At 44.1% G+C, this 144179-nt stretch overlaps 4 protein-coding genes across 5 annotated transcripts in view; 1 reads left to right on the forward strand and 3 right to left on the reverse strand.

Moving 5' to 3' along the window:
* osbpl8 (oxysterol binding protein-like 8) overlaps positions 1 to 9218 on the reverse strand; it is a 79788-nt gene extending 70570 nt beyond the window's left edge. For both annotated transcript variants that reach the window (XM_036520028.1, XM_036520026.1), the window contains exon 1: positions 8717 to 9218. The gene's annotated coding sequence lies outside the window, so the exon portion shown is untranslated. The remainder of the gene's footprint in view (positions 1 to 8716) is intronic.
* A 1539-nt stretch (positions 9219 to 10757) lies between these two features.
* On the forward strand, positions 10758 to 42684 carry LOC118771895 (palmitoyltransferase ZDHHC17). The gene is made up of 17 exons (XM_036520040.1): positions 10758 to 10832; positions 17034 to 17137; positions 19672 to 19794; positions 21955 to 22032; positions 23361 to 23505; positions 25572 to 25636; positions 27914 to 28076; positions 29481 to 29606; positions 30466 to 30608; positions 30934 to 31034; positions 36596 to 36720; positions 37812 to 37874; positions 38178 to 38271; positions 39669 to 39752; positions 40810 to 40967; positions 41665 to 41759; positions 42366 to 42684. Exons 1-17 carry the CDS (start codon positions 10770 to 10772, stop codon positions 42502 to 42504), a joined length of 1869 nt encoding a protein of 622 aa, XP_036375933.1. The 5' UTR covers positions 10758 to 10769; the 3' UTR covers positions 42505 to 42684.
* A 3116-nt stretch (positions 42685 to 45800) lies between these two features.
* LOC118772002 (cysteine and glycine-rich protein 2-like) lies at positions 45801 to 54970 on the reverse strand. Its single transcript, XM_036520222.1, has 6 exons — positions 54906 to 54970; positions 51220 to 51338; positions 49304 to 49472; positions 48295 to 48424; positions 47351 to 47444; positions 45801 to 46072 (listed from the first exon to the last, which is right to left on the reverse strand). Exons 2-6 carry the CDS (start codon positions 51329 to 51331, stop codon positions 45996 to 45998), a joined length of 582 nt encoding a protein of 193 aa, XP_036376115.1. The 5' UTR covers positions 51332 to 51338; positions 54906 to 54970; the 3' UTR covers positions 45801 to 45995.
* Positions 54971 to 63047: 8077 nt separating this feature from the next.
* On the reverse strand, positions 63048 to 71834 carry LOC118771654 (transcription factor E2F7-like). The gene is made up of 10 exons (XM_036519662.1): positions 71778 to 71834; positions 70978 to 71279; positions 70648 to 70808; positions 69349 to 69606; positions 67810 to 67968; positions 67324 to 67461; positions 65974 to 66260; positions 65002 to 65179; positions 64294 to 64676; positions 63048 to 63197 (listed from the first exon to the last, which is right to left on the reverse strand). Exons 1-10 carry the CDS (start codon positions 71832 to 71834, stop codon positions 63048 to 63050), a joined length of 2073 nt encoding a protein of 690 aa, XP_036375555.1.
* Positions 71835 to 144179: the final 72345 nt, after the last annotated feature.

Here is a 144179-nt window from a genome sequence, read left to right on the forward strand (position 1 = left end):
CACTGCCCGGCACCTGCAGCTTCTGTCCCAGCCTTCAGTGCGTTTGGCTACGGCACGGTAAACCCACACCAATCAGGGAACGCCATTCATCAATCCCAGCATGCACCAGTCCTCTTTAATCTTTAAGGAACTACGCCTTAAATTCTCCTAATCACAGTTTTGGTGGGGGTCTTCATGACACGCATGGCAACAACAGGAACCTCCAGTGGGCATCTGTGGTCTGTATGAGGGAATTTGATTGTATTTTAAGAGCTTTTCAGCTGGGTATGTGCGGAAGCACAGGTCAGCCTGAGCACCACTCCCAGCCACATGAATGAACATATCTCCTGAACAACACCACACAAGAGTGTGCTAACCCCGCAAGGTCACACAAGGTAGCATTTACCTTCTATAGCAAGTTAAAGCTCAAACAAAACCTGGAAGCACCAACACCATCAGCTACCTAGCGCTTTCACCTGTGTGTGTCATCTATCCAATTACAGATACAGAAAGAGCTCATTAGCACCTGTAACTGTAAATCCACAAAGGTCCACAGAAACCACACCCAGCATATTAAGAGCACACTCAGGGTAATGCAGGTGGACTGTTTTCAAGTAGACAGCTGTGAACACAGGCTAGAGTAGACTGAATAAGTGTGGAACACAATGTATGTCCAGAGTCTTCATAATGCCTTAAACAGCTCACTCTGGGATTACCTCACATTGGGGTTACCGTGTGTGCAAATGGGACTCACTTTGCATTGGACTTCTATCCTCTGACCAACTTTGTCCAACAGAGTGCACCACCGGGAGAAACTCAGGGGGAAAGGCTGTGCTGATATCCTCTTGCACTCTCTCCAGGTCTTCCACACACCATTATTAGCAGTCTTTTTGGCCCTTCGGTGCCGTAACTGGGATGGAAGGCATTGTTGTTTGAGTGTCTGTGAAGAACAGCATTGTTCTAATTTGGCCCTGTTTGTGAAACGCTTTCAATGAAGTGACATTAGTCTGTACTATTCCCAACATACAACACCCCCACACCCTCTTACAGTTTCCACCATCAACACAACCAGCGGGAGACACCTGCCAAACTTCATAGGTCAGTGACACCACAGTCGGTACTGAATACAAAGACGGGAACTCGTCGAGTGCTGCACGCTACACATGATATGACTTAGCAGGACGGGGCTTAGACCGAGGAATTCCTAGAAATGACTGGGAGAGATTACAGGTGTTTGCACAACGCACAGACACCACATACCAGCATGCCCGTTGTTAAATCAACCTGCTGCGAGCCCGGCATTGTTCACTATCAGCTCCTGGGGGGCACTGTGTGTAAAGCTTGGCCCAGGGAGCGGTGTGAAACTGCCTTTCCTGACAGCAGAACTTATCTCTGACCGCAGAGTAAATACAGAATTAGCCGTCCTGTGCGGGAGACACACCACACAGATTACCAAGTCTAATGAGAGGCAGGCCCTGCTGCGCCAAGCCCATCTGTTCCAAGGGCTCTCCGCGGAGAAACTCCTTAAAAAAACGGTTCTTCACGATAAACGTGGCCCCCTCCTCACTGCAGGTCAGAGAAATGGGATCGATGTCACCAGCTGTGCTTTCGACCAGAGCTCCCAGCATCTACTTAAGACAGAGTCACAGATCCCTATACTGCCACCAGTGGTGCTTTCAAACAGGTTTTCGTCCGGGTGGGATTACTGTCATCTCTGACAAGGAAATGATAAAAAACTAAATCCTCCAAAATCTAAAACAGAGAGGTGGTTCAGGGTTTTTAATGCTGGGCCTGTAACCAGAATGCTGCAGGTTCAAAACCTGGGATATTTCTGTTGCATCCCTGAGCAAGGTACATGATCTGAGCTGCCTCAGCACATACCCACATGCATAAATGGATGATGTATGTAATACAACTGGCCCTGGATTAGAGCATCTGCTGCACTGAACACCCATTACCAGCAAACACCATGCATTGCGCATGAGCCCAGGGCGCGTATCCACGGTGCCAGCCGTACAGCAATGTAGTTCATCAGGATTAACAGACCACAGAAGCAAGGACTGTATTTGCTCAATCAAATGGCTCACAGATTAGAAAGAGGAAGAATGCCGGTGGAATGAAAACCAAACATCCCCCCCCCCGTCCGCCCTGAAGCCAGGCACCTCTGCCCCCAAGTCAAACACTCAAAATGACCCAACACAAGGGGCGGGGGCGGTTTACAGCTGTCGCAAACATACCTGAGAACGGAGCGCCTCTCCCCTCAGCGCAAACATCAGCTTTGATGAAAGACAGCACACCACCTGTGCACATCCTCACTCAGAAACCACCGGGAGGCCAAGCCTGACAACCCAGCAAAGCACTTTAAAAAACAAAACCCACCTGAATAAAATCACGAAAGCACACCAGCCTGCTGTCTCTCTGTCTCCAGGAATTCACCACTGTAAGAGGCAGTCGCCACTGTAAGAGTGTGTTATGCAGTAAGCAAAAAAAAAAAAAACAGAACCACAACAAAACAGACTGTGTTTCTGTGACAACGCTCACATGCGGGTCAGAAAAAAAGGCTTCTCTTCTGACGAGACCAGTTTCATAGACAACACTCCTTCTTCAGTGGCTTGCAGTTCCACTCACAATACCTGAATCCTTCCTGCCGCTGCCGATCTCCGGTGCTCGGAGCTGCACTTCCTGACACGGCCAGTACATCTTATCTAAAAGTCTCCGCCCTGTGTAGGGCATATTTATAGCTCAATATGAGCATTCCTGATCCAAATGCATGTAAGCCTTTTTAATAACCGTTTTTGCTGACTGAAGGGCCTGCTTCAACCCTACATTAGAAATCACAGCCATGCGGGAGAGCAAGATTCCACATGGACCCTGCCTGTCACCACAACCTCCCACACCCAAGCACAAACACACCCAGCATGCCCTGAAATCATGTCACAGGCGCAAAAAGAACACTGATAAAACCTCCGGCTCCATGATTGCTTCACCAAAACACAGTATGTCGCTCATTTCAAACACAGCACAATTACAAGAGCTTACACAATCCAATTTAAATGGCAGAGTTTTGACTGGAACAAGTGCTTTTCTGAAGGCTATAACAGTTGACAGCCCTTAATATTCCTAATTCTGTGTGATGAGAGTAATTCTCGGCCAATTACATATAATTCACTGCTAATGAAATGACATCAGAAAGAGCTTTAGTTTTTCCATGCCTGGAGTTCAGGCCCTTTCCGACACAATCAGCCACGCTCAAACAAAGTGACTTTTGGTTTCAAGCATCTCGGCTTAGCGAATGAAAGCGCATTTCTCGCTAATCTGAAGAATTTACACTGCTAATCACCTCGTTCCACAGACATGTAAAATGAATTAGCCTTGAGCTCAACAGTCCGGGCAGAAAATGCTCTCAAACCCAACACCTTCCAAAGTACACAAGAGTTTACCAGCCCCTTCCTTCAACTCTTCGTAACTGAGCACGGACGACACCATCAAGCACTCTCACACAGTCCCCTGCAGCAAAGAGAAAACAAATTACACAACTCTTGGAGGTGGAGCTGAAAGAAAACGGCACAATTGGATTTCGAACCCAGAGCCCTAACACAATGGGACACGGAATGATGACTAATCCCTTTCTCAAACGATGACCCCTAATGCAATTTAACGAGAGGCGCAGGACAATTACCAAAGGTTAAACTGATCCATTCAGGCTGACATTTTCCGCTGACTTCTTTTTAAGTCGCATTAAAACAAGAGTTCCTCATTTCTCAAAGACCCACGGTCTAAAAGGAGAGCGAGACGAATGCGTTGACGCGACTCATCCATTCCATTATTGGTCTGTTCCACTTTTCCCAGCTTTTACCCTTTGGATGCAGCTGCGGAGCAAATGGAGAAAGTCAAGAACTCAGCACTGCAGACTGCATGAAATTTCCATTTTCACTTTCATATTCCCCTCCCACTCTGTTGCGTATCCTCATCCTCATTCTCACCATTTTCCTGCCCGTTTAATCTCCCCTTCTCTCGCCAATCTCCTTTAAAAAGAAATTTACAGTCTGTGTCAGGAAGAACAACCACCATAAAAAACACTGCTGAGGGGGTGCGATGTGACGTGGACGGGACGTGGACGGCACCTCCTCTGCGTTTTATCTGCCATGCAGAGCAGGCCTCCCCGCCCGACGCAGGGGTACGTTCTCAGATATCGAACACGGCGTGAGCCCACGAGCCTCGGAGAGGGTGATGGGCGAGCAGATAACAGCAGCCACGAGGCTGAGCGGGACGAGTATCTGCGCCTCGTGCTGCAGGCAGGCGCAGACTTCACACCCACACAGACGGCAGACGCAGCCTCCAGCATCGGCCGCCAAAATTTCTCTCAGGCTGGTGCACCGACACAGCAGCAAACCGCCGCGCGAGTTATCACGGCCTCGCACACCCCTGTAGTACGCGGGTGCATGTGTGTGTGTGTGTGTGTATGCAAATGGCTGAGGCCTGTTTGATTCAGGCAGCTCGCCAAGCCCGTGAAATTTAATTACATGAGCCATCTGCGACCAATGCTCTGGAGACGGCCACCGCTGTACGGGAACCTAATGAGGTTTTTCCTTATCAAAAGACAGGGTTCGGGGGCCTGATGGGACCAGGGCTGGAAAGCCTAATTGGCTGGGGGATGTTCACCGGAACAGGTCTCAGTCTAAATAAACCTCCACTGCCTGCTGACTGCAGCTGAAAATAATTCAGAGGTGCCATTTCACAGCCTAAAGTAGTTCTCTCAATTAATGCAAAGCTACACTGAGTGTCTTACAGTTATGAATACTGGTGACTATGTAAGTATTTCAGTAAAAAAAATAAGAGAAATATCCAATATACTTCTCAACACTGCCAATTTCTGACTCTGGCTTTGGACTCTCTTAAATTGCCACGAGCAATTTAAGATGCTGGTGATGAGGTCAAAGCTACCAGCGATGTCGTATCTGTAGTTCTCCAGAGTATATTAAATACCCTTTAAAAGAATGTACTTGATCTTCAGGCTAACTTTTTTTATTTACAGTCAAAATGAGAAGTGAACACCTTTCCTGTGCAGTGTACATATTTGTGCAGATAATAGTCTTAATTTGTCTTTTTTGCCATCAGTGCTGTCTTTGTAGCCCCCCTCCGGAGTCATATCTCCTGGTCTGCCGTGTCCAATGAGAGTGTGTGTGTACTCTCCTGATTCTTATGCTAATGTCAGCCTTTTCCTACTGCAGCTTGGACAGATACAGAATGGGTGCCTGTGGGTGGATTAATTATCTTAATTAACTTGTTTAGACACAACAGGGGGTAAAAACACAAGACTTTCTATAGATAATTTTTAATAGATATGTGAAAAAATTACAATGTCCTCTTTGGCTTTCAAGCAAGAATGGCTCAAAGCTCAATCTTTTGGTCTGTTTTTTTTTTTCACTTTTCTTTTTCCCCGCATTACACTCTCGCGTTTCGCGCCCATTTCACATGCTTATCAAGTCGAGTCAGCAAATATCTGTATAATACTGTACTTTCTGTTCCTGAGAGTGAGAGGTCACCAGCATCCAACACCCACCCACCAAACGTGTTTTTCACATGTCAGTAACTTCTCATAACTTTCACTTTTTTGATCATTTTGAGCTTTTTTTCAAAGAGTCAAACTGATTGGACGCATAGAAGTACGGACAATACCAATTTTTAAATACTCAACTATATTCAACTATACATCTGGGTTTCACTCTTTTTTTCCCCCCAAACAAGGTACACTTTCAAGCTTTTCTTTCAAACACTACTTATAATTGCTACATTCTGCAGCGCTCATATGTGACACAACAATGTTTGGGCCAATAACAGTGTTTGCATCTGTAATCTGGCCACAGATCAGAGAAATCCTGCATCAATCAAAAGACCACAGCCAGGCCTTCCCTGGTCAATTACTGTCTTTAATAATGCAGTTCACGTAATGGGTCCGGGGCCTCTGTGGGGGACAGGGGAGGGGTGGGTCGGCGATGTCATCACCAGCCCTGCCCTGCCCTACACTGCAAAGCTCTGTTACTGAGGTGCGGTTTCACTCTCTCAGCTATTGATGAGCACAGAGACATAGGAGACGCTTCACTCTGTAGACACTGCATTATGCAAGCCAACTCTGTCAGCTGGAAATGAAAGTGAAAGGACAAGCGTGGAGTACAAAAAGGAACAGGGTGGATGGCGCTTTCACCTGAGACGAGTTACAAAAATAATATGCAGTAAGATTATGGAGAGAATTAGGTTTCACTTTCAAGCTGTAAACCTGCAGTATAATACCTGCTTGTGGTTCAGCCGAACGAACTATAAGCGATTAAGAACTATTGGAGAGTTGGACAAGCCTTTGCATGCTGGACTTGCATTACCTGGAATCTGAAAGCTGGATTTCTGTTGAAAGTAGAGGGATTTGAGTGGTTGGATTTGACAGCTTCACAGCTGCTCTTTCAGCTGAGTGGATACCGGCGGCCCGGCCCACACAGCCAGCTCATCAGCACGAGCGGCAGAGCGGGTCAAACGCCTGGCTCCCGCTCAGCACCTGGCGGCCCCCTCCCTGGGGCAGATGGGTTGCAGCCTGTCGGCGGCCGCAGGACTCCAACTGAGGGACGATGGCAGATGGGGCACAACCGCCCCCACATCACCCTCCCCCCCCCCCCCCCCCCCCCCCCGTGACTCTCCAAAAGGGGGGTGTTCTGCTACCCTCCCTTCCAACCCCCCGCACAGCACCTCCACACCTGTCCCAGACTTCCCCTGCCAACAGATAATTCTAACTCCATGTGGGACTGCAGCCGAGGCTTAGCTGGGCTGATATGAATTTTGCCATGCTGGAAATGCATTCCTAGAACACAGTGTGAGGCCATGGCAGGAGTGGAGAACACCATACGTGCGCTATACTCACACAAAACAACACTGTTCGGTCTGCTTCACTGGCTGCTTTGAAACAAGCCCAATGTTTCTTGTGTAACAAGTTAAATTAAGGTGTGATACTCCACACAGAGTAATGGTAGAAGCAGGCCCACACATCAATGACGCCTTTCAGTTGATTAGCATGTTTATGCAATGTCTGACTGATGTCGTCTCGCCTTATATATCCAACACAGAATCAAATACAGCTTAGGCAAAACAAAAATCAAGCTCAGAAATATTAGGTAAGAGTTGAGCGGCACTCAACACTGCACTCTCTCAGTTCTCATAACGGCAGGCTGAAAGGGAGGCGAAGAAGAAACATCAGCATCATTATTCAAAGCATGTGAAAGCAGTGCTTCAGGACGTCTGCCTATGGCCAAAAACACAGAGCTCAGCATTCTCACCTGATCTTATCTGGACTACCGCTACCAGCGTGCCAGTAACTGATTTAACTACAACTGATTAGATAGAGAGGGAAGAGCATTCAATGCTTTCAAACACTAACTCAAGCCTCCATATGCTACACTCTTTCTGTGTTAATTTGGAAAAATGTTATTTATTTATTTTTTTTTTACATTTTTCAGTAATTGCTCAAACAGCCTACCATTTAAAAGCAGCTTCTTGTCAATTTAATTCTGGCGTAAGATCTTGTGGCTGTTTCATAACGTTGACGACTCACGTCCAGCTGTTAGGGGTACTACTTTATCATCGCAGTCACTGTAGAACTGACCACTGGGCCCTTTCTCCAGGAGCATAAAGGGTATACACTAGTCGTACAGTAGCTGCACATGTGACATCTTCTGAATCACCCTGCTTCACCCCAGCTTTGAGAGACAGGAGGTGCTTTCACTCATGTCCTGCTAAAGGTGCAACACAACTCAATGCAGCTTGTTATTTCACCTGACTGGCCCTGCATGAACAGGGACTGGTCCATGGACTGCACAACAACCTTCTGTGACACTTTGCATAACCCCGTTTCCTGTGCTGTACTGCATAGTCGGAGGGCACAGCAGCAGACTGATCTTAAAATACAAAAGGGTAATATAAATAAAATACTTGGACATGCAGATCTCTACACGGGGCATAAACACGTATTATTAGAGTGAAACCACGCAAATTTCGGGCAAAGGTTACGCGGAAGGTTCTGATCTTCTGGAAACCGCGTTTGACAGGCAAATGAGCTGCACTACCTGTAGTCCGCACTCCACGGGCCAGGAAGAGGACACGAGAAAGTTTCCACCGCAGACAAAAGATATACTCCAATAACATGTAAATGTTTAGGGACTGGAAAGTATGGAAATATCCAGCATGTCCCTCAATCTCATCAGACATGCTTTTAAATATTTACTTTCCAATATTGCGACTATCCACAACATTACCATATTTCGCGCACCAGTCTGTCTTGAATACTACATTTACGAAAGCAAGACAGTCACACAACTAATTAGCAGCGAATCAAAGGACTGAAACATTTGCCAATCAGGTAGTCTTGCTATCTGTCTTACGTTATCTACACAACTTGCAAGGTCCAGGAACCCATCTTGAATGAGCTAGCTTATCAGCTAGCCACTGGTCTTCCCAGATGAAGTTAACTCTGTTAAAATCGTTAGATGCCGAATGTAGCAATAAACGCTGGAAATTAAAATTGTAAGTATTTGCAAAGTAAGACCTGAGGACTGGAAGTAATTTTAAATTGGACCCGGCTTGTCTCGTCTTGGACGCCAACGTTAGCATCCAAGACGAGACATGCCATTTTGTCGCTCACACAAGTGTTACGAGCGCTATCAAGAAAACACAGCCAACTGTTCACCACCTCACTTACCTTGTCTCTTGATTTTCCAGTGACGGCCACGCAAAACTTTTCAAGGTAATTTCGCAGTGTTTCTTCCGATATTGTGAAACTGAAGGAGTGAGAATTCAGCTAGCTAGCTACCACAACATCATCTACCTACTCCAGCTAGTGTGCTTCAGCTGGTACTGTGCTCCAACGTTTAGCTAACGTTAGCTATCTAATTACAGTATTAATGAACAAAATTACAATTACCTCTAACCGAATGATATTTATATGCACCTAGTGGATTTGTCAGTCCATCATTTTACAAGTAATATTTCTTTTCTCAGACGGATTCAGCTCGACAGTCACCAGCTCGCTGTAGTCGTGTCGCGTATCCCTACCTTCCTGACAACCGCTTCTCGAAACTCGATTAAAATGCCTGCATCCGGGTTATTCATATCGTGGTTCGACTGCTTCTGTCTGTAGATGCTTCATGAATTACTCGAAATGTTACACATCGTGTGAGTTACTATGAGATAGGTAATGTCAAAAACAGAGCAGAGGACAATTACAATTACAATGATGAAAATGCATCTGAGAGAGCACATGCGCGCGTCAAAATTAAACTATAAATATATGTAGGGCGACATCTAGTGTGTATTTTGTGCTACAAAAAACCTTTTCAATCATTTCGACAGTCTTAGCTTATGGTTATGAAACACTCCTGTTCTTCGCCTGAAAGACTCATACAAAATGTGTATATATGATAATTAACACATTATGATCAACAGTTATTTATGATCATGAAATAAAATAATTTTCATGAACGCCGAGAAGTAGGGAACCGCAGAGAAAATCAAATATTAAAAATGATAAAATGGCGACATCTCCTGTTTGAGTAATGTAATTCAATCAACAAAAATTTGTTGGATTTTATTTCCCTAATTCACTTTTACGTAATGATGCTATGATCTCATACAGCCTGGCGTGTAATGTCTCACTATTAAAAGGCAATTCTCAAAAGTTCCAAATGTACATATTAATTTCAGAATTATTTATGCAGCGGACCATGTTAAATACGGCAGGAAATCACAACAATACAAAAGCTGGTGTCTTCACCTTTAAAATGCATGTCACAGTCACTAGGAAGCTTTTAAAAGCATTGTGTGTTATTATAGTAGATGTAGAATCACTGTGAAGCCAAAGTCTTGAAAAGAATCATTGTGAAGAGATCACCTTTTAGGTTAGTACAATGACTGACATGTTATACTAGGTGAGGGTGTCACGCAACTGGTGTAGGGCTATCCATATTAGTGTATAGTTATCAGGGACATATTATTTTTAAAGTGGATCATTAAGGCCACTGTAAAATAACCCTAAAATTGTTTTCTTAAGATCATGAGGGCTGCCGCAATCATGCAATTTACACTTGCATGTCTTTACACTCACACATCACTGAACGTTGTTTTCATGGTCTGAGAACGCGACTGTCACGCTGAATGATTAAGAGTTGGCAGCTCTGACCATGACACTTAAGATTTGGATTTTTAGGTGAGTTTCCTTCAAAATCGTGAGACAATAATCGTTGGAAAAACGGATAAATTAACATAGGTTTTTCCTAAACTGTTGAGGCCAATCAACGAACGAATCTCTCACAACTATGCGTTTTTATTCTTCGGCAGTGATTTGTGGTGCACTAATTTGTGATGTAATGTCATATCCATATCCATAATCTCAGAATTACATGATTTTTGCTTGCACTTAATGATGGCAAAATGTGTCCAGTGATAATACCTAGCTGTAAAGCTTCTTCATTACGAAATAAGACTCTAATACATTTGAACCATTCAGGAAACCCTAAACACACACGACGAAAAAGACAAGCCATCTATAACATAAACTATTTTCACGTACAACAATTCCACATTCTTCCTGTATTATTGAGGTTAAACCGCCCACTCGCCCCTTTAAGCCGTTGTGCGATGCATTGTAAACGGGACGCGCACATGTAATCGCAGATTGGGGGAGGCCCCCCTCCCGCTTGTTTCTCTGTTAGCTCGAGCGTTGCCTCCCATAATGCTCAGCGAGGTTTAGCACCAAGATGGCTGACGCTATGGATGAATACGAAAAAGAAGCTGGCTGTGTCCCTATTCTTCATCCAGAGGTAAGATGACCTGTCATCGCGTTAGTTAGAAGGGTCGAAGCGGGGACGTATGGCATAATCAGATGTTAGAAACTTCCCGGAGTGAATGCGTTGTGTTTACGGACGGGGTGCCCCCCCTGCACGTTCGTAGCAGCACCACTTCGGAAGGGGGAAAGGCACGCACCAATTGCATCTGTCAGATTGTCCCTTGCTGGGAAATCAGTTAGCCTGTTGGCTAGGTTCCTATCTAGCAGTAAAGGAGAATATGTTGGGTCATTTATGCTGTCCTGAAACACGCTGCATGGAATAAATTGAATATCAGAGTGTAAGAATAAGATATCGGTGGTTAGTTAGCTAGCTGTGGATTCAGTGAACAGCATTGCAAACATAGATAGCTAGCTAACTAGCTAGCAACACTTGGCGACAGATGATGCTTTTATGAACCATGAAACTACTCGACAAAGGTGGGCCGATTCGTGCACATCATGGGATGGGATATGATCGCCCCCGATAAAAAGCTAGATTTTGAAATTGTCCCTAAAACCTATGATTGCACCGAATGAATTACAGCATCCTTCCTCTCCAGTTGACTCTGTTAGCATAACGTGCAACGTTTTCATTATTTATTTATAAAGACAACACAGGCCCCTCTTCAAGCTAACGCAATGTTTCACTTCATCGAACCTGTTTAAATCGGATGTAGGTGTGCTGTCAGCTCTCAAAAAGCAATGTTACAAAACTTAAGAGCTAGCTAACCTGCAATCTTGTATGTCATTATTAATTTCATCTACAATAACAGTCTGCAGACTTACAGTGGCTGCACGTTTCAGCAATAAATCAACTACTGTATGTCATGTGTTTCTTCATAGCCTTGATAAACTAGCTAACGCTTTGGTTATGTTTCTTTATATTATCTTGACATTTGAGGATAATATAAAGATAGGGATTGTAGCCACAGTATTTTGTTAATGAATTAATAAACCATGAAAACCATTCAGTGATCCACTGTTACCGTTGCTTTGCACCTGCTTTTGATGAACAATTGTGTACAATTTTATTTTGATGTAGTTTGATTGTATTTTTTTCCCCCCAAACTGACCAGATGTATGCTAATGCTCACAGACTGTTACTTAGCTTTGCAAACCCTCACAATTGACTATAAGACCAAGAGCACACATTTTCCCAGGCAGAAACCTGAAAGCATAATACAGTGTTAAAACTGGAGCCGTCAAAGGTTTACAGAGCACTAGCCGTTCTGAACACAGTTCAGAAAAAGCAAGAGTAATCTTGTTATTGGTAATATATTGCCTCCTCCTCACATCCCCGGGATGCTGTTACCCTGTTTTTACCCGAACAAACCCACCTTGGTGTGCATGGAGGACTGAACATCCTCTCTCAGGCCAGCGAGCCGCCATTAACCGTCCCATCATCCCCTGCAAGGGATGCTGTACCTTTGTCAATCCTGGCTGACAGTTTCCCGCAGTCAGCATATCCCTCAGACATTTCAGTTTGTCTTTCTGTGGAGCGTTTAATCTGATCAGACAGCAGTGATGTCACCGGTGCACACAGTGCTTGTTTTGCTGTGCCAAGACCTAGGCGCTTTCTTTAACATTTAAAGATGGCCGCCTCAGAGGAGGAGCCATGTCGGGGTCGTGCTGAAAGGAAGGCCCTCCTGCTTTAGAGCACGGTTTTAATGATCAGCAGTACAGTGTAGGAGAACATTTCGGGGGGTCACGGTGACACCTGAGACTGTGTGGCTTGCATTACCAGCAAGTTGACATCAAGGAGCAGAGTATGAATTGTAACGGATACAGCATCATATCCTTTTCCAGCGCCCAACTACAGTTTCTCTCGTCAGCTCCTCCTCTCAACACCAGTTGGTTTCCAGCCCCTGATGGTGTCCATTGTCTTGGGTTAGATCTGGAAAAATACCTGTGGTTGTCAGTCTGTCTGAGTAATTGGCCCAGCTTGACCAATGGGAGCACACCTGAGATGGCCACAGACGGCCCTGTTAGACAGGAAGCGTATTCTGTGGTATGGATGTGGAAGACATCATATCCTGTGTGAAAAGCCTGTCTTATTTTAAACATTCAGTTTGTGTTGCTAAGTTCAGTGAGATCCATTATAATTGAATGAGAGCCGTTATACTTGGCTGGCCTTGTAGATGTTCTATCCCAGCCCTACCAGAAAAACAGCCTGTGTTGTTGGCAGCATCCTCTGTAGGTAGGACTGTTGTGCCAGTTCTGCTTTGGCTGTTCTGGAGAATCAGAGCCGCTGTAGCTTGTCAGAAATACCTGTTAGCTTGATTTATGATAGATCATAACTCCCTTTTCCGTCTAGGTCGGCGTTTTCACACCCCACTGTAGGTCTGAGTTCCAGCATGTTCGGGGAATACCCCTTCATTCCTCTAAGGCCTGTCTCTTTGCGGGTCGTGAGTTACATCCCTGTGAAACCGTCTCAGAACGGAACAGAAGTGGTGTTTTTAAGGTGGCACTGAAATTGACTTGTCAGTCCTTATGCTTTTTGTTAACTCATGTGCTCAGTAATAATTGTGCCAGTGTGGAATTAGAGATTACAGAATCAGTCCTGTTGCCAGAAAGAATTCATGCTTGAATTCATTGCCAGTTACTACTGTTGTGCTCACGACGGAGGTAGTTTCCCAAATGGTTTCAACAAATAACCAGGCTTATACTTGCTTTATATGTAAACTATAGGGTAAGCTTATGTTGAACAACCGTGGAGAAGGGGTTATGCTATTCAGACGTATAACTGCAATAATGCAAATGTAAGAACTGACTTTTCAGTCGTTCAGACAATCTTGCAGGTCTGTTATGCAGTGTCTCATCACTTTGGTTTTACACTTGTGTCAAATTCCTGTCGTAAATGTCACCTGAGCTTGAGGAGAGTGCCCCCCGGGACACAAGGGTCGTGCTCGCTTGTGTGAGCAACCCGGCCGCATTTCCCCGGAGGCCCGTAGTAACAAATGCTAAGCAGCGAGCGAGTAAAACGCCCCCGTTCATTTAGGAGTGATTTCATTCTCTCACTGTCTTGACAGCTGCCCCTGCACAGAATGGTGCAGCAGCACCGGGCTGTCATACGCAGATTACAACGGAATTGATAGGATCAAATCATGACATTTAATCTGGATTAATGTGAAAATGTTTGTTTACTAATGAATTGCAAATTATATTATGGCCGCTGACCTTCCAGGGCTGCGTACCCTCTTTTGAAGCTGCAGCGGAGAGTCCCAGCTTTCTAACCTGTTATTACGGCGTCGTTAAATCTGGGAATTAATGTGTTTTCGAAAGAGAAAATTGCAAGGTGTAGCTTGCGTGGGAGAGCGTTATTTTTGACGCTCTAACCATTGCTTTGCTTCAGTCTTATGCTTGCCTAGCTCGAGTGTGCAGATTTAACAAGAACATATTTGATATTTGATATTTGATTATGATTTGATTTGATATCTCTGTATAGTTTACATGCAGAATGAGGAAACTGTGAGGTTTTATGATGTTATTGGGTAAATTACAAAGTTGTTTGAGAGACTGCATAGCAATTCTTTCTCTTGTCCAAGAATGCAACTCCAGTATTAGCCTAGTTTAAAGATTTTAATGATTGTTTTTGCATCTTAGATATGGTGGAACCACTTTAGTTGATCTGCACTCAAGGTGAGGGTAGGACTGACAGACCTTATGGTTTGTACCGCTGTATATTACCAGAATCATTTCAGATTAGCTTACTTTGTCAGGTAGAGGACTCCACGTGGGAATGGAGCTCATAACCTTCTGGTTGCAAGTGGAGTGACATGAACTGACATGAAACATGAAAGCAGCATGAGAGCAGGCCTGCAGCTGAGAGAGAGAGAACTGTCAGGTTGTCCTTGAGTGTCCTACGGTTTCTTCATTAACTTGGGCTGATGCTCCAGACCCTCTGAGGGTTTCCAGGTGCCACTCACCCCGCCAGTGCTTTTCCACTCACGTCAGACTCCACGCGCTTTGAATAATAAACCACAAGCCGACACAAACGGCTCTCTTTCGGACCTCTGCAGGTTATATTGAACCAGTTCAGCTCTTGATCGTTTTCCAAAGTAAACAGTTGACTGTCAGCAGCCCGCTGTAGATACTGTGCATTACACTGCCTCAGATTCCTCATCACTTTTGGCACAGGATCATGGAAGCAAACAGTCACTGCACACTAATTGGAATGTTTACTGTATGGGCAGAGATATCTTCAGCAAATAAAGACCTAGTTACATGCAAACACAGTATTGTTCATTTTCCTCTGTCAGTTCTGACCCCAGTCTTGTTTTCTGGGCTGTGGCGTTTCAGCTAAAAGTGAGCCCGTCCCCCCCGTTGTGTCAGTGTGACCCTCTCCCCTGCCCCAGGTGTTCAGCCGCACTGGGTTTCCTCCGGAGATGGTGCTGCAGGCGGTTGCCGTGTAGCTAATGGCACGAGCGTGCACTCCTCAGAGGTTGCCTTTTCATCTCAGCAGGAGCTCGCCGTCTGTTGTGACAAATCAGTGTGAAAGTGGGAAAAAACCAGATTCGTACGCTTTCCACACCAGTGGGCAACTTTTCTCAGAGTTTGAAAAGAGTAGGCGGTCACAGTCCCATTTTGGGGAATGGTGTCCTCTACGCCACCCCCGCTGCCGGCGTGTGACTTTTAAGTGTGCTGTGTGTCGGCTGCCTGATGGGGGCGCTCTATCCTGCTTCTAGTGGGACCTGGGAGGGGGGGGCTGAAACTGCTGTGTATTGGGAAAATTATTTCCATCTCTGCATATGAATAGATATCTGAGAGCTGGATGAAAAAACCTGTTATTCCTGTACTGAAAAACAAATCCTGTCCCGGGAATAAGGAACAAGTGCTGTTAACAGCTTTTGAGATCGTTCTCAATAAAATGTGTGCACTTTCACGCAAATAATCCCACACAAGTACAATGACAAGTCATTTCAAATCTAGCAATGAACTTGCCATTTTTTAAATTCCTTTCTGTCAGTACAGCTGTCTGTTCACTTTCATTGATGATTGGTTAAAGATTTGGTCAGCCTCTCTCAATCAGTTTTGCTTGCTATGGTGCGTTGGTCGATCTTTGACAGGCTAATACTGATCTGTCTAACATGCTGCTCTCTCACTGGACTGGTTCAAAACAAATTTCATCTCTCAAGCCATGCATACCTCTGGCAACATCTGGAGATGTGCTGCTTATCCCAAACCTCTGTCCTGATTGGCTGTTTTTCTTGTACTTCACTGGAAAAAAAAAATGGTGAGCATCTGCCATTTCCAGGGGCGCCAACGGAAATGTATGCAGTAGATTATGTCAGACATCAACTCCAGATGATAATCCAGTCATTTGTGGCATTAGGGGGAAAAAAGTGCCGCAAATCCCCATATGTTTACAACCGAAATATTTTTGTGAATGAACCTGGCATGACGCCCTAAATGTTTTGCTATTTATAAATTTGCAGCTGGTTATTTTGCTGGTACTGCGTGTCCTCCTGTTTCTCAGAGCTATTGAGTCCATTCTCAGACAGCGGAGAGAGGGCCTGTCTCGGTGGTGACGTGAACCGTGGCTGTCAGTAGGGAGCAATGATGTCAAACCTGAATTCAGAGGCTGCAAAAACACTCATCAGTGTCATTTCAACTCTGGCAGAATCCCCTGGATCTCTCAACTACACATAACAACACCAACAGCAGTGTTATCCACTGCAAAGACTTGGCGGCCTTTTGCTTTGTACAGTGTCCGCTGTGTTATACCTTCACAGGAAATTTTCAGGGAAACAAGTGATTACATTTTTTATTTATTCATTTTTTTAGAAGCTTCGTTCTAAAAGGACGTCTTCTAGGAGTGCGCCTGGCACAGCAGAACAGGTGCTTATAATAAATTCAGGAGGAGGAGGGTGAAGAGAGAGTATTGTCCTGACAGTTTACCTGCACAGCTGAGGCTGTGAAAGAGAGAAAGAGGGGCTCTCAGTAAGCTTTGTTTGCCAGAGGAGGCCGCCCACACAGGGAGACGAAGGCTAATTACGGTCGCCCTGGCGTTGCCATGGAAGGTGATTGAGACGGTAAGGCCCAGACGGCCCCGTTTGGCTTTGTGTCGCGGGTCCTCCTCTCCCTCTTCCTCTCCCGCGAGACGCTACGCTGTCATCCTGTCGGTCTGGGGCGGCAACCTTTCCCGAGATTGACTGACACGCTTCTTCTTTCTCTCTCTCCCTCCCTTCCCTCCCAGGAAATCAAGCCCCAGAGCCACTATAACCACGGCTACAGCGAGAATGTGGGCCGCAAGAGCCACGTGGACGACTACAGCACCTGGGACATCGTCAAAGCCACACAGTGAGTACCTGGGGTTGCTCCCCGGTCTGCTGGGTCTGCACTTTGACGCTGATTAATCTGACTGTACAGGCAGGCTGAGCGTAAGCCCCTGCATAAATATGCTGGTAATTCACCTCCCCAAGGCCGGTACTGACAGGGTGTAGCTACACTCTTAGGCGGTGGTCGAGGAATGGCATTCCGCCTCCGGATATAAAGATAGATATTTCTAAATCAAGTGAAGGTTTCTTTAAAGGCACTGGGTTATTTTACCTGAATGAAAAATAACTCAGCAGACTTATGGCTGTAAAAATGAACCGAACAAGGCTGATGTCGTATTTCTTTTAAACTTCAGTGAGGTTGACTTCATGCATGACCATGTTACTTCCCTGGCCTCCGTGGTTGCCGTGTAAATTCATAGGGAGGTGGACAGGGGAATAAAATCACAAGGGCCTTCGTCATGGGCCAGTTGGGATGTGTAACTGTTGGCCTTCATCCCTCTTTTCACCAGGACATGACTACTACTAAACCATACCAATCTGAACATATGTACAGTTCCATTCAATGTCAGAACAGATTGTCCTGTTCTTGTGTAATGTACAAGCACATTAATTTTGACTCATAATGTTAGAATTTGTTGCTGTTGTGATTGATGTGTTTTTTCTGTCACGCCTTTCCTTGCCTTTCCTCTGGGACCAGTGAAAGCACTTCCCATGGGTCACTTCCTGTGAGGTTGGCTTTTGTATGTGGAGATGTAAGCATCTCTCTGCTCGAAAAAATAATAATGGAGCACATTTGTATGTACCAGCATGGCTGAACTGAAAAAGAAATCCTCCATCCACATTAAGAGCACTGTCAAAAGGTACATGATATGTGACGTGCATACTTTATTAACTGTCATTCCCAGCTTTGCACCAGTAATTCACAAAGTTCACCTTGAGTTACATTCAGCCGTTAGGTTCAGGGCAAGTCCCTAATGCTCAACTCAGTGCCTTAAATGTACTCATTCACTCATTCTTTTCATTGTTCAGAAGTTTTATAAGGTTGATTTCAGGCGCCATTGTGCTGCGGTCAGTCACAGCGATACTTCTGAAAAGTCTACAAGTGATAAGAAGTAATTGCATTGTGGTCCTGACCCCCCCTTTTTTTCTTCGGTGAAATGCCAGCTCAGCACTTCCACCCAGTCATATATCCAGAACTTATGCAGCTATAGGGTAATAGGCCTCAGGGAAGTCTATTAAGAATCCATTCGCATATTATGAAAAAAACAATTTATTTCCCATCTGTTTTCAGCCTGATCTGTATTCATTTGTTTTTTTTTCCTGTTATTCTGTAACTTGGTTAAATGAATGTGGCCTTCCTCTCTGGAATTGGATCTCAGAGCCTCAGAACTCCTCTCCTGCAGACGGCAGTGCGGCTCAGGGTTATTAGCTGTTTTAATGTGCGGAAGGAAGCAGGCCTGCTGCCGGGCTGTGGAGAAAGAGGAGAAATGATTCAATCCTGGAGGTGTCAATCAAACCCCCCCCCCCTCCCCCCCCTCCAGCAGTGCTGCCAGAGCCTCATAGTCAGTAGTGCTCACACACTGACCAGCGAGATGGTAGTTTGAGGGGAAAAGGTGAAATAACATACGTCATCCTCTCATGGTGATGACAATGGTGACACTATGAATGTTAGTGTGAAACATTAGAGTAAAGCAAAAATATTATCAGTGGAGCGTTGGGAAGCTTTGTATTAAAGCTTGTTCTTACATATGCAGTTGGTCACTTGGCAGACACTCTTATCCAGAGATACTTACAAAAACAAAGGTATAAAATGAAAATATTGTCATGTTAACAACAGCAAACAGGGGTCCTCATATACTACTATGGCAGTACAGTTCACTATTATTAATTTCAGCATTCAAGAGTACACAGTGTTTCTCCAACTTGAACACAGATAGCCAGGCCTCAGGTCAGAGTGCAGAGTTCTAACCTTGCTCATGAGGGGACGCTAATCTATGCTAACGATCAGTGACATTCACACACTCCCATCGCTCAGAGACAGTGCTGTTCACTGTGTGAGCCTGTAGATGGTAGCTCAGAGGGGCCTGAAAGAGGTTGGATTATTTTTACTGCTGCTGAATCAGTGGGAGGGAGCAGGAACAGCCATGCTGTCAGCAGGCAGTCATTGGCTGTGGACACTGTGTGTGTGTGTGTGTGTGTGTGTGATGTGTAGGAGTATATGTGTGTGTTGTGTCTTTCAGTTAGTGTGTGTGTGTGTGTGTGTTGTGTGTTCCAGTTAGTGTGCGTGTGCGTGTGCGTGTGCGTGTGCGTGTGCGTGTGCGTGTGCGTGTGCGTGTGTGTGTGTGTGTGTGTGTGTGTGTGTGTGTGTGTGTTGTGTGTTCCAGTTAGTGTGCGTGTGCGTGTGTGTGTGTGTGTGATGTGTAGGAGTATATGTGTGTGTTTTGTCTTTCAGTTAGTGTGTGTGTGCGTGCGTACGTGGGTGCGTGTGCGCGTGTGCGCGTGTGTGCGCGTGTGTGTGTGTGTGTGTGTGTGCGTAACCTCCTCTCTGTGCTGCAGGTATGGGATCTTCGAGCGCTGTCGAGAGCTGGTGGAGGCCGGATATGACGTGCGGCAGCCGGACAAAGAGAACGTCACCCTGCTGCACTGGGCTGCCATTAACAACAGGATAGACCTGGTCAAGTGAGTGCTGACATACACATGCGCTCATACACAAACACACACACACACACACACTCATAACACATACACATGCATACATATTCCTACACCTCACACACACCACACCCACACGCACTCACACACTTCATCACAACATGTACAAATATACGTATTCACACATCCTATACACACTCCTACACATTAAACACACGCATTCCTACACGTACTCCTACACATCACACACACATGCACACTATTGCACACACGCACATACTCCTTCGCACACACATACTCTGATTCATCGCACGTGCACACACTTCTACATGACTCGCACACGCACGCGTGCACACACACACACACACACACACACACACACACTCCTGCACATCACATGGGAGGCAAGTGGGACAGTATGTCCCAGCTTCCTGTGTTTATGTTTATCCCTTCCTGTCGTGCCAGTGCAGTGTTTACTAGTATTTAGAGGACATAATTATACGGTCTTCTATAGCATACCGCCCTGTTCACATACTTTCCCCTCTCCGCTGTGATTGTTGATAGACACATGGCTGTATACACGGATATGTTTCCAGTAATTGCCATGTCTTGAGTTCTGCTTTTTGGTGTGGAAACGCCGGCTTGAAATGACCTCCTACTAGATATCACTGACTCTTTTTGCTCAGTTTCAACGGTATGGAGTCACAAGGCATTGTGAAATGAGTAGTCTCCATCTCCTCATTTTGAATGTTGATTAACTGTGGGCTCAGCGAGGAAGTGTGTGTTAATAGCATTAGATTTTTTTTAAGATGCTCAGACAGTATTTGATCTTGACTTTGACTCTTCACAAAATTACATGTGCCCCGCTTAAGGAGCACTGATGTCCTATGGAGATACGTCAGCCCTTATGGGTCTCATCCTTTCATGATGGAGCTTTCAGTGACACAGCACCCTTGTCATTAGCTGTGTTTTTACAGAGTCTCCTTAGCAGGTGTCTTCTGGAACCAGAGGTCGTTTCCAGTGCATCTCTCTCACCGTGATGAGTATCTGCTGGTTTTGCAAAGCTTTGTTTCACAACTAGAGAGATCTTTTGCAAACACGACTGTAACACCATTTGGAAGCGTGGGTGAATCATGGTGCTCTCTAGCCTCTCGGATGCTATTTTGGTGTATATGGATTGGCTTTATTTATTTTAAATTTATACCCTGTTTGACTACACTGCTGCAGCCAGGTAAAAAGTGATCACCTGGTTGCATTTATACCGTGGCAGCAGGGCTAGAACTTCCCAATGAATGACCTCTCCCAGGGTAGTGAAGGTGTGTGTGCGTGTGTGCGTGTGTGTGTCAGAGAGAGAGGGGGAGAGAAGGAAGGCTAGCTGTAGAAAGACTTTTTGCTTCTCCTCGTAGCGAACGCTGGATCATCCAGCTGGAACACGCTGGCTCTGGTCTCTGAGTCGCAGGGGAAACGGAGGCAGCAGGAGCAATAAAACAGGAGCCCGTTTCCCCCTCCAGCAGACGCCCTCGATTCTGAATCTTATTTAAACTGCTGGCGCTGGCAGAGCTCCACACAGAGACACGCTGCGGTCATGTGACCGTCAGACCTGAAGCATCTATGAAGTCACAGTGGCTCCATAGCTCACGCTCTGTCACATTCTAATGATGTGTCACGCTGTCAAAGGTGTCAGCAGCTGGATGTCAGGGATGAAATATGACCCATCAATTGGCGGATGGCCTGGGAACTCTCGATAACCCACGCTATCGTTTTTGACGCACAGTTGGACAAAGACTGTGTCAAAAGAAGACCCAACCCTGAATGCAATAACCCACATTTCATATAATTCAGTCATTTTGACATTAACAGTGCCATTGTTTTATAAAAACAAAAGAAAGAGACTTTGTGAGTGTTATCGACTGTTTTCAACCTGTCAGACGGTCACCGTACTTTGCTGATCAGTTTTCAGTGACAGAAGGGTGTCACCATAACTTATGGTGTCCGTAAGGTGGACACACATCTGACTTCCCCCTCTCTGGTTGTGATGTGGCTCTTCCTCCCTCAGAATTGCAGATCCCAGAGAGACATCTGTACGTCTGTGTCTGAGAGTCTGTGTCCGAGAGTGGGGCTCTACATATCTTCAGGTTGAGTCAGGCACCTGAACTGTTGTCCGTGTGTGTGTTTGTGTGTTTGCAGGTACTACATATCGAAGGGTGCCATTGTGGACCAGCTGGGAGGTGATCTGAACTCAACACCACTACACTGGGCGACAAGGTGAGGCCAACCAGTTCCATCATACCGGGGAGGTCTTACCTCCCTGATTAAGACCTGTACCTTGAGCAACTCAACCATGATTTGATTATAAGGCATTTACTCTTGTCCCTAGAGGCACCACATCAGTCATCATTATTCACGGCATATTTCCTACTACATATTTCTTTGTGTTGGTGTTATTGCTTAATATTTCACCAAAGCGATTGGGGTTAAGTACCTTTCTGAAGTACCTTTCAGGGGCACAGTACATGTGGTGTTGGCTGTACTTGTTGCAGAAATTTGCTTGGAATTCAGAGGCTGTAGGTTCCATACCTGGGTACCAGACGATGCTTATGCACCCTTGAGAAGGAGACTTAACCTGAATAGTGTCTAAGTATCCAGGTGTTTAAATTACCCTGCTTAGAAAATCAGCGGTAAACAGTGGAATGCCTGTGTGCCATCAGCTCTCAGCCCTAACCTACATATTCAGGAAAAATCTGGGACGAGTGTTCCATCAGACGCAGTTAAGTCAGTTGGTATTTAAATCTGGTTCTTAAATTCCAAAATAGAATGAAAACCTGCTGGATGGAAGCTCTGAGGGGCCAGCTGCCCTCCTCCCCCACTGCTGGCACATGCTCCGATTCACAGAAAGTAATTCCTCCTCTGCGCTCATTCACAAAAAAAGAGCGGCTTGGTGTACACATGCACTGGTCTTCCTGCAAAGATGTGCTTTGAGGAGGTTGTAATCCTCGCCGATTTCCACGTTCGCTGTATCATGTCCAGCCTGTTTGGATATCGTTTCCTGGACACATTTTAATCCACTCAGAAAAGCCCCTGGACAGTTCCTGAATGAAGCACTGTAAAGGCCTGATAGTGGCTAATGGACCTTACGCACTGAAGTGCTGTCCTGTTTTGGATAGGTTTCCGCAGGCATCTACTGTTTGCCTGTCCATGCTGTGCTCCTGTGTGCCCTAAACAAATTATGTACAGCAGTCTGAACTAAAAGCCAGGCACTTTCAGTGTCTTTTCTAGAGGTATTTAGAGATTTGTGTATCCTTGGTGTCTCCTGCTTTCTAGTAATACATTTAAAATAACTACACTGAGTAACATGTTACATAAGAGGAAATAAGAAAATAACAGTATGATTGCAAACTGAATTCTTCATCTTACTCTCAGTTATGTAGTTTCCTCATGCCTTGAGCAGGCTACTAAAAGTGGATTGTTTCCAGACAGATCTATCTGTATAAAATGTAAGGGATATCTACGAAGCAGCTGAACACAGTAGTTATCATACTATGAACTATAGCGTGACTGATGACTGAAGCGCATGTGTCCATGGTTACCCTCAGACAAGGCCACCTCTCGATGGTCGTCCAGCTGCTCAAATATGGGGCGGACCCCGCCCTCATCGACGGGGAGGGCTGCAGCTGCATCCACCTGGCCGCGCAGTTCGGCCACACCTCCATCGTGGCCTACTTCATTGCAAAGGGGCAGGTAGGTTCCATTCCACGTCCCAGCGCCACCTTCAGGTCGGAGGACTCCACAACCACGTCACTGTTTTCCATGCAGTTTGAACACCAGATGTTGGACACTGCGAGAGGCACGTACCTCCTTGCGCGGACGAGGGTCTGGAGACAGGCTTGTGTTTCCACAAAACTGCGGGACCAGATGTGGTTTTGTTCATATTTGTTTGTTGGATTAGATAAATGATTGACGCCTATGCTTGCTTTGAAGGTTGGTATGTACAAATATTTTCTTTCCTTCCATGTCCTTTTGTACAGTATAAATGATGATCAAAGATCAAAACCCAGGTTTTGTTGTTTCATTGGCAGTAGAACCGTAAGTTGACCTCTTCTGTAACGCCCAACTTGATCTGAAAAACTCAGCTGCCGAAATATGGTTCCACAAGGGCATATCGGGTCAGTCACTATAAATGATTAATTCTTTGCCCAGGAAAGGCCTTTGGCTAACTGGTAAATGTTTTATAAGTCCAACCAGGCACATTTCCTGTGTTTAATATGTTCTGCCCTATTCTTTCTTTTATAGGAAGATGGTTCACAGATTTGCGCTGGTACCAATCAGTAACTCAGGACATATGGTAGAATGGCATTTTAAAATGTTTTAGTTTGAAAGATACTGTGCTGTGTTACCTCCTGAATAAATGTGCTTTGTCATGATTCCTCATCTCTTTTACAGCTGATATTAACAAAACCTTTCAGAAAGAAGCTGAAGCATTACAAGATTATGGGAATTACTGTGAATGGAAACAGTTGAATTTTCCTTTTGTACATTTGTGTCTCCTGCCCAGCCAATAAGCCAGAGTATCTGTCATGTCGGTGTCTGTTTATCAAAGCTAAAACATCAGGCATATTTAAACAAACCTTATCTCCTCTTTACGATTAACGGACATTTCTGGAAAACAAACGGAGAACATTGAATTTAGATAATGTGATATACATTGTAATGTATGAGTGCTTAAAGGGTTCTCATTATTAATGATTAGTCACATGCTTTAGGCCATCTTGGAAATGAGATTATGGCAGAGGCGGTGAAAATCCAAGTAAAATTAAAGACTTCATCTAAGAGTGTAAGGCCAGTGGAGTGAATATTATTCACGGTGGACAGAGATTTTGAGTCAAGCCGTGGTGGATCTCGTCCGTGGTTAACTGGCGTGTCACTGCATCAGCGAGACTGTCTGGCATGGAAGATTCATTTAGGACACACCAGGGCCCGGGGAAACTGCAGGCCTAGCACTAAACTGGATTTATGGGCCAGTCATTCTGATGTTAAACCAGCCCCTCTGCTCCATCCACCACCTGTACTGAAAGCAGTTTCATAAACCCGGGGATAATTTGGATCGGAGCAGATGAGACACAGAGGTGAACTGACTTGGGATTTAAGATGCATCCTATGTCAGCTGTTAGTGGTAGGAGAGGAAGCCATGGCTATCAGATGAGCTGAAGTGATGGCTGGGATTTTGTATGCATCCCTATTAAATATGGTGTGCAGCTCTTTTGGAAATCCCCACACGAACATGAATTGACTGAAAGCACTTTGGGCTCTAAGTGTGCATCTCAGAAGTGGGCTGGCAGGCACTGCTGAATTGATAATGTACTTTTTTGTTCAGTCATTGTGGTGTTTTATGGGGAAGATGTTCCAGTTGTGTCCACTAGGGGGAGACACAGCACACAAATCCAGCTGTGTGCAGCCTTTGGAAACCTCACCGCATTTTCTCCCTCCGGTCTCTGTAAATCGGCTCAATTGTCCAAGCGTCTCTCAGAAAGTCAAAGCTGCTGCTGTTTTTCTTTTACGAGGCTTTGGCCTGAAAGTGGATGAGCTGGTTTCTGGCTCTTCTGGAGTCAGTGTGAATCCTCCTCAGGTGGCTAGTGGCATCAGTCTGACCTTGTGCTAATGAGAGTAAGGTCTGCTAAGGTAAAGAGGAATACATTACCCTCAGACAGTCATTTCAGCCCTGCTGTCTCTCTCTCTCTCTCTTTCTCTCTCTCTCTCTCTTGCTCTCTGTCTCTGTCTGTCTCTCTCTCTCTCTCCCCTCTTGATAGGATGTGGACATGATGGACCAGAACGGAATGACTCCGCTAATGTGGGCAGCCTACAGAACACACAGGTGTGTTCGTCTCCTCCCGTCCGTCCGTCTCCACGTCTGTGTGAAAGACCCAGGAGTTCCACCTACTCTGATCTCAATAGTGAGAGCAGCCATCAAGAAGATTCTCTTCACATCACCGCTGATCCACTAAACAAGCATACAGTGCTCATATACATCTGTGTATACACATTCATGCATTTTTGTAAACAAACACATATTTGCATACTCATGCGTAGAAGCAAATGTGTGTATATACATACATACTCTGTGTGTGATCACAGAGCTTTCAGATTTAGATAATGAATTCTGTTCCTGCTGCAAACCCTCCATCTCAGGAGCCTTCCTTAGCAACCGGAACTCGTTGGAATAACCTGATTAACGGCCTTTGGCCCTCCTTTCCACGTTACTCAGCGGGAAGCTGCCTGTAAGTGACAGTTAACTGGGGGGACTCGGATGTCCGGAGATCTTGTATTGAGGTCTCCTAGAGAGGGGACCTTTCTGGGCACCGCGTGAGGAAGTGATGTCACGGCAGCGGCGTGCTGGCAGAGAGGCCATGTGGCGGAGTAACCCAGCTGCTAACTGCTCTGTCACCTGTGTGACCCACTGTTTAAAGGGAGCGTGACTGTAATCACAGGAGACGTTGACTTGTCTGCCTCACTGAGCTCAGGGAAAGGAGATCCCACTGAGAGCAGGCAGATTCATTACCTTTAAGCGCTGATCTTGGATCTGGAGTTTTTTTTTCCCACACACTCAGGGAGGTTAGGATTGAAATTGAGGCTGAGTTTATTCAGGATTAATTCACCCGCGACTATTTTCACGGAATAGTTGTGGGTGGGGCTGTCTGAGCGGATCCTGGATCAGTTGTTATGGTAGAGAGCCATCACAACTCCCTACTGGGAACCTTTGTCTACATGATCTGAGAACATTTCCCAGAACCATGGCCTCACTGAGTGGCAGTGGTATGAACCTGTCTGGTCCATTTAGGTATCCTCCTCCCATGTACACTGTACAATGAAAGGGAAAGTGTATTTACTAAGCGTAGTCCATCTTTCAAGTCCTGTTTTATGGACGTTAGTATATCGTGTCTGCCTGCCAAAGATGAGGCGCCATCCCCTGGTTAAACCAACGTCTCAAATCGAAAAGAAAAATCAGTTTATCTCCAGCACCTCTGTGAAGAATTAAGCATTTCCCTGCCAGCCTGTATGCTTACTCAGAGAATCTGTACAGACGAGCAAAAGTAAGAGCTTCATCCGCTCTCTGATGTTCTTCTTCAGAGCCTGTTGTACAAAGCTTTCAAGCTCAGAAATAGATTTGATGTTTGAAATCTGTGCTGACTGGGAAGGATGGCGGGTTGGAGGTATTTACAACGTTTGCTGACTGAACTCTTGTTTGCAGCCTGTTTGGTTGTCAGTCAGTTTTAAAAGGAGAGACTTCTGTTTGAAGCTTCCTCCTCTGTTGGGAGCCAGATTCTGTAGAATAATATTGATAGCATTTTCATATCGAAAAGTTGAGTGATGCATCATTAATGTGTGAATCATATAGGAATGGTGAAATGAAAGGAGAACCTCACTGAGAACACAGGAAAATACATTGTGCATACATCGTTCTAGGTTAAAAACAGTTTAAAGTAGTTTGCTTTGGTTGCATAATTATAACATCGCTCATCCTAGGTGCAGACTAAGAACAAACTTCACATGCTTGCCAGGCTGCGGCGTTAGTCCCTCAGTGATGATGTCACTTATCACCACAAGAGAACAGAAGTGTATCCATCCGAGTTAAACAAGCAGCAGTGTCAGACCAGGCTAACGACACTCCCAGGCCAGTGAGTGTGAGCACAACACCGTTCAAGTACTACCACAAGTTAACTTGTGCTAATCTGAAACTAGACAGCCTTGAAAAGTAATGTGTTGTCTAAAGGGATGAAACTAATGGGTTGTCAAGTGCACACACTACCATATATCACACAGTCACTAAGTCGCAGTATCCATATCTGGGCAGAAGCATGGTGTAGTGGTAGGGGGCAGGGCTCGTAACCGAAAGGTTGCTGGTTTGATTCCCTGCTGGGAAGCTGCTGCTGTACCCTTGGGCAAAGTACTTAACCCACAATGGCCTCAGGAAGTATCCAGCTGCATAAATGGATAAAAGCAACCTATGGAAGTCGCTCTGGATAGGAGTGTCTGCTAAATGACAATAACGTGATGTGACGTAACATCACAATGCTGCAAGTAGCGCAGATGCTTCGCCCCTGGAGCGCTTGTGTCGTGTGTTCGGCGGTTAACGGCTCTGTCACGCCCACAGCGTGGACCCCACCCGGCTGCTTCTGACCTTCAACGTGTCCGTCAGCCTGGGCGACAAGTACCACAAGAACACGGCCCTGCACTGGGCGGTGCTGGCCGGCAACACCACCGTCATCAGCCTGCTGCTGGACGCCGGCGCCAACGTGGACGCCCAGAACATTAAGGTGAGAGCTGCTCCCATGGAGACCTTTTTTGTTTTTTTGTAGGGGTTGTTAGCATTCCCCTACCTCCTGTGTGTGCCCATCTCCCCCCTCATACAGTAAGTTAAGAATGGGTTTACTGCTTAATTCTTAAGGTTTCCTGTACCGTAGGATGTACCTAATGCATTGTAATGCACCAGTTTTCATCAGGGCGTGTGTTAGAACACTATTTTGCAGTTTGTTTGGCTCGATTGCTTGAGATTTCAGCATTCACGTGAATGAGGGGTTTTGGCATTTTCACCCAGCGACTGTAACAGGACGAGCTTGAATGTGATCACGTACGTGCTCGTTGGAAATGTCATTTAAATGGTCTGGATCGTTTACAACATCAAAAAAATGCTTCTGGAGTTGTTTTTTGTGATGCTTAACTGACCATCAGGACATGGTGAACTCTTGACCATTTTTCTCGGTATAATGTGTAACCAGGGTACATTTCAGCACTGATGGAAATGCGCAAAGGTGTTCCCATATGCTGAACGCGAAAGCTGCATCACTGTAGATTCGACCTCACTGTACGACACAGACAGACGCCCGCCCCACCTTCAGTGTGTTGAAGTGAGGAGCTCTTGCAGCCTGCTCAACATAAGGTTTCCCAGCTGACATCTGGGATGCTGCCAGACACACTTGCCTCACTTGCAATCCCAAAATGTTGAAACTCGACGCATTTTCGCGTAAACAGCCCTTCATCTGAGGTACGCCGGCTGGAAACTAATTGGATGAGGTCATAAATCACGCCGTGAGTAAGTGAGTGATGCACAGACCAGGACTGGAGGAGGTTAGAGCCCCTGCTGACTTCACCAAGAGAGAGCCTTCCTGAGTCATCTCTGAGGCTAACCAATGAGATCCCAGGGATGCTGAGTCTAACCAATGAGATCGCGAGGGTGTTATCCATCACATATCTTGACTTGTTCAGCTCAAAGCGATTCTTGCAATGATAAATGGGATTATAATTAGGATCATTCTTCATGTCTGAGTATAGAACAAAAAATACCTTTGCTAGAACACAATTAATACCTCCAGCTGTTCAAAGTGAAGAGTGTGAAAACTTTATCTTGGAAAACAAAGTGAAAAACACTGTGTGAAGTTATTGCTCTGTCTTGTAGCCTGTGTTTGAGGACATTTAATCACAGGTAAAGACAGGACTGCATTCGCTCCCAGCAGTGGATCTTGGTTGGGAACAAATCATTCTCTCCTGGCTTTGTTTCTTATTAGCAGCCTTATTAATGTTCCCTTTGCTGAGCCAACGAAGTTAAGGAGGTTAAGCAAATTGTGATTTTTAATAAGGCGAGGAAGTTGCGATATTAACCACTTTCAAGTATGTGGGTGAGGTGGTGAAAACTGTGCTGAAGTTGTGTTGTTTTTAACCAGGGAGAGACGCCGTTAGATCTGGCCAAACAGAGGAAGAATGTGTGGATGATCAACCACTTACAGGAGGCGCGGCAGGCCAAGGGCTACGACAGCCCCTCCTACCTGAAGAGGCTAAAGGCAGACAAGGTACTGTACCTTTAGACCATGTCACGCAGACACGACCACGTCAGGAACACACACCCATGTCATGCACATGAGACCATATCATGCACGCATCCATACTCACCCGTCCACTGTTGCAAGGCCACATCAGACAGAGAGCTTAATTCGTTTAAACTGTATGTGCAGGATTTGGCCTGTCTGCAGGATCTCTCTGTGGCCTTGCTCTGTCATTAGACTGGCTGTGATGCTGCAATTTCTCTGTCTCAGCGGACTTGCTGATTTGCTTGAAAATGCCCGCTGTAAGGAAATTGCTGCTTTCAGGTCTAGGTGACGAGGTGCAAACACTCAATTTTCACTTCCCCCGCGTGCAGTCGCTGGAAGTAACGTTCACTCAAAGCAGGCGAGTTTAATCCAGACCCGTCTTTTCCCTCAGCCGATACCCTGCTTTAACCCTTCGGTGGGACTGAGCGCTGCAGGAGTAACCGGAGTTGCATTCCTGCAGCGTGGTGTGTTAGACTTGAGTTGAATCGGAGATTGTCGTTGGCCAGGGCCGCAGTGTCTGTCCAAGCATTGCAGCACATGCTGGTCTTCACAAGATCAGCTTTGAAAAGTTTAGTGTGAAAGACTCTATACATCGCACATGGGGCTGTACAAGAATGGAAATATATTGAAATATGCTGAGCATCACAGGAAGATTATCACTGTATATGTTAAAGTTTGTATAGTAATGTCACGTATATGGATAGATATAAAATCTATATAGAGAGAGAGAGAGAGAGAGAGAGAGAATATTTTTCCGTTTGTAGTGTTGGTTGGAATAAGTGATTGGTCATGACTGTCTGCCCCTCTCTCCCTCCCCCCTCTCTCTCCCATCGCACCTCAGGAGTTCCGGCAGAAGGTGATGCTCGGCACCCCTTTCCTGGTTATCTGGCTGGTGGGCTTCATCGCTGATCTGGATATCGACTCCTGGCTGATCAAGGGTCTGCTGTATGCAGTGGTGTGGGTCACAGTGCAGTTTCTCTCAAAGTACGTCCCGAACGCAAACACCCCCTGCTATTTGCTCCTCTGCACAGAGCAGGTTATAATGGGAAATAAGTTTAGCAGAATATGTTACCTTGGCACAGCAACAACACACGTAGTAGAGAAATTAGGTTTCTCAGAAAAGGCCAGTACCTATCAGAAAAAGTACTGAGGAGAAGCCTTGGAGGACAGACTGAATTTTCATGGCTGAGAGTTTATACTTTGATGACTGGAGAGATAAGCAAGTTCGTTTCCCTCTCCTGGGAGGACATGGCTTGTGTTTCTCTCCTCTGTGTGATAATGGCTGATATCTCTCTCTCCTCTGCCCCAGGGCCTTCTTTGACCACTCCATGCATAGTGCCCTGCCCCTGGGCATATACCTGGCCACCAAGTTCTGGATGTACATCACCTGGTTCTTCTGGTTCTGGAACGATATCCTTTGGATTGGCTTGGACATCTTTCTCTGATAAACATCTCAGAAATAGAGCCTGAAATAATACCTCTGAAATAATCAAGGGTTCTGGCAGTTTTGCTAGTTGAGAATCAGTGGGGAAACAAGTTGAGACCCAGATATTGTGACAGATTGCGCAAGCCAGTCTGTCTGTGTGTTAAGCGGTCAGCACTTTCCTTATCAGGAACCAGGCTTAGACTGTGTAAGAGTCCTTAGTGAATCGGGGGAAGAGGCTCGCAGAGGTGTAAGGGGAGGAATTCCCTCTGTGATTGGTTGTGGAAATGGCAGTCAGGTCACTCCCTAGTCCTGCTTCCTGAATTCCCAGAGCCCACAGAGCAGGCAGATGGGCTCTCCCTTCTCCATCTGTTCTCCGCCCATTACCCAGCATGCAGTGCAGCAGTCACAAAAATCAAAGAGCAGTTACCCCCTTCCAGTTTAAAGGCTGTGGTGCTGTGCTCTGTGACACAGTCCAGAAACTATGGGTTCTGGTGTTTGTTAATATCTGGCCTTCTAACACTTCCAGTGCATATAAAACCACCCTCTACATTGCAAATGCTGTGTTGTTTTCCCTTTCAGAAAACACTTCGATTTCATGCTGAATTATCACATTGCTTTAAAAGTCAGGATACACCACTGTCAATGATGTTGGTGAGTGCTTGAGGTGCAGTTTAGTTACAGCAATAAGATTTTTATAAGATTTTTTTTGCCAAGAAAGAGGAAAAAGCAGAATCTCTTGCTTGTCATGATAAGGTCATGATTTATGTCCGTTACTGTCTGTGAATATCTCTGTACCCCAGTCCAGAAACGCTTTAATGGAGGAATAAAAAAGCCTGTCTTCCATTCTAAGTGTTTACCCCACTGAGGCTGTGGCCCTTGCAGCAGAGATCTGATTTCACCTCCCAGCCACCAGCCGAATATCACTGCCCCGCATCTCCACAAAGGCATGGCCGTATTTAGGAAGGGCCCACGGGAGATTCGGCATCTAAACAAATCAGGGCGTGACAAAGGAAGCAGAGTCCATTTCAGGAGCAGGCCTCCTGTGTGTGGCAGAGGTGGGAGAAACTGGCGTAGCCCCATGTCCCGGTGTTCAAGACAAAGGTCTTATGGGTCTGGAGTAATTCGACCGAGAATTACCAGGGGGAAAAAAAGAGCTTTTAATTCAACTGTTGAGAAGTGCAGTTTTTTGTGTTTTTTTTTTTTGCACCAATGAATGACATCTCAGATGGCACTAAGTGGTGGCATCACTGTGGGCCTGGGTGGAGACAGCCTCTGCACAAGGGGCTGATATATGTTCAGATGTCCTGTACGCATCATCTATCATTCAGCCTCGTTCATTGCACTTTGTCCTCATTCTCTCCAGTCGCTCTGGATAGGAGCGTCTGCCAGATGACCGAATGTAAATGTCGCCTCCGAGTGTTATAAATGACTGCGTGTTTAGATTGGTTGAGCACTGTATTGAGGATGCACAGCTGCTCGGAGTGAGATGATGTGCCATCCCTTCGACCCAGTGTATTTCTCTGGGCCATTTCTCGAAGATGCACCCCCCAAACACACCCCCCCCCCCCCCCCCCGTTCCTTCCCGTTTAGTAATGGAAAATTCTGTTGCCATTAGGAAACAGTGTTTTTCATCTGGGGCCTTTGATGCCTGCCAGGGGGACGCAGTTTCTTTGCTGGGTGTCGGAATTAACTGCCTCGGTGATTTGGGCCAGTGGGCGGGAGGGGCAGGTTTAATAGCAGGATGTGATTCGCCTGAACTGCTGCCACGTCGGTTCATGTCAGTTCCATGGCTTTCCGGCATCACCGGCCTGTGATGCAACCCTGTTCGGGGAAGAGCACTCTGGTGCGCTGAGCACGGTGAAGTATTCTGCACTTTGGGTGGGTGAGGGGGGCGCTTAAGTACCAGTTTGGGAGATCATTTGGGAAAGGAGGCCAGCAGGGAAGGACGAATGTTCTGACGGGACATGAGAGGTTTATCTCTAGCTATCTCTGAGGTGTAACAATAAAGATCAGGTGAGGATGTGCACCTATAGAATGAGCTGTGGGGTGGGGCAGTAAAGATTGGTTAAGGGGGTGTGTCTGTAGAGCAATCAGTTGGGTGGGATGATAAAGATCAGTTGAGGAGGTGCATCTATAGAATGGGCTGTGGGGTGGGGCGGTAAAGATCATGTGAGGCATGAATACTATTGTATTTGCAGCTGTGCCCATTGCTCTTTCAAAATGTACACAAAAGACACGGTAGCTTTCTGGTCTGTATCAGGTGTGCGCAGTCTCCTGGGAAGCGCAGGTCTGTAACAGCTCACAGCAAACCTGCTGTAAACAGCCGGGGTGAAACTCACACCTCTCGGTCCGAGGATCCTCCTCTGTTTGTATGCAGAGCCAGGGATATGGACCTGTATTTCAGGTTTTCCCTCATGGCCTGCAGCCTGAACGCCCCGTCACCACGCGTGTGAAAATTTTTCCTCCGTGCTTCTCAAAACTCCCCTCTGCTTTTTCAGCAGGGTCGGTGAGGATCTCTGCCCCTCTGGGTAAAATTCAGCTCCCTCCAAAGCAGCTCTGGACGGGATTGCTCTGCGCTAATAGCTAGAGCGTCCTGTGACATCATTCCTTGGATAAAGTATAATGGCTCCATGACAGCTGCAACAGTCCAGGGGCTGCTCGGTGAACCTCACTCACATCCTCTCTGAAGGAATATCCCCTCAGAGGAAGTCCGTATCTGACAGGGTTTTGTGTCTGCATGGGGGTTGGGGGGTCAACTGTGGGCGAGGCTTTGATGTCGCCCTGGGGCTTGTTACAATTATAGGTTCTCCTCAGTCAGCAAGTGACCGAAATCGGATAAACTGTGTTGGGTGGAACCTGGCATTCCTTTCTTCTCCTGCAGCAACAGTCCCGTTCCTGTGGCTTCCTGGTGAAGAGCCAGAGGAAGAAATAGCTTTCCTCGTGAAGCTCGTTTCGAGCAGAGAGCTTTTGCAGCGTTAGCCATTGTTATTGGCGGTTCACTACAGCGAGAGAGCTCTTACTGAGAGAACCTAAAGCGTTCTGCAGAGCTTTACTGTCCTGTTCCACAGCAAGGGAATATTAGCACTGCAAACATTTTAAAATATCATTCCTGCTTTGAGCAGGAATTAAAAAAAAAAAAAAGAAGCAGCCAAATGGATTTTTTTCTGTTCGAGTGTGAAGCACTGGTTTTTTTTTGTCTCTCCTTTGTTCTTTGTTTTCTAAACAAGGGACATTCCTTTGCTGAAGGGCCCTTCTCATTAGTGGCTTGGAGGAGGGCAGTCGGATTTCTGCGGGGTAGGCGCCACCAGCTTGGAGGAGGTTCAGAGCTGGGAGGTCAGGTTAGCAGTACAGGCACAGATTTTTTTTTATATATTGACCAGATCATCTGCACCGCATTCTTCAAGTTGAAAACTATTGTATGCTCAGAATTACTGGCTGTTTATATTCTCACAGTGGTGTGGTCTATAACAGAACATAGATCCATAGATGTCACCTCAGACAGCACCAGAATCTCCTGTTACCAGTGTAATAGACAGAGGAAGTACAGGGGGTGGCAGGAACGCATGAGCCGAATATCTGCTCATAAAACAGATTGCCTAGGGTGCAGTCGCATTGCATCTGTGGCCAGGCCCTGCTATGCAACTGCATCTTTGAGGCATCGCAGTCCTCGTAAATCACAGGCCTCCATAAATCCTGTTTGTGACCCTCTGTTTGGGTTGTAAATGAAGATGGGGGAGGGGGGGGGGGGTGCCTTCGCCTGTAATTTGCCACAGCTTAACGACATGGAAGATGAATTGACGCTCTCATGGGGCCGCTCTTGCTGCCTCTCCTGGGACACATCACCAGTATTATAACAAATACACTGCAGCTTATTTAGTTTGCATGGTGATTTCAGCATATGGAGCGCTACCGTTAAGATGGTGGGGGAGGGGGTTGCCCCAGAAAAGCACAGTGATTGTCACAGGGATTGATGCCCTCGCAACCCCAATTGGTGACCATAAAGGCTCTTTCCCTGGCTCCACAGCTGGAGAAGCAAATCTGATAGATACTGCAACCGAACAATAAATAGCATCACTGGCCCACAGTTCAGAAGTTCACGCGGGTTTTCAAAATGCAGCATTAAGCAGAGCTCCTGGTTTATGTAAGGTTATTCAGTCGGCCTGCCGACTGACCGCACTGCTGTAAGTCATTCTGAAAGGTGGATCAAGTGTTTCATGGCCTTAAGTAAACATCCTATTTCAAATGGTTTTCCCTGACGCCGGTATAAAAGGGTCGGTCAATCTGACTGCCATGTGGTCACTAAGGAGTGACTCATTAGTCAGGGTAGTAATTGAGGAATTTCCATCTCAGTGTCAGAATCCCATAATCTTATCAGCATATTTTAACTCCCTATATATTTCCTCCTATACACTGTACAGTGTCAGAGCTTCATAATGAGTGGTTTAGTGCAGTGCAGTGCTTTATCCATCCAGACGGGTGGGTGTTTTTCTCATGAACGCAGAGACAGTTCCTGTCTTCCCTCTCTTTGTAGTGGATCTCTAAGGCCTTGTTTCCCGCTTAGGTTTTTTTTTTAAACAACTGGTAATTACCGCGAATGAGACTGTCCTTCTGGGGCTGGGGTTTTTAGCGTCTGTTCTTAGCGTTAGTTTCAAGTAAATGTGCCTCTCATCTCGTTGTGTTGCAGGGATGTCTCCTTGGTACCGTTTAACTGTGGTCTGCTCAGGCGGCTAATAACTAGCATCTATTTGGCAGGCTCTTTTCTGGTGATAATGTGTTAATTGCTTATTGTGGCACAGCGGTGTTGCTGGTAAAAGCTTGCAGTCTGTGGCAGGGGCTCTAAGGAGTCTGAGTGTATATGATGTCATCCTCTGGGCCTAGGACGGGTTTTGGCACAAGCCGGAGTGGGCGAGGGGTGTCTGTCGGAGCGGTGAGGTCACACTACAGCGGGCCAGCAGCAGCTGAACTGTCTGACCTGTGGGGTTGAGTGGCGGGGTGTTGCAATGTCGGGATGGGGAGGGGGTGTTATAGGGGGCACACGTGGTCGGCCAGCACTCTCACAGCTGGGGCCCATCCTCCCGGTGTTGATGTCATCTTTCAGGGACAGAATTGCCTGCTTCAGCAGTATCTAAAGCCAAAGAGGGGAGTGACGCAGTGAGAAGCATTAGGGCTGTCAGCTTGGACCCTTCTCCCACTTACTGAGATTTAACGCTGTTTATCGTTCCTTCAAGCAGAACCATTTTAGTCGCATTACACACATTCTCAGCGGTCTGTGGTCATCACTGACTGCTCATTGCTGCCTCTGTATGACACCCTCACAGGTGTAGGGGTGTCTGAAATGCTCACTGCTCTGCCTTTTTAACAAGTGCGTGTTGGTCGTGTTAAAATCAGACTCGGTTTTCAGAGACCCCAGGAATAATGGGCATGTGTGTGCACAAATTACGCTTCTGATGTTAGTTGTGTGTGGCAGGTCTTCCCCAGGGGTATTCGGAGTGAGGGGGGGGTATTTGTCGTTCCTCAGAGCAGCATACTCCTTAACTCCCCTCACATCTCTCCTTTGTATCCATCCACATCCCCTTCCTAATCAACAGCATGGCGCTCTTCTACAACTTCGGCAAGTCCTGGAAGTCTGACCCCGGGATCATCAAGGCCTCAGAGGAGCAGAAGAAAAAGGTTATTACCTGCATTGGAGGTCACCTGTTAGCTTTTCAATGAGAGAGTAAAACCCAGGGAAAGTGTTTGGTTGGATGCACCCAACATTTATAAATCACACTAAACAATCTCTCTGGGGTTCACCAGTTTCCAATAATTAATTTACTTAATAATTGCTTCTCGGAAACATAAAATTAATTTCAAGCTCCAGTTAGATACCCATGATAATTGTAGGGGGAAATGATTTTTTTTATTATTTAATTTTTCTGAGAGCTCTGGGAGCCCTTTGTGCTGTGAACCATGTCTGCTCTTTGTTCTGTCCCATCTGATCTTTGGGCCTTGACCACCACGGCTCTCTCTGATCAGCACAGGGCCTTTGGCCTAAGGCCAGAAATGCTGAACATCCAACGGTCCAAAATCCCTCATTACTGCGTACTGAGCGAGCGGAACGGGCGTCTGGTTCCAGTGACCAGCTCCCCTGTCGTTCACATTAATGAGTGTTAGACACTGAACCGTGATGTGGTCAGCAGTCTTTACAGCCGATAGACCTCTCTGTGCATCGCTGTGCTCCAAAATGCTATCAGTGCAGAAACCCTCTGCCCTCATCCCTTGCCTGCTCAGAGCTCCCTTCAGTACCCAGACTCCATCAGATCTGCCCTTGCCTGCTTGCCCCTGCCGGCACGACGGCCGCCGTGGCAATGCTGAGGAGATGGAACGCACAGATATCCCACCTCAGTGAAAACGTGCCGTGATGCCAAGATCGAGGAATTCAAAACGGACCACCTTCACGCAGCGCCCCCCATCCCCCCCCCCCCCCCCCCTAAAAAAAAAACAACCAAGAAGTAAAAAGATCATAAAACAAGGCATTCTAATTACCGTTTGTTCCAATCATTTTAATTATAGAGTTTAGCGCTTTTATTGGTTACTTGACTTGGCAGGTTGAATGGCTGTAAATACTCAGGTACTGTTCTACAGCTACGTGTGGAAATGCGCAGGAAAAAATGCACCCACGCAGAGCCCCGGGGACATGCAGTGTTGCTGCTGTGAGAGGATCTGGCTATTTGTGGTGCAGAGATCTACCTCACAGCTGCTGTTTCCCTTTCTATTTCCAGACCATCGTAGAGCTGGCGGAGACGGGAAGCTTGGATCTCAGTATATTCTGCAGTACCTGCTTGGTAAATGCCCTGTTTTTATAAATAGTTTTATTTGTTACTCTTTGATCTAGTCTAGGGAAAGCATCGGGTATAGTTATTCCCTCCCAGTGTGTACCTAAATTTAGTTAGAGCAACAGTTGATAACGGTAATACCTCCCTCTTTAAATAAACTAAAAGTGCTCAGAATAACCTAATTTCAGGTAACCTCATTTCCTTGCTCTCACTTTTCAAGTATGTTGCTCCCACCGCTTCATAACTGAGTGCATATTGCTAGGAATGGGAAGGAAGTTTAAAACGGCTGTGTTCTGAAATTTTGTCCCGCAGATACGGAAGCCTGTGAGGTCCAAACACTGCGCCGTGTGCAACCGCTGCATCGCCAAGTTCGACCACCACTGCCCCTGGGTGGGCAACTGTGTGGGTATGTAACAAGCTCGTCCAACAGCGCTGTTTCCCCGGGTTCCATCACAGCTCGACACCTCAGCTGCACGATATTTTCCCCCCGTTTGAATTATGGGCTTCATTAGTTTTGACTGTCAGTCTGAGAAGAAGCGCATGGCTCTGTTTAATATCAGCCCGCTCCCACATTCATTAGCGCATTGGCAGGAGATTGAAAGGAAAGGAGGGAATCTTTATAGCCTCATTTGGCATCTGCAAAACTTGGGGGGGGGGCTGCTCGTTTTGGGTATGTCGTAACGGCGTGCAGGTAATGAGCAGGTGCCTTTCGACCCCCTGTGAAGTGCCTTCCGTCCCACACTGAAGGCTTCACTGAGGGTATAGGAGGTATTGACTTAATGTGCTCTGGGGTCATTTTAGCCTTGAGAAATTAAATGGGCCCTGAAGAGTCCATTTGTTTTGTTGGGGACAGCCGCGACAGAGCCTCAGGGTTTTGCTCTGGGCTCGTCCGCCTTCTTTGGGCAGGGGTCCATGTGGCACAGGGAAGTTTCCAGCCAGTTCTAATCAGCTGTAGAGACAAAAGACAAGGGATGGGAGGTCTGCATTTCACAGTCCAGTTTGAAGGCTTTGTCGTGTCATTTTATGATGTTGAATGAAAATACTTCCCTGCTACTGCAGAGTACTTGAGTTCAGGTCATAGATAAATGTTCACTGACACAAGACCTCAAACAAACCCCTGAAAGACCAGCTGTTATTTTAGTAATGTAATGTGTATCTGCTAGTCACAGAAATTATTCATACCATGTGATTCCAGCTAGAAACCCAAATCTATTCTTTTACTTTACCTGAATGCACAGGTAACATCAACAACAATTGAGGAGACCACACCCTGGCATTCTCTGCATATTCCCCTCAAAGTCAGTAAAAATTGCATTTTGCATACTGCAAGTGTACACTAAAATTCAGCCAAGTATTGTAAAGGTTTAACCCTTCTTCCTCACAGCTTGTAAACATGTTGCCCGAGGTTGTTTCGCTGTATCAGTCAATGACGACTCGACAGCCGATGGCAGCACCACACCTGCTCACAGAAGCAGGCCATGCAGGACTGAAGCGGAGTGTGGAGGAGTGTGACGGAGTGCCGTCACTACGGTTGAGTATGCGCTCTGACTGCCATACCAACGAGCCTGGCTCATGTTTGGTACCCCGTAGACCCGGGTTCGAGGCCGGGTGGGGTGACTGCTCTCGCCCTTCACTACAAGGAGCCTGGCAGCTGCTCTGCTCTGATCAAACCCTCCATCTGTCCCCACTCCGTGCTTGCTTGGAGGGGAGCCAGGCCCAAGGAACCAGGGAGGGGGTGGAGAGGGTCAGATAAGGAGATGTGACTAATCCTTTTTCTCCCCCCCTTTGTGTACCTGCATTCAGGAAGTGGGAATCACCGCTACTTCATGGGATATCTCTTCTTCCTGCTCTGCATGATCTGCTGGATGATCTACGGCTGCATCTGCTGTAAGTGGGAGTCACACAGTCAGCCCCGGTGCGGTGTGGTACTGAGCTGATGTGTTGATGAGTTGCGTTACTGATGCTGAAGTTTGTTACTGATGCTGATGTGGCGTGTTTAAGAGCTGATAGGTTGTGTTACTGTGCTGACGTGTCGTGTTACTGTGCCCACGTTCTCCAGCATGCGGTGCCTTCCTAGCAGTATCAAACTGCTTAAGGCAAGGCTACTGCCAGGCATTCATTCTCCTGCTGCCTCAGTATATTTTCGGATAAATTTTTACCGCTTGAGTGTTTGTTGTGAGTTTGTTGCAGTGACTTATCACAGTCACATTGTACTCCCTCTATAGTTCAGCAGGTTTACTGTCAGCTGTTTTTAAGGTTGTTTGGGGCCACAATGTAATCACATAATTGAGTATGGATTTTTTAAATTGGGTTTTATTTAAATTAGATTTATCCTGTCTCAGCGCGGAACCAGCAGCCTTATAAAAAGCAGGTCTAGGTCAACATTTTTTAACTTGGGTGGCGGGTGGAGGATCAATGTTCAGCTCCAGTTTTAGAATCTTGAGTAGAGAATGCAAAGTAAAATACTCTTATTGTTCCTAACTGGAGGCATTTATCTGAGAGAAAAAAAATCTCTGGCTTTATTTTCAGCCATTAGGGAGGCTAGTACATTACTGTGCGTGATAGTAAATGGTAAATGGACTGCATTTATATAGCGCTTTTCTACTCATTTGAGTACTCAAAGCACTTTACAGTTATATGCCTCACATCTACCTACCAGTGGCAGAGGCTGCTATACAGGCTTACCAACTGGCCACTGGGAGCTGTTGAGGGTTCAGTGTCTTGCTCAAGGACACTTCGACACTCTGCCAGGATGAGCCAGATTCGAACCAGGGACCTTCCAATCCCCAGTCGACTTCTCTATCTCCTGAGCCACTGTCGCCCCCCATAGTATCAGGCCAGGCTTTAAAATTACCTGAAGACTGCCTGAAGATCAGTCTCTGATAAGTGTCCCTTTGTCTGGACCCCCCCACCCCCACCCCATCTCCCACTCCCCACCTCGCAGACTGGAGGGTCCACTGCGCCACCACCTACTCCAAGGACGGCTTCTGGACCTACGTGACGCAGATCGCCACCTGCTCGCCCTGGGTGTTCTGGATGCTCCTCAACAGCGTCTTCCACTTCATGTGGGTGGCCGTGCTCATCATGTGCCAGATGTACCAGGTGAGCTCCCGTCGCCAGGTGCGGCCGAGCGTCCGCGCCAACCGGCCGTCCCCGCTTGCGCTCCTGCATTGTCACAGAGATGAGTGACAGACTCGTGTATGCGTAGCGGTCAGTTCTCCGGTGATCCTCAGAGGGGAAGTGAATAAGAGAAGTGGATGATGTACCTTAGTGTTTCTCCAGCACCTCTTCCTTATTCTACTATCTCACAAAAGCAGCAGCTAATATACAGTATGAACTGCTGTAGTTGGTAGAGCCTCCATAGATCATATGTCCACAGGTCACTTCTCCACAGTGTAAGAGAGGAAAAAACATGACACAAGGCACCGTTTTGATATCGCTCAGTTTGATATCACTTCCCCTTTCGAAGCCAGTTTAAAGCTGTTTTGTCAGGTCAAAATACTTTGTAAATTTGTGACTTGTGTGCTTTACCCATTGAATTCATCTGTACTTTTAATTCCTATTGACTGAGACTGAATTGCCCATTTGAATGCTTGTTTGCAGTACCCTAGAAAGGCATCAGAACTATTTACTAGATTTCCTTTGCATTGCGGCTGGCAGCAGCCCGTGGTTAACAAGCTGTGTTAAGGTATTTTAAGACTGCAGGCGGAACATGCGAACACGCAGGCATCTATTTAACATCTTTTCTGAGGCTCCCCAACTGACGATCTCCCTTTGTTTCATCTCTTATCACACTCAGATCGCCTGCCTGGGCATTACCACCAACGAGAGGATGAACGCCAGGAGATACAAGCACTTTAAAGTCACAACCACGTCCATCGAGAGCCCCTTCAAGTGAGTATGCACCCGCATTTTCCTGAGATGTGACTGTGGTGTGTCAGGGGTGCGGTCTTTCAGGTTTCTCCTGAAACCGTGATGGGGATTGTGGGATACCGGTGTCTGACATGCTGGCTATGTCCTGCTCTCTTTAATAACAGGGGTAGGGAGCCCATGTTCCTAGAGGGCTCTGGGGTATGCCGGTTTTCGTGGTACCTCAACACAAGATTTAAACCAAGATTTAAAACAGTGAGCCAACCCACCTACTGGTTCCAGTGTAGACTGGATGCTGACTGTGTTGCCATCCAAGCAGCTGCTTGTGTGGCCCTGCTGGAGTATGGGTTTCTCACCTCCTAAACCATCAGCACTCATTGCTGGGAATGTGAAGACAGTGGTTGGTTGACCCTGGTGGTGGAGAGTGGGGTTTGGAACATAGCCTGCAGGCAACATAGCCATTCGCAACATGGGCTGAAAAACCCAGCCCTAGAATCCTCTGACAGGGCTAGAAACAAACTCACCAAACCAGAAGAGGGGAAATTCAGTAAAGTGAATTCAACAAGGCATGGGGATTTCACTGGTGGTTTCTAAGATCCCGTTTCTTTCTCTCTCCCTCCTTCTCTCCAGCCATGGGTGCATACGAAACCTCATAGACTTCTTTGAGTACCGCTGCTGCGGCCTGTTCCGGCCGGTGATCGTAGACTGGACCACTCAGTACACAATAGAGTACGACCAGACGTCCGGGTCGGGCTACCAGCTGGTGTAGCAAGCCGCCCCAGGGTTCCGGAATCCCATCGGAATGAGGCCGTTCTCGGAAGCGCCTGCCTGGATTACTTACCTCCTTCACTGGGACTGAAGTCAGCTGGGACGAGCATGCGGTAACAGGACACGACGACGAAACCAACCAACCAATAAGCATCACCGGAACACTGGAGCCCCCCCCCCCCCCCCACCCACCGTGACTCCTCCCCCCGTTTCCGTCTCGCGTGGACAGTGTGCAGCTGCCAGCTGTGAGGGGAAGGAGACAGACGAGGAGGGCTCTAAAAAGGGATTTATTCATTCTCTAAATGGGAGTTACACATCACAATATGTGAAATTTCCATCTCTTCGGTTTTTTTTCCTTTTTGCTTTTGTTTTTTATTGATCGTTTCGTTTAATTTTGTTCTCCATTTATTAAGCTTTTTCAATGTTTTCTGGGTTTTCATATATGAGCTTGAAACTTAACTGTTCCATAAAGTCCCTGGTCCCCCTCAAGGATTGATATTAAGGGGGTGTCAGTATTGTAAAGAGAGACCCCCTGTCCAGGATCAGGAGATTTGGAAGGTGCTCCTTCTGTGGTTGGCAGAGGTCGCTTTTTACCGTTTTGGAATTCAGATTTAGTGCAGGTCACCAGAGTGTGACCCGGAGGGATTGTACTGAAATGTCTGTGCTGAAAAATGTTACCATTACCTTGGTATATTGATAATGTGACAAAATACAAATAGGTTATTTATGAAAAAGTGTAGAGATGGAGGATTGTAGAGCTCATTTATGAAAGTGGGGGTTTGAAATGTGTTCTAATCATATCGTATACAATGAAAAAATCATGTCTGTATATTTATTTTTAAAGATATTTGTAGATAAAAATTAGGTACCATCAGCTGTTTAGGTTTAAAGAAATGTAAGTTTTATTGTCAGAGCCTTTAGCTATGTCCCTCCTAAACTAACTTGACAGGGTGCATACAGAGCTGTAATGGATAACAAAACGTGCATATGTATGTACATGTGTATAACTTAATATATATTTTAGAAAGTAGCCATGACTACATGTGTGTCTTACAACAGCAAAAGCCATCACGAATGGGGGAAATTTATGGAATGGTTAAATATGATCGTTTACAAGAATGGTTCATTCCATGCGACTGTTTTATTATTTTTTTTTGTCTGTTTTTTTGTTTGCATGTTTTTCATACGACGTTGCACTGATGATGTTGGTTTTTGTCTCGTTGTCACCGAAGGAAGGGGCTGATTTTCGAGGAATACTTCCATGTTTACAGTGAGAGAAAGAGGCCCCAGGCTCCATGTCATGGAAATGTGAAAAATTGTGGTCGCCGCCAACCCCTTTTCCTCTTTTTATTTTTCCTTCTTCAGTTTTCAGGCGAGCGGACTCTTTAAGAACCAGCGACAGGATTAACACAAGTGTAAAGAATGTGCGTCTGTACATAAATTATGTAGTGTGCCCCCCTTTTTTCTGTCAGTGGTTTTTGTCAGTGCTAGTTGAAAGCTGCTCATTTTAATTTCATTCAACCAAAAAGAAGAAAAAAAAAAACTGTGTGACTGTAGCTTTTAGTGATGTCCGATACTGCTGTCTATAGGCATATATATACCTGCAAGTACTCTGCATGAGTGATGCTTGGAAATCGGGCTGTCTCCATGTTCTAGGTCATACTTCACCGTCAGCCGTGCAGCCCAGACCCTTTGTCTTAGCAGATGGGGGGGCCATGCATCTGTAAATTGTGAATGTTTAGTATTTGCAAGTCACTTTCATGCTTTTTTATACCCCACATCGTGTAGGTATCTTTGGTAGTGCAAGTTGTCCATGGTCTGCAAGTGGCCAATAATCAATCAGCTGCTTGCAGAGGTGTAATATATTTGAATGTTCCATATTTGGGGGTGGGGTGGGGAATGTAAATTCAACAAAGGTGTTTTTTTTTTACCTTCCTTTTTCTATGTTATTGTCATAATTTCAGGGTTTGTGATACCACTGGATGTACAAACTGTAAAGCAAGCTGCAAGAGACATTTACACAAAAATAAGAATTATGTTTTTTGCTGTCCTTACCTGGTTTTATGCTGTAATCCAATACCTGAGAAGGAGCAGGCCTTTGTGATGCACTGGTGGAATAAGACTGCATCAGGCATAGAGGTGATGTATTACAGTGCCAGCCTGTCCTTCAGACCCTGGGTTGAGGTATTCATGATAATGCACATCCCAGAGATGTGCCAGTTTGGACGTGCTTTCAGGAAACGTGATTAATAAGAACATTTAATCGTTCTTCCAAAGTAAACCCCCTCCCCTCCCAGTGTGCCCCCGTGTGAAAAGCACAGGAAAAATATAAAATGTTTCATGTTTTTTTTTTTTTACAGTGCCTCTCTTCCTGCCGTATATCAGCAACATACATCCGCTTCAGATGCAAACATACCGGGCATGGAATTATAAAAGCTGCAACAATACGAAATGTATAAATATGAAAATATCCTTGTGCTTTTTTAAAAATGAGATTTAATCAGAGAAGTGGCTTGAGGGACGTTCCTCTTTTGTGAGTTAGGTGAGGTTGAAGCAGTTGAAGCCTTTTGTGTCCAAAACAGAATCTTGCTTATAAGATGTAAAATATTCAAGGCTAACCATTAAAATAGCTCATGTTTAAAAAGAAATATATACGATGCAAGTTTTGCAAACAAAAAGTCGTTCTTGGTCCGTGTAACCCGAGATGTTTTTCCTCAAGATTATTGCTAAACTTAGTCCGTATTCCCCCTCTGTTTATTGTCTGTGTATGTTTTTTTTTTTTTATTTTATTTTAATAAAAGTTAACACCAGTCACAGTGCTTCACTGTGTGCAAACCTCTCCACGTCTCCACCTGTGCCAAGTACTTGCATATCCTTTGCTTCCAGGACCTTTGTTGAACAATATATATGGACATCAGACTAACCCCACCAATGTTACTTTGAGAAGATGGCTCTCCATTCTCCATCTATTCTGTGGGATTTTGTACACTACTAATGAAATAAACATGGCCTATTATGTAACAGATGGGCTGGTAGCCTTGTGTTCCGGGCGTGGCCATTGTTTTTCTCATCGCATACAACGCATACTTATCTGATTGGTCTAAATGTGTCATTCAGGGTGTTTCGACCAATGAGAGGAGTGTGAGAAGGGAAAAGCAATCAACACAATTCAACACAATTACTTGTTAAGCGTAACTGGACTGACTAAAACTGGCAAACTAACACATTACTTTAGATGTCTGTGGTGCTAGAGTCATACTTGTAATTTTCCCAGCACAAACAGTATTGACACAGTCCTGTGTTCTGGAAAATCTTTATTAATTGCACAACAAAAAGACAAAAGGCCAACCTAATTTTTGTACAGTAAATCCCATCCCATCCAATTCTAGTGGAATAAAGCAAGTCTGTTAGGTTAAGAAAAACTGGTGTCTACAGTCTGAAAGAAATTTACAAAGCGACAATGTTCCTGATGGGCGTTGGAGATATGATTCATCACTGTGCGTGGACGAGGGCACCCGCCCCTTGACCGTAGCCAAATCCTTTGGGGCCAAAGTTCTTAGCATAACAAGCTGGAAAGGCAAACAAAAGTAAAACACGCATTTCATTTAGTCAGAGGTATAGCCTGAGACACGCATTCACATTCGAGCTAAGGGTCCAAGTCTAGTTAGCGTTAGCAGTCTTAAAGTTAGCAGTGTATTAAGTACTGGAAAATAATTTAACTGTCGGGTCTTTGGGAATCTTGGGTTTGCCTGGGTATTCAGAGCACTACATTCATGAAATGTGTTTTCCCTCAGAGACTCCACTAAAAATGTAGCTGGATAAACAGGAAAACTGTTTATCAACGTGCAATGCTAAGCTTTAAATGTGGCCCTCGATATGTCTGCTGGGCAGATGTTATTATTTACCAGTGCTTAAATTACTCCCTCTCCCCAGATATTTCTTCTGCTCCAAAGCATTACACTTGTCCTTCCTAAGAGGCTGTGAATCTATTACAGTAATCACTGTGCCACAGATGGCAAACAGAAGCACACCAAATCAGACAAAGGGCTTAGACAAGCTGGCACAGATGCTGGGTCCTCCAAACTGCAGTAAAAGGCGTTAAATTGAATCTGTATGTATTTGACCGCACTGCTGCAAGAGGGACACGTGTAACCGTTTGTGTGCGTTTAGATCCAGCTGAGAAAATTGAGATGCAGCATTCCTCCTTGTCCGCGCCAGGTTTTGTGTCAGCCAACCCTCCCGATGGCTCCCCGAGGGGATTCTCCCCGCGCTTTAACATGCGCTAACAGCATCACACAAGCAAAAAAAACTTCTGTGAGGATGTGTTGGGGCAGAGGCCTTTTTGAAACACAAGACCTCAAACAGAATTGCCTTTGACATGTTGCTACATAGCTGTCAATCTCTCATAACTAGGACAGGAAAAAAATATGATTGGGCTCACATCCCGGGCGCTTACAATGCAACTGAAGAAATGTGCGTGCTGTTAATATGCATCACGGGGGCGGCAGTGTAGCATAGTGGTTAAGCAGCCTGACTGGTTGCCGGTTCGATTCCCCCTGCTGGGGTACTGCTACTGTACCCTTGGGCAAGGTACTTTACTTACTTAATTGCCTCAGTAAATATCCAGCTGTAGGAATGGGTAACATGTAAAAAATTGTAACCTATCTAAGTTGCTCTGGATAAGAGTGTCTGATAAATATCAGTAATGTAATGTAACATTTGATTGAAGTCCCTGATTTTTTGCTCTTTTGTTTGTCGGTTCTGATCCAGCTCCTCAGACACAGATTTATCGTGGCGTGTGCCTCTGTCCCTCGTGTTTCTGTCTCGGTAATGTTTGGGAAGCTCACCTTTACAGTAGATCTCTCCGTCCTTCTCTGTCTGGGTGGTGGACTCCAAACTCTTCCCACACTTGGCGCACCGGAAGCAGTTCTTATGCCAGGGCTACATGCACAAAGAGATGGAGGATGTTTGAGGTCACACCAAAGAAATCAAAAGCCTTACACGGACAGGTGTGGATACAACAGTGACAAATGACTGCTTTGCTTTCCAGAGTAGAAGTAAAAGAAGACCAAAGTATAAAACACTGCAAAAATAGAATAAAGCCAAGGAGTCACATTATCATGTTATAAAACTTTCTGAACCTGTCCGAAAAGAGTTGAATGATTGCTCATCCAAGACAAAATGATATAATATAATGCAACAGCCGCATTATATCAGCTTATCAAGCTAATTAAATCAGTTTAAAGCTCTTTGTTCATCGACAGTTTTGGCTTTTAAGATCAAGGTCCCATGACAACACAACCCATCTCTCACATTAAATATCCAGGTGCAGGGGATCTTTGTGGCCTTCCCAAAGCACCATGTGTTATCAATCATGCACACTAGTGTACGCACTTCCCGGACAGCACAACATTAAATATTTAAATCCTTCATGGTCTGCAAAGGGCAACCTTCCAAACAAGCTTCAAACATGTCACTTGGCGGATAAGTTGAAAATCTGTACGAATCCGTGAGGACACTGCGTATGTCTGACCTGACTCTCCTGCACTAGCATTCCACACCATCTGCTCAGAGGCTGGCGCCTAAGGCCAAAGTTTATGAAAAGCTGAACCTTAGGGAAAAAAAAAGGTCTTTCTTTCTGTCTTATTAATAACATGGAAGGAACAAGGCCAAGCAACTCCAACTACAATAACCCTGTATTGTATCAATAATGGAGACTCCAGGTGGCTCACATTAGAGCTAGGCTGATGCAGTTCCCACCTCCCTCCACCCCCCCCACATCCCTCCTCACCTTGCCCGCCCCCATGACCTTCTCAGCAGCATACACCGACTCCCCGCAGCGAGCGCACTTCTCCGACCCGCCGAACTTCTGGGCGAACCTGGAAGGGTTGGGGTTGGTGGTGGGCCGATGGCCCTGAGTCCTGGAGGGGTGAAGAAAAGGTACGGAGGCAGATCAGGACCCCGAAAAAACCTCTCCCAGGGGCCCGCACCCCCAACCCCGGGTGGCCCCCGGAGCCTGGAGCAGCCGAACCTGAGGATGGGAAAGCTTCCCGGGACTGAATGGGCTGCATTGTGCGGAGTGCCATGGAGATCAGGGTCAGCAGTGCAGAGCAGGAGCTGATGTTACATAATGGAGTCTTTCATAACTACAATCATCTGACTCCTGGCCCCTGCTTCCAGTAAACAGCCCCTGGGTGAGGCTCCCGCCTGCGTCCAGACGGCTGCAGGCCGAGCACGGCCCATTGTGGCCAGCACTGAGACGTGTCCAGACCTGCGCCCTGACCCCTCTACACCTCGGCAATGCAGAGGTCAAAACCTGGGGAATGCTAAGAGGAGAGGTTGCTGTGTCTTAATGAAGCAAACCCGTCTCCTTTCTCACCCTTTCTAGGGTTTATCAGAGCCAGACCCTTCCACAGGCATTCCAGCCCTTCCCTTCCATCCCTAGCTGATCAGAGATCAGTGGGGACCTAAGGAATACTTTGGAAAACACCCTCTGACAAATGGGTTCCTGCAGGTGTTACGGACGCCAGTTCCTTTCAATAGCAAGTAGCTGGTGCACTGACTTGAACCATGCGATTTGTTTTTTGGTAAATGCAATACCTAAAAGGACAAAAAGTAAACTCCAGCGATGTCTGCTGAATGTGGGAATTGTGGAACGGGGTGTTCAATAACTAAAGTCAGATTGCATAAACCCTTTACAAGCCGTTTTCAGATGATATTAGTGTGACCTAACCCTTAAATCTAAATGAACCCGTCGCACGCAGTCAGTTCTTGGGATGGTTTCCATGGAAAACACTTACTCTTCCGGTTTGATCCCAAGCCTCTCTCCCCGGTCCATGTTCAAGGTCCCTGCGCCCTGACCGTAACCGTAGCCCTTGGGACCGTACTTCTTCCCGTAGCAGGACTTGCAGTAGATCTCTTTGTCATGGATGGCCAAAGTGGTGCTGTCCAGTCCCTTCCTACAGACCACTGCAGCCGAAAACAGCACAGTCAAGACCACTACAATCTGGCAGCAAGCATTTGGCATAGACACATGACAGCACTGGCACAGACACACGCTTCATAAAGAATCATTTTGTTCTCCCGCTGAAGAACATTACTGCATGGTACTCCATGTACTCTACAGCACAAAAGTCACCAAAAGGTCTACTAATGCACAACTTGCAGACGCAAGCCTACGTTGCAATTTATTTTTACACCTTTTGTCCACATTCCACAAAGAGCACAGATGAGCTATAGGCAGGGACAGGCACGGAGCACAGCGTGTTGAATTCCAGCTACCCAATTCCAATGGGTCAATCATAACATTATCAGATGAACAGACTCAAGTGGACTTTATCAGAACATTATGTGATGCATCAAACATATCCTGAATGACTCAGAGCAGCTCATAAGCAAGACACATTCCAAAACTCGATTAAGTAATAGAAGCTTTCCAAAACAACAATAAACATTTCAGCATAAAAATTTTCCACAGCGATCTTGTAAACAGTTTCTGCTCTGCTGTTAAATAAGAGAGCATTTTCAACAATGAAAGAACATCTCAAAATGTGTTCATGACTGTTTGCCAGGTACGCTTAAAATACAAATTACACATCTCATTTTGCATGTCAAAACAAGTAACCTACACCATCAGTTCTTCCTCTGCTAAAAACTATGATGAGATCATATGACAAAAACTACATAATGTCAACAGCGCACAGACAAGGCAATCCAAAGCATAAATGAATGAAAGGATTATTAATGAGAAAAACAGAACAACGTTCCTCAAAATGCATGTAACATTCATGTAAAAAAAAAAACCAAAATGGCAGGGGACAGAAACAAGCTCATTCCTGTTATTTACTTATCTTGGCTCAGAGTGAACAAAGCAGCTATTGAAACAGACAGCACTTCGAAAATAAACACTTCATGAGGGCCAGATTGCCTTGACGTTTCAGCAGCTAGGCATTAATCCAAAGCATGCGCCTGCAGTCTCAGAGGGCTGCGGCGTGATCACGTCCGGTTCTGCCCGAAACGCCTTTGCTGACACTTCATCAGGGCCAAAGGAGGAAATATGAGGATGCAGAAATTGCTGAAATTCTGTGCAACTCGGTGAAGCACACCTGGTTGCTTTTCTTAAAGACAATACCAGACCTAACCAAAATCTTCACTTTTGAACAATGCGTTTAAAAATGTGCCCTCAATTTTGACAGCACCCTCCTCCTGTCCTTAATTAACTAATGAGGTGGAATATTTCCATAAAGGACAAAGATACACAGCTCTTAAGTCTCTGAGGTTTCTTTTGCTCCCTCTGTAAATTAAACAAATGTATGGGTATTGAACCAGGGTCCTGAAATGACCTCCTTAGAATGATAAAAAAAAGTCAAAATCAATTTGTCATGAATAAAATGAAATATTGTAACATAGCCGAATTGCCAATAAAGTCCATACTGGCAGGAAATGAAACCAAGTGCACGTTATAGCAGACTCGTTGTTTTATTTAAAAACTCAACCTGCAGACTTTCCTCTCTGCTTTATTTCCATGTAGGAGTACAGGCTCACATAAAGGTTAAAAACTCCTTGGTTTTATTAAAAGGAACTGAAAACTGAAACATTAATTTAATAACTTAATGTGATTAGATAGAGCTCACAGCTGGCAGGCCTTCAGCCTTGCAGAGCAGCATAGCCCCTGACACATGGCATCCCTCAAAGAGGAGAAAACTGTCACACTCACTGCAGAGAAAGCAGCACTTGTGGAAGCTCTTCCCATCACACTGGACCTCCTCGGCATGGTACACCGTCCCCTGGCACGCCCCGCACTTGTTGCCACCTCCCCAGTTCGGCATGTCGGCGCTGCGGAGAGAAGAGGAACCGGCGAGGGTCTGAAATGAAGAATCGATCCCTAAAAACAGGAAGCTGAGGTATGTCCTTCCTGTCTCGTTTTAAGAACAGAAGAGGCCACGTCACTGACACCTTCCTGCCCCCCCCCCCCCCCCCCCCCCCGTGAACCACAGGCTAAGAGCAACAATACCGTCCCACAAAAACAGCCCTGTAGACATTGCTTAGGATAAGCAATACTGTCAAGTGTCCAGTCCTACAGACAGGGTTCCCAGAGGTTCATTGAGCAAGGGCTGAAATCAGCAGTAGAAAGCATTAGAAATCTTGTTTTTCCCCAAGTCATACCTATTTGTTCCACTTTTTGCCTTTCTGTATATAAGTGTTAAATGATCATAATGAACACAGCTACACCATGCGCACACTGTACGTTGAGAGTACTCGATCCAGTTCAAGTACGTACTTAACCTGCTAACATGAATCAAAGCAGGCCTGCTCTTAAACGTACAAGGTAGGGCAGGATTAATCTGCCCTAGATAAATTCTACATCTGTTTTCTTCACCAACACATGCTGATTGCTTTATAATCGTGACGCTCTGTATTACTAGACCACTTATTTCGGGTGAAGCATCAGCAGCGCACAGCTGCAGGCAAGACTTTTTCAGATTACTGTCAATAAGGCTTAGGGGAAAACAGGTGCCGTCAAAACAGTCTGCAGGTACAAAAGCTTAAGTAAGTCTGATGGCTAGCGGGAGCCAAGGGATGCAATTTACTGCACCCTGAGAATTCACATTAATCCAGACCCTGCTACACCAAGGAGGAAGAGTAAGAGGTAGCTCAGGACAATTCAAGTTGGCTAGATAGTGAACGCAGAGATTATACTGAATCAAGACATGTTTTGGCTCACCTTAGCATTCAGGAACATCCCGCGGTCAATAATAAACAATGAATCTTGGTGAGCTTGTGTACAGTATAACTTTAAATCATCCTTGCAGTTTAACAGCAGACGTGTAACAGTGTTTATTCAACAGGGCGAGCACTACAATACAGGCCCAAAGTAAATGTCCCAGAAGTATATATCTTTCAAAACACACCAAAAAATAGCGAAATCCCGGGAAGTCTTGGCATCACAACAGCATATGCTTCCCAGTGCAAAATAAACTCACATGTTGGGCTGCTCACCATATCCTTGGGGGTCCATACTTCCTGGTCAACATATATTAATGTTTCTGAAACACTGTATGTGATTCAATTAGACTGCACTCCAGACTTTCCCAAGCCAAATGCTTCCCACGATTGGTGAGATGACAGCAAGTTGTTGAACAGAGCATACTCTCATATCAAGAATAACTTAACAATGTTCACATTGCTGGGCCTGACTCACAGACAACTCACAGTGGAGCTGAAATGAAATTTTAAGCAAGACTCATGAAACTGAATTTAAGAGGCAACCTTCCCATCCGCATTCCGCAGCCAGCTGAGGGTACACAAATTTAAAGGAGGGAAAGTGATGATGTCACCACCCCGAAAAAAAAAAAACAATAACCTTATTTTTCATTAGCTCCACCGCAAGCTAGAGCTGCTCATTAATCAGGCATGAAAACACGCACATTATGAGGTTACCCAGCTTCCCCATCTACATTATTACAGACTGTGACATTCCCAAACATGGAGGATTGAAAGGAGACTGAAAATGAATTTCCCTCGGGGTATGGCGAAAGGGCCATGTTCTCTCTCAACCAACACAGCAAACCAATGTGCTTCAGGGTTTTGCGTGTATATTTAATATCAACCTCAAAACATCTTTGGCTAACACTTTTATCATTACAGCTGTTGGCAGTTTTATAATCATTTATTCATTCATTTTGAACCATACAGGATGTAACTGGAATTTATACAGTGAGTGTATAATGTGTGATAGCAAATGTGAGGTACTTTTCACCCAGTGAAGATTTCATGATGATGATTATTAAAACATCAAAAAACTGATAATGTGAAACACTGATAACACAGGTCACTCATTTTGGTATCCATGAAGCTTCCAACACTTGTGTTTGCTGTATTGACAGCTCTATGACTGCAGTCATCAGTGGTCAACAGCACATGAACAAATTTGGACCACACCATAGAAAATGAATATATCACTGTGGCAAAGTGGTAACCCTTAGTGATTAGTATGTGATCTACATTTTGTTTCCTACATTTGAAGAAACAGCAGAAGAACCAGCGGGTAGGTATATCATCAAAAATTCCATTTGAATCATCACAATTTGTTGACGATACTTATTAATAGCTGAGAACATTGTGGTGTTTGACATAAAGCCAATACAGAGCGCGAGCAGGGGGGTTGCAGATGGGGAATCTGGCAGTTTTCTTCTCCGAGTCGCCCAAAAATGCAGTTTAGGTGACCATACAGTATGGCTTTACGAATGTTGTGACCAAAAAAGACGTTGATCTAAGGCCGAGGTGACCGACTGACCGTCGATTTGTACGGTCGTTTGGTCTGGGTCAATGACTGCCCAATATGATCGTTATGCGAAACCACGGGAGACGCGCCACGAAGAACATCTCTTACCCTCCAGCGCGAGATGACCCATGCTTTACAACTGGCGTTACCTACCACAGGTAGACAGAGAACTTCTTCAGCTCACAGTACCCTTTATTATTTTTTATAAAGGTAATTTTTAGAGTCAGTTTTCGAAATGTAGCCTACATGACCACAGTAAAGTTGAGCCTTTTGTAGGACTGTAATACAAATTTACGCTGAAGTGAAAACCCAAATGTGAACAGAATTTTCTTCTTTGACGACCACTAATGTTATGAACAGCCGTCTTCTCCATCGAAGTTTGAAGTCAGAGCAACACTAATGGTAAGTGAAGCCTCCTTTAATTTGTTGCTCAAACGGTAATGACATATTTATAATATTTTTTAAATAAAATATTTCAGACACCCTGTTGACACTGTTTCACCGAGGGTTCGGCCAGTCATGCTTAAGAGAGGTATGTTAATTAGCAACCAGAACACCAATACACATACCTTAACAGGGAGTCCTCAATAATTACACGTTGTCACATGTCAGAAGTAAATATTTAAAACGAAAAACGAGATACTGATGGTATATATAGCCAAGGTTGACAAGCCTTATTGTTTTGGAAATAGGCCACTTGAATGTCGGTAAGATCATTTTCTCTCGCATACCCTAGTGTTCATAGACACTGCGACAACAGTAACTTTGCCCAGTTCACTGTACTATGAGGGTCGCAATTTTACTTTATTTCAGTCCAAATGTGCCCTTTACAGAGAGGCCAAAGTTTGAGAAGGATTTAAATATGAACGCGTCGTGTTCAATAGCGAGACTATATTTGAAACTAGTATATGTGCAGCCATCAGTAGCCTGCGAGCGCAGTGGCTGTCCTAACGCTTCAGCGGTCCCTACCTCTGCGAAAAGTCTCTGCGGGCACCCTCAGCCCGACACGTTCCCTTATTTCTCATACTGTTACAGACTCGTAAAGGTAGCATTAATGCAGGGTATTTCTCCCCTGTGTTAAAATTCAAAAACATAGTACATAAAATAACAATCCTTACGTTGTTAGCAGCTGTAGAAACCGCGTCCCGCGACGGATCTCTGAAGCTTTTTCAATGAACTCGCAGATGCGGGCTGAGTCATATTCGTGATAGGTGGAGAGAGGGAGGGATCTGGAGGCAGGGCGGTGCGTCACACGGGACTTCACACACACACACACACACACACACACACAAGAATTATCAGACTTGATTGTTCGAAATATTATACTTAAATTTTAATCCGTAGAAATACAACATGACTTGAGAAGAGAATATCCATTCCTGACAAACGAAAGCCTCTATCTGAACGTGAGTTTTGTAACCTCATGATGCATTGGCATATGAACGGTAGCCACGGGGAAAGTGCACCAGCAAAATCTTTGTAATGATCCCATATTATTGCATTATATGATCACTACACATCATTGAATACACATTGAATGAAATACATGTAAGGTTTCCGTGGATTTTTTTCTGAGAAACTAACCAAATTCAACACACCTGATGAGCGCATACTCATACTGTACGTGAGCAGGAACAGGCTACAATGTGTGCCAAACCTGCGTCTCATATACAGGCCACATCTGGAAGAGACTGAGCGCACAAGGCAGCCCTGAAATCGCATTTACAAAGCCTGGCTAGAAGCACCACATTGGTAGTGAAAGCCTTGCCAATGAAACATATCTGCTGTATAGGACTAGGAGTGTAAATTGATGCCTTTGCATTACGAATGAATGCAATGTAAACGAATGCAATGAATGTAATTCTTTTGGGGATGTCTTTTAGTTTTTCACAGGTTGTTTTTAAAGGTCTGAGTCAATGCGCTCCTTGAAAATCACAAAATACCCATTCTCTTTGAAGTCACACTATTTGTAAGCGTGTTTCTACACGATATGAACATGACACTGTATGTGACATTTAAGATGCTCACTTTATTGTCTGTATGCTGCTCATGTGAGTGAATGGGTTTTTCTACAGGAAAGAAAAAACCTTTTATCATTGATTTTCTGTACAGTACAATGATTGACAGGACATCACAATTTAAACACAATACAACACATGGCTATTTTGTGTTTCACTAAATCTTGTTTTATTGCCTCCATCAGTGGTGTATTTGAGGTGATAACACCTTAACTCTCTCTGAAAAAAAAACAGAAATCACATGCAAACAAACAAACATTGGTTGCCTGAACTTTGTGAGGTGAGATTGTTTGGTTGGCAAACTGTGCCCTCACAGTGCACACACTCCAGATAATCCTGTGTGTTCATAACAGAACAGCCCTACATTCTGTCAGCACTGTTAGATGCCTGCTTGGCAGCTTTCCATAAGTGCTTAAAAATAGACATGCCACTCTGCTCACATCTCTGCCAAAATCTGGGATCCATGTTTGATGGGACATGCAGCAGACACATTAAGAGACCCATTCAAGAGAGGGTTGGAGGCAATAAGCTATGCGTATCAGACCCCATTCACGTGTCAGTTAAAAATGAGACTTAAAAACACTACACTGGGAACATACACACCATCAGGCATCCCTTTGAAATCAATACCACTGTGTAAATGTATAGGCATATAGTTGTTCATAACCTAAAGGCCAGAGGTTTTGTCTGATTGGTGGTTTTAGGAACAATGCAATTTGATGAGAGAGATATAAGATAACCAGATATGTTCTCGTCTGGGTAAAAAGTTAGTAAGATCCATTTGTAATGCATTTGTCAGCTGTAATGGTAAAGTTTCATTCTGACAGTGCACACATTCTATGGTGTTAGACCCAGCACAGTTAAATGTACTGTGACCCCACTCATCTAATAATTATAATATTATTAATAATAAAATCATAATAAATCCAATAATACTTATATTTGTCAGTCAGGAAAGACTCGCTGAATCTTGCAATGGCCAGCCTTGCCATTCAAGAAAAGGAATAGTCAGTGATGCTATCATGTGGCTCTTTGTGTGTGTCGGTTCATCTGTTATTTAAATATTGTATTAACCCAAGAACCTTGCACCCCTCAATGCAGTTGACAGATTATGCAGTAACAGATATACATCTCTGTATGCACGGAGCAGCAAGTCTGATCAGAGGGTCTACAGGGTTATGCAATACGGGCACACAGGAGAAGTTTTGGGTTGCCATGGTGTCAGGTTTGCTCAGCTGGGAATGATGGATCCAGACTGGGGCATTAAAGCACAGGAACCCAAACTCACATTTGAATCATTTTTCCTGTCACTCTGGCTAATGTTGATTCAGGCACGCTCTGAAAAAAAGGGTGGGTTGGGGGAGACTTGTTTTCTTTTGTTAGAACTCCCTGCAGTTAAATAATCTTTTCTGGCATCTGTTTTAAATGAAAGTATTTCCTTGCATCCAAGTCACTCTTTTATGACCATTTTGAAAATACTTGGGGTAGGAGCGGGGTATGATTGATCTGAATCTGATTTTTTTTTTGTTGTTTCATTTTCAGATTAACTCACTTTCAAGTTTTTGTTATTTTTTCTGTTGTGGCTGTGATACTGTCTAGTAGAAATTAAGAAGCCATTTTCTGTCGGGTTGTAAAAATTAGATTCTCACGGTTTTCCAGGAACCAATTACAGTTGTCCATAGTATTAGGCATAGAAGCATTATGGATTGACAGAAATGCTTGTGTCATTTTCTCCTGAGGGCTGTTGCCTTGATTAATGGGAATTTAACTGCTCTTCATGCAGAAGTAGACCAATTACTTTCCATTCAGTTCTCTAGACTTTGTAGCAGACTGGCAGCTTTCTATGTAAAGCAAACATCCAGTAGACCTCTTTCTATGTTTTCTTTGTGTTTTTGTTTCTGTCTGTAATATATAATGTGTGTATGTGTGTGTGTGTGTGTGTGTGTGTGTATAGTAGCTACTTTATTTCCATGCAAAGACATATTTATGCAAAACCTGAGTCTTGGATAATGAATTAGTGTATATTATTCATTATACATGAAATTTGTAATGGTGACAGAAAACATTAATGCAAAACGCTGTCTCCATCTATAACACACCAGCTCAGCTTTGCCCCCTTGCTGCAACCGCAGGTCTTTCACAGGCCTCCTCAGAAGGGGCAGCTGATGTTGCAATAGGACTCCTCCTCTCCCTTTCTATGGTACTGGGACAGCCCCAATATGGGAAGTTTATGAACATGTGTTCCTAACTTAAAATCTGAGATATATTCAGTCAAACAACTTTTGAGTAATTCTTCCCTTTTAGAATCTCCACCAATTCAGTGTACAGACATCTCCACAGACAATATCACTATGGACTCCCTTATGATGCAATGCCATCATAAATCCCTGATTACAGTCTCTATCTGCAATCGGCATGCGTCAAGTACAAGGGCCTCTAAACCCGACTGAAATTTGTTCTGCATAAAACGATCACTCCGAATTCAGAAAAAGGGGCAGAAATAAAGAACTCCAAAGCAATCCCTCACGCGATAACAAAGTGTTCTCGGTCGTTTGCTTTGGCATGCCCAGGGCTTTGAGCTGGAAAGCAAACAGTAAGAAATGTAATTCAGAAAGAATTTATAGTTGTGGGGGAAAACGTGTGGACCATGAAAATGAAAAACAGATGGACCAGGTAGGTCTCTCCCTCTCACTCCCACTGGTCCTTTTATGGTAAAACCCTGAAATGGCGGGTTAAGGCTACGCTAATGGAGCTTTGAGGGTCTTTAAAAGACTGATTATATGAAGCCGAAACCCCCTTATTTTGTGGTTTATTTGGACCCAGGTGACACGCCACACACGCTGTCAGAGTGTGTTTCCATGTCTCCAGCCAACGGCCTAATTAGAGTTAAGAGGCTTAAGTGGCTCCTAAACTCCTCATTAACACAGGCAATGTATCGACAGAGCAGTCAGACTATTTGTGAATACTTCTGTCGTGTGTCGCCTTCATTGATTACTGCCGCCATACTCTGGTTCTAGTTAATTCTAGTCAAACCGGCATAAATAATCTGGCACATGACAATAAAGGGTGCAGTTCGACATAATGTTTTAATTTAAGTGTTTAAATCTGCTCATTTTGAAGGAACCAAGGGTTTAATTTTAAGTAATTAGCTACGTCAATACTCTGATTTTTTAAAGCATGCCCCCTGTTAACTAAAATTTTAACGAATGGACAGTACAGTGCTTTTAGGGACCTGTTTCGGAAGCTTTCATGAATTCCATTCCAAACCACATCCTCATTGTTACAACTTTACAAACTTGCGGTTAATTTCGATGGCGAACAGGTTTCTCCCTTGCAGCTATTGCTTAAAGTAAGGTTTTGTGTTTTGTGCCTGGAATTTGAATGAGATTCTTGCATCCTGTGGATAGGCTTTCTAACCAGGTATTTTTGCTGGTTCAGAATTTAAATACAATGAAGCTCTTGTCAGTCTGCTACACTAAATAAATATCTGGTTCTGGTTAGGACAGGTAAGGCAGAATAATTGGTCAGGTTGTCCCTGAAGAGATTCTTCTGTTTTTGAATCTGGCCATGTGTGTTCTTCATTCTCCCTGTGCAGCTGGAGAAACATTTCTTTTCTTGCTGCTGCTGAAGATTTTGCCGCTTGTATTTTTTTAAGGTAATGACAAAAACAAAGGTGGCACCACTTGAGGTAGTTTCATAGACCAGGGTTGTCTGTTTGCACCATATAAAAAGGGACGGTACTGATTCTGGGCTGGCTATGCATATAGGTGAAGATGTTCTAACACCTAGCCAACCACAGACACCAGGACAGGAAACATTGAACAACATAATATGTGTCTGAGTGCATTTTGTAAGAGACACTGTGCGACTGTTCTTCAAGGCTGACGTTTAAAAGCAAACATTAAAAGGATCACAATCACGGGGTAACTTTCATTCGATATTTGGCGAAAATGGTAAATTTTGAAAAAAATGATGCTGTGACAAATTACTTGAACAGTTCAAGCAGGGATCCAGTACCGATTACTTATCTCTGTACGTCTGAGTTCGTTTGATTTCAGTAAGACATGAGTCTCTGCATATTTTCCAGCACAACTTCAAAAGGTGGCGTGAGCTGAATCCAGGTTTAGTTATTTATTCTGAACCTGCCTTGTGTTCTAGTCCTGTATGTCAGTGCTACAATTCTCCCTGGCCAGTGCTCCAGTGAATCATTTATAACTTCTAGGTTTATTTGGAGCCGGTTGGTATTCCTCTAGGTACAACAGATTTGCAGGCTGAGCTACCTTCTAGCATTTGAAAAGAACTCGCAACAGGGGATGATCTTTAAACTGGTCTTGAGATTTCCCAGCTGTTTATATTGAACGACTGTAGATCTAAAATGCCCCAGGCTAAAAGAAAGTTATAAAACATGTTTGCTGTGAGACTCCTTGCAAAATTTAAAATGACAGATGCCAGCTGTATAATCTGTTCTCAAGATAAATGCACGATAAGAATGACATGTACGGCTGATTTATGACTTCACATTATCCGAGGTCTTGAGGCTTGATTTTTTTCAGAGCAATTTCAAATTTTTATAAATGGAAGGGAGTAAATCTTCACTAAGGTCTTATTGGGGTGCCCTAAGTGTAAATTTCCACACCTGGGAATATGATAATTGTGCAATAATTCAATATGGGGGGTCAAAGTTACACCTCTGGGCAGTAATTCACAAGAGGTTTATTACACTGGCAATAAAAAGGCTGTGTAGTGCAAACAAATACTAATGGAATATCTTTGTAGGACTGTAGGACTGACTTCATTGAAGGAGGCCCCACAAGTCCTTAGATGTCAAAGCACATTCAGTGCATTTTGTCATTTATACATGATATACTGCCACCTGTTGGCCACAGTGGTGTATTTTACATTAACGTCAGACTGTTTTACTGGTGCTGGAGTTTGGAAAGCATGATTTGTACCAACAGACTTGCAATCACATGAGGGAGAGGGTAGTCCCCTTTTAGGGAGCTAAGTGAGGATCTCACCAAAAATCTTTGAAAGTATGTACATATTAATCTTGTTTGGTCTACGACAGAGACGCCATGGTGCAGCTACTCTGTGAGGAATAGTGTGGTTGCGCGTTAACATGAAAAAGAACACTGAACAAAGGGACGCCACTAAAAAGAGCAATTACATTATAAGAAAAAGCATTAAATTAAACATGCAGTGCAACATACAAAAATGGTTGCGAATAAAATGATTCAGAACTCCACACATGACGTGCCATTGATAATTCTTGCTCTTTGGTGCAGATATATTCCACAAGTGATTCAGACGTGATTCAATTATAACACAAAAAAAAAATCATCTTTATTCATGTCTTACAGTACAGAGATATTTGAATTTGGCCCATTACAATCACTGGGTACTTTCCCACAAGTCATTATTCAAGTATGCCATTTTTGATTTTCATAGGCTTGTTTTAAAGAGAGCGCTGCTAAATACGTTACAACATGCATGCAGTCCTTCTTCCCTTGTTTCACTGCTGTATTAGTTTATATCTTTATGTATGATAGATACAACTGTTCCGTATTCTCAGAGAAGCACAAGCCAATGCTACACGCCCATACCTTTCGCTTTCCAGAATCTGAAAAGCCTCACATTCACTAGCACCATTTCACATTCTTGTGGTCATCGTTACATTATTATTTCCCCGATTATCAAGGCATTTCAAAACTGCTGTGGGCCCCTATGGACTTAAGTGATTGGGTTGAAGCATGTTCCAGGTGACATGGCAAAGCCAACCTAGAATTTTCATCTTGATTCAGTAATGCAATTACTGTCGTGTTGATAGCCTACCAAAATTACGTGCCAGTTTATGACATTTTTTTTAATAAAATCATCTAGGATATGAAATATTTTGGTTCATGTTTGAAAATAGTTCCTAGTGTTCTGTTACCCTGAATATTTATTTCAAGATTCCTGCTTTAGGTAGCACTGTTCATGTTTTGCTTGCTACAGAAATGCAAAACATTGATTTCAAGTAATATCCATGCTTTTGTTCAAAAGGGCAAAAGGGAACATTTGTCTCCTGGCAATAAGCCACTAATTTTACTCCTGTACTGAGAAACCAAATTACTCATGTTAATGTCATTCATAAATGACAGTCAGTCATTGGAGGATAATGCTTTAACAGTGTTGGGGTGATGTAAACCTTTGGTGTAACCATGCCAACCATCTTCCACCCCGTGCTGTCCGGGAGCCACTTAGAGTGGCATCCCTCTCTGCCCAGTAACCCTGTTCTTTTGGCTCTTAGAGTCAACAAACTTTTCCAAAAAAAATCTGTCCATCAGAGTCACACAGATTTAAAGGCACACAAGACAATGAAAGACTCATTTAGCCTTTCGGTTAAAACTATTTCCTGACTTCAGTCAGTTAAGATCCAGCTTGGGGTTCTCTTCTTCTGGGTCTTCTTTCAATGCTAAAATTGTACCTGGATTTACGTTTGTTTGGGGCGCAGGCAAACAACACCCTGTAAACACTGAAACAGCACCTCAAGAAGCGAAGGTTTCTGAGTTCATAAATAGCCTTCCCTCCTATGATCTATGATACTTCCACAGTTAATATTGCTACTGCCATATTTTCGATAAACAGCTAAAAATGACCTAGAAAGACATTTCACAATCAACATGCAAACATGTTTAAAAAAAACTTAGTGCCATCAGACTTTGTGATAAAAAAATCATTCCTTCAAGTCGCTAAAACATTATTATAAAAATGATTACTGATCTGTCCCAAAGCCCTATAAAAATGTGCCAGCATAAATAACAGGTTATATCAAATGAGGGTGATGGGGAATTACACAGGTAGCTCAGATAATGGATAACCTATGCCCTCCACTCACCACAGGAGGGCAGTGTACCAAACTATGATCCCTAGCACTCGACACTCATCATTGCCTAACAAGGAAAGCCAAGTGTCCATGGTGTCTCGGTGGCGTTCACAATCCCATAACATCATTAGTAACTTACCTGAAGTCGGAGTGGTTTTAATACAAGCACAGCTGTTTTAGGAACTATAATATCATGTGTTTTGGTTGGGGTTAAGGTCCCTGCTGTGCCTCTAGCCATCTCAGCTTGATCTTTCAGTAGCAGTCATGGGAAGCAGCGCTTGCACATTTTTGGCGGGAAAGCCAGTGGTTTTTGCATTGGTCTGCAGCCAGGGAAGGCCTTGAGACAGAGAGACATGCCCACAGATGGCTCGAGCTCCTTAATAGGGTTGCGGCTGCCCAACATCAAGCCTCCTCTGGGCCGAGCCTCGCCTGCGTGCAGCAGAAGGGACGGCGGGGCCCAGAGACCCTGGTGTCTGGAAGAAAGCCGGGGATCCAGGGGAGGAAGCCTCCTTTGGAGTCAGTGGTGTCTGTGGGCAAAGAGGGAGAGAGAGAGAGAGAGGATGGGTGGATGAGGCCTTAAAACCACAGAGGATAGGGGGAGAGGCACACTCCCCAAACCCATTAAAACAGATCAGTGCTGGCAGAACATAATGACAGTGCAGAGATATTTAATAGTTCCGCCCCTCCCTTTTGATTGGAAATGCCGTAAAATACACAGGACATTTTTAGGACAAAAGTAAGGAATTATATTTGTAAGAATTTCCGGAACTATAAAACTGTTTGCCTGCCCATAACAATACATTACACCGCCTCATCTGCACAAGGAGCCAATAATATAAAAGACACAAAAGCTAAAAGGTACTCCAGTGATATGATTTAATTCATTCAACGCTGTATGAAATATTTATTGAATGCGTTTAGAGACAGCTGCAGAGGGGTGATGTTAATGCTCTAGCTCTGAGCAAAAATTATGTCAATTTTACGATCTGTTACTATCTGCTTCTAAATTTGTGCTTTGTTTTACGACCGTGCTAAAAAATGGTGCCAGCATTCTTTAGAAGCACTATCCAATAATGGAAGAGACTGACATCAACAGCGCAATGCTAACCCATGAATAGGGAATGCTAACTGTCTCTTAATGGCTACTGGATTAAAACAAGCCACAAACTCAGAGTAAACCCGAAATAAAATTGCAAGAACACAGATGGAGAACTGCTTGTAAAAAAAAATTGTATTTTATGCACCTACTTTTCCAACTTTAGTTGTTGCAGTTCAGTGCAACATTAGTAGTCATATATTTTTTTAGTAGTAGTACCCAGTTTCAGAAGTTGCACTTAAGTGACATTTAAGCATGTCACCACTTAAATGAATGCGGAGTGAGGTTCATGCAATCTTAGAAAATGCATACACATGCATACCAGGACTATTTTTCACACAGTGCACCAGGAGATTTAACTACCTTAAACATTGAGTTGAGCTGACAATAAGGAACCACTAACATTGTAAGGAACAGCTCTTGCAGGCTGTGGCATTGTCCTGACAGCAGAGAATTGGTGCCCTGTTTTGCTATTAAACGCAGACGACAATGATTTGTTTTGCGGGACTCTTTACAGTCAGGCTTACCTGTGGTTCTGTCCTGATGAGAGCCAGAGGCTGACCGGGCTCAGCGGGGGATTCCGATGGGCCCGCTCCACAGGACACGGGCGGCTTCATTCCGGGGATTCCCGACGGGGCTCCGCCAATCCCAGCCGTCCCTGAGATGGCGACGGAACCCGACCCAACCGCAAAGTGGGCCGGGGACACCGCCGCGGGAACGCCGAGGTTGATTTTGCCTTGAGCGCCGATGCAGTCCGGGGCAGAGGTGCTGGAGACGAGTTGGTAGGGGGGGAGGGCGGAGGAGGGCACCAGGAGGTAGGGCACGGCCAGGGCGGGCAGTGCGCCGGGGGGCAGAGCCAGCCCGTTTGGGGCGTATCCAGCAGAGAACACTAAATTCAAACCATTCAGACCTGGAAGACAGTGGGACAGTCTGGTAACTGGACAAAATCTGGAAGAACTTCAGAACTGGAGGAGAGTCAGGGGTTTGGTGTCACTGCTAGAGTTCTCTCAGATAGGTCACAGGCGGTATGTAAGCAATGCGGACTCTGGAAGCCGAGGGAAAATGACTTTTATGTGTCAGCAGTGGGGGTTGTTTTTATAAGGTAATTTGTAACTGCTGGACTAACTGGATGTTATAACATACAGTAGCTGGTGTTCAAGGGATATATACTTATATGTATTATATGTATATGTATATACTAAATACAACAGGGAAAGAGGAAAGCACCAACACACCTGGAGTGCTGGGCACATAGAGGTAATGCGAGGGCAGGGTAGCATCTTGGGGGGCGTGTCTTCCAGCCTTCATGGGTGGGGCCTCTTCCTTGTGGTGCATGCTGGGATACTGAAGGCAGTGTCTGGGTGATGCCTTTGGACTGGAGTTTTCTCCCCCAGTTTGTGCCCCCAGCATTTTCTGCAAAGCATCAAAAAACATATTTACAGGAGGATATGAAAGGAAAAATATCCACCCTATACAGGCAGGGGATAAATAATGTATAGTTTCTGCCACAATGCCTGAATTCAAGCTGACCCTCGAAACAGCAACTCAACATTACAACTGAAATTATATAGTTTCAACCACCACTTCTGTTGCTGAGAATTTCGTACATCCTGATCAATTTCCACAATCCTCTCAAAAGGTGTTCATCGAAAGTTGACACAGTGACAGCCCTAAAAGGTGTGGAGTATGTTATAATATTCTTCAATGGCACACATAAAAACAATACACATCAAAGCATGTAAATTTGAGCTAAGATGAAGCATTAGATTTATGTAATAAATGTAATAGGCTTTTTAATTAGTCTAGACCCATACATTCCTAGATTGATAATGCCAGTGTTTAATAACTACTTGAATGTCACAGTCTAATCATTGAGCATACAGCAGTTCATATTTTAACTTAATGGGACTGTCCAAGCTGTAACTAATTGCATTTCCGATCATGAGGGTAAAATTAAACTGTAACGTAAACAAAAAAAGAAATGACTGAATAATTATTCCATTATTAATAAAGCCTTGATCTCATTTCTGATTTCAAACAGTCATGCCAACTTCAATGAAAGAAGCTTATCATTTGTTTCTATGACGTAATCCCACCAAAATCGCCTCAGCTACTGCGAGAGGTGAACACAGTGACATTCTCTGTTCCGCGATACGGTAAAGGTCAAATCCTCCCTGTTCCAGAGCTGAGTGTAACTGAAAGCTCACCTTCAGAGAGGGCGGGGCCTCAGTTAGTGCTGCCTCGCCCCGTTTGGCCTCCTGTCCTTCCTCACCACCGGTCTTCCTCTTCCCCAGGAAACTCTGCCTGGACTCTGACGAGGGCGACCTCTGACCCTCACTGGCACTCTCTGACCCCTCCAGACCTCTGCCCCCATAGACCATGACCACAGACGCCTGGGACAGGCAGGGGAGGTAAGCTGCAGGGTGCTGGGGACGGGGCTCCGCCTCTTCTTTTGGTAGGGCGGAGCCAGGGAAGAGGCCAGCCAGGATAGGCTCTGGGCAGGGTGGGGGGAGTGACCGAGAGGAGGCCTCTGATTTGATGTGCGCAGCTCGGGGGGCTGGTGTAGGGGAGGGGATCATAGTGCGGCTCCTCAGAGTGAGATTCTGTGGTCCGGAACAGTGCTGGGCTCTATAAAAAGGTATAAAATTATAATTACCACGCCTGTTACAAGGAACATAAATTGTCAGGGCCAGCTGAGTGTTATGTTAAGACCTCTCAGTTCTAGATTGGCTTTCTTAATCAAGTGCTCCCCAAACAAGTAACGCACACCTGCCCGTTCTTTTCTGACCCTGCCAGCTTTTACTCTGACCTCAGTGTTAACTGTTACGATTCACAAAACAGGGGCTCTTTTTGGAAACTCACACTCTGTCGTCCCTGAACTGGAGTTGCCGAACCGTGTCTTTGGAATCCATCAACGCACAACCTGTACAAACAGGAAAAATAACACAGATTCTGTTGAAATACAGTGTACAGAGATATGATGCAAGAATCCAGTATAATTAATCATGCGAATGGAAGTGTTGTAATGGTAATTCAAGATCCCCCCCCCATGGACTAGTCATGTGTTTGGCCAGCAGCTACTTAGGGGTGGTCCTTACCTGGTCCATCTCCACATGGGCTGCTAGGGGTGGAGCTTGTCCTCTCCTGGGTGGTAAGGGAGGCGGGACATGAGACGGCAGCTACCGTTTCCAGATTTTCTGTTCAAACATTGAGAACCAGTGAGCTACAAAGTTATATTATTCAGACATAAACGTACACATAAAGATGCTGTTTCAAAATGTTACTTAGACTACGGGGAGCCAGCAGCTATCAATTCTCATTCATATTGAATCTGCTGGACTTGGTAGTATTGCCTCTGTATGTTTAAGCAGTTGTGCATTATACTACTGGTTGTACAACTTTTGCTTAACTGGCATTTTTATTTACCATTTGAATCTTGTGATAATCTTTAAGTCACTCTGCATAAGACTGTCTCTGGATAAGTCTTAGTAACTGGTGTCATGGGAGAGAACTGTGAGCTGGCTGTTCCTTGTTTGACCCCGTGTGGCTGAGCTTACCCCCCTGGGTGTGGAATTCGGTGGGGCCGATCCACCTGAACGCCGGCTTCCGCCCCCTCTCCTCTTTCACATATACCTTCTGGATGAGCGTCAGGCTCGTCAGGATGTTGGCGATGTCGTACAGTCGTCGTACTTTAGCTGAAAGCCAAAATGCATCAAACAAAGACCATGTGAGAATAGAACCGCCATTGAAAAGCTGATCGGGGGAAGGTTGAGGACTTGGTCACTATCGACACCCATGGCGTGTGGAATGTGGACGTGTGGTTACTTGGCGTTTCATCAGTATATAGCTCTACTAATACACAACATTCTGACAACAGTACAGTAAATTTGAAAGCAATATTTCGCGGAGCACTGAAGCAAGGTCCATGCTATGGCAAGTTAGGCAAAAGATAAGGATGCTTCTTTACTTAATTCCCCATACTTTCTCCCTTCTGCGACAGCGGTTTATTCCCATAGGTGTATGCTGTATGTGGAAGCCCTTACTTTTGTACTTGCTGTGGCTGCCAGTGTCCTGACTCTCCTCGATGAGGATCTTGGCGGCAACATCCAGGGTGACAGTGAGCGTCTCAGACACCAGGAACAGCATGACAAATTTCTGACTCATGATTCTCAAGGACTTGTCTTTCCGCTGGCTGGCCGTCCCTGGGGAGAACAACGCAGATGTGTCAGGGTCACCAAAAACAGACGGCGTGAGCTGTTTTCATACAGAAGCAATGTATTCACACCTGCTCAGCTTGACACCTCCACCAAGTGTTTCACAATTTCTGGAAACCATCCGACGTGACTGCCTTTGTACTGGCCCACTGTGCCTCCAGAAAACCTCGCTTGGCCTTCTCAGTGCGACATTACACAGCAAACCGCACCGCAAGCAATCCGAACGCTAACTACCACCTTCTGGTCTTAAGCCCCTATATCTTTCTGCCTCCCAGAGAAACAAACTCTTTTTTGGGGCGTCTCCTCCCCAGTAACCTGGCTGAGCTTGTTACATCTGCTCTAATTCCTGCGCTTCTGTGGCACACAAGGTAGCAGTCAGACAGCCTGGCAGGGGGGTGTTCTTCACCATGGCAACCACAGCTTCCAGAAATGGTCGCCCTGGACACACAGGAAGAGACAGGCTGCCACACGCAGCATATCTGTCCCTCAGCAAACTGTCACTAATAAACTTTGCTGTTCAATTTTACTTACTGGCTAAGAGCACGCCAGTTTTTTTTTTTTTAATTTAAACACTTACTGTGTAATTGTCAATTAAGCTATATAAATATTCACAACCAAACAGGAGAGCAACAATAGCTACTTCCCATTGTAATTACTATGCATGTTGTATTGTTCCAATGATTAAAAAAAAACCCAAAAACAGAAAACCTGCAACTGCAGTGAATTAAGGACTACAGGTCTGTTAGGCCCTCAGGGGATAATGAGATTTAAACACTGCACTCCACTCTGTATAGCATTAACACTTCTGACTAGCCACTCAGAGTGAATAAAAGCAGTCCTCATTACCATAGTGATTCTAACACAGAGGCCTTTGCTGTTTCAACAACCCCGATTGGATTATTCATATAAACAAAAATCAGTCGACAGGTGTAAACGCAGTCAAAGCAACAGATCAATACTTTTGGCAGCTGAGAGTGCAAGCTGTGGAATGTTTAAAAGACCCCCTGTAGAGAGGTGGTGTTTATTAACCAGTAATCTGTTAATGCTCTTCTTAAAGGAAATGTGTGCATGTGGTGGTAGGGGTGCCAGAGTAGGGGTGTGAATCAGCATAGGTACTTTTTGACCTTAATGACTGATCCTGGATCAGAATCAAAAATTTAAATTCAAAGGTTAGGTTAAGGATTGGAGGCAGATAAGCTAACCTTAGATCTGCTAACACCTGGAAGCGTATTGATCTGATCATGAAAATGAAACATAAATACAGTCTCTGACTAACACTCACACACACACATACACACACACACACAAAATCTCTCTGCCCAACTCAGTTTCGCCCCCCTGCCCCCCCGGTCACCCTCGTCCTCTCACCGGAGCCAGCATCCTCGTTCTCCTCACCGGGCTGCGCAGTCCCCTGCTCCGCCTGCGCAGACGGCCCTGTCCCGCAGACCCTGATCTTGTCCATCTGCAGGTGGTACTGCTGCCGCCTGCCCTTGCCCTGCAGCTCCCGCAGCGTCTGCTGCAGCCCGCGCCGGCCGTGCCACAGGTACTGATTCTTGGCCACCCGGCTGACCAGCAGCAGGGACTCCAGGACGTTCACGATGTCGTAGATCCGACGCCGCTCCACTCCTGTTGCGTGCATCAAGGGGGGAGGGGAGGGAAAATATCAACAACAACCTTTTTAAAATCCTTTTTCTACCCATTTTATGTAACCCATTTCAATAACTGTCAGTTGCACGGTAGCCTTGTTGAATAAACTCCACATTCTCATAGGAGTGCTGAGGCGGGGAGAAAACAGCACACTTGCATAGAGCCAATGGCTGTTTTTCACACTACAAGTCCCACAGTGCACTGCAGTGAAGTGAGCACCGATTGGAGGACAGGTGCAGCTTCACTAACGTCACCCAGGTAGCTCCAAGTCACAAAGGTGCCTTGGAGTGAAGAGATGAGGAAACCCTGCCGACAAACCCACCCCTGTCCCACTGTGGGCTCCCAGTCTTTTCCAGCTGATGACACATCCTATGTTAAACCCAGTGCATGAGCAACAGCCATCTAACACTGACACCAAACCTTGCTGCTGTTTTAGTGTTCTGTAACTAACAGATGAGGAGGATCAGGTACATGAAATTGAATCAGCAACCAAGAATAGAAACCAAAATCTTAAAACAAGTCACCCCAAGTCACGGTGTGTTCCTGGAACAAAATCACAGCTCAGCGTGCAGCTTACGTGGCTGTGCAGTAATCTTAACCAAAAGATTGTAGTAGACCAGGCACAAAGACTAATCTTGGCACTTTTCTTAATCGTTCCATTTTTTTAAACCACTTTTAAAAATGGCATTTTTATGTACGGTCATGTTATGAATTTTAATCAGATATGAGGAAGCTCAAAAAAGGAACAGTATCTCCACGAAAATGGACTGCTATAAAACAAAACAAAACGGCTGTTGGCTTTCACTACAAGTAGGCGAGGAAAGAATAGTATCCATGGAAACCATTTCCTAATCTAATGGCACTAAACCTAATGCAGCTTTATGAAACCACAAATACATATTACCGTTATTGCTTTCTATTTGATTACGGGCCCACCTTTGCCAGTAATGGAAAATTTGTGGTTTGAGCGCAGGCCGGGAACCAGACGGACTGTAAGCTGCATGTTGTTCAGAGTCTTACCCAGGCTGGTGGCCACCTCGTCCAGAGAGATGCTGGTGGTCTCAGAGGGCGATGGGTACTCTGGGTAGAGGGACAGGAACTTCTGGCACAGCAGACCCAGGCTCTTCTGCTTCCTGCTCGGCCGCTGCTCAAACTCGTCCGTGATGTCATCCACTGCATCACACTAAAGGGCACCCCCAAGGAATTATGGGAAATTTAACATACACAGAGAAGGGTTTGCTGAAGTTTAGCATGACCTACGCTTTCCAATCCTACGGTTAACAACTGGGGCTCCACAGTCACAAAGAGCATGTCATACATTACAGGTGGATACATGAACCAGGTGGTATTAACTGAGATTTGCTGGTCAAGGACCATGTCGACGTGAGGAGCGTGTTTCTTACCTGGCTGGACTCATCCTGTGCCATCACCTCCCTCCCATTCTCAACGGGCTGGAAAAGAACTTTCTTCATCTCCCGGTCCCGCATGTCCGGACTGGCAGCGCTGATCAGCACCTTCAGGTTGGCGGTGGGGGTCAAGGGTTCGGGGAGGGCTCGGTCCGCATGCTTGCTGGGGGTGGTGGGGACCTGCCCCGGGGTCTGGCCTTTCTTTGCAGATGGCACCTTGGATGTCTGCTCCACACACACGTTCTCCTGCAAAGAACAGATTTGTGGTATTGTCTACTTGGCCCTGAGATATTCGTGACAACAATTTCATTCATTCTGAAAATAACCAACAGAGAAAACAGAATGGAAAGAAGACCACTTTTTTGTATTGTCAATACAGGCTATACACTACTGTTGCACCTTTGAGCAAGATATTTATCCTAAATTACCTTAGTAAATATCTAACTGTATATAAAAGCATGTAAAATGGTCTGCTATGCCAGTCACTTTGGATAAGAGTATCTGCTAAACTAATATAATTTTAATTCATACTTATTATATTCAGACATTCTCTGGCAACAATATGTACAACACTATACATACAAAACAGCAATTTAAAAAAAAAATCAGCAAGGAATGCTTGATGCAGCAACTTAATTAACTTAACTTAAATCTGAATTTATGCTATTACTTGTATACTTGTGTTAAGTTTATAGCTAGCTAGCTAGCTAAATGCCTCCTAAAATAAAATAAATCCTGACATACCTTCTGATTACTGCTCTCGTCTCCATCCAAGTCTCCCTTCCTCTTCCTTGGACTCATTAGATCTTTTAAAGCTAAGCATTCACTTTCCATCTGTAATGCAAAAGGTTTTTGTTTTAATGAAATCAGATAGCTAGCTAGCTTACACATACTGCAATAGAACTGGATTTGTCAGATTTAGCAAGATATATCAAAGTGGTAATGAAATACCATTTGATAACTTGGTAGCTGAGTAGCTGTCTGGTGCAATATTGCAATTTTAGTAGGAGCTGGAAATATAATTTGAGATTATGATTATGAATGAGAAATGACTGTTTTCTGGCTAGAAAAAACAATGTTTTTACACTGCATTGAGAATTATTGTGTATAGTTATGTGATGTTCCTGTTTATTTGGCCTTTTAGTAAAACAAATAAAAAAAGCAAAAAATATATATGTAAGTGTGAAAATAACACAGTAGTAGTTCTTGTTACACAACATTTACTACTATATAGGGTACACACTAATATACATATCCTTTTTGAGGAACTGGGGAGCAAAAAGTCATTTATAACTGAATGAATCTGTAATAACACGGTTCTACTAAAAGTTACAAGCATATATCCATATATGAAACGATGACATTTATTATGAAACTGAATCTGATTGATATTGATTGATCAGCACATCCTTGCTTATGTGCTCTTAGTATATAATGTCAGACATGTTACAGGAAACTGAAACCGGAAATATGACCGGAAGGTTGACTGGTGCTTGCATGGAGCTAAAATGTCCAGTTATTGCGCTTATCTAACACGTATACAGTCACAACTGTCCTGATGATAATTTGGTATCTTGCATGCACTGGCACAACAATAACTGAAATCTAAGTCGCACACATATAATCAAATTTGATTTCTAAATCCTACTTGGTGAGAAAACCAAAAAGACATTTCGATTTCATGTTTTACATGGTTTTTAATTTTACGTTAAAATAGGAAACGTGTTCTTTAGGCACAATTACAAACAGATCCACTCCCTATTCAAGCAAAACCTTTATTTCGAAAAGATCACAAATAAAGTCTAAAGGTGTCTAAAGCTGCTAACTGTTGCACGCCACAGTTACTAACGCTACCTCTTCACTGAGCTGTTGATTTTGGCGCAAACACACCAAATTCCGCCTAAACGTATAGCTGGCTTCGTTCCTACGACTGTGTGATAGCATGCGAGCTAAAATACAAAATACATTCAGCACAACTATTCTGCTCATCATTAAGACAAACCATATTTTTTCCTTGTAAAAATCACACATTATTGAAAGGAAATATGCCAAGCATGCACGCCAATTAGGACAAGACAACATAAGCTATTTGTTTTTAATAAAGGCAATACTGTATGTTTTATATACATTCTTATGAAAACCAGGACGATACCGATGGTTAACAACTAACTTAAACAATTATTTATAGCCAATGGTCACTTACCTTATTTCCCCTGTAGATAGCCTGTAATCCAGTCTCCGTTTAACTGCCTACTTTCTATATGCCCTTGTAGCTTTTTCCTTTATACGGCTCGACATACTGAACTTTCCCTTACTGAGCAGCTTGCGATCCAGTCTCCCCAGCCAGAAACAGTCTATTTTAAGAGGTTCCCAAACTGGCCAAATCCCGTTTGCGGAGGCAGAAATTAAATTATCAGAGGAATTACTAAGAACACCCGCTAAAGATTGTTTTCTGGCGCTCCGAAACGTTTCGCCTTGCCCAGCCAATCAGCATGTAGAGCTAATAGAACGTCATCGAGTGGTATCCAATGAGCGGCGAGTTGTAACCACGCCCACGGGCGTGTGTTGGCGGGGCAGTCGGCGGGGTCCTGGAAGGGCAATAAGTATCGTGACAGCTTATTACCCGTATTTAACCAAAGCGGCGTTTCCCCCGCTCTTAGAAACCCAATTACTGAGACTAATCGCTGGGTCTCTGTTGTTAGGATGAAAGACCACAGACCCACTGTAGGTTAATCTAATTAACTTGTTTAAGGGAAACAGATGGAGGAGGTGTGCATTACTGAATTTGGCGCTGACACCCCGCGAAAAGTCGACTGTAATTTGAGGTGCAAGTGACTCACTGACCCCTCCCTCTGGCTTTAGCAGATCTGGTATAGCTTGTTATCTTGCACAATATCTCCCAGCAAAACAGTGCCCTTAAAAATGATCACCCTGGCCAAACTAATGAAATCCATTTTATAAAAGGCATAAGCATCCCTCAGTTGGAAGCATTCTAGAGTGCAGTCACTTTTACAACCATTTTCCAGCTCGATATACCTTGAAGGAGAAAATCAGACTTTTGAATGCAACTTTACCATGCTGTCTTTAAAATGTTATATGATGCACATAAATGTCCTTATATATGTAGAACATGAATGTATTTCGTGAAACAAAATGTTTTGATTTTTCAGCAGTCATTAGTAATGCGGTAACAGCACCTCAGATACCAAAGATGAGAAAATAAGTAAAAATATAAATGAAGATGGGTAAGAATTAATGTCTCTGATAGATTAAAAACAAAGACAGCATAAAAAGTGTGCAATGCCTTACTGAGGTATAATCCTAACAAAACAAATTGTCTGGGCAGACATCTGAATTGAAAATATGATTAATTATTTTGCTTAGTTGCATTTTGTTTTGGTCTGGGCCATACAGCCTAATTGCTCAAGAAAACTGCGCTGACATTCCCCACCAGTAAAACTGTGCAAAACTGCAATCTCCTAAAAGACGGAAAGTTGGCAGGAAAAGAGGAAAACTCTCCAGTCACCTTTCTCACCCTAAATCCATTTCTTTGCTTGTCAGCAATTCAGTGGCTTATCTCTTATAAACGTATGAATTATGAGCTATCTCTGTGTATGAAAACGGTTGACATTATTAACAATACAATGCTGACATAATGGTACACCACAAACCTCTTTTACATAGAAATCAATCCAAGTGTGGGGAAGAACAGTCCTGCAGAACACCCCAGCTCCACCCTTACTCTGTCGGCTGGGAGTCAACATGAAAATTGCAATCAGCTCAAGTAAGATTTGTTTCGAGATGTGCTTTTTTGCATGTTTGTGCATGTTGTTTCAGAGGGAAAAAGTCCAGTGTTCCACTTTATGCCATCCATTTATAGAGTAACCTCCCAAAACTAAGACTGTGGCAGATGTTAAAGGGGAGGAAGTTTGGCAACATAAAATCTTATCAGCAAAATTACTACAAGCATTAGCAGCAGTGCCATCTGATGTCGGACAAGTTGTAGCAGCCAATCAATGTAATTTTCACTGTTTTTCAGCTATGTAGCTTGCTAGGCAAAAGTAGACCAATTGGTCAACCAATTTCTGGTGGATCTGCCAGTACTACCTGGTTTCTAGCAAGTCATGTACCCAGTTGTGTAGCTGGGGGGCAGTACTGAGCATTGCAGAGCTGGAAGTCATTAAGCCACTGTACATCATTGTTTCAGCAGCACGCTTTTAATGAGCCAGGGAAATCACTTTGTTGAGTCTGTGTTGAGTTCATATGAGGAAAATTAATCTTGCCAGCTGACGGGATATAAAAAAATCACTCCATTTAATTCACAAAAGTGTGAAAACAAAAGTTTTGATTAATGACGCAATTCCGCTTTTCAGCTGCAGACATACATTATCATACAACGGCCAGGGAAATTGTTGCGTCAAAACAATGTAGTACAAAGTTAATTGATAAAAGGATCATTTTAAGTTCTAGAATAGAGTAGTTTGGCAATTTCCTTAAAGGGAGAGCCCACCATGAAGCACAGAGGAGGAGCCCTCCTCATACTGTATGTATGTTTGAATAGTGGATAAAATCAATGCAAAATGCAAAGTGGTATTTGAAGAACAAATTGCCCTTTCAGTTGGTGGTACTTTACTTGCGCTATCATGATTAATATCTGGATGACACAAGAGGGTAATCGATCCACCAAGCCGCATCAGCACGAATAGGCGTAATTCTTGAAAAGCTCTGGATAAAAGTCCTGCATTGACGTAATCTCCTTAACATTGGCAGAAGCCTTCGGAATTAACGGCGGCGGCCATCTAAACAGATAGATTTAAATGGAGTTTCGAAACTGATGAATCAACGCATTAACACAGTGCTGACAGAGCCTTCGTCATGTCCCCATCAAAAGACCCTTGCCTGAAGTCTGGCTGCTTCAACCTTGTTCACAGCCTCTGCTGGTATTGCAGATGCTTCCAGTGTTTGAATTGAATTACATATTTCATTTGTATTTTTCTGTGGACGCATTGATAGGGAGGCACTGATACTGATATGAGTCAGTCTCTTATGATGCTGGTTACGTTATACCATAACAAGAGCATATGCTGATATCTGTCCAAGACGTTGCCCCCGGATTTCTGGATAAACGAGCAGTAATATCAGCACAGTTTTCTCAGGTCATCCTCTACATGAACTACACAGACCTACATGTTCTACAGCAAAGAGGAGAGGATGTTAAAGGCCACACTCCCTCAACAGTGTGACCCAGGAAACTGAAGAGTCATTTGCGCATGCACACACACACACACACACACACACACACAGAAACACAGGTATATAAAGGTCTGAGACTGACAGGGAGGCAGATGAGAGAGAAACAGGTGCACAGTACAAAGACCTCATCAACGGAGTGCAACCCAAAATCGCAACGTACAGAGAGGTATGTGTCCAGCTGGAATTGTGTTTATTGACAATAGAGTGAAAGCTGTCTGAATTCATTGCATATCACATTGCTGCCACATTGCACTATACCATGCAAGCAGGTGACAAATAATTCCCTTAAAATCGAAATTAAACATTGAAAAAATGACAGTAAATGTCATTTACAGTAAGTATCAGGAGTGGAAGAAAACCTCTTCCTCCCAGGTGGGTCTATTCATCTCTGTTAGTTTATTTAAGAAAGTTTGTAATGTTTACTTGTGTATGTCTCTATTCATGCATGCAAATATGTCATGTGTAATATACAACCATGAATCAGCTAAATGACTTACTACTACCACCTCTGCTGTCATTACTATTACTAATAATTCTAACAATAATAATTCATTATGAACATGGAGCAAGCTGGTAGCATGCTCATGTACCTCTAAGTGGAAGGTAGAGCCTATCTAAAATATTTAGAGCTCATGACTTTTTCATCATAAGATTTTTTTTTGTGGTACTTGTGTATGACAAATCTTTGATGGTACCAAGAAGTTTTGAGGGTACCAAAATATTCTCAAATGTGTTAACACCAAGCAGTATATCCAGTATAGTTTCCAGGAAAGTTCAGTTTATGTATGCTGCTGAAGGGCAGAATCATTGGATGCTGCATTTCAGCATTCATCATTTCATCATAAAACCAATACCAGTAGTAGTATTCTTTACATCCAGGAGTGCCCACAAACTGAAACTAAAAATAAAACTAATAAAATAAAAGTAAAATTGAATTTCCTTCAAAATTATGCTGTCAATATCACTGGAGATTTCATGTATGGGTATATCCTATACATACACATAGGATGTCTGCTTAATAAACTGAGTCCTAACATCTATGGCTATAGCCTTTTGTTTTTGACACCTAGGATATTGCAGCTATGGAGCTTCCACTCACACTTGACACAGTGCTCTGCGCCTGCAGTTAGCATTAACTTTGTGGGAACCTACATGAGAGCATGATTCAAATTAGTTGCACCAAAAAAACACTTTTGATCTCTATGTCATCTCAAATTTGGAGAAACCCAAAGAACTCTTTTGCATGCTGCTTATTTGAATGAAGGTTGTTTGCTTGACAGGCTAAACACAGACTCCTCTTACAACTGGGAACAAAAAATACAGCACTATTATTAACTTTGTGTTTTTTGCCATTTGGCAAAATTTCCTTTTTTGATTGTCACGGTTTTTTTTTTTGCATCTGTAAACCATGCTTTTTGTAACTACAGAGTCAAAGAGTTAGAACTGTCAGAGTACAGTTTGATGTTGAAATCCAAATGAATCGCTTGTCTCTAGAGCAAATTTTAACCTCAAATACAGCCATCTTAAATAAATAGTTGGAATGATACAACATGTTTTGGGAGTACAGCACCCTTGACATTTGAGTTGATGTCATAGTGACTCCTAGATTTAAATGGAAAATGGAAATCAGGCATTGCATGGTTTCCCATGTATCAGAAAAACAAACAAACAAACCAAACAACCCCAGATCGCTTATTTTGACAAGCCTCATGTAAAACTGCTGGGACGACTAGACAATGGAAATAGGCAAATCAAGAGTGAGCATATAATACTGAAAAAATGATGCTGTAGGGGGTTCTGCGTCAAAATAGATGGGTGTTACAGGCTTGATACTTAAACTGAGACTGACAGTGAAAGAAATACTGAACCACGGGTAATAATTTCCAAGGCTCAGCTGTCTAACTACCACCCTCATTAAGAAGTACTTATTTTTGACAACCGGTTTCTGCTAGTAAAACATGGTACTAAAACATTGGAGGTGGTTGAGGTGGTGCTGTGAAAAAAGCTATTAGAAATATAACCCTGACACAATACTGGCATTTAGCAAATGCTCTTATCCAGAGTGACTTACATAGGTTACAGCTTTTACATGTGACACATTTATACAGCTGGGTATTTACTGAGGCAATTCTGGCTTAAGTACCTTGAGTAAGGATACAACAGCAGTGCCCCAGGGGGGAAATCGAACCAGCAACCTTTTGGTTATGAGTCCTGTTCCTTACCACTATGTTACACTGCCGCCCCAACACTTTCCTTCAGTTTTAAAGGACACTTTCATTCAGTTTCAAATGAATTTATTATTGTGAAGTGAGAGGGGTGGCACCAGCAGATTAGCTGAATGGCTGGACAAAACCGACAAACTTAATAAATAAATCTTAAAGGCAAATCAAGTTAGACTTGTCCTTATTTTGACACTGCTATATAGCTCTTATATACTGTATGCCATTCCTCTCTAGATTTTGTTGCAATTGTCTTGCTGTCTTGTTTTTTCTTAAGTGGTCTTTTTTTAATGGGTACACTGATGTATTTCATAAACACTTTGTAGAATGAATCTGCTCAAATTCTGTTTTTGTCACCTTTTTGTCTGTCTGAAACATTCTATCAGTGCCACACTGCTAATCTGATTCAACATTGTACTGTAGACAGCTTCAGTCAAAAGTTTGGACATACCTACTCATAGAAGGATTTTTCTTTATTTGTGTTATTTTCCATATTTTAGAATAATAGTAAAGGCATCAAAACTAAGAAATAACACAAAATGAATTATACAGAGATGAAAAAAGTATTAAACAAATCAAAACTATCTTATATTTTAGATTCTTCAAAGTAGCCAAAAAATTTTTTGGAAAGAAATTCATGCATAAGCATCAACTTCAATATTTTTATTTGTCTAAGGAACAAATTTCAATCATTTAAGCATAAGTCTTTAGATCAAAATGTCTTTGAATGCATATTTCCCATTATCTTAACCAGGTGTGTACAAACTTTTGGCTGGTACTGTATGTCCTATAAAATCTGCGGTGAAGCCTTATTGATTTTTTGCTTATGCTTCTGTGATTCCTTTATATTAACTTTTTTGTCTTTCACGGCACAGAAGCAGTCTGCTGTCCTTTTATTGTATACAGTGCAATTCTAAAATTGAATTTGATTGGCTGTTTTTAGGAGAACTGGCTGTAGTCATGCAGTTATGGTTGATGTCCCTCCTACTTCTGCAAGGTTAGTACCCTCAACTCTACAGCATTAGGCTACACTCTCTAAAATGCCAGTGAACATGTTATCAATAGCAAGGACAAGAGACGACTATTATCATTGCTTGCAAAGTACCCTTTGAATTAAGTTGCCAGGCTTCATTTCAGTCAAAATAGAAACAATTATGATTGAAAATAATATATGATTGAAATAATACATTTACCAATATTCTTCCTGTTTGTATGTTCTCCCCTTTTTTTTGTGTGTGTGTGTGTGTGTGTGTGTGTGTGTGTGTGTCTTTACAGGGTTTGTCGGCATCCTCGCTTCCTGTACAGTTCGGGAGTACAATTTTGTGTCTGACACACTGAACTGGACTCAGGCCAGAAATTACTGCATGGGGGTATATAAGGACCTGCTCTCCATCCAAAACAACCTTCAGCAGAGCACGCTGGTCCAGGCTATGGGAAAACGCCTGCTGCAAAGCTACTGGATAGGACTGAAGCATAACCAGGAAGGGTGGCGATGGTCCTGGGGCGTAGACTCTGGCTATCGTGCCTGGGAACAGCAACCCATCAGCCGCACGCAGAACTGCGTGTACACCCTGTCTCAGACGTGGTTTAACGCCGCGTGCAACGGCATGCGATACTCCGTTTGCGTGGGCAGTGAGTGGATTTCTGCTTTGCTTTATCACCAGCATTGCGATTGAGTTTGGTGTCACCCTCCCCCCAGCCACAACATAGCAGCCTCCTCCCCTCTCTCAGTCTAATGTTGCAGGTTACACCATGCACCATCCAAGCGCTTACCAGATCTCTTTCTCTCCATAGGGGACATAGGCAACATCCTTAAGTACTTCCTCGTAGAGACCCTCATGACCTGGCCTCAGGCGCAGCAGTACTGCCGTTCACGATACATAGACTTGGCCGCCATCTTCACTAAGGCTGACAACTATGCCGTTTCTAAGCTGTCAGACAGCGACATGTGGATTGGGCTGCACAACCAGTGGGTGTGGTCAGATGGGTCGGAGCTGGGTCAGTTCGAAATGTGGGCTGAAGGTGAACCTCAAGAACTTGACTTTGACGTGGCCCGCATGGACAGAGCCGGGTTTTGGTACTCTGAGAACAGCAGCATTGAAATGCCTTACATCTGCTACAAAGGTGAGTTCCCAGGAGCTGTGGAGCAGGGCATCCCCATTCAGGGTATCACAGCAGGGCGGGCTGGTATCACAATTGTGATGAAATGCATAGGTGACTTCCATTAAACCTCCTAATCAATTGCACCCACAGTGCACTGCGGTTTTCAGTGACAAATCCAACTCAACATACATATATATATATATATATATATATATATATATATATATATATGTATGTATACATATAATTTTCACATTTTTACCTTGATGGCATTTCTCATATAGTGTGTGGGTGTCTTTAGTTTAGTTTAGTTTAGTAATGGAGAAAAAGACTCTCAAATCCTTAAAGACTGAAAAACTCTACATTGTGGGCGAATGGGGCAAGATCATGTTGTTACACTTCCTCATGTTCTTTTTTTTCTCCTCCTAAATCTGGACACTATTGTGCCCTCAAACAGAAAACTTCGTACCTTGCAGTCAGAACGAGGCAAAGATATTGCGGAGAACGGTGTTAAGGGTGGGCGTTCGAATGAGCTCGGCGCTGGACCCTGAAGACCCCGCGATCAAGAACAGTGTTTTCGACAAGGTACCCTGTCTCTCAGTTTTGCGTCAGATGGTACACTGCTGAGGACTTTCAGCCTTGGTGGTACCTGTAGGCACACCTGCTGTTATTCTCCAGCCACTTTCCTGCAGGTCACACATGAAGCCAAAGCCTTTTCAAGTGATGAGTTTGACAAATACGGCAAAATAAACTGCAATACAGCAAATGAAGCGAATAAACTGCTTCACTTATGATTATTACTAACAGAGACACACCGCCAACAGGATATTTGTTTTACATTACATTACAGTACATTACACGTTGTAGACGCTCTTATCCAAAGCAACTTCCAGCACAAGAGAACATGAGTGTATCCATTCAAGTTAAATGAACAACATTGTCAGACCAGGCTAACAACACTCCCAGACCAGTGATTGTGACCATAACATCATTCAAGCCATGCCACAACTTAACCTGAGCAATCTTTCCAGATAACAGAAGACCATTATACTACGATACTACAATATGTTTGCAAACAATGTTCATTAGATTAAATGTAGTAATGTCAGGTAAAGATCAATGGGATCAAGGAGTGTGAATTATGTCGGTAAGTGGAGTATCCCACTTCTGAGTGTCTTGGCTTCCAGATCAGCGCGGCAGTCTCCAGACAGGTTGGGAACTGCACCTTAAACTGGAGGGAACAGCCCGATGGACGTGTGTTCCAACGAGTGCCAGAGGAGGATGATACAGGAGGTGAGTCTGTGTGAATAGGGTGGTGGTACACATCTTTCAGCATCTTTATGATCGGTGAAAAAAAAACAGGTATTACAACCAATGCATGTTTCCATGGTTTCAGCCAAATGCAATAGTAACGTGCTCTGTGTGAGCTTCTTGTTGATATCTCTTATTGTGTGCCATGTGCTTAGGTCAGTGTGCCAGTTCTGGTGGTCCCTAACCACGCCATTCCCTCCACACCAGCACGATGAAGTGGCCAGGTGGTCTTGTCTCAAACTACAAAAACACTGGGTGGTCTGATTGGGACAACACTTTTGGGCATCTGGGAATTTCTGAATAGCACTAGAATACTAGTCACCTTTGTGAATACATGAGAAGTAAGACATTTCTTCACTACTAGACTTGCACTCTGATTTTCTAGGATAGCCCCTGTGTGGAGTAGCTATATATAATTGCTGTGGTCAGAAAAAAACTTTAATTATTTTGAGTTCCTTCTGACTGATATGTTATCTGATTGTGCCTAGCATAAGGATTGTTGTCCAATCACTGCACTATCACTTGGTGTAATTATGAAACTTGTTATGTAACCAGACAGTTACAAGTTCAAAAACCAGTGCTTTAAGTCCTTCCCCTAAAATGCTTGTGTAGATTACCAGCTATCACCAAAATAAATAAAAGTAATAAATAAAAGTACATCTGTGAATTTCCCAAGATGTCACCCATTTGCTAAACAAATTATAAACAAGAAATATAGTGAATTGTTATGCCATGACATTGCTGTCTGTCATGTTACATCCTGTTCTTCACATGCATGTTAATGCAAGACAAAGCGGGCAAAATCATAAATTTAACTGAACATGGTAGACAGTCGTTTTCATCATCACGCAGTGTAATTTGTGTTTCTTTTCTTAATCACTTTGCGTGATTTCTTTTCTTTGGCAGTTACTATTACTCATTTTTGTCTAATGGCAGATTAGATCTGTTAATCATAACACACAAACGTACGCTTACAAAGGGGATCATGAAACACACAGAGGTTACTAGGGCTGTATGGCAGATTAAACATGTACTACATTACATCCTACATTTATAAATCAATGTATTGTTCCTTGCCTTTACTATAGTAGGAATCCAGATGTATCCCTGTAATAGATAATATAAATATAAATATAAATATAATAGCAGATTTAAGAACTTGAGCTGCTTTTAAGCTTTTCTTTTTGTGGTTTTGTATCCGTTACAAATTCTTTTTTATGCACAACTCCCAGAATGCACTGCTTGCCTCTCCATCTCCCTGTGGATTGTAGCAAATAGCAACACACTAAAAAAAAAAAACCATTTCCATACAAAATGAGTGTCTTTTTTTCAGGACATCCACCTCTGTGTACACCAGTACCCATGTGTCACTCATGCATTAGAGAGAGGGAATATTGCACACCGACATGAGATTGTGAAAAAATTTGGAATCACTGTTCATTTCAGTGTTTATACCACTGATTAGGACCCACGTGTTTCTTATTTTTTTGATTTTGGGGTGTTTATCTTATAACCTGAAATGCTGTCAGGTGAATCTGCTAATGTACCTGTGAGTGGTGATTTTTTTTCATCCTGAATGATACTGAAACACTAACATGTCCGGATGAACAGTCAGTCAGTCTGAGTTTCCAGAAGTCGAACAGAGTCCTTACAGATACCGATTTTACCCTGTTGAGGTTATGGAACCAAAAGTTCCAGGCCCAGGTGCACAACACTCCCTAAACGTTGCCGGTACGTTGTGCCAAATGTTGAACACGTCCTGCCTCCCTGCAGGGATGTGCACACTGCCCGGGTCTTAATCAGGCTGATGGAGCTCAGCCCGAGAGCTGAGAGTAACGGCCGTCTTTAATCAATGAGGCTGGCACCGTGACAGGCCGCCGTCTGTCTCCACACCGTCTCCCCAAGCCAGGGTTTCAGCTCTGATCAGAGCAAACCCCCCCCCACACACACACACAGAGCTCCCAGATCCATGGGGTCATGGCGAGCCGCTGGTCCTGTCAGACCGTTCGACAGGCCGGTGCTGTGCTTGGCCTGGCCTTCTCCAATCAGTCTGTTCTGGGTGGGCCCCAAAGTCCATTGCTGATTAAGTGCACTGTAGCGTTAGTGCCTCTCTCTCTCTCTGTCTCTTTCTCTTGCTTTCCCTCGCCCTCTCTCTCTCTCCAGACAAAGGATCAATAGCCTTCTAAAGACCATGATGATGTTTGGATGTCTTTCATCTAAATTACATCACCTTCTTCAGAAAAAGGCTTTTGTCAGGTTAATAAATAAAGTGCCTTTTCCACCCGACTTCTGGCAAGTAGCATGAGGCAGTGGGGTTTGGTTTTGATGGTACGAGGGCCAAAAAACATATCCAAAATGGACACATTAAGTAAATACCATTTGATTGTTTTTTGTGTAGACAGATCACATATTTTAACAATGTTTGAAATGCAAATGAAACCTTGTCTAACAGAAATATATTTCTCAGATGCATGTAATTGAAATTCTGTTGGCTCTTGGATGGCAATGTACATAACCCAGATAGCTTCAAGTGCTGCATACATATGTAAGGATAGAACCAGACAGAATTTAAAAACTTAAAAAATCGAGCCATCAGTATCTGTGGGATCTTTTGTAAGTAGATAATATCAAAATCTTTGATGACTGAATGACTAATTACATTTGATCAATTACCTACAACAGTTTATAGTGTTGTATTAATAGATAAAGTATATCTAATTATTATATTTTAATTAATTGCATTATTGCATTGAATATGTGTAAACATGGATGTTCTTTGCATTAGGAAATAAAACTCAGTTCCTGACATTAAACAGCCTGTTAAATAGATTCAGTGGGTCCAATATGATCTAAACTCCATTTTAAATGCTTATTTTTTGGTATGAATGTGCTTTTTGTATGCACCTATATTTGGTGACCCAGCCTGAAATCAAAAGTCTTAAAAATTTAAATTACATTCCAAATAATGTAATTCAAAAGTAAATTACTTTTATAAGTTATTAGTGGAAAAAAGATGTTAATTGAGTATTTACTCATTATTCAATGAAATAAGATAGCGTTGCTTAAAAGTTCAACAGCAATATCCAACCAAGCAATAAAACCTGCAACCTCCTGGTTACAATTCCAGTTCTTTACTCTTAAATCCTCTAAATTCATTAACGCAGCTGTTTGTTTTGATCAAGTAGTTTCATTTCTACAAGCCTCCAAGTACAGCGCTACAGTTATATGTAGTACCTGCCATACTGACGAATACTGTTGGAGAAATTTTACTGCAGCGAGAGGAAGACAATCAGTGACTCTCTGCTCTGATCACAGAGACACGGCCATGGGCAATATGGCTACAATTTTCCAAGCACTGAGTGAATTACTGTTATTACCTGCAGACCGCACTGTCATTGTCCTGGAATAGTGATTTCATTACACAAAAATTTACCAGCAACCCTGACCCCCCCCCCCCCCCCCCCCCCCAGCCACCTCTATACCCCAAAGTCTCAACACAACAGAACAACACGTGCATGACAATACTGCGTTACTTGCACACCTTGCTTTGCTATTGTCACCTAGATTCTTCATCCTGTCTCTCTTGCCCGGTTTAGAACTGAAAGAGCAGGACTGTTTTTTTTCTGAAGGGTGTAAATAAACTGATGTCCTGCTAATTTATAATCACAGAGAGCTCCCCTCCACACTATGGCCCAGATAATTTCATACTCTTGCATGCAGCATAGTGATGGGAGAATAAGGGATTATGACCCCCTATACGGGGCAGAGCTATTGGATAGACCATTGATCACTTTGCCTGTAGAGAGAATACTTTTCGTATTTTAAATTAATGCAGATTAGTCCACATTCAAGAAACCTGACTCTCATGTCACTAATGTGCCCTCCACACCAAATGCCGGCAAAAAACAGTGTGATTTCATTTTGCAGTTAATGCTGTTTACCTTGCAGCAACTGACATCACCAGGTGACATTCTCTCCCAGCTATGGAGTTGCCCAGAGAGATTTGATTTCTGTCGTATCACCCCTTGATTTATACTCTGCTTGGCTTGAAATCCATCAGCAGTTTCCCACTGAATTGTTTGCTTTTACCAGTTATGGTATGGACACACAAAGTGAAAAAATCTCAGCTATGATAAAACAAGTTGTTACAAAGGAGCTTTCAGCTGCGTGAGGCTTGTTCTTGGCTAATCATATCTCTTAATTCTGCATGTGCCCGGTTGGCCTCCCTTTTTGGGGCATTCAACAATCCAATAGTGATCTTTAATAGAATATCACAATGTGCTTACAATGGATCCCCCAGAACAGTGCCGCCACCAGGTTAAACTGTGAAAGTGCACCTTGTGGCAGGAGCATTGGTTTGCAAAATGCTGCGAGTTTGGGCTCTTTGTCAGTAACTCAGTGGTTTTATCACCGTCTGGCTGTTACTGAAACCGAAGCCCTGCTAGACTTTATCACGTTGCTGTGATTTTCCGTACCATTGAATCCAAGGCTCCTTTAAACCGATTACAATGCAAACCAGGACTCATACATTCCAAGCGGCTTATTCAATTCATCAAGGTCATATTGGACACATCTGTTTTTGCCCCGCACTGTGAAAACAAAAGAAAACAGAGGACTATTTGGGAGATCAGTGAGCGCGGCGTGTCTGTTAGGAGGAAAACATCTCTGAAATCGCCTGTGGCCTCCAGTCAGACTGTTTTAAACCTAATACAGCATTTAACAATGAGATGAAATGCCTCATGGGGCCAGGGATCTATGTCCCAAACGATTAGAGGAAGTGTTGCCTCGGTGAATTTCAAAGGTAAACGAACCTTTTTATGTTGTTATGCATGCATTGTTCTGCATCTGTGACCTATGACCTATCTGTCATCATCAGATAGAAGGAAGTGATGTCAGGGCTCCACCCCCTTAAGCCGCGGTGTTTTTGTTTTTTCCCGTTCCTGTGCTTTTGTTTTCCTTGTGTTCCAGCCCCGCCTCGCTCCCTGCCTGGTCTACGCCCACCTGATCTCCTCATTACCTGCACCTGCCTGCCTGCTCACCTGCATCCCATTGCCTCGTCACCCCAGCCCTCTATCTTCCCTGCGTGTCTCTGTCTTCTTGCTAGTTCGTTTCAGTGATTTTTCCTGTCTCGTTTCCGCATTAGTTCCCATGATTTGTTTGCTGTCGCCGTTCCTGCCTGATTCCTGACTTCGTTTTCTGCCTGCCGATTCGGATCTGTTTGACTCCACTCGCCTGCCTGGTTCCTGACTCTGCCCGCCCCGACTACCAATTCTGGATCTGCCCCCGGACTGCTTCCCCGTGTTTTCGAACCCTGCCTGTCCCTGTACCACGAACTGCCTACCGATTCCAATTAAAGGCTTGGATCCGTATACCCCGTGGTCCGCGTTTGTGTCCCGATCTCCGATCCTGACAAGTGAAGCAGCGCTCCTTCAGTATGGGGTCAGAACAAAAAAAAAAAAAACAACAAACGAACAATGTTGTCTTCCTCCTTCTTGAAGGTGATTTATGGGTAAAGTCTAGCTCACTTTCCTCTCACAAAATGGACAGGTTTGGCTTTGTTTGTTCTCTGCACATGTGACAGAGATGGAGAGGGAGAGAAGGGGGGTCCAGAAGGTGGGCAGTGGGCTGGCTCTGGGCCCGTTCCCACCCACAGAGGGACCCTTTCGGTGACTTCAGGTTCAGACCTTCCAGTGAAACCGACTGTACCAGTAGGCGATGGTGCTTGCATCACATGGCTCATTTCTATTAGCCACCTTGGACCACGGCTTGATGGCCCCAGTGCTCACAGGTCTGTCTAAATATACACTGTTTCCTTTGCATTTTCCTGAGGGAAGTCGGAGGATATCGCACTACTTTTCATACCAGGTTCTATAAATGTGCCAACTTCCATCAAATGTATTGCAACCACGCCCCGGCCACATGGTAGCTAACTGTACCTGTAGCTACCTGCCTTCAACCCCACCTCACTTATACAGCAGGCCATAAGTGGAAATGCCCTTCATTACATTACATCATTTAGCAGATGCTCTTACCCAGAGCGTCTTCCAAATAAGTGCATCACAATGCTAAGAGTAGTTATCAAAAAGTACTACAGGTGGTCAGTAAGATACTGAGTTAAGTGCTAAACTAGTGTGGAGTGCTTTTTTTAATAGAAAATAGGGATAGATAGAGACTAGAGAGAAATTTTGAAGAGATAAGTTTTCAGCTTTCTCTTGAAGGCACCCAGGGAGTCTGTTGCATGAATCTCAGCAGGAAACCCATTCCACCAGCGCGGAGCAAGTACTGAGAAAAGCCGGGTCCGAGAGATGCTGCATATGCTGTTTAGCGTAGCCATGTTGAAGCACACCTGGACACATGCTGGCAGAAATGAGCCGTTAGGCATTGGCAGAGCACACAGACAGAGAAACCCTGCGGGGGACTAACCTGCTAATGATCCGTCACATTCAGCTAGTAATAATATTTTCCTGTCATTCTGCTCGGTCCAGTTCTGCTGTTGTTGAAGTACAAGGCCATTCTCTGCGCTGTTGTGTAAAGGTTAATGAATAATGATCACCTTGTGTGTTCGATTTTTTTAAAAATATGACAGCAAATGCTCTGCTCGTCCTCCAATTTTAGGCTCATTCAGTTAATATGAGTGCGTGACCATGCGGGTGTGAGTGAATGAATGAGTGTGTGTGTGTGTGTGTGTGTGTGTGCGTGCGTGTGTGTGTCAGAGAGCGCGAAAGAGAGACAGAAATCGAGTGACTGAAAACTATTGAATGAAAGGCAATTCTTTCTGAAAGAAGAAGGTGGTGTGATTTAGGGACTTCTTTTAAGAACAATATTTTGAATGGGTTGTTTTCTCCCTGGCCATTTTGTTACTTGATTCAGTTGGCCTTCTTTTCGATCAGCTTCTACCAGCTCTGCCAGGCAGTTGCCATGGCTGGAGCTTAACTAATGTCAGCACTGAAGATGATAACATTACTTCAGAAGGTAATGATGACTGATACATTAACACCTGCAGGAGACCCTACTGAATTAATGAGAGCTATAACCCACTCTCCAAAGTTAATGAATCCTGGTCATATATATCAATGTTCGTATGAAATGCCACTCCATTAACAGACTGGAGTACCTCAGAGACTGGAGTGGAAAGAAGTGGTGAAGTTTAATTTGTCATAGTAATATAGCGTGACTTCACAATTCATCACTAAATAAGGATAAGTTACATTTCTTAGTGTGACCTTTTCTCCTTTGTCTCATTCTCGAATAAAAAACAAACTCAAAGGTCATTTCCCTTAAATGTTCCAGTGGTTTGTGCCCGTGACACATCTCTGAAAGTTCTACCAGGATTGTCCATTGGGAAAGTACTTGGAAGTTCTAGTTGTTAATAAATGTGCATGCTATAAATAAGGCCATTGACATTGTGTGAGGTTGGTCAACAACACCTTTCCTTGGAGATTATTTTCAATGACACAGTGATGGTTTCAGAATACACTAATATGCATTAAATTATAAATGTAAGGTAAACTAACAATACTTTAAATGCTACTCAAGAATTTCACAGTGAGATACATTAGTTCTGCTTTGAAAGATATCTGCTTTTTTGCGATGAGTTTTTTCACTCATGAATATATGAATGCCCCTTCCTCCTCAATCTCCTGTTCCATCTTCCCATAAGATCTTAAAAAGATCTTAATAGAGGTCTCAGTTTAACTGCTTTGTGAAACTACATAGGGATGCTCTCCTCCTTGGTGAAATGTTTCCAAACTATTGTGAAGGAGGCAACTTCTTGCAGCAGCACCAGAGGCATCAGCCAGGAGGCCATTACACAGTTGCTGAGATTACAGCGCAGTCATGCTTCCTTTTAACCTTTCTGTCTCTGAAACAAGAGGGATTGCTGGGATTCCCTCCCTCATTTTCCTCCCTTTTCATGCTGTGTGTCGGGGGTGGGCATGGCGGACTGCCGCACTGTCAGTTGGGCTAGTTGTAATCGACAGGGAAAGGGTGACCATTTCCCCAGGTGGGAATGTTGAGGTTGTCAGTATGCGCTGACCTTTGGTCCAGATAAACTGCTGCGGGGGCTGTCAAAAACGGAGAGAGGGAGGGAAGGGGGGTGTTCAGTGGAGGCACTTTGTTGCTCTTCAGCCTAGAGAAAAGCGCAAGGAATCACTTGCCTTACAGATCGCAAGATAGCTGCTCATAGTGAAAAGGTGTTTTCTGAAACCAAGCAAGTTTAATCAAACATACAATGCACATTAAAGGGATGAGCTGTGTAGATGGATGATATATTAAAGTATGCAATTTGTCTTATATAAGGGCATATGCTAAGTTAATGAATTTCTATTAATGATGCTTATGGGAAGGTTGTTGTATGCGATTCCTTGGTATTGATGGCTTTAACAGTGGTCAATGGGGATCCAGTCATGACAGAGAAAAGCTGCTTCTTTCGGCTTGTAGCATACAGTGAGAATGCTCATAGCGCAGAAAATCTTTCCATTATCTACCTGACGCTGTGAATGTGACAACAGCTTTCCTTCTCACTGTCTTGTGTTAATTCACGCTGTGCTTTTGTTGACAGACATCTTGAGCTGCAGCACAGAAATACACACAGAGATAAAAGAACATAAACGGGCCCAGCTGTGGAGGAATTATTTAAATCACTGAATCCAGGCCGTGCTGGAATATTATGTTTCAACTAACTGGGAAGAATTTTGGGAAAGGCCTAAAATGATTAGCCCGTGCGTTAAGTGGGCCGCAAGGGGAAACACTGAAGCTCGCGTCTGAGCGTGCAGCATTCGCCTCTCTGGCCAAATCACGGTGCATATTTGCGGTGCTAGAATCTTGGGTGGCGTCATCACTTTTCATCTGGAGTAAACCATGTAAATGTGAAAAGATGCAGTGCGTAAATATATTTAAATGGATCTCCGTCATTTTCTTCTGCTCCTGGTAACTCCCTTATCCAAATTCTTTTGATTATTTGTGTCTAACAGAGCCAGAGTGAAATATAAGAGATCAGCTGATGATTGATTGTCCATACATCATATGCCCAGATCAACATTGCAATGCTTGCCGGAAAATACACAGCTCTGAGCTCTTGCTGTGTGTCGATCTCTCTCATTGTCTCTCTCTCTTGCTGCCGTTCTCAGTTCAGTTCAAATAGACTTTAGTAGTATGAGAAATGTAAATCCATTCATTGCTTACTGCTTCTCTCTTCTAGTCCTGTGCTATGTTCCCGAAGTATATAAAGACCAATTTCGCAGCTGTTCTTGGGGTATCTGGTGTGTCTTCAACAAACACACTGCAATCACAACTTACAGTTCTCACAAACTTGCAGTTCTTACATTAGCCACCTTATGTGGCTGGTTAACGTACTCAGGAGAGCGCAATCCAGCTCCCTCAGAGCCTCAGTGACATTGCCGCTTTGGTCTATTTTTGTTTTATCTACTGATCTGTAATCAGGGAGCAAGGCAGTCAGTATGATGTCATTGCATCAAGACTAGTGCTTTCACAGTCTACAAATAGCCAAGGCCAAGTACAAAGTCATATCAATTACAGTTTGTACACTCTCTTCTAATGAAAGCATTATGTCTTTTATTGGCTTTCCTCCTGCACTGTAATTACGTCAAGCCAAATCTCCTGAAACAGGTGCAACTCTTTGCAGTACTGTATGTTCACTCATCTGACCACTAGGTGGCTCCCTTATTCCTGGTTGCTTGACAGTCTCAAGTATGGATGTGGATGCCCTCATATACTAATAAATACAGCTTTTTTCATTGTACTCTTCAGTTAGTGAGGCCAAATGTACAGACTTAGCCTTACCTGTGTGTGTGGTATATTCTGAACTTGAGCTTCTGTTTGTAAATATATATTTTTTCAGATTATGCCCTTGGCATGTAGAGGCTGGAGATCTCAACTGAAAAGCTTTCCACCACGTAAGGCTATCCCTGTGTACATCCCTGATCCCAATACCGTATTTTACCTGATGTAAACAGCAACATAAGTGACAAAGCATTGTCCTCCTTTTTCTCTTTCTTTTGAAATGTCACTGGAATGACATCAGCACAGCCAGAATCGTCCAAAAATGTTTCAGATACAGAGCAGCTTGTTTCTCTGGAAGAGACACAATAATTCTGCCGGGCATTTTCCTAAAGGTCAACGATTCCAACAATAAAATGGCTGCGATTTCTGAGACCGAGAATAACTGGGGCCCCCAAAGGCAGTGGCAGAGACTGCGCTTACCTCACCGGAGAATGTGCCAGTCGCTTGTGTCCCCCTGGGGATGTTGTGCCGGTCCGTTTGAAATGACTCAGCCGTGTGGCGTGTCGTTTGTCTGTGTTTGTGTCACGGGTGAGCGTGACAACAAATCTGAGAAACAGCATTGTCATCCTGCCTCTCTAATATTTAACATAACGGTAATTGAGAATGAGAGATGACCTGTTACTGGGCCACATGGGCCGGGCCTCATGGGCCACCATCGCCAGTGAAATATGCGATTGTCATCCCACACGGGTTGAGAAAATTGTACTCCTCATAACGGATATCCTGTATCCTTTGATCCTGGGGTTGCCACGCCTGCAGCTGAGGACAGCAGCAGGCTGAGATATCATACTGAGAATGGGAGAGCAGGTGTCTCTGCGGACAGGCAAATCCTCTTTCCTCCTTAAGATGCCTTATCGCCGCACCCTGATCACTGAAGCACCAGGCAGTGCCCAGACTCAGGGGAAAAAAAAGCTGATGAAATAGCTCAGGAGAGAGGGTAGAATTTGTGCCTTTGCTTGGCTTGCAGAGCAAAGGGTTTGCCCAAACATGTGGCTTTCCACCTGAGCCAGATGTTACATGAAACATCCCAATGGCTTGCACTTAATCTCGAAGCAAGGCGATAAATGCAGAGGTGTGTGATCGGGGGCGGGGGTGCACACTGTGAAAGACGGGAACAGAACGTTAAAAGATGATGGAACCAATCAGGTTATGCCATCTCATCTCTCACTATCTGACACCAGTATTTCTGCATACTTCTCTGCATACATTCTTGCCAGAATCATCAGGCTGCTCCATGATAAATATATTGCCTTGCGCTTAATATATTACCTGGCTGAATGTGCTGTAAAGGTTTAGGCTGAAGTAGAGGAATGCTCTGTTATGTCTAAAATGCTTTCAGCAGGCCGTTGTGCAATGTCAAAAGGTCACAGGGTTTGTTTAAATTAATAAAGAAAAGTCTATCTTGTCCTGGTAGATAAAGCATTGCTAGTTTTACAGCATGGAATCCTCAGAAATATTCATATCAGAAGCATTTTTTGCCTGGATTGCATATATAGGGATGTACTTTCAGAGTGCTGTCCTATGCAAGTGTGAAGAATTAGGATTGAAAATAATTGCTTGCTAGGGGAATCATGCTCTTTGCTGATGTCAGATGCCAGCTCTGGGTCAGCTTAATAAGCTCTTTATTATTATTTATTCAGTGTAGGTTCATGCCCTTATCATGGGTTGCTGTCATAAACTATATCTTAGACATATCCATGTACACAACTAGCTCTTCGCTGAGGTAGTTAAGATGAATTACCTTGTTTATGTTAAGAACTAAACTTATGTACCATGCTTCAGTTAGGTGAAGTACCTTGCTTATGCATATAGTGCCTTGCTTAAGTTACTTAACATGCTTAAGCAAGAGCCCCACACTGGGTGTGAATCTGCAAGTGAATTCCATTTTACTAGTTTCATAACCACTCTTCCAGTAGTTACATATGACCAGATCATGTCAAAAAATGTCTATTTGTAAGCACTGTACACTTCAGGGAGCATTTTAGTCATTCCCAGTTTTAGAGTCTTTTAGAATTTTAGTCATCTAGTTATAAAGCGTAGACAAAATTCATGTTGAGAAACTGTGTAAATCACAGAAATGTTTGTAAAAGGATGTGTCATCCACAGCAACACACAATGAGTGGGGATATTTCCTTTGTTAAACCCTCAGTCCTACATAGAGTACTAAACCTAAAACAAAAAGATACTACAAGGTTTAGCTGTGCTTTTGTTAATAAATAGCAACTTCTAATAATGCAGTCACTAATAAAAAACCAGTAACAGTTAAAATTGACACGGTAATGATGACAACTAATAAATGCCATGTACTTACAGTGTAATGGCATAATGTTACACTCTTGTTACATAATTATTTACAGTACATAATTAACTTGTTGAAGCCTATAGACAGAAATTACAGTGTAGTTAATGTGTAATGGCATGCCGTTATCAAACTAGTTCGTAACTACACTGATATACCTGCAATTTAATGTAAATTCTTACCTTAAATCAACACTTTGATCTCAGCTGTGTCATTTTTCTCTTTGGCAACTGAAGGCAGTCATGAACATCGCTCCTGTAAATGGTTCACTCCTGCAGTGTCACTTGGCCTCTTGGCTCTCCACAGCTAATTAAGATGTCCTGATGCTATTTGCTCGTTCAAAGTGCTCTTGACATGGCGTTGGCTCACTGGAAATGCATCACTTTGGCCTGTTAAAATGCAGTTAAGGAGCGCCGCTTTCCTGCCCTCATATGCTGAGAGCTGGAGAGCTCTCGGAGCACACACCCCTCGCTCTTGTGCATTAGCCCAGCAGGTGTCGTGGCCCCGGGTTTCAATCAGATCAGCTTTGTGGAGGTGTTGTTTTGAAACAACAGTTGAGGCCACATGTCTGCCCTGCCAGGTCTTGATGTCTTTAAAACCTTTCAGCCTTATTAGGAGCTCCCCACCTCCCAAATCTCCTCACATCCCCTTCCCCCTCTCTCCCCAGGGTAGGATGCTTCACCTCTTATTATCGTTTTTGATGCTCTGTAGTGATCACACTCAACAGTTGGTGCAGTCCTCTCTGGAACATGCGCTTGTGTTTCCTGGCCTTTACCCATGTATTTCCGTATATGTAACTTTCACCTCTTTCTATGCCACCTTGTGCCTGGGGATGTTTACATTCAAATGGGCTTGTTCCTAATAACTTGATCAGTCCTTCCGTATTAGTAGTATAAATAAAATATGCAGTTAGGTAAACAGTAATGCTGGCTAAATAAAGTTTAGGCTTAAAGTTATCCTTGTTGATTTAATGGCTAACGTTTGAGTACCCATGGAAATAGAGATAATATAACTGTGTCTAATGAAGTGAACCCGATGTCCCTGTTTTCGGAACATTTACGGGATGTAAAGTTAAAAACATCACTGAAATGGAAAAAAAAAAAACTTGAAAAAGAAAATCTAGAAAAATTATTTTAAAATAGTTTACTCTTTATTCAAGTCAGTTTTAATGTTAATCAGATTTAATTTTTCAAATACAACCATTTACAGTATGTCTTTGCAGCCTTACCAAAGGTTAGACTAGTAGCTATGGTGAAATAACCACTTTTATAAGACCCACTCGTTTGATGTCAGTGCCAGCCTTAAATTCAGTGTATTTCTTCACACTCCATATAAATTAATAAAAATATAGTTGTGCTTAATGCTGTTAAGATTTAGCAGTTATGAAGAGTACAGGCAAATACACAGTTGATGGATAATCACTGAAAACATCTTTTGGACAAATTTCAAGGCTTTTCCCCCTTCTAAAGCCTAAAGTCTTCTTTTGTGAATGGCATCCACAGCCACAATCAGTCTTCATTCAGGGGCAATTTTCAGAAAGGAAACCGTGTGATCAAATTACCACACTAAACTCATTATAAATACAGGACACAGGGCTCTGGGCATGCAGGAGATCAATAGTGCACGTTTCTGATGTTTATATGAAGAAAGGGACCACTGTTGTCTTGTATTTGAAGGCAGAGAGAGGGGAACCCTGGGTAATGCATAATGATGTCTTCACAATGTTATAGACATGTCATAATAATGTTACATTCCAGCCGCATGGAGATTGAAAGGTATGCTCTTCACTAGTGAAATAAGACAAACTGAAAGAAAATTCAACACAAGCTGACTCCACAGTCTAATGTAAAAACTGTAGTGTGGCAATTTTATTCTCTTTCTGGGCAATTCTCTTTCTTTGTCAGTTTGGCAGTCTATAATTATCATTAATGTATTGCCATTGATTTCATTGATGCACAGTTGCACAACCAGCAACAAATATTTAGGATAATGTTGTAATTTATCTTCCTGTATTTGTTTCCACAGGCGAAAGTTTTATTTTAATAACTTTAGAGATTTAGGAGTGGTTGATCTCTCGGTGTCCTCAAGGTTGAAATATTAATGGAGGGTGCCGGATTCTTTTTAATAAGGGTTTCAGATGGATAAATCTCTGAGTGTGAGGTTGGGGAAAACTCAATCCCGGTGTCTCTCTATCTCATCTGGCGCTGGCGCATTGCAGATTTCGGCACGGTCAGATAGGGGGGATGAAACTTCATTCCACTCAAGAGTGCTGACATTTGAAGCAGCGTCGACAAGGTCACCTTTGAACAGTTGTATCCCTCTGCAGTGTTGGCAGGCCTGTCTAATGCAATTCCAGTGTGTAGATTCTGGTGGAAGCCTTATATTGTTTGTGTCCACCTACCGTTTCAAAAATTAGCATATTTTAATACTTATCTCTTCTCTCTCCATAGTCTGACCCATGTATATATCTCATTGTGAGGTTGTCTATATACCTGTTTTCTTGTGGGGATTACAAATTGGGAAATGAACTACAAATCCCATGGGGCAGCACTGCACAAGCCTGCCTCAAATAACCAGCTGGTGTGCATCATCAGAGTCTGCTGCAGATACTGTGTGATAAATGTGAAGGTGTAACAAAATGGTTGCTGTGAGCATCTAACTACAAGCAGTGAAGAAGCCGATGTCTAATGGCTTAAAAACTGGAGGTGTAGCCTCATGCCACCCTCTCACTGCTTAGCCAGAGATGTGTATGGGCACTGACATAACCCTGACAAGTTGTCACGCCTGTGACGCCTCCCAGGCCCCGGGATACCAAAAGGTGAGCTGCTGTTCTTGCGCGCGCCTTTCCTGAGGCCAGCCCCCATGTAATATCCTCACAGCGCACCCATCATGCTGCGGTAATGTGATTACGTTACAGTAATGTTACAGCGCTGTTGTTGGAACAGAATGCGCTACTGTCCTGTGGGAAACAGTGTCCTCACAGCGCAGTGCCTCTGTCGTTTGTATGCGTGCATTCACTTTAAGTTAAAGGATATTACATTGCAGCTGCTCAGCTGACTCTCTTATCCAAACTGACTTCAATAGCTCGCAATATTTGCATGTTATCTGTTTATACACCTGGATATTTACTGAGACAGTTCAGGTTTAGTACATTGCCTTAGGCAACAACAGCAGTGGCCTTCAAGGCAAACATTTACTTACAAGCCCTGTTCCCTGTAGCGGACTGCTGTCCAAAATGAAACAAAAAAAAGAAACTCTTTCTTTCACTTTCCGGAGCGAATGAGATCTCTGCCGGGGCTCTGCTGCGAAAGGGCCGTGATCCGCAACAGCAATGTGCCATCCGTCATTCGAACCCGGGGTCCTCACGGCGCCTGTGCCGCGACTCCTCTCTCGCTTCGCAGGGTGAGTGTTCTGACCCGCTGCTGTGGGGAGTGTGCGAGGGAGCCCGTGCCAGCTGCCTCCCCTGACAGATTCGCCCATGACCAATGGGACGAGGTCAGACCTGCTGAGCGATAAATGAACCCGGCTCTTAGGGGAGCGCAGTTCTGAGAGAGGGCACTCCTCCTTTGAGGTCCTTGGTTTCTTATAAAAAGGCCAAGAGTGACGTCCCGGGCTGTTCTACTGTGCACTCCCCTGGATAGAGCCGTGTATCTTGGCCTCACAGGCGCGAACCCCCCTCCGCTCTGAATGGCAGACGGGCTGGGTTACAGATCACTGCGGGGGTGTTTGTTACAGCATGTTGAAGGCTCATATTTTGTCATTTTTATCTGTATGACATAGTCATTTTTTATCTGTATGAAGCAGATGAGCTTGGAAGGAAAGGGAAAGAAACCACCACAGGTAAGTGATGCTCAAAAGACATGATATTTCCTAATACTTTCGGTGAGTGTCGAGGAGTTTTTAAAGTGTATTTTTTATTCTTAAAGTTTTGTAATGCACCATGCTATTTTCCAATTTTCCTCTTAACTTGATACCCCCAAGCGGGTTATAGACACGATGCCCCATCACTGCACTGAAAGTGAGAGGGCGGGACAAACAGGTTTTCTTCCAAAACACATGATGTCACCACTGTTTCCTTAGACACCGCAGTCTCCTTGCTAAGCTTGCACTGGCATGGGCTGGAGGAGGACACTTCATAGACAGTTTTATGCAGGGAAAACTGCAGGCACTTCCTTGGTCAGTGAGGGACACTAATGAGCAGCAGGGCAGACAAACACCTGGCCAACCTACTCTCCCCTGTATCCTGGGGGAAAGAAGCCAATTTCGTCAGACCGCAGTAGGCCCCGGTCATTGTCAGCTGATGACACAGCCTGGATTGAACCTGGGTCATAGAGCTCAGCCTTGAACTTGAATCATCAAGGGCTTTTACTAGCTGAGCCACTCTGGAACCCCCTTAAAGCGTATTTTAATGGTACAGCTGCCGGCGTCTCTGACAAAACTGTGGCTGTACAAACACAGCAAATTAATGAAGGCGTTTCAAAGACTGGAGGATGATGGGGACGGAGACAGAGGGAGCAGTGCCAGATTCTCAGTCTTACTGAGGTAGCACCATTGCAGGGGGAGAGCACACGTTCAAACTTGCCATTTCTCCCGGAAGTGCAGCTCCGTCTCTCTGCCCAGCATTTCTTTGTGCCGAGCAGCCATGTGGAACACGCCAATGGCATTTAAATGTCAGAAATTTCCAGGGCTCCCTCCCTGTCAAGGCTGAGAGAGAAGGCAAAAGTTTGCAGCCAAAAAAATAAGGAAAAGTGGGAGAAACCAAATAATGGATGAATAGTGTCAAATCTTTCTCAGGGAGGAACAAAAACTTATATTTGTATGTAATTCATGGTTTTTGGCCACTCGGCAGGAACGAGTGGCTGCAATTTGGTGTAGTTTAAGGTGTGGCTGTGGATCACTTTTGTAATCAGGGCTGTTAACATGCACGCTGAAATACAGAAACCAGCAGAAACAGCATCACTGTTATAAAACATCTCAGAAATGTTAAAAAATGTTGTTTGCTGGATGGTCAGTAAATGACCGAGTGTTGGAGTTCGAGCTCCAGATCGAGTTTGTGAGCTGGGAAGGGCACTCTGCACCAACCTTACATAGAACATTTTCAATGTTCCTGCAACGTTGTGGCAACGTTCTTATGCTGCTACAGTATAATATCACGATTGTGAAAATGCAGATTTATTAGCACTGTGCTTCAATAAGCTTTAAAGGTCTAGGGTGTTCCCTGTAGCTCTGTGTGTAAAATCTTGACTCTCAACCTCATTCGCTAATGCTGGTCGGAGAAGGGGTCAGAGGTCATGGCAGGAGCAGCGGTTAGATTTTCAAGGGGGCGTTGATTCACAATTCTAATGTTGCACTGAGGAGCTATTTGAACTTCAGATGTGGAGGGGAAATGCCAACCCCAGCTGCCTGTCACGTAGGTGCCTCTGATGTCAATGGATAGGAAACATTGCAATTCACCATAATTTGGGGGGTATAGGAGTCCCTCTGCTGGGCTCTGTGTTAACCACCTGTGTGATTTCCCTGTGTGTTTCTGTTCTCTAGAGATCAACGGTCTCTTCAAAAAGTCAGGGTGACTCCTCTAAAAAACCTCCGCTGGACATCCAGAGCCCTCACCCTCTAGAGATGCATCTCATCTGAAATCTCCTTCCAGACACTCCAGTATCATGGTAGCTCAGTTTTGAGTGTGTCTTGTTTCAAGCATGTGCATTTCTAATTCTGACCATGCGGATGGATGTAAAAATCGCTCAAATTTGAGATTCTGGAATCATTTGCTCCAGTTTTCCCCAGTTAAGGTTCAACTCATGGCAGCAGTAACCTTAGCACGTGATGTGGTGGAAACATCCATGACGATTTACAGGAAAAGGGATTCCAGAGAAAGGCATGTACGGAAAATGTACACAAAATGAATGGTTATGCACATACCTGTTGTTAAGTCATATTTCATCTTTTCTTCTGACTGGATTTCAAACACTGGAACTGCATAGGAGGTGGAATGGCCGGAGCACAGATCTCTAGGGACAGAGAGAGACACTGGGAATTTTTTGCTTTTGGAAAAAAATGCATCCATCTTACTGGGCAATCTGTAAAAGTGAAGAAAAGAGTTCCACTTACACAGCCTTTCAGCCCATTTGTTTCTTCCTGCTGTCTGCAATTACAAACGCATAGAGTACTTGGGACAAATAACACAAAGGAAAATCTGATTTATTTAAGCAAAGCAAAGTCAACCGTAAGATTAAAGCTGAAAGAAAACCTCTGGTGATCCGAGGTTGGTGTCACACACCTCCATAATCCAATTAGCTTCATACCTGATGCTCGACAAAAGACAATTAATTTGCCTAAACCATTGGCATTTTTCCAAATTAAATTTGCAAATTATTGGAGGGTGACTCCTGTTTCCACCAAATAATTGTTGCCTTGCACACGCTGATAAATTGTCCTGGTTGTCAGTAAATCCCATGCAATTTAGCATTCTCACAAGATGCAGGAGTGGATGCAGTCTTAGTTATGTCACATGACAGCAAATCCATTCCCCTTTCAGCTTGGCCCCACATTGTATAAACCAATGAGGGTGGGGAAGTAGACCTGGGTCATGAGCAAGACTGCATAGTGGATTCGAATCCACAGCAGCCCATGTAAAGCAGGGCAATGGTTGATTTCTACACCTCTTCTCTTCTTGACTTTTGTAAGAGTGCGCCCTGAGCAAGGTGTTGAAAATAACAAATAAAAGAAGCATTTCTGAAAGGTTTTCAGGTTCCCTTGCAGAAAATTTATATACTGTATCGTACACGTGCAAAGACACAGATGTCAGGTGAAACTTTTAGGAACCCTCATGACATCACTGCATCGCAGCTTAATAGAATCAACATTCACTGTGGCATCTTAAAATAAAAGCCTGAGTCTTTTTATGCCAATAAATTATGCCAATAAATTCTTTATTAGGCCTTCATGACCTTAACGTTTCTTGCCCCTTTCATGCCTGAAGAGACGACACATGATAGACTAACCAACAATGTCATAGCAATTTCCATCATGTGCAGACTATAGAATTGGGCAGCAGTGTAGCATAGTGGTAAGGAGCACAGAGCCGTTAACTGAAAGGTTGCTGGTTTGGTGGCAAGGTACTTAACCCAGAACTGCCTCAGTAAATACCCAGCTGTATAAATGGATAACATGTAAAACCTGTTACCTGTGTAAGTAGCTCTGGATAAGAGCATCTGCTAAATGACAATCATGTAATGAATCAAAACAGTTAGGGGTTTGTTTCCTACTGAAGTGTAGAAGGACATCTTGTGCCATTCTCGCCATTCTGGGCTCACTATGGAAATAATATGATAAATCATTTGGAAGATAACTTTATGAATCTGAACCTCATGAATGCATCTCTTATGTTTCCTTCCCAGAGCTACAAAGCTGGGATGTGTGTCCCCTCCCTGAGGTACTTGTTGAAGAGACCATGTGATGGGTTGGGGGATCAAAGAGTAGCAGGTGTCCCGTTGGTGAGATAATACACTGTTTTGAGTAAAATGTGATGGGTGTTGAATATAGAAATGCATATTGACCCATTGTAATCATTTCTTGCATGTCAAAATATGTGATGAACCTTTGCACACTCAATATTATTATTATTATTATTGTTAATGTCGTTGCAATTGATATTATAAAAATAATTAATAAAATATATAATATTAATAAAATTAATTTATTAATGTAATAAAAAAGAATGACAGGTTACTCTGTCCCTCCCACTTTAGGTGAGAGTTAGATCACCCTCAAGATCACAGGAAAGATGCTGCACCCACTGACCGGCACAAATGCAAAACTCTAACATGGCTGTCATTCAGCCATCTCATACCCCAGGTGATTTTCTGTGTTTGTGTGTGTGTGTGTGTGTTCGTGTGTGTGTGTGTGTTCGTGTGTGTGTGTGTGTGTTCCTTTCAGTGTTTCTGAATTCTAAAATTCCAGTTCTAGAGCTCTAGAACTCAGTCTGTCTGATTCAGAACATTATCACACAAGCTCGGCCACCCTCGTTCCGACAGGGACAGAAATGAATGCATGGTCTGGCGTAGAACTGTTTCATTAAAGCACGGAGGTGACCATGAAATGACAGAATGTGTGAAAATGGAATTGAAAGAAGGGACATGACTAAACCAACATGGTAATCCTTCCCTGCATTTCCAGTTATACTGCCAGAGAAATCCTCAAACAGTTGTTTTTTTTTTTACCTGAGGGCAGTAACTATCAGGGCTTTTGAAAAGGACCTGAAAAGGAATGAAAAATTTCAGTGTGAATGAGGTGTGTTGCATTGCTCTGTTGTCAGGGGGTGGGGATAGGCTACCAGAAAAACACTACATGAGGGAAAGAAAAAACACTTCAACCACCTTGTAAAAAAACCTGATAAAACACTTCTGGTCTAAAAGCATGCAATAATAAATGCCCTAGAGGAGTTTTTTTTTACACTACAGGAAAAAAACAATTTCCTTTTCTGTAGCATCTTGAGGGAGACTGTGCAAAGCAAAATGTACTGCGTGATTTAAAAATGAATTCTGAATGAAATGAATTCAAAGAGCATATTTAATATCCCCCCTCTTGCTTGTCTCCTGACTTTTATTTTGGTTCTTTTTACCAAAATGACATCAAAGTAAGTGTTTTTGGAACTCTTTGGCAGCATTGTGTTGACGTAGCATTTTCAGTATGCATTACATCAATGTCTTGCTTTGTCTCCACACACTCCCCAGGCAGGAAGTGTCCTGCATTAAATGAAGGTCAACTGTTCTTATTAGAGTCACTTAATAACCTAATAACAATAATCATGTAAGGGGAATTTTGATCAAATAAGCAATAGTAATAATCAAATATATATTTTTATATATATATTTATATATATATATTTTTTTTTTAATATATATTTTTTCCCATAACAAAGATTTCTGTAATGGAATGGTTGATCAGTCAGAGCTTGTTATAGTTCTTGCCTTGAGAGAGATGACACCGCAAGAGCGTGACTGTTCCGTGATACTCAACTCAACGCAATTTCTGAAAGTGTGAAGAACAATTATTATGCTGACATCATCTTATGAGGTTCTCCTGGTCTCTGTCAGCACCAAATGCCTGTTTAGCAGACGGGTAAATATTTGCAAGTTTAGCAAGTCAATATGAGACATCCTTGTTTTTTTGGCTGTGTCTATGTCTAATGTTATAAATGCCTGCACTGCCTAACCAATGTTGTGTTAAAAAGGTGATGCAACGCAGCAGTCACCAGACTGCAGATGAAATGTGTTATAATATTAATTTACACAAAAACTAAAAATCTCATCATTTTCACTATCAAATGATTTCCCTTACCCTCCCCTTCTCTCTTGCTCTCCTCTCCTCTCTCAGGTCGCTTGAAGCAAGTGGACGCTGGGGGTGACCAGGTTGTGGTGGGGGCCAACGTGCACGATTTTGTCTATTGCACAGGACGGGATGGCACTGTGAAATACAATGGGGTTGGCAGCGCCTCCCCTTGGCGACAATTTCCAGGGAGGCTCAAATATTACAGCTGTGGTCCCAACGGATGCTGGAGTGTCAGCGGTGTTGAAGAAATCTTTATAATGACGGTGAGGAGAGGATCACTGAAGCGTAGTCAGAATGATTTTTTTTTTAATTATCCATCCTTTTACATTACACAGCATTTAATCACTTGGCAGATGCTCAAAGTCACTCACAACAAAGGTACTATATCTCTATATATATCATATATATTTTTTCTAAAGTTATATACATTTTCTAAAGTGGTATTTTCTTTCCTACTGGCCGTGCCCTGCTAGGTCTTCTGTAAATGTTTCAATGTTTACAGAAAGTGACCGACAAAAACTGCTTGGGCAAAAACAGTTGGCAACGCATTGATGGGGCATTGTCCATGATCGAGGTAGCAACTGATGGTAGTGTTTATGGCGTCACTAGAGGCGGAGATGTCTACAGAAGGTATGTCACCTGGCCACCTGATCTAAGCACCACACACACTGAGCCCGAAAGATGTGATAAAGTTGTTTGCTCGTTCCTTTCTTTTTTAAGTTTGTGATCTTTAGATTAACGCTGTATATTTTTTTAAATTCATCTGTCATGCATGTACTTTGAATTTGAATTTTTGCATTTTATACCTGACGTACCTTGAGATTTTTTCATTAATATGACATCATATGAATGTGTGTGGATTGTGCTTATCGGCCACTCATAAAAATTTAATTCAATATACAGTATAAACGAAAGCAGTTTATGGAGACTTGGATAGATTCCTGTTTTGATTCAAAAAAGGTTTTTATCATTATTGCTGACATATGTTTCAAACACACCCCTTTCCCTGCTTCAGTTTGTACTTTCATGTACTTTTTATGCACAAAATATATAAAAACAAACCAAAAAAAAACCCCAATAAACAAACAAACAAAAAACTCTACGCTGGAGGTAGAGCGGTTTTTCTGAATTTATAACTTACTTAGGTTCTCTTTCTCCCATTCAGAGATGGAATCACGGCTCAAAACCCCGCCGGCACTGGCTGGACAAGGCTGGATGTTTGCAAGAACAGCAAACACGTAAGCTATGACCTGGGTCACCTGCGGGTCGTCCAAAGTGACGGCACCGTCCTGGACTGCACCTAAGCCTCCCTAAGCAGCCGGAGCTTCTCCACAGATGCTCTGTGCATGCTTGCTGCAAAGTCTGCAGCACAGTAGAAAAAATGCAGTTCAAGCAGGGGAAAACTAACAATGGTGATGGTAGTGAAGCTGACACAACTGGTGACATAGATAACTGTAATAATGCTGTTGATTTAATGACAATTTCATGTTTCAGTGGTTCCAGTATACCTGAAGGGGAATATTCTGTTGTGTCCCAGGTGATAGAAAGCACGTAGCCTATTCATATACAACACTTTATCTGTTTCATCTGTTTATCTCTTTATGTTGATGGTACAAAATACATTTCACATATTTCACTTGATTTTTAACAGTAAAGACACAGTCCAATGTTCTGAACTGGAACAATTTACACTGTAATATCATTTCGTCAAACAATGTCTTACAACACACTATTAACTGGTAATCACTTGTGTAACCATTGACCTTCTTTTGGGAGCCTTCCTTGGATGGATTTTCCTATCTCACATGAAAATAAAAAGAACAACTGCAAAGCCAGTCTTATTGCCTCTTACCTGGAGCTTATCTTTGTCATTCTGTGCTGCGTCTGTCTGCTTCTACCTTTATTGCATTGCTGTTTCTTTGCTGAGCAGACGGCCTGGTCCAGAACAACATTTGTAGCTCAATATCCCTCATACAGCTATGTAGTACTGCCCCACACCCACCCCCCAGGAATCAAACTGACAGCCATTAGTATACAGGACCTCTCCTTACCATGACTCCACACTGCTGCCCCGGTGTGTTACCTCTACATTGCTTGCATATGGGACACCCATGAATGCCTACCATGCACTGAGGTCAACAGGACAATAAAGCCACAGATATCAGGTGGTGCTGCTGCTACACATGTCAGACTGGGCATGACTCGAAGCTACCCTTCCCGCATGTGTCTAAGAGAATATGCCGCTCTGGGAATGGGGCTCTTTGGGTTTAACCCCTGTGGAGCAGAGTTTCTTTTCAAGGATATGTTTATATTTTTGAACTGCAGTGCCGTTTCTCCGCTTAAATTTTCACGGACAATCGGCGTGACATCTTTATGAGGAATGTTTTGCAGTTCTCGGTATTGTTCGAATGTTATTTAACCGCCCCGCAGCCAGTTAGGGTGATCCGCGTTTTGATGTGGTGCGCTTGGCACGTCACAGTGAAAGAGGGGCAGGCAGGTCAACGATTAAAGTCTGTTGCACAGATATTTTCAGTGGATCCACTGAGGAGTCTCAGATGTTGTGCCACAGTTGCCGTCTTCTGTTCTTTGAGCAAACGTTATTTATGAACTACTGGCAATGGGAAACAGATGTCACATAATGAAGCCCTAATTCATCATTTCTTAAACAGTATTTTGTTTGTCACATTGATATGATCAGTGACCAAATAACTCTATGCATTATAATATGGAACTGCAAGCAGCCTGCAATGGGGACTGAAATGTATACCTTTTCATAGGTTATTGTATTTGCCAATTCAGAATTATGGCTGAAAAGAATTCAAATATCTGCAATCACTATGATTGTCCAAAGCCATAGTAATTAGCCTGCACATCAGTGGCGTCATTTCACATTTATAAACACTGAAAATCTCCACTAACACTATTTGACATTTCATTTATGATGCCTTTATGACCAGGACATGAGCACTACATAATGTGTCATGACATGTCACAACACGACAAAACAACAGTAAATGGTTTTGAGAAATTTTGACCATTGTCATGACAAGGGTATGGCACACATATTTATCTGAGTTACAAATATAGTGCAGTGTCATGACACTTATTAAACAGTGTCCAAAAAACATATGATGTCAAAAGACACTTCAATATATGCATAACTCAGGTAAATATAGGTGTCATAACCTTGTCAGTTTCCTATAAATATTTATTAAATAGTGTTATTAATGGCATAGGTAACATAAAGAGCCAATATTTTGGGCAATGACATCAATTTAACCACTCCTCCATCACAGTTTTGACTCCACCATTGGCACCCAGTCATCAATATGAAGTGTCCTAGGTGGTATTTTAATGATTGAATTGAACTCTTGAATTAGCTTTTTTTTTTTTTACCAACCTCTCAGGTTTTGAGGAGAACCATTGGTGTCACTGATGTTACTCTTTTGGACCTTGACCACAGTGCCACCTGGAAACTGCCAGATCCACGCGTTTCTTCAGCCTCGGAGCCCACTTTCCCTCTGCTTAAACACACCTTTTTCCTCCGTCCCACTTGGGGTCATGTTTGGGAACCGGAGTGCAGTCCATTGGCGTTACCTACTTGGACATATCGAGTGAGTGAGATCAGTGCACACGCACTGTAATGGCAGTGTCACTCTCAGACAGACTGGCTAGGGCGTATGAAGGCAGGATCATGTTGCTGTCATAGGAATCTAGTGAGTGATCACTGAGAGGTTACTGAGTATCCCTCCATAGCAAAGAATCAAAAAGAGCCTGTGGTCATTTCTGAACACAGGTCAATGTTATACTTGATACATATCCTACAAGCCATGTGCTTCATAGTAGATCTTTCGTGATAGGTTAAAATATGTAGACTGATTGTACATAATGGAACACCCAACCATGAATTAATCCAGATCAAAATTTGCATTTTGAATTTTGCATTTAAAAAATTCCCTTTCAAGGGAGGGGTGTAGCCAGTGGGTGTTCCCTAAAAGGTTTTGGCTTGGTTCTTTATGTTTTTTTTTTTTTTTTTTGAATGGCACAGTGCTCCTTTTTAGAGCCCTTTGCTTTACCTTCTCCTTGGGCTGTCATAATGCTTAATCTCCTCTGTCCTGTGAATGGCTTGCAGCTGGAGCGTTGTTTAAAACTTGATTGGTTTGTTGTATGTTTTCCACACAGCTTGAGGTAATCTCTTGCAATCTTTCACAAATTAGCTTTGTCACACATTTCCCACAAAGCCTAGGGAAACTGCTCAGCACATAATGAGCACAAGATCTGAATAAAACTGTGGTCGGAAACCACCTAGAGCTTTTGCATACGAGTCATTCCCTCATATTTAATGTTCGTACATTGTTATGTCTGAGTTGTGTGCCAAGTAGAGAAAATCTCTTTCCTTCAACTGTCATCAAACAACATTAAATATACTGCTAGGTATAAAAAATGTTTTAGACTTAATGAAAATGCTGGTACACAGTTTATCTGAGGGGATTTTATCCAGATGTACACATTGCTTAGTTTTACTAAACTCTACCTAAGACTACATATACTTGTCTTGAAGATATGTTCTCTTGTTCTGGAAGTCACTCTGGATAAGAGCATCTGCTAAATGAATGTAATGTAGCAACAACATTCATAACCCTTCAAGAAAATTCATAAGGCAACTGAACAGATTATTTCATCATTCATGAAATTCATAGCCACTTTTCATCATAAGATATATGTATATGTCTGTAGAAGACCCCCATACCCCCTACAAAAGAAAATAATGTTTGCAGGTATTTTCTGTTTGGTTCTCAGGTTTAATTAGATAATGCAAATTATGCAGTGCCACATTCTATATAAGAAATTCAATTAATGAATGACTATGGCGAGGCAGGTGAACCTGTGGGCAGTGGATGGACAATTGCGATCAACGTATCTCCTCTGTATTGCAGCTCTGGTTCACATCCTGTCACAAACCTTCATTATATCTTTGCGGAGGTTCACTACAGTTATCCTGGTGCTGGAGGGTGACTGTGCAAGCTTCTGTTCCATCTGGGTGCCTGACCGCCAGACTCAGCTTGTCATTGGCCTAACTGAAGTAACCCAATCATTTTTCCAATCTCTGAGATGGTTAATGAATTGAGGGGCACTGGAAAACATATACCAATGAGCCCCTCCAGTACCAAGACTTGGCGCCCCTGTCTTACTCGATTAGAGTCATTGAGACATTTATGGCCTGACCACAGAGGCCAAAACACACACACACACACACACACACACACACACGTGCATGCGTACGTGAGGTGAGGTCAGGTATGGCTGTGAAGGCTGATGCTTTGCCTCACATACCTCTTCCTGACCATCGAGCACCCTCATCTGATTGAGAGCAGACATGTCTCTCTGACCCCCCCCCCCCCCCCCCCCCGCCCCTCCAGTTCAAGGACTTCCTTTACCCCACAGGTGTGGTGTGCAGGTTGCTGCAAAATGAACGGCCCAATGACAAGGAGAGACTTCTGCGCTGCTGTCAACACGCCTCTCAGAAGCTGGCCAACCATAACAGCTTGGATGTAAATGTAAATATTCCACTCCTCTTCCTTGTATTTCACATAGATTTTTGATTCTGGTTTTGATCCCCCCCCCCCTCCACAACAGTGTGGAGCAATCAAATGAAATCACTGGGGCATGGAGGAACTGTGTTTATGAAGATCAATTTTAATTAGTAAATGTGAAATGGAAATGGATTTTATTAAGCGTGATACATCTTGGCATGGCAAAGAAGCCGGCGGGGGGTGGGGGTGAAGCAGTGATGTGCTGACAACCCAGGATCTGTAATGAAGTCAGACCAGTGGAGTAGCCCTGTGGGTGTGGAGGGAGGTGACAGGCAGGGCTTCTGAACAGATTCTCCAAGGGGAGAAACATGAGACAATGATGTCACACACAAGCTCTATACATTGTCCAGGTAGTCGCCCCCCACATTACATGTTCAGTCACAGCGACTGGTTGGATATGTGAGAATTCTGATTTGCTGGCATGCTATGAACATTGTTGAAGTGGGGTGTTCTAAAATAGAACATCTACGGCTGGCGTCACAAAGCAGGCAGCACCAGAACCTAACCTGGAACCTCTCAGACAATGAGATAAAGAAAACTGAAGGAATGCAGGAATTGAACATTATAATGTAGAATATCTGCCATGATGTGGCATAATGGTTAATGCTCTGTTCTTTCCCACTGAGGCAAACGTTGCTGCTGTCTCTTTGTGGAAAGTGAGCCTTAAAAATAATGACAATAACCAATTAAATGTGGATCCAACATTCAGCTTGGGAGAAAAAAAAAAGTTTGCTCATCTTCCAGGATGCACTGTTGATGATATGTGATAAACTGTATTTTTTAGCTAAAAAGTTCTGAAAATACTTTCTGGCTTTGATAATTTAGATATGGTAAAGAGGTCTACTGTTGCTTGACTTTTCTGGAGGAGGGGGCCAACCTAATATACTGTTGTAACCAGGGAGCAGTATAACATCAGCCCAGGTCAGTTTGCCGTGAAATGGCCTATAGCTTGTCTGCAGTATTGCTGGTCAACAGGTGGGTCAGTGGAAACAGAGCTATCATCTTTATTTAAAAGATGTTTATCCAGAGAACCACCGTGCATTTTACCCATTAATGCAGCAGGACATGTTCTAAAGAAATTCACCTCAAACACTTTGAGACCAAGGGTGCAACACAGCAATGGCCCAAATCTGGGTTCAAACCTGAAACTTTGTGGTGATGTCCTGAGCTCCCTGACAGCTATGCCACATTGTCACTCGTGCAGATAGAAGCCTGGAAGGACTCCACTGGTTTTTGCTCTGCTAAAGCCCTGAGTAGCCTAATTTTATCAATTATTTATCTGATTGGATTTAGGGAAATCTTTGTCTTGTAGCCTGAGAGGAAAGATGAAATAAAAGACCTGTAGTATTGACTGTCCTGCTACCCCTGAGAGCAGGAGGAAAAACTCAACAAGACGCTCTTTTCTCAAATAAACACCGCTCAAGTTTCTTAATGGCCACGATTTGACATTCTGACCTCCAAAGTGTGGGCGTGATCCCAGCAGAGAATAACGAGCTTTCATTCTAAAGTAAATTTAGTTTCACTTCCTTTATGCGAGACTGCCATCCCTCTCACCGAGAGAAAGAGTTCCGGAACCGAGCCTGATTTTGAAATCCCCGGACGCCGAGAGCCAATTAATGTCAGTGATTGTGATTAGTTTTTCTCTCTGCTGACAGCAACAGTAAACAGCAGCTTTGCCGCATTCCCCAAACACTTGTTTAAGGGGTCAGACAAACAAAAAAAAAAATATTTTCTAGCATAATTAGGTTGGTTCCCCTGGCAATATTCCACAGAGTACATTAAATCAATTAAGCACTTGATTGAAGCACAGTACTACTCCCTTGGCCACGCCAACACGGGAGAGAACCAAAGCTTGACAGTACCACATTCTCAAGACTAGCTAATTGGGTTCGCGTACAATTTCAATACCATTGCTGCGGTCGATTATGGCCCCCAATTACAGCGTTACAAAGCTACATGTCTGAATTCTCCAAGACAACCACGTGAATGATGGGTGTGTAATGAGGTTTTGGGTTATAATTATCGCCAGCCATCATTTCTGATACTTACTGTTAGAGATATGGTTAATTACTGAGTGGAAATAGACAAGCAGATGCTCTACAGCTAAATTCAACAAACGTAACTTAAATAATTCAATTTTAGTAAGTTCTTTAAATAAAGTTTAAATGAAGTGCATCTGCGTAACACATGGAAGGGGCTGATGTTGGGGGTGGGGGGGGGGGGGAGGAATGAAGTTACTTTGACATGTAAGTCGAAAGTTATTCATCTTTAGCTTCAAAAAGGTTAGAAACATCTGCAAATAAAACGCAATCTCCTGCCTGCATGCTTAACTCCTCCATGCTTCATCCAGCACACACAAACCAAAGTATTGATGTGATTCATGACAAAGGATTCACACATGTCCAGAGATGCATCATTTTGAAGTCCAGTATCTAAATGACAAAGTTCCACTTCCAATGCTAGGAATTAGTGGTAATATTGAAATCAAGTCAAAATCACACTCAACAGCTTACTTATGCCATATTTTTCCTTACCAGACCCTCTCCTTTTCAGTAAAGCAAAGTGCACTCAGTGAAAGACAGGTCCATAAAAAAGAAAGAAAGAAAAAATAAATAAATTCAACAGTATGTAACAGTTCAACAAATCAAGCAGTGCTTTTTGGGAAAATGGAGGGTACTGCCTGTGTAAACAAGCAAGGAAATAAATTAATTGAACATTCAAGCTCAATATGGTAGCCTTGGTAGCCTTAATAATCCCCTTTGTGTTCATGTCATTCATTCAAAATAAGATTTTAGCCAAGATTTCAGATGGCAGTGCATTCAAAATCTGACACTTTGAGGCTGACCAGAACCCGAATGCTGTAATGCAATTATAGACCCGAACTGGCCCAAACTTCTCATATTTCATCACACCCCATCTTGCTGGATAACAGGGCTTTAATATGAATGTTAACTATCTTCTATCAAGTCTGTACATCATGTAACATTTCTACTGGTATTAAAAGCAATATAATATTGAAATAATAATGATTTTTTTTTTTTTACATATAATAGAAAAAACAGATATCATATTTTAAATGATCTCATTCTTGTTTGTAAAGCCTGGCTGGAGCTTTGGCCTTTTTTTTTTGTTGCCAAAGTGCTACTATATGTACACAGCTTTTATTTGGTCCAGAGGGAAGGGGGATCCCCTTCTAGGCCATCAAAACCACTTTCAGTAGCAGCCTGGTTTTCCCAGTAGCCCTCTCATCCGTGTTCTAACCACGCCCTGCCCCACTTTGGTGTTCGGCATGAGGAAGGTACAGGGTGACATGGCACTCACATGTGCACTGCACAGCTGTGCTCAGAGGATATTTTATTCTCATTTTTGAACTGGAAACATGGAGTAAACCTCTCTCCTGTAATTCACATGCCTATGAACAGAGCCCCAATATGTGCATGAGAAGGTGCTCTAACTAATGCGATAATAAACCATACCCTTAATCATATAGCCAGGGTGATGAACAATCTCAACAATGCGCTGGTGATGAATTTGAAATGTAAAGCTATTCAGAATATTAAAACCTAGATTCAGTTCTGTTGTCTTATATGTTGATATTTTCATTATAGTACTTCTATGAAATGAGTTGAGTGCATGCCTGATGAAATGAATGTGTAAGCATGGAAAAAGTTTAGCCATGAGTTGAGTTATTCCAGTTGGAAGAGTTTATTAAAATTTCGTCAAATAATAAAGCAGGCGAAAATTATGTCCCATAAAGTGTAAAATGAAAGAAAATGACAGTAACAAGCATGCCTGAGCCCCACACCTATCAGTGTCCCCATGAATAAAGAAACAGTGTTAGGGACTTAATGTTAGTCATCATTATTTCCCGTTTCATGCTCACAAGTGAAGCACCGTTTCATAAAAATATGGCGGTGGAGCGTCGATCGGTTCCTTCTTATCTTTGAAATCGGCGACACGATTTGGAGTGTAACAGCGCCACGCGGTGCGCGGGCCGACAGCTGCACGCGGCGAGCAGTCGGTCTGCGTTCCAGGGTTTGGCAGCTGAATCTGCGCGGCTTGCGATCAGTCCTGGAATAGATGAGCGCCGTGCACGGGCTGCAAGGAGTGACAGCCGCCTCCCGGCTCTGCGTTTTGCCTGTGCTGGGGGATAGAGATTTTCCATACATCAACTCCCTTGTAATCTGTTTATCTGGAGGAAAAAAAATCAAGTAGCTATCCAAGAGGACGCCGCCTCCCAAAACTGCTGGCAGGTAGGCGGCTTTTGTGGATGTTGGAGTCAGTTACATACGCTATTGTCTTCTCTTATCTGCGTGTTTTTTTCTCATAAACCGAACTGGGAAAATGTTGCAGCCTGAGTTCATTGAATGAGAATGCAAAGGATATGGAACATTTGGAAACACCTGTATAACTGAAATATCCATTCAAGGGGGGCTTCCTTTTGGATGTAAACGTTTTATCTCGAGGTGACCAATATACTAATTTGGCATAATTCTCACATAATGTCTATTTTGCTTTACTGTGTTTGGCACGTGCATGTGGAGGCGTTGTATATGCTGTTGCGTTACGGGAAAGAACGTATGGATTTGTTCATGTTGTGGGATTTTTAATAATTTAATGAGCTTATTCAGAACAGATAGACATTATGAGGTATTTTAAAGGGGGCTGCTGGAATGACAGGAGGGTGAATAACTGGAATGAAACAACTGAACCGTATGCCTTTTCACGGTTCTGCCGTGCTTACCCTACACATGGGTCGGGTTGTTGTTATTTAGCATGGACATAAAGTATCGTCCGTATAACTTGATAACAATTTACTGACGTTGTTTTCGTCAGGAACAGCATTAAAACTGTGTTTTCCAAACTAATGACAGTTTGTTTGTAACATTGAGGTAATATCCAATGTCGATGTATCACCAGGTGTAAGAGAAAGACGCCACTGAAAGCGAAGAAACTCCTCGCGCAGAACCCGTCTCTTCGCGCAGGAGATACGCGAACGTCATGAGGCTGCCTGGTGTTCAAATATACGCGATTATTTGCTTAAAACACCCAGTCCTTCTGTAAAACACGTCAAATTATCCCCCAGCCCCCCCTTAATGCGTACATTCCCACGTTTCCGTTAACTCCATGTATCGGTGTGTGGATACGTCATTGAAAATAGAATTAGCAGATGACGTTTCTTTTCTGACTGTATGTCGAGATGGCTATGATGACATGACTGGAAGGGATTAAACTGCGTGAGAAAAGCATCGTTTGCCATCGCGATTTTACTCTGTTTTCTCTCCGTGAGGGGGGAAACTCGGCAATATTTAAGGGGTTTTACTTTCGACAAAAAATATTGATGCGACGAATTTTGTGCATTGCAAGCTCTCCATGTCAGCTGTCTTGAGTGCTTTGTCAATAGTATTGCATTCTATAAAGAAGATTTCTTTTGGATAGTTTTGATAGTAATTCTTGCCTAAACATATCTATCTGGTGTTTAAAGGTTTAGTTATGGATGCAATTTTGTTTTCTAATTCATAGAGGCATAAAAGCATTGACCATTCCCAGGCGGTTGCAGGGTCGATTCCCAGACAGGGTAGAGCCACTACTGAGTAAGGCATATTACCTGAATTGCCTCTGAAAACATCCAGCTGTGTGGATGCATAAAAATACATTATGTAAAATTAGCCTGGGAGAAAAGGATTTGAGAATATCATAAAACATAATAGCAAATAAAAAGCTTTGTTCTCTCTTTTTTAATTCATAATCCCCCATAAATCAAGTTTTAGTGTTCAGATTCACCCCAAATGAAGCAAGCAAAGTGCTCTTGCACCAGTTAGCATCTGCTTCTGACTTATGCATCTTTGCCTTACACCTGTAACTATAGCTACAGACACCATTTGAATGGGTGAATCTGAGAGAGCAAATTTCTGCACTAACATTACAGGTGCTGGGCTCCCGCCACTGTTTAAAATAATAGACTCTCACGTCGAATTCCATTCAGGGAGGGGAAGAAAAGGCATATGAGATCCGTCTGATCTCATTAGCATGTGGGTGCTCATTTCAGCCGGCAAAGCTGGACCATCAGACTGGTGGAGTAGCGAACCTTGAAGGACTTAATCGTCTCCCTCCTGCTCCCCGTTCTCTCTCTCCCTCTCTGTTTCTCTATCCTCCTCTCCCCCCACTCTCTCCCTATCTCTCCCTATCTCTCCCCACTATGCTTCTCTCTCCCTCGGTCCCACCCCCCCTTCTCTCCCTCTCCCTGCGCCTCCCCCAATCCCTCTCCCTCTCTCCCCCTCTCCCTCTTCCTGTCGACTCTGCTCTCTCTCCTCTTTTTCCATTTTCTCCTTCCCCCATTAGCTCCCTTTCTTGTCACTTATCTCACTCACCTGTCTTCATCTCTGCTTCTCTCGCCTCCCCCTCTGCCTCCCTCTTCTCCTCCTCTCCTTTACAAATTCAAATTCATAAGTGCTGTACAGGCATGGCCATAAAAATACAGTATTGCCAAAGCAATGGGTTTAGAATGAATATAATGTTATTATATAATTATATAATAATGTTGGTATCAGCTATCACAAGAGACTAGTTTACAGATTTAAAAAAGTCCCTCCCCTTGTCCTTTCTACTCTCTTTCACCCCCCCCACCATCTCTCAGTCCTTCACACACTCACTCTAGCTCTCTTCCCTCTTCTCTGTCTCTCTCTTTCTCTCTCTCTCTATCTCTCTCTGTCTCTGAGTATGGGTGCCATGTGTGTTCACCTTGCTCTCATGCCTGTGACATGTATACATCTTTCATACATCTTTGCCATGCGTTCTGCTGCTGACAATTAAAGGTCACAGGGGGATCCTTGAGAAGTTAATAGAACACTTCACCTCACCCTGATCCTCTGGACAATGGTGCCTCTGTGAGTGGCTAATCTCTGCTCTTGTCTCACGGTGAAGTGATGTCATAAACAGGTTGTCAGGTAGCAGGAAGTGTCTGCTGCTATAGTGGAGGGATGAGACAGTGCAGCATGCTACCTAACATCACACGAGCCACGTGGTCACAGATTATAATGCTGATGATGTCACTCCAGTCTTCCTTTTTACTTTTCACTCACATGTAAAGCATCTCATCCCTCTTGCTGGTCTGCCTGTTTTGTCAGGGAAATGCAACCCGCCCCTCTATGACATTAAATGTCTTCAGAGATATATGATTATGTACTGCCTATAACTTCATATTTTACAGTGCATTGTTGGATAAGAGGGTCGGACATTTTATTGACATCAAGGAAAACGAGTAGCTTGGTGTCTCAGCAGAGGTGGCAATTTGCATTAGGCTGCACTCAGACATGTTTTATGAACACAATAACCAGCGGAGACAGTCATTCAATTCAGTATCAGTCAGGACTTTTGTAATTTCTGAAACTCATTGGATTAATCGTCTTTGAGAGGGGCCTGGAAGAAAGCCATAAGCCACTCTAATACATTAGCATGGACCTGTCAGTGTGATTTAGGTTAATTGTTATGTTGTACATATTCATTTTTTTTTGAGGGGGTCATATTGTGATTGATCAGTTTTTTTTTTCTCAGCAGATGTTCTCACTCAGAGCAACTTCAGGAGGTCACATGTGGCATCTTATCAATCACAGTTGGATATTTATTGAAGCAACCTCCCTGTAACAGCAGTGCCATGCCTGAGATTTAAACCACAGACCTTCTGGGAACAAGTCCCCTACCTCTTTGCCCATTCCTGTCCTAGTCTTATTAGGCCATTTCCCAGAACTGGTTTAAATGCAAAATCTCCTTTCAGACCTATTCGTTATGTAAGGGGGAAACTAAGTCTTTTACAGGGGATGGTGAGTTTTGTAACTCCTGCTCCCCAAGAGGCCCGGGGCATTTGTTTCTGTGGTTTTCTTTGAGATTTCTGGACTGGATTATGAGTGCCCCTCGAGGGGCTGGTGGCGATGCTCCACACAAGCACCTTCCATTCCTTTTGAACTCTGGGAGGGTGGTGGGGGGTGGAAGGTGTTTTTTTTTTTGGGGGGGGGGGGGGGGGGGGGGGGAGTGAACAAACAGGCAAACAAGCTGCTGCCGAAACACTGCACTCAGCCATTTTTGAAGTGGGAAGAGGAGACTGGAATCAAAGCCTGGAAGTGCCGGGGTGCGAGGGGGCCGATCTGTCACTTATGGCGGTTAGAAAGGCATGGGCTGACACTGATGGCCTGTGAAGCTGCTCTCTGATGCCTGCGAATTAGGTTGTCATGACGAATAACTCACTCCGCCTCATTCTCGGTTTTGGCTGTTGCCAACTCTCACATTGATTTAAAAAAAAAAAAGAAAAGGAAAAAAAGAAAACAAACAGTGCAGTGGAGATTAAATTTGGGGTTCTGTCTCTGTGGGTGTGGCTTTAAAATTTACTAGTGTTTAACATATATTGCACGCGTATTGCACGTGTGTTTGAGGACCTCAGAGTGGCTTTCTTTTGACTGCAGTGGACACGCCGTGTTTAGGCTACCAAAGTTGTCAGGTCCATGTTTAATCGCTTAGTGCATGTCCCATCATCTATGCAGGCCGACCGTAAGAAGAGGATAATGCGTAATGCATAATGACGACCATAATGCTGGGAATATTTTTGAAATGTTGTATGCACAGTGCGAATTTACCTGTGTGGCTAACTGTTGGTGGCTGGAGGATAACCGAAATGAGAGAGATCTGTTTTAGGTGTAAACAACATTTGATCCACCGCTAATTTGTGAGAAAAGGGCTCTTTGCCGTAATCTGGGCCAATGCCAAAAAGGGACATGAATGGAGATACTGCTGAGACATAGTTTGAATACACAGGTCTGCCACGGAGAATTACTGTCGACATGTTAAAAATGCACAGCCTCTGTCAGGGGCAGTTGAAAGTACCTGGAAATTACAGGCTGAGGTTTTTGAAATGGGGGTTTGGAGCAGGAAATAAAGACCCCGCGTCTGTGCCGGTGCATTATTCTGAATCTCAGAATGCACCCAGCTGCCCATAAATAGTCGTTCGCTGTGAATGAGGAACGCGTCGCCCTAATGCTGCGTTGGGAGAGATTGATAACCGGTGGAACAGCATATGACAGCGCTGTGTTGCGTGTGCCGGCAGAGAGATAGCATGTCTAGCGCGGAGCATTACTTACTCTTTGCGTTTTTTTTTTTTTTTTGCTTCTGCATGCAAAGCTGGTGAGTGACATTGGGAAAGGATGCACTTTTTAACACAGTGAGGGTGTTTTTCAGGCCTTGCATTTTGTGCTTTGAATGGGGGAGGAAAAAAAAAACTGTACTGCTGACAAGAACCAAGAGCCGGTGCCTTGAAACGGCTCGCGTCCAGAATCAATAAATCAGCCAATGAGGCGTGCGCGTTATGTATTCGTGTAGCAAACAGTCGTCTGACCAACTGCCGCGCAGCTTGCAGCAGCGGGATGTGAATATCTGTTAAACAGATGGTTCTCAAAGTCACAGGATCTGATAACAACCCTTTCTGAAGGGTTAAGGAATTACTCCATACAGACAGACCTACTTTCTTTATAAATGTATGTAAGTGAATGCTGGACCCCCTCTGCTGTTCAGAAAGGCTCTGTTGTTTGTCAGATTGAGCTATGGGTGCCTAATTAAGATGGCAGCAAGGTGATTGGCTTACATTGCGGCGTGGTCGCTGTTCCATTGTCCTGCGAAACACACACACACACACACACACACACACACACGCACATGTACACACACACACAGACACACACACACGCACATGTACACACATACACACACACACACACACACACGCACGCACACACACACACACACACACACACACACACACACATGTACACACACACACACACACACACACTCACACACACACACACACACACACACACACACACACACACAGACCCGGCAGTTTCCATCCCTGCTGTCCACGAGGAATTTTTCAGCCATCAGACTTGATTTCAGTTTGAGTTACATCTCTAGGTCTGTGCCGTTGAAAGCCTCTCAAACCTCTTGAATGAACTTACTGCCCTCTCCTGCTCTGTCTTCTCTTCCTGGGTGTCTGAAGGGCTGCCAAACCCAAAATCACGTCACGGTGGATTCCTTTGTGCGTGCGTGCGTGTGTGTGTGTGTGTGCGTGTGTGTGTGTGTGTGTGGCTGTGTGTGTGTGTGCGTGTGGCTGTGTGTGTGTGTGTGTATGTTTTGTTGTTCCTCAGAGCGCCACACAATGCAACCTGCCATTAAGAGAGAATTAGTCCCCCTCTTCCTGCTCGGAGCGCGGGGCGGTTTGGAGCGTGGCTGATTGTGTTTATTTCTGCTCTCGTAAGTGATGGTATGTGTGTGTCTTGGGGGAATTGGCTCTCCCCGGTACGCGGAATGCGCTGACACAGAGAAATAGCAACCGCTTTCTTTTCCATAACAATCCTGATGGCATTCACTGTACCACCATGTGGGGGCTTGTGGAGGCTTCAGGGGGCTTTGGGGAGGGGGGCGGTTTTGGTGGGGGGGGGTTTGGGGGGCGGTTGTGAGACCAACACCTCCCTAGATTTGTTGTATTTTGGAAATCCATTGCCTTGAGTCTGTGCTACATTGCATTTCATAGTCAGGGAGAAGTGTCTGATACTGGCAGCAGTTGCAGACGTTCGATATGCACTGTATTCACAGGAAGTAACAACAGATACATTTGAAGTAAGGTGCAATGCTATCTTCTGTGTTGTGCAGTGGGAGCTGGGAGTTTTATTTACTGTAGTCATAAGCTATTGTTTGATTTAATTTTAGAATGGACTGTAAATCACTGTGGTGTTACCAAAAGTTTTACACATTAAAAGCTGATCTGAGATTCTTACAGCTCAGCAATAAAAGGTGTTTTTTTTTTTTTGATAAATATCATTAAAAGGGGACGATGACCTGCAGTGAAATCTAGACCGACACCCAAGGGACAAAGATGTGGGAAAAAAGTGTCCCTATTTTTAGTGACAATTCTTGAAAGTAGCTCAAGCTCAATTGAACATCAGCTCTAGTTTCATGGCAGGATTCAATATAAAGTGTGTCTGTTAAGTGTGGTGTGCTTTTCAAGAGGGAAGCTATGACTGCATTCTTCAGCAGGGAAACAATACCATTGCAACAGGGCCGGCGCTACGGGGGTGCTTAGGGGTGCATTGCACCCCTGATGGACCTCAGTGCACCCCCAGTTGTATCCTTAAATCCCGATGTCTGCATAGTATTTATTACGTTTGTTTAAGATACAACGTTTTGTGCCCCCTATGGATTGCAAGTGCACCCTTCTGTATTTTCTCCTGGCGCCAAGCCTGCATTACAAGCAAAGGAAGCACAGAACAGGACAGCCCCTATCATTGACACTAACAGTTCAAAACATTCGCTTAAGGTTGTAGTTTTTGCCTCAGAAGCAGCCACTCGTAGGGAAGTGGAGAGCCGTTTGTTCTCCACCTCTAATGTTTGCTTCAGCGAGTGGCATAGTCGTGCCAGCCTCCTTAATTATTAACAGACAAATAACTGAATAAAATCACTTTGTTTTTGGGTTGACGCCAATTAGTTCTCAAAACACGCCCTAATTGGTGAACATTTCAAGTGCAATTACAGACAAGGTGCTTCATTAATGTTGTAATTAAATGGTTTGATTGGGAATGACAGTGGAGAGAGGGGTGGGCGGCGATGCTGTCAGTGTCTGAGTATGTTTCAGCTGATGATGTTGTCTCTAAAGCTGTCCTCTTGCTTCCTGTTCCTGTTCTTCAACACTGTTGATCCAAGATCAGTGGAAAGCTGACAATAGGGACTTGGTGCTTGCTGGGTATGCATCTGAGGTCAGTGATGTTTAGGGGAGAAGGAAGTAATGGATGGTCAGGGCTTGTACGATCAGCTAGCTCCTGCATGCTGAAGGGTCATTTTCTCATGCTAGTTCCAAGCTGACAGCAGGAGTTACAGATTTGTGTTATGTGGGTTCAGTGTATGGTTTTGAGACAGCGGTCCGACGTCAACAAGAGTACCACGTCTTTTTCATAGTCCAGTTGCCACAGAGCCAATGAATGTTCTGTTGCCAGTCCAGATGACAAATAAATGTGATTGCTTTGCATGGTGGTCCTCAGTGTCCCATACAAGGCTTGTCAGGAAGAGGGTGATGATCTCTGCTCACCTGTACAAGGTGTGCTTGTGGAAAGACAGTCACCTAGTGTCTATATACTGAACAATGGAGAACTTGTGTCAGGAAGTTGTCTGTTGGGATGGCATAGCGTGAATAGTTACTGTATGTCTGAGTGTGCTTTATGCAGATCAGCCCACATGGAGCAAGGAGATGAGATAAAATTCAAATGCAAATAAAAACACTCCAATAAGCAACTGGATGTATATATTGGCATGCCAGAGTACTCACAACATGGTCAAATGCAAGGAGTCACAGCAGGGAAGGCATATACTGAAATCTGTGTCCCAGAACTGCTCGTTTTACAACAACAAGAGTTTCTTATCCCCCAGTAATAGCCTTATAGCCAGAGAGCTGCCTATTGGGTTCTACTTAGCTGTGACTGCTGAATCAACATCTCTGTGAACGTTATTCCTCCTTGTGTCCTACATGACAGAGATGCGAATCATCCCAGAAGCAAAGCTGAGGGTAAGTTTGGTTAAACTCATGTCTCTCGCTAAGACAATGGATAGCCTATCTGCGGTTATGAACTGTAATAGGAGTTGGCAAAATTTGTCTGTCAGCGCGTCTGGAGTGTAAAGCGTATTGAATTCCTCACGGAAACCACTGAAAGTGACAGCCGAAAGAGAGAGAGAGGGAGAGAGAGGGAGAGAGAGGGCCACGATGTGGAGTGATCCTCCCTCTCCACCCAACCGGAATCCGTGCCAAGTTAGCGCACGCCAGTTCATTTAGGATTCACAATGAAACTGCTTGGCAAGACATTTAAAGGGTAATTGAGCTAATATAAAAACAATAACGGTGGCCTAGCAGGCCTTTCTTCTCATTCGCGGACCCCTCTCTCCCTCTCCTTTCTGGAACCATTGCGTACCGCGTTCATCGCTCCTTTCATATGGTCCTCTTTGCCTGCAGGCCACTGTGGTTCTTACTCCAATGGTTAGGAAATTATATACTTGCCTTTTTTTTTCTAAAGTGGGTGGCCGGAATAAGATGCTTTCCATTACTGTATCCGCCACCGCACGCAGCAGTTTTGATGCTCCGCACATTTTCCTATTGTATCACTCACGCGAGCCACCCTCCGGATCCAGAACCAAAAAAAAAAAAAAAGAGAGAGAGAAGTAATCAGTGCCAGGCTGTTCATGTTTTATGCATGCGTTAAGGTGCGAGGTCTTTGTGTTGATTAACTGAGAACTATCACCCGAAACTACATCGGGAATGTCTTCTAAATCTGTCTCACTTCACCTCTTTGTTTGTGCATACCTTCTTCCTTCCTCCCCGCCCATGAGGGCTCAGTCCCACCTGTGTTTGGCCGATAATCACTCTGATCGGGCACACTTCGGGGGGCGATTCCCTGCCCTCCTCCTCCACTCTCACACACACACGCGCGCACACGTGTACCCACTATTCCTCACGCACAGCCCCGGAAAATAATGAATGAACATCATTTGGCTTTGGCACCTTTTTTTTTTTTCGCCAGCCGAAATGCAGTATTCATGAGAGGGCGTTTATTTATGCGTGCGCCGCGGGAGTCATGATTATACCAGAGAGGAGTAATTTCACAGTAGGGAGGGAAGTCTGTCCTCCCCCTGCCCCTCTGCCCGCCCCCCACCCCCCCGCCCACCTGAACCTCCAGCTCCACCACACACACTGCTGCTTGTTCTCCGAGAAACGCCGCGTGTAGGATAACAGAAGCGCAACGCGTTTGGCGGATCCATGCTTGACCTTTGACCAGGAAAGCGGATTACAGGATGCTTGTTCCCCCACCCCTTCCATTGTCATAACAACAGCGGAGCACTTTGCAGTTCATGTTTGTCGGATGCATAATGCATAATGGCTTCCCGGTTTTGAGAGCAGCCCCTCTTCAGTCGTCTGAATGCGTAGACGGAGGGAAGAATGGCCTCATACAAGATGCATCTCCCTCTGGGGTTGAGCGCGGGTTTCTGAAGCCTCCATGTTCATTCTCCTGATGTATGCAGGGCCTTACCCGTGGAGCACTCACGGTGAAATGGTCCGCTGTCTGGCAAGGTCAGGTTTGCGCTTCGAGTGAAGACCTGCCGCCTTTGCCTCTGCGAGCAGCAGGTTTTGAATTTGGTGTTTCCCTCTGGAGTGTGGTTAATTGGGCTGTGAGGTGGTGGTGTTTGAGCTGATTTATCAGTTTCCTCTTTGCTGTTTTTCGAGTAGTAGCATTTACTCTCGGATTTTGGCCATGGAGGGCTGTATACAAGGGATGCTTCTCCTTCATCTTTTGTATTCTCTTTATGACTCATTGAAGTATTACCTTGTCTTGTATTGCAGATTCTGTCTCACACAGTGCATGTTTTTTTGCTAGATGAATGCACCTGTTTGGTGCATGTCTAGCTAGCTAACTGTGAGGAACTGAATTCAAACTGTATCAGTGGCATGTTGTGGAGCGTGCTGGGTAGCTAATAATTGTAGGAGAGACACGCTGAGATGTATGCAGTGAAAGGAAGTCTAGAATTCCATATAAGAAAGCGTGACAGAGCTCTCAACTTGTCTGACCTTCCCATGCCTTGCGGTGTCCTGTTCTCATATAATTTCAAGCTGTTTGCATTTTAGAAAGATGAGGATCTCTGACTTGCAATTTCACAGCCAGCCACTCAACACTTGAAAATCACTGACAGAAAAAAAACATACGAGGTGAAGCAGGTATCGTTTTTGCCAAGGTGACCCACCTTAGCAGAAGAGCACTGGGGGGAAACCCTAGCATCTGCTATCTGTTCTGTTCATCCAGGGTTTGCTACTCTTTTTGAAAGCCAACATTCACATTTGGAATTTACAGTACATTTTTGTGTAATCATTTTCAAAAGAATCATTCAGCAGCAAGTGTTTGCCAACTGCTCCAGTGAATGGCAGGTTACACCTGACTCTCAGACATGTACAGTTTCAACCCCAAAGAGTCTGCACTACGCTTGTGAGTATTCCAGCAAATGTGTAGTACTAAAAAACCCATACACATCTTGCTCAATACTCAAATTTTAAACGGGTTGCATCCCATAGACAATTCCTATATTCTTACATGCTTCCCTTAAACACCCTGAATGCAGGACAGCCATGTCTGTGCTGGATTGGCCCATCGATGAAAAACAGCAATGGTTCCCCCAGATGGACCTCAGTCCACCCCCAGCTGTCTCTTTATATCCCAACGTCTACCTAGTATTTCTGCCCCCCCCCCCCCCCCCCCCCCCGTGGATTACAATTGCACCCATTTTCTCCTGGCGTCAGGCCTGGATGGTTCCCCAACGCAACAGTGTAACATGGTGGTGAAGGAGAAGGAGCAAGACTGGTAACCGAAAGGTTGCCAGTTCGATTCCCTGCTGGGGCACTGCTGCTGTACCCTTGGGCAAGGTACTCAACCCACATCTGCCTCAGTAAAATATCCAGCTGTGTAAATGGATCACATTGTAAAATAAATAAACTGTAAGTGATGTAAGTTGCTCTAGATAAGACTGTCTGATAAATGCCAGTAATGTAGTGTAATGCAGGTGGTTGATGGCCCCGCCCACACATCTCCAGAGGGACCCCCGTCTGCGCTGACATGTCGGTTTCCCAGCAGCCTCTGCTCCCGATTGCAAGCGGAGCGCTCCCTCTCCTGCCCCATGCCTGCTCTCGTCTGGCAGCCAACGCCAGCCAAACAATTTGTCCTGACCTCGGTCCGTGGCCACAGCTTCCCCCGCCACAGTTTCCATTGGCAGAGGACTTGCCCATCTGTGACAGGATGTGTATAATTGTACCCACAAGGCGCCCATCAGGGATGTCTGTATTTACAAGTCAGGCTTGTCATTTGGAATTGTGTGAAGACAGCGGGCATTGTGTAAAACCAGAGAGACTCGGTGCAGTTTCCGCCGTCCCCATTCGCTCATCTCTGATGCAGCACGAACGGCTGTCTTGTGCCGTGCCAGACGCCTTGCTTCGTACCTGTGGCCCGCGGAGGCTTCGCTCTCGGGCAGCTCTTCCAGCGCCCTTCTATCAGTCAGACAGACTACCCCTGAAAGGCTGGGTTTTAGACTCCCAGTGCTCCTTTTGTAGGGTTGAGAACGTATTTAACGCTAATGCTTTTAAGAGCTGCGCTTATTAGTGCTTTGTGTCTTGCAGGCTTACAGATGCTTTTATGCAGTGCGATAAACATACAGCCCATGCCAATGCAATTAACAAAATTTGATGCCTTATGTTTTTCATTTTTAAGAAATCAGGAGTGGGTTCATTTTCCTCTCATAATGTAATAGCCCTGATTTTTTAATTGAAGATGTATAATGTGATGTGAGGTGAATTATTTTAAATGTATTAGGAGACCTTTGTCATCTGACAGGAACTTTCAGAACACTTTCTCTTGGAGCCTAGAATATTCTGAAGATTCCAGAGTGATCGTAACATCCCAGTTTAGATATAGTTTCATGTGTGAGGCATTACATCGCAGCTTATTGAAAGCAACACACTGATGTCTTGTTCAATGTAATTTTAAGGTTACAGATGGCCTGATAAGCTATGCTACATAACAGAAGAAATCAGAGCCAGAGTGGGGTTGAGACCCTACTACAGTACTATATATACAGCATCATATGATTTTCATTACTTATCATTTATGACAATATTTAACATGGGAGATGATTCTTTAGGTAGAGATCATTGCTGGTAAACTGGAGGTTGTTACTAACAAACATCTCACTCCATATGGCAGACAATTGTATATTGCTTAGTAATTAAAAGTTGGGTGACAGAATGTGATAAACCAATCAGCAATGCATAATAATGAGTGTTATAAATAGCAGGAAGAAGGGTATTGGTGTTAATACCGGTTTAGTTCAATAAAATGCTACAGTGTTTTTTTTCATTTTCTCAGTGGTTTACTGCAGACAGTTGTTGACCAATTTTAGGTGTATCTGGAGCAGAGTTGTTTTGAAGGATTTGTTAAAGGTTGAATCATTTTATTCATGGCCAAATCGTTTTATATATGGCAAGGGATCACACCCATCTGTGCTAGCAGGGGAATGGTTGGAAATTATGTTGATTATTGGAAGAATTTTCCTCTTAGTAAGCCTCTGCCTCAAAGGCTGGGAGTAGGCTGATGCATACATGGAAATGCTTGTTGGTGGTCCTTCTCCATATGACGGCTAAAAAAAGAAACACTTCCAGTTTTACAACTCATAATAACCAAATGCATTTTGGGTACGATGAGAGGCACCCATTTATATGCCTCAGTGCATAGCAAGGGGTGAGAAGCTGCAGCTTCAGAGCGACTGATGACACAGCAGAAGTGGAGACAGTCATTACATTGGTCTTTTAACTTTCCATTGAGTAATGTCCCCTTTTGAAGATCAATTGCGTGCCTGCAGCTCTAGCTGTGGCCTCGTACCTCATTAATGTGGGTCCACAAACTGTTGCCGCAAGGAAAATAAGAACACTGGCACGTGTGTGGGCATGGCACGATACTCGACATTGTTCCATTCCGAAATACCTTTTATCCATCTTTTATCCATTTTTCCAGATATTTTGGGGTTTTATTTAAGGAAAAAACCCAATGCTACATCATATTCTATGAAGAGAGAAGATTATTGAGATTATTGACATGCTTGCTAATATAGGAGAGCAAATGAAAACAGGTTCAGGGTAGTGATTAATCTAGTGATTAAGCTTAAAGGTAAGATTTCCACGTCACCTGTTTGAAACTCAAAGCTATCATTGCATCGGGATTCACGAGATAACATATATAGTATATGCAACACACCATATTTTGATTCTTTGCTCTGAAATGACGGATTGCACAACACAATGCATAGAACCCGTAGAGGTCTTAACACAGGTCTTGCGAAAAGGAGTTCTCTCATGTCCTACTGTACCTTTTCAGGCTCAACAGTATGATTCAACGTTAGTCATGTGGGCAGATTGCTCTCCGTGGAAACACGTGTAAGATGAGTGTTCTTGAGACAGAAAAGGAAAGGTTGTAGTCTTCAGTCCTGTTATGAGGACTTCAAGGTCCTCTCTCAGAGCTATATGGATAACATGAAAGCCAAAACGTAAGAGGATTTTAGCTGTGGTCTCGGGAGAAAATAGGTCAGATTTCTTGTCATTTCACTTGTGTGGATCAGTACATAAATGCCTCCTTTTGTTCTTCAGTGCTATACTGCATGCCTGTCTCTATGAGTGAGAGCTAATGCCTTTCTGAGAATGTAATTAAGTGGATTTCAGTGGACAAAGAATTGATTGGATTAATTTTCCACCGTCTGGCTGATTTTTTAAATAATTATTTTACAATCCTTAATTGGAATAATGTTAATGATGGGGAAATTAAAAGAGCAGTTAAATTAACGAACTAGACTTCCCTTTTAAGTCCAAAGGTGTTACACATTACACGGAAAAACAATGGAACAGGGGTTGAACATTATAATTGCTGGTCTGCTTAGCATGTACAGTTATTCAGTGACACTCACAAGGTTCATAGTTCACTAAATCCCTTTAAGGTGAACAGAAGTGTGAGGTGCACTAGAAATACAGGCATCATCAGAGAGAAAACACATAACTGGATCTTCGATACTAAGCCACAATCCCTACCCCCTCTGTTTGGAGCGGAGCATGCATTGTGAATGGATTCTTACAATCATTTATTGCTTGAGAAACCTAATTAACATTGTTTATTCTCCCCCCATCACAAATAAGCGCTGGTCTCGGCTTAATGTTTGCTCTTGCTTGTGGCTGAATAAAGCTTGCCGAGCTTTAAACGCCAATTTGCTCTGCTATGCCGGGACTTTGATAGTAAAAAGCGAGACATGTCAGTGGGATATCCCCTCGGGATTTCCAGCCGTGAGGAAACCAGTACAAATTCAATTAAAAGAGGCCTCTCAAACCAGTGAAGCAGAACCAGCCTGGGTTTTCCAACGCTGCCATTTGAATAAGCGGTGTAGGTGTGCGTTTCCCCGCAGTTTTAAGCACTGCCTAAACGTTTCTGTACACGTGTGCATCAGTAAAGCTCAGCGTAATGCCTCTGGTGGCTTTCTAAGGATGCTTATCTCATGCGATGACTCTGCTCATGTGCTGTGTAATGTAGCCACAGTGCCAGAAATTGAAACAAGATCCTGTGATAAACAGTAATGTGTTCAATCAAGATATTGTGCCATTCATTGCATGAAAGGACATGGAATAATAGGATTTAAAGTGTAATCACAGTTTAAAACCTTCAGACAAGTTACAATTTAAACCAGATAAACTGCAATAAGAGCAATGTTAGGTAATGTTAATGCACCTATTGCAAATAATGTGGCTCATCTTGTTGTGATTGTTAATGTCAGTTCCACATGGTTAGATTGTTTAGTCCGTTTTCTGACATGCAGTTACTCAGGACAGTGTACATTATGTAGCCAGTATTTGCACTTGATATATTGTATACAGCTGGATATTTACAGAACCAGCACCATTCAAGTACCGTGCTCAAGGGTGCTACAGCAGCAAGGTTAGGTCCCTAACCACCCCAAGCCCTGAACACACAGCAGTGACATACCCTCTTTGTCATCACTCACCTGTAAAGGTTACTGAAATTATAGTGTTCTGTGCCGTGGCAAGAGGTGATAAAAAGGAATTGCCTCACCTGAGAAAACCTCATCCAGAACTGACCTATGATGAGCATGCAAGGGCACTTGGGGGGAGGTGATTTTGAAAGCATACCTTTGTTCTGTGTCGGACCATCATAGCCCTCAGGTAGTAGGGGCAAACTGGAGTGACACAGCTGGAGCGCTCTAATGTTTTCCTCAGACTTGAGAAGAGCTACTGTGGTGTCCTTTAGTCCAAAATGTGCTAGTTTAAAGGTAAGCCCCCCCCCCCCCCCCCCCCCCCCCCATTTGAGGCTCTATACTGTTGCTACAACAGCCTTAAAGAGGTAACACATATGTGCAATATATATGGGGCACACCCACACCATATTTCAGTTCTTCCCCCTAAAATGACAAGTTGCACAACACAGTGTCTTAACCCATGTTGTAATCCATGTTGTACCTCACTCTTCCTTCACTAGGGGCTGTGTCGCATTGCTAAGGTAACGTAGGCAATGAATGGAGCCCAATATGGAACATCAGGTGTGCCACCCTGTGAGCTTGGCCCCTCTTAAATACACGCTTCTGTTGTTTTTGGCTTGCAGTACCTCTTCCCTGCTTTCCAACAGAACTGTGTTTTTTTTTTTTTTTACTTCCACCTGAGAGCTTTGCTAATTTGCGAACAGATGTCCGTTCATAAACGCGCAGGTAGAGAGGCTGCATTAATTTAAATTGTGTAAATCTGCATTTCTTGCCAAATGATGTTACATTTTTTTCAGTGACAAACGTATGTGTTGATAAACTGTGAACCAGACCATGTGGTTTGGGCGTGGCTTAAAAGAGAACGGTCGAAGTTTAAAAGGTAATAGTTTCGAAACACTTGACAGAACTGTAACCCAAAATAGCCCGCATGTTTGGAGAGGCATCAGCGTGAACGACGAAGTGGTAGACTTTGAATCATCCGGCCTGTTTGAACATTGTATACCCCTGATCAGCTCGTTGCTCATCGCTGCCTGTGTGTTTTTTCACAGAACTCTGTTCCTTCAAAACAACTCTGCTCCAGATACACCTAAAATTGGTCAACAACTGTCTGCTTTTTCCAGTTTGCTGTTGGCATCCTCCGCGGGAGGCCTCATCTCTCTGTATCATCAGCTTTGACACTCAATCAAGCGCACCTGCTTTTCCAAGCGTTTCCTCTCATTGACAGAATGACGCCGCACCTTCAACTAGACTCGTTTATGAACAACATTGCGTTCTGTTAATGTCAGACAACGACCGACGTCTTTTCAAGGTTTGAGTTTGTAAATTTAATACGTGTTATGGGATTTTCTGTCTGCTTCCAAGATTAGCACTTGCTGCAGGTGTGCTAGCCCGAGTCTGGAGCGAGCTGTTAGCTTATAACAGGGAAGGGGAGGGTGTGTCTGGAAATACTCACAGTAGTGAGTTAGAGTAAAAGAACGTGAATCTCAGCATGCAATGCATTGTGCATTGGTGCCAGGCGGTTCTGCACTTCCTTGGTACTCAACGCAAAAAAGTAACTGGCTTTTATGAATCATCTAACCATTAAAACGGGTGCGTGGTGGGAGGGAGTGGAATAAATGTGTTAAAATGGCTTTTGAATCACTGTGGTAGAATCAGTACCTCGTTTGTCACCATGGGTGTGGAAGTAAAAGTATTCATTTGTGGCTTTGCTATGGATTAGTAGCGCAGAGGCAGAGCACCATGCACCACTGGTATATGCAACCAAGGACATTAACATGAGTCGCAGTGACCAAATATATGAGTAAATTATTAGCTATTAGCATAATTGAAGAGAGGGAATGATTTTTTATTTCTACAAAAAACACAAAATAGATATGGGAAAAGGATACATAATTGACTCAAAAATTTGACAAAAGAAAAATGTGATGATTTCAACAATGTTTTTTTTCTTTAGCTGTACTGTGAAAATCTGTCTGTGTGCCTCCCAGCTCACCATGTAGTAGACTGTGCAGTGTTTGGAAGAGCGTAGTAGCCAGGCAAATCGGAGGTCTCTCACCTTTGAGTGTGATAACTGGTTAGAGGCTGAAATGATGGGGGGTCTACTTGCCAGAGACGGTTTGCATCACATGATAAATCAGACATTTCTTGTGAGGAGATGCTGCACCAGACACAAATTACTCGGTGACTCTACGCTCGCAGGGATTTGTTCTAAAAACCGGCATTGATTTTCTCCCCTCTACGAGCAGTGGACTCGTTTAAAGATATGTGCAACAGGGAGAATCATGCACAGTGGTAGAGGGAAATGCAGCTGTCTCCTGCTTTTACGGCACTGTGCATTCCTGGGAACCCTGTCATAAACTGGATCGTTGGGGAGTGAATTGTATTTTCCGATAGGTGCAATGTTTTAAGCAGGGGATCATGATTGACAGGGCGTGAAGAGGAGTAGTGTGAAAAAAATCATAGCCTTCGTACCGGTTTTTATCCAGTTACAGGGCGCGGGATCCGCAAGCTTATAGGATGAAATAAATGCAGTTTTTTTTTTCCCAGCTCCCCCTCGTGGGTTCACTGAATGAACACAAACAAACTAAAACAGGAAAGACAACACAACAAACTCTCAGTAAGAAAACAGTCACCTCAGTTGACCTGTATTTTACTCCACCATGGGTTTTTCCTCACATTTGTTCTCACTTTCTAGCCATTCTCCTTCAGTAGATCTGTATACTGTGTGGATAAACAATTAACGGTGGCATTCTCATGAAGAAACAAGGACTGTCTGCGCAAACACAGGCGTTTATTTTTGCTTTCTTGCACTGTCTGTTGCGTTTGAGATGTTGTGGCCCGTTCTGTTTCTTTCCATTCCAAGTCTTGACTGATCTGCAGTGGTTTGAACTTTTGAAAATAAGGAAGAACACTTTTTTTTTTTTTTTTACAAATCATTAAAACAATCCAGTCATCCATAGACACTGAATTTCGGGCCGGGTGCAGTAAAGTGACAGGCCACAATGAAAGTTCCAATTTTGTGTTTTTTTTTTTTTTGCTGCTGAAGCCAATATACTTGTCCTTCATTTTTGTAGCCTGGATGAACAACATGCTGTGCTTGTTAAAGATGTCAGAGAGGACGTATGGAACCTCTCTGATCCTCCTTTATGCAGCGATACGAAGCCACGCTTTAGGCTCCCTCTCTGATTAGAGATTCACAGGTAATAAAAAACAGCTTTGATATGATTTTCCGTTTATGGGCTCGCGTCGCTGACCCAATCGTAGAAGCGGCACCGCGTAGAAATAAATGTCAAAAAGAAATTGCCTGCACCTTAGTGCGCTCACTCCAGGTGTGGACCACTCTAGACTCCCCGCGGCTCAGCTAAGCCCGCGGAAGGCCCAGCCTGAAATGACAGACACGTACAAATTGAAATCAAATGAGGGGGGTTTGAGGAATTTTTTATTTCTCGGAGGGGGAATTACAAAAAAAAACACTCTCAGAAAGGCATTAAGGTTAACGACCTCCCCCACCTGCACTGACAAATTTCAACAATTCCGATCTTCTGGTGAGGTGAGGAGGGGGCTGAGGTGTTGGGGGGTGGGGCGGGGGGTTTGTTCCCAAGGAATCACACCTTCTGGTAAGGGCCTGAAGCTGTAACTCAGGAGGGGGATGTCAGGCGATCGCTATGGTTACCAGGAGGAATGTCTCTCCGCCGGTTCTCGCAGGGGGGCTAGGTGGTGCGAGTGATTTACGTCTCTACGGCGAGCCCAAGATGGATGGCCGCATTACTGCCAGACGCATCACCCAGAACTAATAGCTTGCAAGGGCCGTTTATGGGTGGGAAGGCATGGCGGGTGACTTTAAGGGCGTCGTTTTCCGCCACCGTGTTAAGCCCTCCGCGTTATGTCAGCGCAAGACATCGGGGCTTTCGTATCACAGATTAAACAGAGAGCCGCTGGGAGGGGGCGGGGCAGGGATGCTGTGGAGGGATTACACAGAATATCTGAATATCTGTCCGTGATGTGGTACCCTTCTCACGCCTCTCCTCTTGTATCATGCATTCAACTTTCAAGGGCATTTGTTGAGGTAATCTGACACATACTGTAGTTAACACGTATGTAATATGTAATGCCCTTGAGTAAGTACCCTTGAAGGCCAGAGTGTGTACACTTTCATTCCCATAAGTGTCCATATAAAGGTCATAAATACAAGACTAAACTATTACCTTTCTAGATCAGCCTGGACATGAATTTATGCTTGTCTGTTTGTTTGTTTGCTATCTGCTTCTTTGCAGCATCCCTTTTATGATAGGAATACTTCAGTGTGTGTTTGATTTTATTCCAAGTCAGCTGCCTTTGTGTCTAAAATGGGGCAAGTGCGGCGGTCCAATTTTCACTGTAAAGAGGTGGAGCAGGCTGTGGGAGATTGACGGGCCTTGCTGTCCCACGGTCCCCGGACACCTGACCTCGGCTCACTGTACGGCGTATCCCATGATGCAGCTGGATGCACATATCTGACCCACTGTAAAGGCACCATTTGGCAGTCAGGGGCATATTGATTAAACGCGTGAAGTGAAATAATGCGGGGCTTGACCTTTAGCGCGCTTAGCGGTGAATGAAGCCTGGCAGATTGGAAGCAGTGGCCATGCGCCACGGAGCCTTAGGTTCAAGGGACCACCACAGGGAGCTTTGAATCAGCTGGTCACATATGTCATGCTTACATTCATTTTTGTCTGTGCCAGGCTGAGAAAGAGAGGGAGAGAGAGGCAGAGAGAAAGAGAGGGGGTGAGAAGAAAGGAAGAGAAAGGAGGTATGGGACAGAGGGAGAAGACAGCTGTGGAAGAGGAGAGACAGAGGAGAAGAGAGGTGAGGGGGATGAGGAGAGAGAGAACTAATGAGTGGGGTGAGAAAGAGGGGAGGAAAATGGTGGGGGCAAGAGGAGGAGACAGAAGGAGAATGAGAGAGAGAGAGAGAGAGAGAGAGAGAGAGAGAGAGAGAGAGAGAAAGGGAACGGTCTCATTTTGAATTTTCTGTTCCACAAAGCCGATTGTTTGTGATGGAATTTTTGGCCTCCTCATACATCAGCTGTTGAGCCCTGTGGGATAAACTGTTAAATGTGCCCTGCAAATACAGATGGAAACTTGATTCCACTAAACACACAACTGATGGCATTCTGGTCCCGGAGCTGCTGTGCTCCAGAAAGGGTCATATTACACAGCCGGGTGAAAAGGGGGACCTGTGTGCGGACTCCATGAAGTGGTGGAGCACAAGGCTTTAGTCATTAGGCAAATGATGACATAGATACTGAAGAAAGATAGTGGAGCAAGCTGACTGTGAAATTAGAAATGTAGGTTTTAGTCAGCTGTTAATAACCATCTTAATCCCAGGGATATTTAGTCAAAATAGTAATAAATAGTTGAAGAAGAAGAATTTTTTTAGCTTTGGAAAAGGTGATGTACCCAGTATCGTCTTCATCAAAAATCTGCGCCAGTTTATACACTTTCCACAAGATGTTTAAGCCCCCAGTGCCATCAAACTCAGGCTGGAATAGCAAAGTGCGAAAAAGGCAGGAATTATGTGAAATGGCTTCCCGTTTCCAGCGGAAAGTCTGGCGCCTATCGCTGGGGATTCATTTCGATGATCAAACAGTGTCAGAAGGCCTGCCTCTTTGGCTCACCTGGGACAGGAAGTACGTTTGTATGGCGTAATGTGCTGTCAGTATGGATCCATACGCCATCTGCTCTGCGCTCACTTGCCCTGATCAGCGGGTCATTTCAGTCTACGTGCCACAATCGAACAGCGTTAGCCGATGCATGTTCATGCCGTCGCCGACAGCAACAGCGATTGCAGGCTGCCTATTGCTTTAACTTTTCGCAGATTGCGGTGGCGCATGGAGGATTTAATCATAGCAGAGCGCAGCAATCAAAGCGAGCATAATTGAACCATACCTATGGACCGTTTTTTGGCCGGCCATCTGTATGGAGTGCTCGTAATGTGAAATGGCTTGGCACAGTTGCTCATTTGGGAAGCGAGATTTGTGCGTAATGGAAGGCAGGTGTTCCTAAATGATGCATTAACGAAAAGCAAGGTTTGGTTTTTGTAGTCTCGAATCACATTCAGAGGAAATTGTTCCTGTTGCATCTTACATTAATTCTCAGTGCAGCGTAGTGTCTGTTCATGTTTTGAATTTAATTTTTTGTCTCCCATTGATTTGTGTCGATTTTAGCGATGGCAGTCCCTTCACATTTTCACAGCGCTTGCGTGTGATGATGTTAAAAGCTGTATGCTTAACAGTCGGGCAGATTTCACAAACTGCAGTAACAGAAATTCATCACAGCCGTGTCTGATTGAGTGATCCCTGTCTCCATTTCACTCGTTGGCAGTGTTTTATTGCTCGAGGGTGGATCAGATATTCAGTACTGGTCGGCCCCAGAAGGTATTGATCTCCACCAGCCTCCACCAGATTTTTCCTTGTTTGTCCCCACACAGGGAGGAGGGATGCCGAGGCCCCCCCTCTGTGACCGAATGATGATGCATACCCTCTCCACCAGCACAGCGCTAATGGGCAAAGCTAACACATCGGCAAAGTGTCCCCACTACAGGGCCCAGTGTTTCATTTCACTGCCTCTCTTGCAGATCTGCCCCCGACCAGCTTAAATTGAGCGCTAGCTGGATCGTCGTGGGGTGTTTTCGCAACCGGGAGTGCAGTGAAAAGAGCGTCTTTCGCCAGCCGTGCAGCCCCTGGCCTGTCGTTCATTTTCTCACCGTCTCTTTCCTGTGTCTCTGACCTCGCTCTGACCTCATAGAGAGGCCTAATCCCCTCTGGGTGGATGAAATAAAAAGGTTAGCACTATCTGGGTTTCCGACCTCGCCTGATCGATACGCGTTCTCAGGCCAGCAGGAGACCCCATGGTGCCCTTATATCTGGCAGCGATAAGTCTTTTTTTACGGCCGTGTGGTCAACCCCCCCCCAAGTGCAGAGTGGAAGGTTAGGTCCCTGTGAGAGGATGTTATGAGGCTGTGGAGCCACTTTCCCACAGAGATGACCTCTCTGGACTTGCATGCTCAGGTGTTTAATAACATTGATTGGGAGGAATGCCCACGCCACTGCATGTCCCCACGTCAGTCAGTGCTGGCTCAGAAACATTATCACAAGCCTCTTGTCCTGCATCACAGTGTACACATTCCTCCTTCCCATCTCCCCATTTCCTAGGCCTTCCTATTTAAACAAATATTTTATCTTTTTGATTATCTGTTCTGTTAACATATTCATGTTAAAAAGTTGTCTCGAAGATCATCTTGTGTTGGTGTGGTCCGCACCATGTGAAACATCGGTGTTCTTGCCGCTCCCCTAGAGTTGAGGTTGCTTTGGAGGATTTCGCCTATCCCATGTTGCTGTGCAGCTGTGCAGTCCAACAGGAATGGTAGACACATGCACCCTCTTAAATTCACACCCTGACAACACAGACATGTGCTAAGAGTAAGAGTCTGCTCCGCTGGGATAAGGCAGAGAGGAAAATTTCCATGTCCCAGCATTGCCGTAACAAAGGAGCAGTGATGACAGTTTCCGTGGAGACGGTGTGATGGGGGCTGTTAAACTCTGTCGTTGCAGCGATGTCATTCTCAGGTGCTGGTCTGCTTGGCCCTCATTGATAAGGAGCAGGGGCTGTAACGGAATCAGAGACGTCCCAGCCTCCTCGGAACCCCTGGTCGCCGTGGAGATCACTTCACAACACCGCGGTAATCTTAAAGAGATACCGCCAGCCTTCAATGGGATTCCCTGATTAAGGGGGATTTGTAGCGAGGCCGTGAAGGCAACTGCTAGGCTTCGCATTGGGCTTCGCTCTGGTGGAGGCAGCCGAACAGCCTGATAAAGGATCACTGTTTGATCCCATTTGCCTGAGCAAAGCGCAGAATTTCCCACCCCATCCAGTCAAAATGCAAATCCAAATCCGCTCTGTCTGGGATAAGTATATCTAGCGGACAGGACAAAGCGGGAGTCCTTGTCATTCTTCGCTGCGGAGCAATGAGATGATGCTGTTTGGCTTCTTTCAGAACCTTGTGATATCCTCATTACTACATCCACTAAATCAAATTAAAATAGAAAGGGGAGGAGGTTGCGCAGCATCTTTCTGCTACATTTCTTCAGTTTAAGCACATGCGAAGGATTTAAGAACATGTTAAGATTTTAACACGTTTTCATTTGAGAATTGTGAGGTTGAATGCACAAGGGATATTTCCACAGCTAAAACCTGTGGGTTCAAGCAGCTAGCAGGTGATGATTGTGTTATTTGTGATGGGTTAAGTTTGCATTGATCATATATATAGATCTGCTGTTTCTGTCTCCAAAACAATCTGTACTCCGTAATATCTTTAGGCTAGAGACCCTGTTGAACTCCCAGATTCTGATCAATACGCTTATGGTTTCAGTGCACCACCTACTGAGCGATGCGCAGTTGAGGTTTTCTCTCTCCGTGTGAACGGGACGTTTTTATGGGAAGCTGAAAAAACGCATTGTGAGTTTGTCTCTGGAAGGATTGCCTCCACCACATTACATGAGGTAGGGGGATGTAAACATATTGCTAAGTGTGCTCTCGCATTGATCTTCCATTCATTTTCCCTGGAGTGTAATTTCCTAGGTGATGACACTCGGAATGAATGCCGTTTCTTTGCATCCTGTGGGAGCTATCAATCTGTGACTATCATATGGACTGCATTTGCTGGAACTCGGCTCTAAATCTGTTAAATCTGCTATCGACATAGATGCATGTGCCCTTTAGAAATGGGATAGAATGGGACTTACAGTTCTGTTTGTGCGCGTTTTGCAAAAAACGCAAACAGCAGAGCTGTTTTGGCACTTAAATTTGTCACGCCTTATTGTCCCATCAAAAAAGGCAACATGGACCAAAATGTGTCTCTTTCAGACCTGCATGTGATTGAAGTGATTCATTAAAGGGCACTGCTATTACATCACCATTAAAACCTAAACACTTGATGGTGTCTGGTCTGAAGCTGGTTGGGAGTGGAGAGGAAATGATTTATGGCGAAAATAAGTAAGAACCATGTGTTATTGATTGTAGGTTTCCAAGATAATTGGCCATTTGAAGTAATGCTACGTGAAAATGACACGAGTAAAATTAACATGTTTCAGTGTAGTCTCAGTGGAAAGTGCTGGTACTGTGGTAGAGCTTGAAGCATTTATAGTCCTTCACCATTGTAATGTGATATTCTGCTATTTACAGTACCAATAGATGAAACTAAGATGGTTTTTTATTATTCAGTGATGTTTTTCCTACCATTCGCTGTATGATTGACAGCTTATTTTCACGCATTTCTCATTTTTTATGAATTTTTTTCCACCTTTATGCAGCCCTCTTTGGAAATGCATATTGGATACATTAAGCTTGTCTCACCGTGTCAACCATTGCATTCGTGTGGCAGTGCTGGTGTGTAGCGCCAGCTATTGAAAATATTTAAACTCGGTCATTCAGCACTTGTGTTGTTCTCTGCCTCACTTGTAAGCCACTTTGGATAAAAGCATCTGCCAAATGAATAAATGTAAGTGTAAACGTAAACACAGTGCACGCAATCCTCCGCACATCACTCGTGACTATTTTTCACACTACGGCGACCTAACTGCCTGTTGGAGGATGCGGGCAGCTTGGCTTCCATCACCCGAGCAACCTGGAGGGGTATGATGAGTAACAGGGTGACTGAGAGCGGTGAGATAAGCAACACCCACTGACACATCCACCTCTATCGCCCACGAAACAAAGCCAGTAACGTTCCGCTGCTGTGGGCTCTTAGTCATCATTGGCTGATGTCATGGCTGGTATTGAATCTAGGCAAGTAGGGCTTCAGACTTGTAAGCACCTTGACCCCGGAGTTACTTGGGAGCCCCCAAGTATGGGGGGGGTTCAGGTAATTGCAAGTTAACATTCTAATGTTACAGCATTTTTGTAGTACTGTGTCATTATCGCCATAATGATGTAGTGCATTGCTGCAGTAAGCCGGCGCTGGTGTTTGTTTTCACCGAACAATGTGGTGTAAGAAGAGAACCATGGGAATTTTCATATACCGATGATTCATTTTGTTTAAATATTCGTTGAAGCTAGTCGTATACGGCTACGGGAGCAACGCGTTCGTATTTAAGTAATGCTTTTTCAAAGATGCTTTTTCAGTGTTGTACTTGAGCTTTTGTTCTCCCTTGGCTGAGGCCTGTGATGAAATGAGTACAGGCTGTGGAACAATATCTGTCAATACAGCCAAAGTGTTTTCTTTGAATGGCTGCTAAGGAGAAGCAGAAATGGGAATGTGAGTGATTATCAGCATGCCAGTCTATCTGTTCCTGTCAGTCACCGGCAGAAACAGCGGGCCAGAATTTCCCTCCCTTTTCCCTCCTAAAGGTGCGCATCGCTCTGAGCCCGCGCGGATGACTGGCAGCTGACGCTTCTAACCCGGGAGTTAGACGGCAGTTTGTCGTGTCCTTGGCCATTCCAGGGGAAGGTGGCGCATGCTGGAAGACACCGCCCTCACGCCCTCACACCTCGGCCTCGGAGAGGCAGATGGGCTGAAGGGGGGGCAGCTGCCGCGTCGCCGGCCAGCTCTCGGGCGGTGAAAATTAGAGTGCCGAACTGAAAATGGGGCGCGCAGCGTGAGGCGAAGTCCTTGAAATCAACCGTTGTCGCCGCGGCAGCAGAAAGACAGATGATGTCTGACCTTACATCGGAGTTCCAGAACACAGTGAGACAATGGAGAGAAGGGCGGTGGAGGGAGAGAGAGGGAGAGAGTGAGGATCGGTTGGTGGTGGTTTACTTTTATTGCATTTCCATGGCAACCCCCATTTCCCCATTGTGACAGTAATTATTTGATCATCTGCTCAGACCGTTATTTTAAAGGGGACTTCTGGGTTCTGGGTTGTGAGTGAGCCTTCACAACGGGCTCCTGCTTAACCTGTCTCTGTGTACCCTCCTGGCATGCCACTCCAGTCAAGGACTTTAAATTCACAGAAAATACAGCCTGCTTGGGAACTGCTGCCTTGTGTATTCATGCCATTTCAAATGTCCTTGTCCCTTCATATTATTCATTGAGTATCTTAAACAATAATCCACTGTATAAGAGTAAAAATTCCAGAAATTCTGGCAACCTGTCAAAATGCATCTATCTCTGTCGTTATTGAGGGATCGCAAATGTAACTCTGCGCCCACGGTGAGAAGTGTCTCCTCCTGCTCAGAATCCGTTTGCTGCAGAAATGTGCAAATTCACCTCTCTGGGAGAGCGCTAGAAACTGAATGCCTTCAGTTTCACGCCAGCCCCGGCTGCCTGCGTCCTGAACATAAACAGAGACGCATTTTAGCACTGGGGCTGTAGGTGAACTGTGCACTCAAATACGTGAAGCATAAAAATATAATAAACTGTCACACAAATAAGCATAACCTTGGTTTGGGTGCTTTTGAAATTGACCAGATGTGGTCCCATTGAATGGCCGAAATGCCCAGGTGTCCAGGTGTGCATGTGGATTCTCAGAGTTGTGCATTGATCTGTACGTGCTCACAGGCAGACCATGCTGAGCACCTTTGGCATTGTCCAGGTTTTGAATGGTTTGTGGAATAATTTGGTCAATTGCCGCCTACTAAAAAGCTAACGCCGCATTTAACTCAATCTCAGACATGTTCATTGTTCAGGCAGCACTTCGGGGAGTGCACGTAAATCCCCGCAGACTCACCCCGGAGTCTTGAGTCCGAACAGACAATAGAAAAGACAGCCGGTGTCTACAAGAGTGGGTTTAATTAGTCGTGAGGAATTCTCATTGACCTGCGCGTCACAAGGCCTGCGCTAGCCAGACGCGGCGGAATCGGAGAGAACAAAGCGAGACGAAACAGCGCGCTGAGGGATTGATGGCGCTCCTCTCTCTCTCTATGAATGGGCGCGGGCCTGGAACGTATTTATTTTTCGCTCGCGGACAGTAAAAACGTTACAGGCCTTTTCGTCGCGGGGATGGCGCGGATGCGGTCGGCACCGCCGTCCCAGAATCCTCAGCCCCAGTAAATCCGCTTAGAGTTCAAACGGGCCGATGTTGTTCTCTGGTCTCCTGCCCACGGATACACATTCATCATCTCTGTCAGTCTGTCAGCGCGTGTTTATTTTTGTGGATTTTGCAGCCCGTTGAGGATAGCTTTAGCACTGCCGTGTCTGTTTTGAGAAATGTAATTTATGAGGTACCTGCTGCAGTCCCGAGCCAGTATTCCTCGAATTGGGCACACATCAAATTTTCGCATCGTTTAAGTTTGGCAAGTGATGACAATAATAACAGTTAAGTTTTATTTACCTCATAATATAGGCCTGCACTAAGGGAAAAGAGGCTCCCGTTTTATGATATTTGGCTCTTGTCTCGATTTGGGATCACTTTCATCTTTTCTCCTGCTGGATTAGATTAACATCCAGTTTCAGATGTTGGGTAAACTGTACCTTTGGTCTGCATTTCATTTGGTGCATATACCTGTAGATGGACAAAAACAATGAAAGGTGCAGTTAAACTGAGGACGTGTAATAACCTTTGTGGACCTTTGTGAGTGTGGTGGTCATTCTGCCTCGTGTAGTCATTTCAAGGGCAAACTCATCAGGTCAGCAGTGCTGGACTCTACTGTATGTACCCTAAGCCTCCTTGAATTAACTATAAGCAGCATTGCTCGACATGTCAGTTATTTATCTTAAGGTCTGATTTCAGATGGTCTGTGAAAGGAGACTGTTGTGGTTTGCTTCCTCTCTTAATCAATTTTTTCCACTCGCCATTCCACTCGGAATGTTTGACCCAACAATTGGCAGGCTTTGCCAGCAGGTCTCAGATATCACGGCGGTAGCCATTCAAGACCAAACTTAACGGGTGTCAGGTTGCCTCCGTGCAAGTTTTCCCATCAGTTAAACACTCTGCGTGAAATCTGTGAGAGGGAGGTGCTTTGAGGCGCAGGGCAATTACAACGTGTGGGAAGGCCAGGCGGGGGGATCTGTCGGTGAGTCCTGGTAAAGCGGTAGACTGAGACATGCGATGCTATTTCAGGCCAAGCAAGGAAAAACCTCAAGAGACACATTTTTTTCTTCCCTCTAATTCATGTAAGGTCTCCCTCTCGGTCCATACTATGTATGGCATACCCCAGTTCGCATGCGAAAAGCTGGTCGTTTCCCTTGTCTATTTTTGAGTGGCTTGTGAGAAACTTCAGAGCGTAGCCCCGCGTTGCCTGCTCTGGCATGGCAGGAACAAAAGATCTGGGAGGAAATACGATTTTAATAGTTCCTGCCATTTTAACCGTATTGTTTACATGAGATTTGACTCGTAGGGGAATTGCTGGGCCGCTTGCCCCTTTTGGCAGGTTACGTGGCAATGAAAACCAAAGAGGATGGAAACGTGGTGTTTACAAGATGACGCTCGAGCTCGGGTTCGATTTACGGCCCTGGCTTCTGCTTTAGTGGCCTTGTTTCACTGAGATACCCTTTCTAAATACATTTATTCTTTGACCGCCCTTTATGATTGCTTATGATTGCGATCTCGTGTGTAAACTGAAACGGAGACACGCAGAACGCGCACATTGGTTATCATCGAACTTTTGTTTGAGGACAGTATCAAACAACACAGTGCTCAACTGAATGAATGAAATGTAAACTCAGGATGTATTCGGTGTTTGCAGTTAATATCGCCCACAGGCACAATATTGACGCTACAGATAATCAGTGTGCTGTGTTGCCTTCACACATGCATTGTTGCGAATGTGGTCTGTCTCCACTATGTCTCCCGCCAGTTTGAATATCAATAAATCTGTAGAGGGCAGAGAACAAGTGTTTATTCATCCTCTGTTGATGTACCTGCATTTTGCACATTGGACACTGTTGTACTCATCTATTGTGCTGGGGGGAAGAGAAGATTCCTACTGCAAGAGGGGTAAACTTCATGCAGTATGCATGAGGCTGTCAGACAAAGGACATACACACAACAGAAAATAATATCTTCAGAATACAAATTTTGAATGTTGATTGTGAAATGGCACAAGACTTGAGACTGATGTTTAACCGCTGCTTGACAAATCCAAGGTGTCAAACCACTGACTGACAGCTTGGAAGTATCTCCTGCTGAGATCTGTAAGGCTAGGTACCACTGCTTTGCTGCAGCTTGAGTTTGTGGGGGGAAAGTCACTTGGCATCCTCGAGAGGAGTTCATATTTGATTGCATCTCTCTCTGTGTTAAAGAGCCCTTATGAAGTCTAACTGGAAGTCGCTTTTGATAGAGTTCTCTGTGCTGACAATTTTCTGCGCTCATCATCCTTAATTTTCTCACCGCTGGAAGGGCAGGCAGAGCCTGAATTCTGCCGCTCTGAGTTACCGATTGCGGGATTCACAAGCGACAATATGAAAGATATTCCGCTTTTGTGTGCCAGCACGCCGATAATGCAAGGCAATTTAAGCATGCGCTAAAAAATCCCCGGTATCATCGGCTCAGATCAGCCCCGCCTCAGGACTGTGTTTTTGATCCAATTGGATGTGGGGTCGAAGGTCAGCATCCAGTCAGCTGGGGGGCAGGATAGGAGGCTGAGGACTGCCAGTCAGTGAGTCTCTTGGAGTCAGGGTGCGCTGTTGATTGGCTGGCTCTCCCTGGGTGAAAGGCCCTCTCTGCACTCTGGCTGTGGTGCTGTCTGATGAACGATGATGTGCCAGTTCGCCAGGGCGTCCCTCTCAAGGGTAGAGGCTTCTGTCTCTCTCTCTCCCACATCTGTCTCTCTCTCTCTCTCTCTCTTTCTCTCTCTCGCTCTCGAAGGCTTGTGTGTACCCTCGTCCCCCCGGGTTGGTTGTGGAGGTCAGTCTGCGCGGTTGTCATCCTGCAGCACACTACGCAAGGCCCAAAAACGCAATAGCAGTGACCCAAAAGCCTGGGTCCAGCCTGACACATGGTTTACATTACGCTGTCTTTTCGCGTTTACCTTTTATTATGCCTGAATTAAAAATGAAGGATCGTGAGCTTTGGAGATAAGGACGTTTTGATCCGCTGTGGGTGTTTTACGGTCTCGGTCTTGCTGGAGTAAAGTAGAATGAATTGCGCTCAGGGTAGAGGGCTTGTGTTCCTTCCCCCACATGGTTTCCCTTTATTGACCGTTGAGGGGAATTGAATTTTTGACCGATATCACGACTGACTTCTCGACTGTTTTAAACCCAGAGCTTTTTTTTTTTTTTGTTTTTGCTACTGGGGTTTTTGGCTGAATGAAACAGAGCTGTCACTGTCTCTGTGTCTCCTGTGGCTCTGCTTCACTGATTTCAGCCTCCAATCACGTCTGAGGCTGGAAGACCCTGTGCGCCGAGGGAGGGGGGGGGGCGGGGGGACGGTTTAACACAGTGTGCAAGCGGCAGCTCCCCAAAACGGCCTTTCAAAGAACCAGTAAAGAATGGCAATTTTGTTTGTCAATCTGACACATTACAGCGTTCCCTGTCGAGCAATGGTTTTGCGGTGAGGTGACAGACGAATGTCCAAACAGTAAAAACATTTACAGTGGAAGACAAGAGGATAATACAACGTGGGCAAAACAAAACTGAGTAAAAGTGCATACAGGTTATTACCCCATGGCCTTTG

Source organism: Megalops cyprinoides, chromosome 25, assembly GCF_013368585.1.
Source record: "Megalops cyprinoides isolate fMegCyp1 chromosome 25, fMegCyp1.pri, whole genome shotgun sequence".
In the NCBI taxonomy this organism is placed as follows: domain Eukaryota; kingdom Metazoa; phylum Chordata; class Actinopteri; order Elopiformes; family Megalopidae; genus Megalops; species Megalops cyprinoides.

Coding starts and splice junctions, on each gene's coding strand:
- LOC118771895 (XM_036520040.1), top strand. CDS start 10,770: ATGGCTGACGCTATGGATGAATACGAAAAAGAAGCTGGCTGTGTCCCT. Junction 17,138..19,671: donor GACATCGTCAAAGCCACACA/GTGAGTACCTGG, acceptor TCTGTGCTGCAG/GTATGGGATCTTCGAGCGCT. Junction 36,721..37,811: donor CAGAGGAGCAGAAGAAAAAG/GTTATTACCTGC, acceptor TTCTATTTCCAG/ACCATCGTAGAGCTGGCGGA.
- LOC118772002 (XM_036520222.1), bottom strand. CDS start 51,331: ATGCCGAACTGGGGAGGTGGCAACAAGTGCGGGGCGTGCCAGGGGACG. Junction 49,473..51,219: donor CAAGTGCTGCTTTCTCTGCA/GTGAGTGTGACA, acceptor TTTCGGCTGCAG/TGGTCTGTAGGAAGGGACTG. Junction 46,073..47,350: donor CGGAGAGATCTACTGTAAAG/GTGAGCTTCCCA, acceptor TTGCCTTTCCAG/CTTGTTATGCTAAGAACTTT.
- LOC118771654 (XM_036519662.1), bottom strand. CDS start 71,834: ATGAGTCCAAGGAAGAGGAAGGGAGACTTGGATGGAGACGAGAGCAGT. Junction 70,809..70,977: donor TTGACCAGCAAATCTCAGTT/AATACCACCTGG, acceptor TGCCCTTTAGTG/TGATGCAGTGGATGACATCA. Junction 66,261..67,323: donor CGAATTCCACACCCAGGGGG/GTAAGCTCAGCC, acceptor CACCCTGCCCAG/AGCCTATCCTGGCTGGCCTC.